Genomic DNA, 140,140 nt, shown 5'->3' on the forward strand with positions numbered 1-140,140 from the left:
TGGTAGTTCTCTCAAGGTGATGGGATTTCATGTGTCTTACTTTCTAAAAATATTTTTGAGGTATCATTCAAATTCTTTACAATGAGCATGTATTACTGATATATAATTTTAATTACAGAAAACAAAATAAAGACTATATTAGCCTTTTGTCAGAAACTGCAAGAACATGATATCAGAATAAAGTATAGTGTTTTACAAAAAAGGAGAGCCCCCGCCTTCCACAATTAGAGATACTCCCTTGTCTACAACACAAGAGCGGGCAGTAGCCATGGCATAAGCAACAACTGACCTGAAAGCAAAAGAATGATCTCTTGTGGTGCCTCCACTGCTGTCTCCTGTGTCTACCCTCCCACCCCCACAGCAGACATGGTCCTAGCACCACGACAATCACCTCTTCTCTGTCCCTTGCCTGACTCCTAGCTGGGGCTGGAGCCTGAAAAGGGGCCTTAGGTGCACAGAGAGGGTCACCTGGAATCACTAGAAGCATCTGCAGAAGTATATGGATATGTTGGGTGACTCAGATGACATCTTATTTGGCCCTTAGCATCAAGGATTTATTCTATCAAATACTCTATTAAGAACTAATGTTTTCATTTATTGGCTATTATATTTCTTTTCTAAATTTTGGCAATTTTTTCTTTACTGAAAAAAACGTGACAGTTACCTGAGAGGTTATTTTAAATTCATGGCAAAATGTGTTTTGCTGAGCTATGGGATGCAATTTCTGCACATCTTAGTGCGCTCAGCTGTGGAAGTCAGTTATAGGGTATAGAGCTCTGGTGGTAGGGTAAGGCCCAAAAAGCCACCAGAATGAATAGAGGAGAAAACGTAGCCTGGAGCCAAGACATGGTTTATATTCTGCACAGTAACTAATCTGCAAAAATAACAGGATGTTTTGAAATTTGATTAAGCAGCAAAGTGAAGGAAGCATTTTGGGGAGTTAGATCTAATTATTATTAAGGGTATTGTACAAGTTCTAATTCAATTCTAAAGATAGAAGGAAATTTGTATTCTTTATTTTAAAACAAGGTGGCTTATCTAAATAAGTAACAAACTCAGTGTTTTATTTAATTAATTAATTAATTTATTTTTTGAGACATGGTCTTGCTCTGTCGCCAGAGCTGGAGTGCAGTGGTGTGATCTCGGCTCACTGCAACCTCCGCCTCCCGGGTTCTGGTGATTCTCCTCAGTAGCTGTAATCCCAGCCTCCTGAGTAGCTGGGATTACAGGCGGCTGCCACCACGCCTGGCTAATTTTTGTATTTTTAGTAGAGATGGAGTTTCACCAAGTTGGCCAAGATGGTCTTACTCTCTTGACCTTGTGATCCACCCGCCTTGGCCTCCCAAAGTGCTGGGATTACACACATGAGCCACTGCACCTGGCCCCGAAACTCAGTGTTTTAAATCATCCTTTTGTACATGTATGATCATATTTATAATTCTATATCTATTTATCAATCTACTACTGGCAGCACCCACCTCATGTAATGGCGGCTCCAGAGGTGTCATGTGACTTGGATGCCGGGATGGAGCCAGACTTTGTGAGATGTGAAGCTTATACAATTTGGGTGGTCCTTAAAAGAAACAATGCAAAAACATCATACTTTTATGAATTTTACAAAAATATGCACCCCATGGACACATTGTTAGAGCTGTTCTTGGGCCCTAGGTGAGGCCCATGCAAATAAAGAAATTGACACCTAAACTTTACTTCAACAGTTTTAGGGTAAATCTACCTTGGCTGCTCAGATGTTCTAGAAAGGGGAATTGTTGACTACTTTTTAATATCATCCTTAGCATAGCACAGCTAAGGAGGAAACTCCATGCTTACACAAGGGCTTCTTCCTTAATCATCAGCAATGGTCCAGTTTACCCTACACCTACTATTTGTGCCAGGCACTGTTCTTTGCATTGTCTCTTTTGAGTCCTCATACTAACACTGAGATATATGTACTAGACAATCTCCATTTTACAGATAGGAAACTGAGACCCAGAGATATTGAATAACTTGCCCAAGAAGAGGTACCCGCTGAGTGCTGAAAAACAGGCAGAGGTGGGGATGGGTTTCTAGCTGTCGAATTCCTGGGGCAGTGCTGTCTAAGAACAGTAGCAGAAAGAGAGGCCTAGGCCACCAAACTGAGGTTCAACAACCTGACCTCTGCTGTGGGGTGAGCTTGGTGACAGCAGGCAGGACTATAAGTGACCTGATAGGTCACTAGGAGAAAGATCCAGTTTCTGGAACTGGACAGAAAGTCTCAGCCAAATATGGGGAGTTGGAATAGGGAATCTTGGTTCTGAGCCCCAGGAACCTCCACTATATAACATAAGATTGGTTTTAGAAATTCAGAGATGATGGGTCAACGGGCAGAAAGGTTTCCTGACATCCACAAACTCAAAATAAAAATGGCCATTTGTATACTCTGAGCAGCCACGAAGCTCTCTGGACAATAAAACTGCTGAGAAGTCATCTAAGAACAGTTTAATGCCACCTTTCTCCACCTTCTTTGGGATAAATATGCATCACATGTTCTTCCTCTTTTTTAGTCTTGCACACAAACACATTAATCCCAATGTCTTCCTCAGACTAGCGTTAAAGTCACTTTTTTTCCCCCAATATTGGAAAGCCCTGATAACAAAACTAAAACCCCCTTAGCTCTATCCTCTCTTCTTTAATTTCATTTGCGTGGTAAAACCCAGCATATTTATCGTTGGTAAATATCAGAAGAGAGCTTCAGATATCCCTGTGTAAAGGGAGAGGGAAGTAGTACGTGTTAAGAGTGAAATAGAGTTAACCAAGAACTTGAAAACAACTTGTATTTGCAATTTATTTGTGCTTTTTTAATTTCTACTGTTTTGTATTTATTGATGATTATTTGTGATTTATTATTTATTCATTTTTTTTGTTTGTTTTTTTTTGAGAGTCTTGCTCTGTGCTTAGTGTGCTCAGCTGTGGAAGTCAGTTATAGGGCATAGAGCTCTGGTGGTAGGGTAAGGCCCAAAAAGCCACCAGAATGAGTAGAGGAGACAACATAGCCTGGAGCCAAGACATGGTCTATATTCTGCACAGTAACTAATCTGCGAAAATAACAGTGGTGCCATCTCAGCTCACTGCAAACTCTGCCTCCTGGGTTTACGCAGTCTCCTGCCTCAGCCTCCCAAGTAGCTGAGATTACAGGGAGGAACCCCCACACCCAGCTAATTTTTGTATTTTTAATAGAGATAGGGTTTCACCATATTGATCAGGCTTGTCTCGAACTTCTAACCTCAAGTGATCCATCTGCCTCAGCCTCCCAAAGTGCTGAGATTACAGGTGTGAGCCATCGCACCTGGTCATTTATTCATTGTTTACAGCCCAGTTTAGTCGAAAAAGGATTTGAGTGTAATTTACACAAATACATTACAATGAGATTTTCAAAGAATAGTGAGAAAGTTGAAGTGCAGGGAAAATATGATTAAAGTCCAGGGCTAGTACACAAAATAAAACCATGGGGAATACTTGCTGGAGGAAGGCCAAAGATTTTGCTCTGAGCTGCCTGGCAGTCAATGTAAAACATCAGAAAATAGAAAAAAAAATTGACACTCAAGAGAAGTACAAATACTCCTGAAAGAAATTTCTTCCATGGATCTTTATAAAGAGGGTACTGTAACCAACCTCCTCAATATCAATAATCTGAAGAGAATAGTTTTTTACTTGGAAAATAGGTGTGATAAAAAAAAAAAAAAGAAAAAAAAAGAATGTTTTTAATCTCTCCAGCTTTCGGGTGTCCAAGATTTTTGATGCCTAGCCAAGATGATTTACTTGCTTGAATTCAATTAAAACAAAATGTTTTTCACATCCCAATTATCATTTGGCAAGAGAGTTGTCTGTCATGCACATGACACTTGGGGAAAAAATTGGACTTTTAACTGATTATGAAGCAGATAGGCTACACTCTGCTGTAATACTAAAATCAGTGGCTAAAAACAGATGGCACGTTCCCATAACAAAGATGTGGTAATTTGGGTTACTTCCCTGGCCAAAGATTCGGCATTTAGTCATAGACATACATGCGTGTGTGTGTGTGTCTTGGGGGGGGGGGGGGGGGCGGCGGTTGTCAACTTTAAATAACAAGAGTCAGAAAATTTTTAAGATAGAGTTTATTTGAGCTCAAAGTTTGAGGGTGGCCACCCTGGGAGCAAAGATTCAAGTTGTCCTGAATATACACTCTGATTAGCAGCAGTTACAAGTGGGTTTATTTTTAATTTTTAGCTTTTTTAAAGACAGGGTACTTCCCAGGCTGGAGTGCAGTGGCATAATCATGGCTCACTGTAACCTTGAACTCCTGGGCTCAAGTGATCCTCCTACCTTAGCCTCCTGAATGGCCAGGATTACAGGCAAGTGCCACCATGCCCAGCTACTTTTCAAAAATTTTTTGTGGAGATGGGGTCTTCCTATGTTGGCCAGTCTGTTCTCAAACTTCTGGCCTCAAGCAATCCTGCCTCAGCCTCCCAAAGTGCTGGGATTATGGCCACAGTGGGTTTATTACTATTTTTATTTTTTGGTAGTTCAGTGATCCTTGTTCTGAAAGTGAGTTTTTAAAGGAAAAAGAAGAGCAGTTCCTAAATTGTAATGTAAACCAATAATTTACATTAAGGTAACACAAGCTATTGGCTATACATTGTTCTTTGTGTCACAAATTCCAGGAACATGAAGATAATGGGGGCTGGGAGTGGTGGCTCATACCTGTAATCCCAGAATTTTGAGAGACTGAGACAGGCAGATCACCTGAGGTTAGGAGTTTGAGACCAGCCTGGCCAACATGGTAAAACCCCATCTCTACTAAAAATACAAAAATTAGGCCGGGTACGGTGGCTCAAGCCTGTAATTCCAGCATTTTAGGAGGCTGAGGTGGGCGGATCATGAGGTCAGGAGTTCAAGACCAGCCTGGCCAACATGCTGAAACCCCATCTCTATTAAAAATACAAAAAAAATTGCCAGGAGTGTTGGTGCTCACCTGTAATCCCAGTTACTTAGGAGGCTGAGGCAGGAGAATTGCTTGAACCCGGGAGGCGGAGATTGCAGTGAGCTGAGATCACTCCACGGCACTCCAGTCTGGGCGACAGAGTGAGACTCTGTCACAAACAAGCAAGCAAGCAAACAAAAAGATAATGGGGGAAGGGGCTACACAGGAACAAAATGCCTTTAAACAATTGTCCCTAGGAATGGATGTGGGGAGCAAGGGTAGGATGTGATCAAGTTCCATACTCATGTCCCTCTGGGCCAAATAGATTTTTGCATATCTCATATGACTCAGACTGTTCTGACCTTTCTTTTTCTCTCATTTCCCCCCTTTTCATCAAGACCTTTCAAAGAAAGCATTGTAGGTGAACTCAAACAGTTCCGGCTTCAGTTATGTTCAGGAGCTTAGTCCCATGTCATTAGGAAGGCTCATTCCCAGATGAGTTCATTCCTGTTCCACATGGGGGGTGGAGGAAACAGGATACATCTCGGTTAGGAATTTTAAGAGTCCCCAAAGGCTAAATGGGATGGCATTACAGGGTGGCAAAAATGAGACCTCAGTCAAGTCATTGATTTATATAGCTGCTATCACTTGTTGAATCATCTCTAGTATTCAGATTACCATGAGTTTAGTTTTCTCAGAAGTAAAACAAGGGATACATAGTAGAAATATAATACACATAAAGATTATAATAAAAAAGAGAATTTGAATACCAAAATGTCTAAAAGAAAACCCTATTCCATAAAGGAGTCAACTATGAAGATTATAAAGAAAATGAAAACCTGGTCCTTCTTTAGAAAATTCTTATATCCAGGAAATAATTTTGGATTTAGTTCAAACCATAGAGAAATAATAAAATGTTAAAAACAGTGTTCAGGACTGGTATACAAGAAAAGGTGTGCTATAGTTTTCTTCTGAAACACTTTTTTTTTCCCTCTTCAGCTCCCCATTTCTACCAAAGGTAAATTTTAATAGCACCAATGTACTTGCAAAATAAGTTTTAGTATTATACTTGGCCTGATTATTTGCATAAAACTCAGCAAGAATAGCGAATGGCCATATAGACTCTTTTAAGTTGCTTTGTTGGAACGTTTTAATAAGGAATTTAAGTTTGTTTTTTGTTTTTTTTTTTGAGACGGAGTTTCACTCTTGTTGCTCAGGCTGGAGTGCAATGGTGCAATCTCAGCTCACCGCAACCTCTGCCTTCTGAGTTCAAGCGATTCTCCTGCCTCAGCCTCCCAAGTAGCTGGGATTACAGGCATGCACTGCCATGCCTGGCTAATTTTGTATTTTAAATAGAGACAGGGTTTCTCCATGTTGGTCAGGCTGGTCTCAAACTCCTGACCTCAGGTGATCTGCTTGCCTGGGCCTCCCAAAGTGCTGGGATTACAAGTGTGAGCCACCATGCCCAGCCACTTAAGATTAAACTTTTAAAAGCTTCTTAAAGTTAGGATACCAAACCACGGATTCACCAGGAGACTGTTCGTGTAGTATCTGTATGAATTGGGTGAATTCCTCTCTTCTCAAGGTCTCAAAAATATCTTGAGGTTCCTCAATCTTCAGAAAGTGATATTATTCATTTACCACAGAGTCAGAACCCATGTAGACAAGGTACCTGGCTAGTCTTTCCAACAGCGTTTTAGCAGCTGTATAAAATCAATTTCAATTCCTCAAAGCAGTCTGGTCATATGTAAAGCATGCCATTCCTGTCGAGCCTTAGTAAAATTACCAGTTCATCTAACATGTCCTGTTACAGAAGAAAACATATTCTTATTGAACTTATGCAAATAATTATAAAATAGGAATAGTCACCAATAGTTTCCAAATTTTGGAAAAATCAGGTAGAGAGAAAGGTAAATATTTAAATTTTGCTTATAAAAGTATACTTTAGACAATTGCTGTGAGCTGTAAATAACTGAAAAGAAAAATGTTTTCTTGACTCTAGAAAACAAAGTATAAAAAGAACCAGGAATGTTTCAAACAAAAAATGTCATAAAAGTAATTTTAGTCCTCTATCAATTCAGTCTTGTGTAATAATTCTTATTTTGCTTGATGTTTTGTTAACAATTTTCGTGAAAACATACTTTTAGTCCTCTATCAAGTCGTACCATGTAATAATTCTTATTCTGCTTGATGTTTTCTTAGCAATTTCATGAACACATAAGCTTTTTATTAGAGTTCTGGAAATTTTAACTTGGTCTAATGGTATGATCTCTAAAGTTATCAGAAGCCTGTTCTCAAGGGTACTTGTCAGGGCTCTTTTCAGTGAATTTACTTGAAGAAGCAAAAAAAGAAGTGAATTTACTTGAAGAAGCAAATATAGACTATAATCTATTATAAACCACTTTTTTAGTAGAATAAAAGTAAAGCAATGATTGTGAATGAAAAAAGACTTAGAATAGCCATGGTTAAAGATGCAATTGAAAATGCAATTATATCGTTTCTGTGGCATACAACAATTTAACATAATAATTATAAATATGACTGAAAGGCTAGGTGCGGTGGCTCACACCTGTAATCCCAGCACATTGGGAGGCTGAGGCGGGCTGATCACTTGAGGTCAAGGGTTCGAGATCAGCCTGGCCAACATGGTGAAATCTGGTCTCTACTAAAGATACAAAAAATTAGCCAGGCGTGGTGGCACACACCTGTAATCCCAGCTACTTGGGAAGCTGAGGCAGGAGAATTGCTTGAACCTGGGAGGTGGAGGTTGCAGTGAGCTGAGATCGTGCCATTGTACTCTAGCCTGGGTGACAGGGCAAGACTCCATCTCAAAAACATACATACATACATACATACATACATACATAAGACATAACATATATCAAGATGTATCAGAATTTTAGGAACCTCATATAATTTTGGAACACATAATAATAACACATTTATGCAAATATAACTTGAAAAAGTTCAACACAATTTCTTATTTAACAATGCCTCCTGTATGAGGTTAACATACCAAATAAGCCTAACATGTCTCTTGAGGATTTTCAGGGGTTCCTGTTTGTTATGTGCAAGTTAGTTCAGGTCAAAAAGACTTAATTTTAGAATTCAAAATTTAATTTTGGGAAGTATATCAAATATTAAAGGTTTGAAACACTTGATATTAAAATAAGAAAAGTTTAAAACATATGATCAAAATAGAATCACAATCACAGGTCACTGTAAAAAATAATCATTCATTTACCCAAAATGATAATTAACGTATTTCAAAAAGCAAAGACTTTTACTCTTTGATAGAGAGGATACTGTTTCCAGTAGAGAAAACAAAAAAAAGACAGCATGAGGCAAAGTCTTCCTCCACTTATTTTTGCAGTTTACTCAAAAGGTAAATAAATACGTTACAATGTCTTATTAATACTATGTGAAATTCTTGTTCGAAGGAGAAAATCAAATTTTACTTTCATATTAGTATATTAGTAACAATAAAGCTAATTTTAATAAAGTCTTATAAACAAATTCATCCAATCTAAGTCAGCTTTGGCCACACAACATGAGATTTCTATAAACATTTTATAACCTCTTAACAATATCTATTAGAGACCAGATCAATACTCTAAGAAAACTGTGTTGTTTTACATAGGGTCCTAGACTCATCTTGAATCAGTTTGCTCAATTTTTATTTTATTATTTTTTAATGAGAGCACAATACAAAAATTTATTTCAATAATGGTGATAACCTAAAGCCACAAAACAAAATATAAATTACATTTAGAATACTCTATTTAGGATGCTGAATTTCTCTTTTATTTAAAAATATTTTTCTTAATAAATTAACATACACAAATTTTGATGCCCAATTCTTCCATGACACTAAACATTTGTGGTGTTGATGAACATGATCTGTCTACAAGAATATATATATATATATATATATATACATATATATATACACACACACTTGTGGATATATTATTCTACAGAAGAAGGAAATTATCCTTTTATATATCAGAGGGTCCCATAGGATTGAAGAAGTTATAGGAAAACTAATATCTTTTTTTTAGCTATGTCTACTGGAATGGGAAGCTAACTTTTTAAAATAATTGAAGATACCCAATGGTGAAAAAAGATTCCTTCTAGTGGAGCTGAACTTACACTCTCCAGAAAAGTAAAATCAGTGTTGAGTTTATCATCTTTTTGTGATCTGAAGATAGAGATGCTAGTTTTGTTGAGTGATTAGACACTTATGACCCTTCTGACTTTTATTTATTTTTTGTTAGGGCTCAGTAAAATAAATATTTTTTTCCTGTTTTCTTTTAAAAAATTTTTTATTTTAGGTTTGGGGGTACATGTGCAGGTTTGTTATATAGGTAAATTGCCTGTCACAGGGGTTTGGTGTACACATTGTTTTGCCACCTAGGTAATAAGCATAGTACCCTAGAGGTAGTTTTTCAATCCTCACCCCCCTCCCACCCTGCACCATCAAGTAGGCCCCAGTGTCTCTTGTTCCTTTCCTTGCATCCATATGTACTCACTGTTTAGCTCCCACTTACACATAAGAACATGTGATATTTAGTTTTCTGTTCCTGCATTAGTTTGCTTAGGATAATAGCCTCTAGCTCCATCCATGTTGCTACAGAGGACATGATCTCATTCTTTTTATGGATGCATAGTATTCCGTGTGTGTGTGTGTGTGTGTGTGTGTGTGTGTGTGTATCACATTTTTTAAATTCAGTGTACCATTGATGGGCATTTAGGTTGATTCCATGTCTTTGCTATTGTGCATACTGCTGAGTTGAACATACACATGCATATGTCTTTATGGTAGAATGATTTATAATTTCTTTGGGTATATACCCAAGAATGGAATTGCTGGGTCAAATGGTAGTTCTGTTTTAAGTTCTTTGAGAAATTGCCAAACTGCTTTCAACAGTGGATGGACAAGTTTACATTCCCACCAGCAGTGCATAAGCATTCCTTTTCCTCTACAACCTCACCAGCATCTTTTATTTTTTTGACTTTTTAAAAATAGCCAGTATAACTGGTGTGAGATGGTATCTTATTGTGGTTTTGGTTTGCATTTCTCTAATGATTAGTGAAATTGAGCCTTTTTTTATGTGATTGTTGGCAGCATGAATGTCTTTTGAAAAACGTCTGTTAATATCATTTGGCCACTTTTTAATGGGGTTAGTTTTGCTTGTAAATTTAAGTTCTTTATAGATTTTAGATATAACACCTATGTTGGATGGATAGTTTGCAAATATTTTCTCCCATTGTATAGGTTGTCTGTTTACACTTTCTTGATAGGTTCTTTTGCTGTGCAGAAGGTCTTTAGTTTAATGAGGTTTCATTTATCAATTTTTGTTTTTGTTGCAATTGCTTTTGATGTCTTCATCATGAAATCTTTGCCAGATCCTAGGTTCAGAATGATATTTCCTAGGTTATCTTCCAGGGTTTTTATAGTTATGGGTTCTAGATTAAAGTCTTTAATTCATCCTGAGTTAATTTTTGTATATGGTGTAAGGAAGGGATCCAGTTTCAATCTTCTCCATATGGCTAGCCAGTTACCTCAGCACCACTTATTGAATAGAAAGTCCTTTCTTCATTGCTTGTTTTTGTTGATTTTGTCAAAGATCAGATTATTGTAGGTGTGTGGAATTATTCCTGGGCTCTCTACCCTTGTAGAATAGTTTGAAGTAGGGTAAAGTGATGAATATATGAATATCACTTTTTTTTTTTTTTGCTTAGTATGGCCTTGGCTATTTGAGTTCTTTTTTGGTTCCATAAGAAATTTTAAATTTTTTGGTCTAATTCTGTGAACAATGTTATTGGTAGTTTGATAGGAATAGCATCGAGTCTATAAATAGCTCTGAGCAGTATGACCATTCTGACAATATTGATTCTTCCTATCCATGAGCATGAAATGTTTTTCCATTCGATTGTGACATCTCGGATTTCTTTGAGCAGTGTTTTGTAATTCTTGTTGTAGAGGTCTTTCACCTCCTTGGTTAGATGTATTCCTAGGTGGTTTTTTTTGTTTGTTTTTTTGTGACAGAATCTCACTCTGTCACCCAGGATGAGTGCAGTGGCGCTATCTCAGCTCACTGCAACCTCTGCCTCCCAGGTTCAAGCGATTCTCCTGCCTCAGCCTCGCAAGGAGCTGGGATTACAGGTGTGCACTACCATGCCTGGCTAATTTTTGTATTTTTAGTAGAGATGGGGTTTCACCATGTTGCCCAGGCTGGTCTCGAACTCCAGATTTCAGGTGATCCACCTACCTCGGCCTCCCAAAGTGCTGTGATTACAGGTGTGAGCCACCATACCCAGCCATTCCTAGATATTTTATTTTTTATGTGGTGATTGTGAATGGGACTGCATTCATTATTTGGCTCCCAGTTTGTGTATGTGAATGCTAATAATTTCTGTACACTGATTTTGTATCCTGAGACTTTGGTAAAGTTGTGTATCAGATCAAGGAGCTTTTGGGCAGAGACTATCGGCTTTCTAAGTATAGAATCATATTGTCTGCAAACAGAGATAGTTTCACCTTCTCTCTTCCTATTTGGCTGCCTTTTATTTCTTTCTCTTGTGTGATTGCTCTGGCTAGGACTTCCAGTACTGTGTTGAATAGGAGTAATGAGAGAGGGCATCCTTGTCTTGTTCCAGTTTTCAAGTGGAATGCTTCCATATTTTGCCAGTATGATGTTGATTGTGGGTTTTTCATGGAGGACTTATTATTTTGAAGTATGTTCTTTCAATGCCTGGTTTGTTGAAGTTTTTTTTTTTTTTTGGAGACAGAGTCTTGCTCTGTTGCCTAGGCTGGAGTGCAGTGGTGCAATCTCATTTCACTGAAACCTCCACTCCCAGGTTCAAGCAATTCTCCTGCCTCAGCCTCCCAAGTAGCTGGGATTATAGGTGCACGCCACCATGACCGGCTAATTTTTATATTTTTAGTAGAGGCGGGGTTTCACTACGTTGGTCAGGCTGGTCTTGAACTCCTGACCTCATGATCTGCCTGCCTCAGCCTCCCAAAGTGCTGAAATTACAGGCGTCAGCCACCTTGCCCAGCAATGATTTTTTAACGTGAAGGGATGTTGAATTTTGTCAAAAGCCTTTTCTGTATCACTTGAGATGATCATGGATTTTGTTTTTCTGTTTTTGTTTGTTTGTTTGTTTTGTTTTGTTTTTTTGAGACAGAGTCTTGAACTGGGCTGGAGTGCAGTGGCACGATCTCGGCTCACTGCAACCTCTGCTAGTTTTTTGTATTTTTATTGGAGATGGGTTTTCACTATGTTGGCCAGGCTGGTCTCAAATTCCTGACCTCGTGATCCACCTGCCTTGGCCTCCCAAAGTGTTGGGATTACAAGTGTGAGCCATTGTACTCAGCCTGTTTTTGTTTTTTTGAGATAGGGTCTCACTCTGTTGCCCAGACTGGAGTACAGTGATGTGATCACAGCTCACTGCAGCCTTGACTTCCCAGTCAGACAATCCTCCTCTCTCAGCCTGCTGAGTAACTGGGGAAATGATTCTGGGGGATGACTGGGGAATGACTTCTGGGGAAATAATAGGCTTGTAGGGTTTCTGCTAACAGGCTGTTAGCCTTATGGGGTTCTCTTGGTAGGTGAGCACCTTCTCTCCAGCTCCAGGTGCACGCTACCATGCCCTGCTAACTTTTGTATTTTTTGTAGAGATGGAGTTTCACCATGTTGCCCAGGCTGGTCTCAAACTCCTGGGCTCAAGTGGTCCTCCCCCCTTGGTCTCCCAAAGTGCTGAATTACAGGCATAAGCCACTGCACCCAGCCGTGGTTTTGTTTTTAGTTCTGTGTATGTGGTGAATAACATTTATTGATTTGTGTATGTTGAACCAAGCTTGTATCCTATGGATAAAGCCTACTTGATTGTAGTGGATTAGCTTTTTGAAGTGCAGCTGGATTCACTTTGCTCATATTTTGTTGAGTATTTTGGCATCAATGTTCATCAAGGATATTGGCCTGAAATTTCCTTTTTATGTTGTGTCTCTGCCAGGTTTTGGTATCAGATGATGCTAACCTTATAGAATGAGTTAGAAATGAGACTATCCTCCTCAGTTTTTTGGAATACTTTCAGTAGAAATAGTACCAGTTCTTCTTTGTACATCTAGTAGAATTAGGCTGTGAATCCATCTGGTCCTGGCCTTTTTCTGGTTGTTAGCCTTTTAATACTAATTCACTTTTGGAACTCATTATTGGTCTGTTCAAGGATTCAGTCTCTTTCTAGTTTAACCTTATGAAATTGTATGTTTCCAGGAATTTATCCATTTCTTCTAGGTTTTCCAGTTTGTGTGCATACAGGTGTTTGTAATAGTCTCTGAGGGTATTTTTGTAATTTCTGTGGGTTCAGTGATAACATCCCCTTTGTCAATTCTGATTGTATTTATCTGGATCTTCTCTCCTTTATTATTAGTCTAGCTACCAAGCTATCAATCTTATTAATTCTTTCAAATAAGCTCCTGGATTCATTGATCTTTTTGTATGGTTTTTTTTTGCATCTAAATTTCCTTCAGTTCAGCTCCGATTTTGGTTATTCCTTGTTTTCTCCTAGCTTTGGGGTTAGTATGCTCTTGTTTCTCTCACTCCTGTAGACTTTATGTCAGGTTGTTAATTTGAGATCTAACTTTTCAAAGTGGACATTTAGTTGTACAAACATTTCTCTTAACACTGTGTTGGATGTGTCCCAGAGATTCTGGTACATTGCATCTTTGTTCTTACTAGTTTCTAAGAATTTTTTGATTTCAGCTCTAATTTCATTATTTCCCCAAAAGTCATTCAGGAGCAGGTTGTGTATTTTTTGTTTAATCATATGGTTTTGAATGATTTCTATTTTTATTGAACTATTGTCTGAGTGTGTGGTTGGTATGACTTTGGTATTTTTGTAGTTGCTGAAGGTTGTTTCATGCCCAGTTGTGTGGTTGATTTTATAGTATGTGCCATGTACAGATTAGAAGAATGTATATTTTGTTGTTTTCAGGTGGAGAGTTCTGTAGATGTTTATTTGGTCCATTTTGTCAAGTGTTAAGGTCCTGAATATATTTGTTAGTTTTCTGCCTTGATGATCCATCTAATACTGTCAGTAGGATGTTAATATCTTCCACTATTATTGTGTGGTTATTGAAATCTCTTCATTTGTCTCTGAGAACTTGCTTTATGTGTCTGGGCAATCCTATGTGGAGTGTGTATATATTTCAGATAGTTAGATCTTCTTGTTGAATTGAGCCCTTTACCATTATGTAATGCGTTCTTTGTCTTTTTTTTGTCTTTGTTAGTTTAAAGTCTATTTTGTCTGAAATTAGAATAGCAACCTCTCATTTTTTTTCTGTTTTTCATTTGCTTGGTAGAGTTTTTCTCCATGCCTTTACATTGAAGGGATGTCATTGGCGTCATGCATGTGAGATGGGTCTCTTGAAGACAGCATACAATTGGGTTTTGCTTCTTTATCCAGCTTGCCACTCTGTGCCTTTTAATTGGGTTATTTAGCCAGTTTACATTCAAGGTTAGTATTAATGTGTGTGGATTTGGTCCTGTTATCATGGTTATTATGCAGAGGTGTTTGTGTGGTTGCTTTGTAGTGTCACTGGTTTATGTATTTAAATGTGGTTTTTAGCAGCTTGTAACAATCTTTCCTTTCCATATTTAGCACACCCTTCAAAATGTCTTATAAGGCAAGTCTGATAATAATGAATTCCCTTAGCATTTGCTTGTCTGAAAAGGATCTTATTTCTCCTTTACTTATAAAGCTTAGTTTGGCCACATATGAGATTCTTGGTTGAAAACTCTTTTCTTTGGGAATGCTGAATATGGACGCCCAATCTCTTCTGGCTTGTAGAGTTTCTGCTAACAGGTCTGCTGTTAGTCTTATGGGGTTGTCTTTGTAGGCGACCTGCTCCTTCTCTCCAGCCACCTTTTTTCTTTCATTTCAACCTTAGAGAATCTGATGGCTGTGTGTCTTGGGGATGGTCTTTTTATGTAGTGTTTTGCAGGGGTTCTCTGTCTTTCCTGAATTTGAATATTGGCCTCTAGTGAGGTTGGGGACATTTTCATGGACGATATCCTGAATTTTTTTTTTTTTTTTGAGACGGAATTTCACTCTGTTGCCCAGACTAGAGTGCAGTGGCATGATCTTGGCTCACTGCAACCTCCGCCTCCTGGGTTCAAGTAATTCGCCTGCCTCAGCCTCCCGAGTAGCTGGGATTACAGGCGTGCACTACCACGCCCGGCTGATTTTTGTATTTTTAGTAGAGATAAGGTTTCACCATGTTGGTCAGGCTGGTCTCAAACTCCTAACCTCAAGTGATCCACCCACTTCAAGCCTCCGAAAGGTGCTGGAATTACAGGTGTGAGCCACCACACCCAGCCCTGAAATATGTTTTCAAAGTTGCTTGGTTTCCCTCCCTGTTTCTCAGGCACATCAATGAGTTATATATTGGGTCTCTTTACATAATTCTATATTACTCAGTGGTTGTTCCTTCTTGTTTATTGTTTTTTCTCTCTTTTTCTCTGATGGAGTTATTTCAGAGGTCTTCAAGGAGGTCTTCAAGGTCTGAGATTCTTTCCTCAGCTTGGTCAGTTCTGCTGTTAATACTTGGGATTGCATTATGAAATTCTCATAGAATGTTTTACAACTCTATCAAATAAATTTGGTTCTTTGTTCTAATGGCTATTTTGTCTATCAGTTCCTGTATCATTTTATTGTAATCCTTAGATTCCTTTGATTAGATTTCAACTTTCTCCTGTATATCAATAATCTTCATTTTCTATCCAGATTCTGAATTCTATTTCTGTAATTTTGGCCATCTCAGCCTGTTTAGGTACTAGTCCAATCCTTTGGCGGTAACAAGACACTATAGTTTTTTGAGTTGCCAGAGTTTTTGTACTAGTTCTTTCTCATCTTTGTGGGCTAATATTCCTTCAATCTTTGTAGTTGCTGACTTTTAGACAAGTCTTTTTTTTCTTTTATTCCATTTGATGTTCTTGGAGATTTAATTGTGGTATAAGGTGGGTTCAATTGACTGGGTTTGTTTCTGGAGGATTTTACGGAGCCAAGGCTCAGCTCAGAACTCCTGGACTGTGTGTTCTAACTCTGGGGTGTTGATTTCAGACCCCTGGCTTTTTTTCTGTGGTGTCTGGAAGTTAGGAACCTGCCGTGCTGGAAGAGCCAAGTTGTTCCTGAAGCAGTGTTCACAAGAGTCTGATGGGTGGTACCAGCCACAGAACTTTGTAGGGAAGTGGCTGTGGGATTCATCCTTGTTTGCATGTGCCAGCAGCATGGGTAGCATGGCAGGGTGCACACTCATTGGCTGCAGTGAGGTGCTGGCAGGTTCAGGGGTGCCAACTTCTGTGTGGGTGTTCGCAGTGGTGATGGTGGCAGGATAGTGAGGCCAGCCAGGGGTCCCCCCAGTGTCTGTGCATGTGTTTGCTCCAGGGCTGGTGTTAGCATGAGGGTGGGGTGCTGGTAGGCATGAAACCCTGTGCACTCTCTGTGCAGCCGGTAGCTGCTGCTGGGGGTGAGGATGGGTCTACTGGTCTCCCACACAGTTTTGCACTGGCGGCAATGTTGGTGTGGGGACAGGGCACAGGTGGGTACGGGTCTGGCAGTCTCTATGCCCATGAGTGCTCAATTTTTAGAAAAATAACTTAAATATAATTTTGTTCTAATTTTAGCCAACTTGATCACAAACAAAATTCCTTTCCTAAGATGAGTTTTCCACAAATTTTCTAAAATTTGCTTAAAGCATCAGTTTTGTCCTGTGTTTCCTTTTTATATTGGCATCTTACCTTAGGACAAAAATTTACTTTTTTTTCCTATTGTCATTTTGAACACATAAAGTTCCCCCTCATGCAACTCAAAGCAGAGGTTTCCAGGTCATAGGTGGATTCAAAGGTTTTCTGACTGGCAATTGGTTGAAAGGTCTTAATGAAAGACCTGAAATCAGTAGAAGAGAGTATCTGGGCTAAGGTCAAGGGTTGTGCAGACCAAGGATCTTATAATGCAGATGAAGTCTCCAGGTAGCATGCTTCAGAATAAATAGATTGTGTTTCTTAAAGGTGCCAAACTCTGTTAATTCACTCCTGGATCAGAAAGAAGACCTGGAAAGGGAAAGGGGTTCTCAACAGAAGGTATATTTTTTTGTACAAGAGGTAGCTTTGCAGCGCCATTTCAAAATATATCAAAGAAATATATTTTGGGAGGTCGTGTATGGTGGTTCATGCCTGTACTTCCAGTACTTTGGGAGGTTGAGGCAGGTGGATCTCCTGAGCTCAGGAGTTCAAGACCAGCCTGGGCAACATGGCAAAACCCATCTCTACAAAAAAAAAAAAAAAAAAAAAAATTATCCAGGTGTGGTGGAGCATGTCTTTTGATCCCAGCTACTAGAGAGGCTGGGGTGGGAGGATTGCTTGAGCCTGGAAGGTGGAGATTGTAGTAAGCCAAGATTGCACCACTGCACTCCAACCTGGGTGACAGAGTGAGACCCTGTCTCAAAAAAAATAAAAATAAAAATAAAAAATAAAAAAGAACTATATTTTGGGGTAAAAGCTTCAATTTCTTTCAGGGCCTGCTACCTGTCATGCTGATGTCTTATTGCTACAAAAAGTCTGTTTTGTCAGTCTTAAAGTCTCTGTTTTTATGTTAATCCTGGTCAGCTGTGCCTGAATTCCAAATTGCCTTGCTTTGCTTTGCTTTGCCTTGCCTTTCTTTTTTTTCTTTTCTTTTTTCTTTTCTTTTCTTTTCTTTTCTCTCTCTTTCTTCTTAATATTTCTCCCCCCCTTTTTTTTTTCGTTTGTTTTTGAGACTGAATCTCGCTCTGTCACCCAGGCTGCAGTGCAGTGGCATGATGTCAGCTTACTGTAACCTCCACCTCCTGGCTTCAAGCAATTATCATGCCTCAGCCTCCCGAGTAGTTGGGATTACAGGTACCCACCACCACGCCCAGCTAATTTTTGTATTTTTAGAAGAGATGGGGTTTCATTTTGGCCAGGCTAGTCTCGAACTCCTGACCCCAGGTGATCTGCCTGCCTCAGCCTCCCAAAGTGCTGGGATTACAGGCATGAGCCACCACACCTGACCCACTATTTTTCCCCTTAAATATTATCCTATTCAACCAGGTTTACTTTAGAATGCCCTTATCCAAGCAGGGGTCCAGTTGGTTGGTGGGGGCTTAGAATTTTATTTTTGGTGTAGAGTTTATGCCTGTATTTGTAAATTTAAACCATTTAATAATTTTTAGAAAGATGTTTCCTCAATTTTCTAATTAACAGATTTAGATATAGCTTTTCTATATCATATAAATGACTCAGACATTTTATGATTATCTATTACTTAATTTAACACAACATGACTTTAAGATCAAGTTTCTGAAAATATTTTTGGAACTATGGAGTTCATTTATAAACTTGTATCCCATTTACATTCATGTAATTTATTCATTCTTTTTTTTGAGATGGAGTCTCACTCTACTGCCCAGACTGGAGTGCAGTGGCACGATCTCAGCTCACCACAGCCTCCAGCTCCCAGGTTCAAGTGATTTGCCTGCCTCAGCCTCCCAAGTAGCTGTGATTACAGGCATGTGCCACCATGCCTGGCTAATTTTGTATTTTCAGTAGAGATGGGGTTTCACCATGTTGCCTAGGCTGATCTCAAACTCCTGACCTCAGGTGATCCACCTGCCTTGGCTTCCCAAAGTGCTGGGATTACAGGCGTGAACCACCATGCCTGGCCTAATTTATTCATTTTTAACAATTATGCTTGAATAGTTCATTAAACAAAGCTAGCTATTATCTCAAGCTATTTATTAATCATTTTTACAGTCTGTGAATGTTAGGTAGTTGCTACCTAAGCAGGAACCCTAAAGTTAAATACACGCATATTTTGTTGAGTAGAAGACACAGCTGTTTTCATTAAACCAACAATATTAAACTAGTCTTATTTACCAAGCATTCACCCAAGTCATGTAAACTAAAGGCATTTGAGTTTGTTTCTATTTTTCTGATTAAATATTTAAGTGTTAACTTTTAAAAACCAATGATTAGAGCTTTTTCATACATCTTTGTAATGAAATATCACATACATGACACATAAACATATAGACATACACACAGAAGTGTATTTTACAGCTTCATAATGTTCTTTTAAAGCCAATTTTCAAATAGTTTTTCTATCCTCTTTAGACAATCAAGTTCTAAACAATATTAGCTAGGCAATCCTAAATTTGTACTTTTAAAGACATGACTCTTATGTGATAATTTTTATTTAAAGACACAGAAGTTAGATGTAAACACCATTATTTATAGGTAAAGGCCTATGTTAAGTATCTTAAATAAAGGCAATATTTGTCACATTTACTTTAGACTAATGTTTTCTCAAAAGTTTCTAGTGGTTTAGGTACAGTGAGGGAGATGTCCTTACAAATGGGGGTTTCCTTTATAGATGTAGATTTATTTTACAAAGAGTTTCTGTATAGCCAGCTAAGAACATTGTATTTTGGATACCAATCTGGTTAGATAGGTGTTCTTTTCCACTTAATTTGTCTCTTGAGTAGATTACTGACTTCAAGGTGGAGCCCTTTAATGAACAAGGCAAACAAAGAAAACTTTTGCAGTTACCAGGGTTACTTTGCAGTTACCAATATATGCAGTTTTCATATATTTAAATAGTAATATTTAAATATATGAAAAGCAGGGACAGCTGGAAGGCAGCACATCTAGATCTTTAAAAATCAAAGATCCCTGGCCGGGCACGGTGGCTCATGCCTGTAATGCCAACACTCTGGGAGGCCGAGGTAGGCGGATCACGAGGTCAGGAGATCGAGACCTTCCTGGCTAACATGGTGAAGCCCATCTCTACTAAAAATACAAAAAAAAAGAACCCCAAAAAACGGGTGTGGTGGTATGCACCTGTAGTCCCAACTACTTGGGAGGCTGAGGCAGAAGAATCACTTAAACCTGGGAGACGGAGGTTGCAGTGAGCCGACATTGCACCACTGCACTCCAGCCTGGGTGACAGAGCGAGACTCTGTCTCAAAAATAAAAACGAAAAAATCAAGGATCCCACTTTTACAATCCCAGGTCACCTAATAAGGGGAAATCCCCTGGAACTGGGCCATGCAATGCTTCCACAGTGCCTTTCACCATGAAGATATTCCTTTGTTACTGGTGGGTGAAATGATGCCAATCGGCCCCCTCTGTGATCAGCCTTTCCCTGTCAGGAGTCTTATCTCTTGGTGGCAAGTGTCCTCACAAATGTTCAAACCCGCCTTTTTACCTAAGTGCTCAGAGAAATAAGTAGCACTCTTCATTAACAAGCATTCACTGAGACCATTGTTAGCCACTCCCCAAACTGCAGCTTTTGCAGTGACTTGTCAGACACTACATACACTAAAGTCAAATTCTCTCTCACAGCACAAAGTAATCCTTGGTTCCCCAAAACGAAAGAGATCAGATATTAATTTTTTTTTTTTTTTTTTTTGAGACAGTGTCTCACTTTGTCACCCAGACTGGAGTGCAGTGGCATGATCTCCGCTCGATTGCAACCTCGACCTCCCAGGTTCAAGTGATTCTCGTGCCTCAATTGTCCAAGTAGCTGGGATTACAGGCATGCATCATCACACCTGGCTAGTTTTTGCATTTTTAGTAAAGATGGGGTTTTGCCATGTTGGCCAGGCTGGTCTCGAACTCCTGGCCTCAAGTGATCTGCCTGCCTTGAGCTCCTAAAATGCTGGGATTATAGGAATGAGCCACCTGGCCCTGTGAGATCAGATACTACTTTTAACAGCTTTTGTAATTTTTAATCATTTACCAATTTAGTTTTCTCTCTGACAATATGAATTGCAATTTATGATTTAAAATGATCAGGTTTTGAAAATTTTTTGGGACATAATAATTATATTTTATCTTCTAATTCTAAATATATATCCCTCTTCTTGAAAAGAGATGCTAGTATTATATAATCCTGAAATGTTCAGGCTTTTTTTAGTAATTGAAAAGTGGCTGATTTGGGTCACTTTGGGAAGTTACTAGGTTGTGTAGGGGTTGTAAATTGATTGGACAATTGTGTATTTTTATTTTGTAGAAATGGGATTTTGCCATGTCATACAGGCTGATCTTGAACCCCTGAACTCAAGTGATCCACCTACCTTGGCCTCCCAAATTGCTGGGATTACAAGCATGAGCCCCTACACCAGCCTGGACAATTGTTTTAGTTGTAACCTCATGACTTATTTATTTTTCCTCTTGATTTAACTTCCCTTTCCTTTTCTTCTTTGGTTACAGTATAGAACAATGGATTAACTAGATTATGAGTTTGAGAGGTGGCCCAACCCGGGCATTGTGTCTTTATTATAGTTGCCATTTCTTCATCTGATTCATTTATAAAGTTTGAGTTAAGGAGAATATCATTTTGATGATTAGCATAACTTTCTTCTCATAGGCCTGAATATTGTTTAAACATTCTTTCAAATTTCCCATAGTATGACATTATGTGATCAACAGGATTTTTTCAGCATGTTGTATTTTGTTCCAATCAACTGCTTTTTGGAAAACTAAGGGGATAGAGTCTAGTAAAACTTTGACAGTATTGTGAGACCATTTACAGTCAGCTTCAAAAAAGTTACGGAAGTCCTTTAAACGATTTCTCCAGTTTGCCTTTGCTATCCAATCTTTGGCTTTATTTTCTGACACTAAAATGTGAACCTGTTGATAAAAATCAGAAATTCCTGGATCATAAGCTCGAATGTTGAATTCAAAACCTCTAGCAAACCCAACAGAGCTCTGAAAAGGATCTGGGAATTCTTTAGTTATCCCTTTAAGTTCTACATTTACCATGGTTAATAAACCAAGGCAGGTTCTTCTGTACTGGACAGAGGGTATTCCCAAAATGGAACCAGAACAGCAGGAGAAAGAGGAAGAAGAGGACGGGGAGGTAAAGTCCAGACAAGGAAGTTCTGACAAAACGGAAGGAAGAGTTGAAAAAGGGGGAGAAATTTCAGCAGTTTTTTTCAATTTAGAAAATGTTTTAGACAATCCTTTGTTTTCCACTTACAAATAAATGCCTTTACTAGAAACATTTTTAGAAACTTTTCCATTGAAAATAGCGCTCCCAGTTATTTTGTTTTATTTTAGAGCTGGGGTTTTCTAATTGAACATGCAGATAAACTAGTTTAGGTATTTCAAAGGCATCCCCATTTTGACCATTGTAACTCAGGGTCATCTCAAGTTATGTGAGACCCATATTTATCTAAATACTTGCATGAAGAGGCAATGTAAGTATTAAACATGAATTCAGCTGGAGTTTCTAGTGGTAGATTTCTTTTTAAAGAGAAAATCTTATGATATAGTTTGGATGTTTGCCCCCTCCAAATCTCATGTTGAAATGTAATCCCCAATGTTGGAGGTGGGGCCCGGTGAGAGGTGTTTGGGTTATAGGGCAGATCCCTCTTGAATGGCTTGATGCCATTCTCATGGTAAAGGGTGAGTTCTTACTCTGGTAGTTCCCATGAATACTGGTTGCTTAAAAAAATGTAGCACCTCCCCCCGCACCTTGCCATGTGATGTGCCCACTCCCCCTTACCTTTTGCCGTAATTGTAAGGTTCCTGAGGCCCTCACCAGAAGCAAATGCTGTTACCATACTTACTGTACAACCTGCGGAACCATGCACCAAAATAAACCTCTTTCCTTTATAAATTACCCAGCTTCAGAGGTTTCTTTATAGCAACACAAGAATGGACTAACAGAACTTGGTTATCATAATACTGATGTCTATATTTTAGACTTTCCTTCTGAAAGACCTACTGGGAGAAATTTTGGTCATTCAAGAAAAAAGTTTAGATTTGTCAACTGAACTGAGCTTCAGAATCTGGCCAGTTTTTCAAATTATAAATTTTTTGCTTCAGTCACAGAGATTTCCCTTTCTTCTTTCAGAGGGAAACTGTTTTCTCCCTGAACAAAATTTCAAATACAGAAAAGTTGAAGAACTCCAAGGAGTAATTAGAAACAAACCCTTAACCTCAGAGAAATATGAAAGTCACAAATCTGCAATCCGCAGAATCTCTAGAGAATAACAAATGTACCACCTACCTTAAAGTAGAGCTTCAGTTCCAACCCCATTGGGTAGAAATGTGTGTAGCTTGAATCAGTTCTGAGTCCTCAACTGTCACAGAGGATTTAAACCCACCAAGGGCCTTACCAGAGAACCCTAGTGACTCTGGTAAGGTCAGATGAACAAAGTCATTTGTGCCGATACCAGGGCTGTAGGCAAAACACTGAGGATCGCTGGAGGTGTGCTTCAGGTCCCAGCCGGCTAGCCAAAATGCCAACCTTACATAATGAGATTCAGAAAATATAATTAAGTAGAGAGTTTATTTGAGCTCAGAGCTTGAGGAGGCCATCCTCAAGTTGCCCTGAATATACACTCTGATTAGTGGCAGTTACATGTGGGTTTTTAAAGGAAAAAAGAAGCAGTTTATAACTTGTTTATCAAGAATTTACATTAAAACAACATAAGCTAATGATTGGCTACAAATAGTTCTTTATGTCACAAATTCCAGGAACATGAAGATAATGGGTGAGGCAGCTAGCTACGAACGAAATGACTTTAAACAATGGTCCCCAAGGCACAGGCACTGGGTCAGGGGATATGACTGAAGTTCCATACTCATATCTCTCTGGGCATTATAACTTTTGCATACTTCACATAGCTCAAACTGTCCTGAACTATTTTTCTTTCCTTTTTTAAAAAAATTTGTTTTATTTTATTTTAAATTCTGGGATACATGTGCAGGACATGTTGGCTTGTTACATAAGTAAACGTGTGCTGTGATGGTTTGCTGGACCTATCAACCCATCACCTAGGTATTAAGCCCTGCATGCATTAGCTATTTATCCTAATGCTTTCCACCACCCCACTCCCACAGAGAAGCACCAGTGTGTGTTGTTCCCCTCCCTGTGTCCATGTGTTCTCATTGTTCAGCTCCCACTTATAAGTGAGAACATGCAGTGTTTGTTTTTCTGTTCCTGTGTTAGTTTGCTGAGGATCCATGTCCCTGAAAAGGACATGATCTTGTTCCTTTTTATGGCTACATAGTATCCCATGGTGTATATGTAATACATTTTCTTTATCCAGTCTATCTTTGATGGGCATTTGGGTTGATTCCATGTCTTTGCTATTGTGAAAAGTACTGCAATGAACATGCATGTGCATGTGTCTTTATGCTAGAATGATTTATATTCCTTTGGGTTTATCCTCAGTAGTGGGATTACTTGCCCTAAACTAATTTTCTTTTCTCAGTGCATATGTTTATGTGTGTATGTATATAAATAGTACTACATTTTTAAGGCAGGTAAATATCTTTAACAAGATTGTAAGAGTAAAACTAGATTCTAGAAGCAATATATCACCATAGGAAACCCTCCAAAATAAAATGTTGAATCCAACACAAGTTTATTTTGATGCAAAATTAATTCATTATTTAGAATGGTATCAACAGAATATTTAGTAAACATAGTTTCATGCTCTTAGAATTTCAAGTGGCTTAGAATTTCAATTTAAGTGATCTTTCTTTAAAAAAAAAATGACCAAGAAACTTTAAACCCAGTGCCTTTCTATTCTGTCCATTAATTTCTCCCAGTTAATGGCAACATTCAAAATTCATCCCTCTGGCCCTTCCCTGCAGAAGAGCTAAAAAGTAAGAACTAGCTTCTAATATTTTCCCTTCAGTCTCACCCTAACACTTTGGTGTTCAGTAGTACAAGTGAAATTTTTTGAATCACAGCAAAATAAGACAATCAAGAAATCCTGAGTTCCTTTAGTCTTAACTTTTTTATTTTTAGACAGGGTATCACTCTCTCACCCAGGCTAGAGTGCAGTGGTGCAATCATAGCTCAAAGCAGCCTTGATCACAAGAGGGGTCAAGTGATTGTTCCGCCTTAGCCTCCTGAGTAGCTGGGACTACAGGTGCATACCACCATACCTGGCTAATTGCATTAATTTTTGTAGAAACAGGGTTTCACCATGTTGCCCAAGCTGGTCTTGAACTTCTGGTCTATTCTGAACTTTTTATTATAAAGATTTTCAAACATACACAAATAAAGTTCAATAAGCCCCTATATATTTATCTTCCAGCCAACAAAATCAACAAAAACATTTACTTTGCATATTTGTCCCATCTATCACCCCTTTTTGTGAAAGTATTTTTAAAGCAAATCCCAGATATTATTACATTATTTCACTCCTAAACATTTTAGTATTCATCTCAAAAGAAAAATGTGATGCTTAATATTGAGTGTCAACTTGCTTGAATTGAAGGATAAAAAGTATTGATCCTGGGTGTGCCTGTGAGGGTGTTGCCAAAAGAGATTAACATTTGAGTCAGCAGCCTGGGAGAAGCAGACCCACCCTCAGTCTGGGTGGTCACCATCTAATCAGCTGCTAGCATGGCTAGGATTAAAGGAGGCAGAGTACCTGGAAGGACTAGACTGGCTAAGTCTTCTGGCCTCCATCATTCTCCCATGCTGGATGCTTCCTGTCCTTGAACATCAGACTCCAAGTTCTTCAGCTTTTGGACTCTTGGACCTACACTAGGGGCTCTTGAGCCTTCGGCCACAGACTGAAGGCTGCACTACTTTTCAGGTTTTGGGACTTGGACTGGATTCGTTTCTCCTCAGCTTGCAAACGGCCTACTGTGGGACTTCACCTTGTGATCGTGTAAGTCAATACTCCTTAATAAACTCCCCTTCATATATACATGTATTCTATTAGTCCTGTCCTTCTACAGAACTCTAATACAAAAAGACAATCATACCTGACAACAATGCCAGATGATTGCCAAGAAATTTAAAAGTAAATCCAAGTCCACATTCAAATTCCCCCATTGTCTAAAAATGTCATTTTAAAGTTTACTTGAATTAGGATTCAAACAAAGTCTATTCATTTTGTTTAGTTCTTATACCTCCTTTGTGTTTTTTAAGCCTTTTTTAGTCTAGAAAAAATGACCCTTTTTTATGCCTTTAACTTTTTAATAACAGTTTGTGACATATAATTCAGGTGTCATAAAAGTCACCCTTTTAAATGCACAAGTCAGTGGCTTTTAGTATATTCCTAGAGTTATGTGATCACTCACCATGATCTAATTCCAGAACATTTTTATGTTTAACTTTTCCCCATCTCTCTTCCCCTCAGCAACCCTACTTTCTGTGTATGGATTTGCCCCATTCTGGATATTTCATGTAAATGAAATCCACACAAGATGTAGCCTTTTGTATCTGCCTTTTTTCACTTAGCATAATGTTTTCAAGGTCTATCTATGTTGTAGGAGATATCAGTACTTTCATTCTATTTCATGACTGAATAATATTGCATTTTTGCAAAATATGGACATACCATATTTTGTTTATCTATTCATGAGTTGATGGATATACCTTGGACTTTTTGAAGTAAGCAGGTCAGTTTTCCTGCAGAGTTTTCCACATGCCAGATTTGGCTGATTGCTTTATTAACGGTACTGTTAAACTTCTGTATCCTCTGTTTTTCTTGTAAATGCAAGAGAAACTCCATGATCTTGGAAACTTGGTTGTCAAACTTTAGTGTGTGAGTCACCTGACACACTTGCTGAAGGTAAAGAATTCCAGGCCCCATCACAAATCCGATTTCATAGGCTCAAGAGGTGACCCAAGAGTCTGCTTTTTTTTTTTTTTTAAATTTTTATTTTATTTATTTATTTTTTTGAGACGGAGTCTCTGTCGCCCGGGCTGGAGTGCAGTGGCCGGATCTCAGCTCACTGCAAGCTCAGCCTCCCGGGTTCACGCCATTCTCCTGCCTCAGCCTCCCGTGTAGCTGGGACTACAGGCGCCCGCCACCTCGCCTGACTAGTTTTTTGTATTTTTTAGTAGAGACGGGGTTTCACCATGTTAGCCAGGATGGTCTCGATCTCCTGACCTCGTGATCCACCCGTCTCGGCCTCCCAAAGTGCTGGGATTACAGGCTTGAGCCACCGCGCCCGGCTTTTTTTTTTTTAAGATATAGTCTCACTCTGTTGCCCAGGCTGGAATGCAGTGGCATGATCACGGCTCACTGCAGCTCTGACCTTCTGGGCTCAAGTAGTCCTCCCTCAGCCTCCCAAGTAGCTAGACCACAAGTGCATGCCACCACACCCAACTAATTTACTCTTTATAGTAACAGGGTCTATTTTGTCCAGGCTAGTCTCAAACTCCTGGGCTCGAGCAATCCTCCCACCTTGGCCTACCAAACTGTTGGGATTACAGATGTGAGCCACCACTGCCTGGCCCATTTTTAACACACCTCTTGATTTTGATGTAGGTATTCCCAGAACACAATATGAGCAAAAACTGGCAGGTATCCAACATTTTTATTTTAATGGCACTTGGCATTTCACAGGAAAGCCACAAAAAGGTTATTGACTAAAACTTTTTTTTTTTTTTTTTTTTTTTTGAGACAGGTCTCTCTGTTGCCCAGGCTGCAGTGCAGTGCACCATCACAGCTTACTATAGCCTTGACCTCCCAGGCTCAAATGAGTCTCCCATCTCAGCCTCCTGAGCAGCTAGGACTACAGGCATGTGCCACCACACTAGCTAATTTTGTTTATATTTTGTGAGACGAGGTCTCACTATGTTGCCCAGGCTAGTCTTGAACTCCTTGACTCAAGCAATCCTTCTACCTTGACCTTCCCAAAGTGCTGGTATTACAGGCATGAGACCTGTACCTAGCCTTGATGAAGACTTTTTAAAAAATAAAGTTAGAAATATTACTTACAGAATTACTAAAAAAGACCTAAGTATCCTGGCTGATGTCTTCTGGAGTGGAAACAGACATTTGAAAGAATGTTGGACAAGAGAATTGTGTTGTGAATGTTAACTACCGGAGGGTGAGTGAAGTAGCCAATTTAACATTAAAGGCAATGAAAACCAAATGGTCTCTAAGAATTAAATTACTGCACACATTTTTACAGTAGTGACTTCAAAATTTACAAATGCACTCAGGTTAATTAATTAGAGTAGTTTTCATTCAGGAAATTTTAATTCTGAATCTGAATCCATTTTCTTCAAGGTGAACAGGACAAAGTAAGTTGTAGATGCAGCATTCTAAGGTAATTATCCTTTCATTCTAGAAACATGTTACAGTGAAGTACAACCATTGTTGTTTCAACATTTTATCATTATTTAAATAATGCATTTTACAACACCAAAAACTCCGGAGTCTGGACAGCTGTTTTTTCCTTATTTAATGAAAAGAGTTTGCTTTCACTTAATAGCTATGTGATGCTTTTTAGGGTCTTTCAATGGTTCTCGAGCAGCCAACACTCTAAATGGAGTTCCAGTTACTCCATGCATCTCATTAAGCTTTTAGATAAGGGAGTAATGGAGTACAGGGAACAACCGCCAGTGCTTTTTTAAGCTTTGACTCAAGGATTTTTTCTTTTTCTTTTCCTTTTCTTTTTTTTTTTTTTTTTTTTTTGAGACAGAGTCTCACTTTGTCGCCCAGGCTGGAGTGCAGTAGTGTGATCTCGGCTCACTGCAACCTCCGCCTCCAAGGCTTAAGCAATTTTCTGCCTAAGCCTCCCGAGTAGCTGGGATTTCAGGTACCTGGCACCGCACCTGGCTAATTTTTGCATTTTGAGTAGAGACGGAGTTTCACCATGTTAGCCTGGCTGGTCTCGAACTCTTGACCTCAAGTGATCGGCCCGCTTCAGCCTCCCAAAGTTCTGGGATTACAGGCGTGAGCCACCGTGCCTGCCTTTTTTTGGGCTTTGAGAAAAATAATAGATTTCAGGATATGAAAACTGAGTTTTGACTTTCTGGAAGGACATTTATAGGGGAGTTATTACGTGAAAGAAATGTTTAATTCCTGAGTAATAAGAACTTCAACTTCTTGCTAAGTCTTCTTGACTTCATTAGCCTGACTTGGAAGAGGAAGGTGCCTACAGCTAAAGCATATTTTAAAAACTTTTTATTGTGGGAAATGCCAAGCATACCCAAAATTAGACAGTATAATAAACCATATACACAACATTAAGCTTCAGCAGTTAGCAATATTTTGTGAGTCTCATTTTATCTGTCCATCTACCCTTACTTTTGCTCAAGTGTTTGCAAAAATACTTCATTCCCCTGAGCATCTCAGAGCTGTCTTTTTACAGTCAGTTTCTTTTAATCAGGATTCAAATAAGACCTACACATGGCATTTAGTTATGTCCATAAGTCTCTTTTAGTTTGTAACAACCCTCTTCCTTCATTTGACCAGTGATTTGTTGTAGAAACTGGATTAATTGTCCAAATTTTAGACATGATCCACATTCTGGATTTGTCTTATTACATCATTTTAGTGTAATTTAACTTATTTATTTTTCTCCCATATTTTCTATAAAGTGGCTTGATGAAATTCAGGTTGACTTTTTTGCAGATGAAAACTTCATACTTCCTTGAGCATCATATCACAAGGTACATGTAGTTATATTTGCCCCATTTTTCTGAGCTTCATCAGTGGGCTCAGGTGGTGTAAATCTGATCCCTTCAGTATAAAGTTAGCCATCACCCAGGCCAGGCACTGTGGCTCATGCCTGTAATCCCAGCACTGTGGGAGGCTGAGGCGGGTGGATCACCTGAAGTCAGGAATTCAACAGCAGCCTGGCCAACATGACGAAACCTTGACTCTACTAAGAATACAAAGATTAACTGGACATGGTGGCGGGTGCCTGTAATCCCAGCTACTCAGGAGGCTGAGGCAGGAGAATTGCTTGAACCCAGGAGGCAGAGGTTGCAGTGAGCCGAGATCACGACGTTGCACTCCAGCCTGGCCGATGAGTGAAACTCCATCTAAAAAACCAACAAACAAACAAACAAAAAAATAAAGTTAGCCATCACCCTTTCACTAAATGGCCTTGACATCCATTTATGTTCATTCCTTATACAACTGTTTTTAATGTTAGTAATTGTAAAATAGTGATTTAAAAAATTTTAAGTCATTCCTTCTGTATTTGTTAGCTGGGCTTCTATAAGGATGGACTTTTCCTCATACACTATTTGGTTACTCTGAAAAACAGTTCATATAGTTATTTTCCTTTATTTATCAAATTTCATAGGAAAACAACCTTCAATAATGATGGGACAGGTTTTGTATTATTATGAATTCAAGACATATATTTGACAATGTATTAAAAACATGTTTTAAAAATTGATGCTGGAGATGGAATTATGAAATGTTGCCATCAGCCTTCTGAGATAGTGTTTCTCAAAGTATGGCCACAGACCATGTAAGCCAGAATCCTCTGGAGGTACTGGTTCATATGTAAATTCCTGGTCTCCATCTGGACCTACTAGGTGAGAATCTTTTGGAGTAGAGCCCTAAAATCTGCATTTCTGGGCCAGGCATGGTGGCTCACATCTGTAATCCCAGCACTTTGGGAAGCCAAGGTGAGTGAATCACTTGAGGTCAGGAGTTCAAAACCAGCCTGGCCAACATGGTGAAACCTCTTCTCTACTAAAAATACAAAAAATTAGCCAAGCATGGTGGCATGCACCTGTAGTCCCACCTACTTGGGAGGCTGAGGCAGGAGAATTGCTTGAACCAAGGAGGCAGAGGTTGCAGTGAGGACGAGATCATACCACTGCACTCCAGCTTCAATGACACTCTGTCTCAAAAAAAAAAAAGAAAGAAAGAAAGAAAGAAAAAGAAAAAGAATATTCACTTCTAACACACTTCTCCAGAGATTTCTAAAATGGCCGTGGAATGGATAGCCTTATGGGGCAACCTCATTAGAGCCTGGGAATGTCAGCTCCATAAGACAGGTTGAAAAAAAAAAAAACCCACAAAAAAGAGCTTGGGAATAAATGACTAAGTGGATGCATGCCTGAGCAGTTACTCCAAAATGAGACCACACGATCAACTACTGGTGATTCAAGAGAAGGGAAGGTAGATAAATTAGATCCTTCAACAAGAGCCCAACAGACAGGAGTAGTGCTATGCAGCGCTGAACTCCTTGTGGTGCTGCATTTTTGTTGAGACCATCTGGGTTCTGGCTATCTGTTTTTTTGTGTGTTTTTTTTGAGACAGAGTCTTTCTCTATCGCCCAGGCTGGAGTGCAGCGGCACAGTCTTGGCTCACTGCAACCTCCGCCTCCTGGGTGCAAGCGATTCTCATGCCTCAGCCTCCTGAGTAGCTGGGATTATAGGTGCCTGCCACCACGCCCAGCTAATTTTTGTATTTTTAGTAGAGACGGGGTTTCACCATGTTGGCCAGGCTGGTCTTGAACTCCGGACCTCAGGTGATCCACCCACCTCAGCCTCCCAAAGTGCTAGGATGACAGGTGTGAGCCACTGTGCCTGGCCTATCTATTGTTACTGGAACTTAAGAAGCTTTTACCACGGTAAATCCTGTAAAATATAGTTCTATATGTGAACTAATTTCCCCTGTGGATTGCCAGGGACACAGTGTTGCTCATATCTGTAGCCTCAGATCCTGCACAGCTGCTGTCCACTGGGCCCTTGAGACCCCCACTGCACGATTTGTGTCATCTCATCAGGTAACACAGCTCCTCTTCCATTAGGACATGCAGTGCCATTTGTATTTGAAATATCAGTTAGCACTGTTGCCATATGCCCTATTTTTTGAATTGTTCACCTCCCCTAGGGAATGCACTTTCAATATTTTTTTCAAGTCCCCTAATACTTGACATTCTGAGCAAAACATTTGTTTAGTTGATTTTCCATAAAAGTGATAATCTGTTTTTATAATTTCATTTGTCTTTATTGAATTTTAAATAGCATTGTTGAATGCACTGATTCACAGGGGAAACATACAGAGGCTTAAAAGGAGAGTCAGACGCACAGATCTCCTTTGTCAACTGAATTTCTTGCAGATTAGAGAAAACTGAACTACATCTCTCAGCACTTTTCTGCCCATGTGCAGTACTTGGGAGGAAGGAATGAAAGTCGGGTTCATGGGGCATGACAGAAGTTCCAGATCTCTCTGGCTAGGTTGTATGTGAGTGGAGCTCTGTGTGATACCAATATCCAATCCATAGAAAGGGAATGAATAAGGGCAGGGTTGGGCAATCCACCAGGGCCCCGCAGGTATCACAATCGTATGCAGCCTATTTTGAGACTTTAAAAAATTGCTGGCAATGTGCAACCATTGTTTTCTCCAGGCAGAAACCTGTCCTTGAGGCCATTTGATTAGGGAAGGGGTTGTAAACTCAAATGCCTATGGAGGCCAGGAAAGGGAGAATAAAGCAGTAAAGAGGCCTGGACAGGAGACTGTGGTGAACTATGGAGACCTTTCTCCACTCAGGGAGGCCACTCTCTTTCAGTTACACCTGGCCCATAACAGGAATCTTGACCCTGAATGGCTAAAGCTTTTCATGGTTCAAGAGAGGATGATAATCTGAATTTTTGTGTAAACTTGCTAGATTTCAAGTGTTGGCTCTAATTCAAATTTAAACCAGTGATAGTAAAACCAAATATGTCTGTGAGCCACCATTGTGGGGCCTTTGATTTAGGGGGTATAGTACCTGAATGCCACAGTGAAATAGAAAAGAACATCTATTTCCCAGATCAAGGTTAGTGAAAGAGTTTGTAGCTGGTTTGCTGATGCTGTTAGCAGAGACTCAAACCATAAACCTTATAGGGACAAATTAGTTTTATTTTGTTACTTAGCAGTTCTGGATGAATGTATTTGATTGGTGCAGAGCCATGACTTAAAGTCCATGCTTTACTGACGGTTGGCCAACGGTGACATCTTCCTACAAGAAAGCTATCGCATTACGGAGCTAGCCCCTTTGAGTTCTCAGAGGAAAAGAAAGCTAATTATATACATGGATTGCTTTATAAAACTCTAAGCCTTGACTTGCTGGCGAATAAAGTAGTGGGAGTTTAGATAGACTGCTTTTGTCTTTCTGCAGAGTGATAGCCAGATAACATGTTCTGTTGGGACTGGATTTCAGTGTTGAGTTGTCTCCTAATTAGTCAGGGAGAGAAAGCATGGCTATATAATTACAGCATATGAACATACTGATCTTTTTCACACTTAGCTAAGTGCATTTACAGAATTAATCTGAACTTTGGCCAATTAAATTGAGTTTAAAGAGAAATTTTAGACTTAAGTATGTTGAATAAAATTCTGGGTAGGGTATAAAAAGCCATGGGTGTATAGACGAGACTTCTAGTTCTGGCTCTGTCTACAGCTGGTGTGGGTCTTAATCACCTAATCTCTTGGCTTTCATTTGGTTGTACTGGATGAGCCAAATTGAACTATATATTCTACATTTTACATTTAATTTTTTTAAAGGTAGTTCTCTGTTATTGATTATAATTTTTGACTACTCATTTTTCTTTTCTTTTTTTTTTTTTTTGAGACAAGGTCTTGCTCTGTTGCCCAGGCTGCAGTGTAGCCTTGATCTCCTGGGCTTAAGTGATCCTCCCACCTCCTAAGTGGCAGCTAATTAAAAAAATTTTTTATAGAGATGAGAGTTTAAGCAATGTTTCATATTCTCCTCATAATTAATATTGTCAGACTTTTTAACTTTAGCAAACTTTAGCCTGGCTATGTTGCCAGGGCTGGTCTCAAACTCCTGGCCTCAAGCAATCCTCCTGCCTCGGACTCCCAAAGTGCTGGGATTACAGACATGAGCCACTGTACCCGGCTGCTATTCAGTTTTCTATCATTCTTTGTTTCAAGGAGATATTACCTGAGTCCTTCTGCTTAACAGATGGTTTGGACGGCCCTGTCACATCATATGTTGTTATCTTTGTATTAGTTGGGACATGGACTGATCATCGACACCATCCTAAAAGGAAATAGGATGATGTGGACTCGTTGCCAAAAATATTTTTATGAGCATTACCAAGTTATAAATGGTTCCCTCTTTTCTGCTAAAAAAGGAAACCCAATTGGTTGTTTATTACAGTATTTTAAATTAATACCACAATGAAATACAGCTGTATACTCACCAAAATGGCTAAAGTTAAAAAGCCAGCCAGGTGTGGTGGCTCATGCGTGAAATCCCAGCACTTTGGGAGGCAGAGGTGGGCAGATCACCTGAGGTCAGGAGTTTGAGACCAGCCTGGCCAACATGGCGAAACCCCATCTCTACTAAAAAAAAAAATTAGCCGGGCGTGGTGGTGCGTGCCTGTAATCCCAGCTACTTGGGAGTCTGAGGTGGGAGAATCGCTTGAACCTGGGAGGCAGAGGTTGCAGTGAGAAGAGACCATGCCATTGCACTCCAGCCTGGAGTACAGAGTGAGACTCTGTCTTAAAAAAAAAAAAAAAAAGGATGACAATACTAAGCATGAGGACCATGTGAAACAATCAGAATTCTGACGCTCTGCTAGTGGGAATGTTAATATGATACCTTAAACCTGCTTGGCATTATAAAGTTGAACATATGCACATCCTATGACTCAGCAATTTTACCTAGGTATCTACCAATCAGATATCTGTGCATATGTACACCAAAGGATACACAGAAGAATGTTCATAGTAGCATTTTTGGTAATAGCCTCAAACTAGAAACAAGCCCAAATCCATCAATATTGAATTTGTAAATAAACTGTGGCATCTTCATATAATAGAATACTATACAGCAATGAAAACTAATGACTACAGCTTTTCTGGGCAACATGGCTGAATCTCATAAATGTAATATTAAGCAAAAGAATCCAGACACAAGAGTATACACTGCATGATTTTACTATTTATTTATTTATTATTATTATTTGAGACAGAGTTTCACTCTGTCACCAAGGCTGGAGTGCAGTGGTGAGATCTTGTCTCACTGCAACCTCTGCCTCCCAGGTTGAAGCGATTCTCCTGTCTCAGCCGCCTGAGCAGCTGGGATTACAGGCATCTGCCACTATGCCCAGCTAATTTTTTATATTTTTAATAGAGACGGGGTTTCACCATGTTGGCCAGGCTGGTCTCGAACACCTGACCTTGTGAGTGGCCCACCTCGGCCTCCTGAAGTGCTAGGGTTACAGGAATGAACCACTGTGTCTGGCCCCTATTACTATATACTTTTAAGACGGAGTCTTGCTCTGTCGCCCAGACTGGAGTGCAGTAGTGCCATCTCAGCTCACTGTAACTTCTGCCTCCCAGGTTCTCCTGCTTCAGCCTCCTGAGTAGCTGGGGTTACAGATGCCTGCTACCATGCCTGGCTAATTTTTATATTTTTAGTAGAGATGGGATTTCACCATGTTGGCCAGTCTGGTCTTGAACTCCTGACCTCAAGTGATCCACCCATCTCAGCCTCCCAAAGTGCTGGGATTATAGGCATGAGCCACTGCGCCCAGCATATATATATATATATATTTATATTTATATATATTTATATATTTATATATTTAGAGATGGGATTTCGTTTGCTGCCCAGGCCAGACTCAAACATGGGCTTAAGTGTATCCTCCTCCCCCAGCCTCCCAAGTAGCTGAGATTAAAGGAGCCCACACGATACCCACCTCACACTACATGGTTTTAGTTATACAAACATACACAAACAAAAAACCCAAGCAAAAGTAAGCGATAGTGTTAGAAGTCAGAATAGGGGTTACCCATGGGGAAGAGGGGATAGCGACTGGAAGAATCAGAGAAGGTTGGGGGTTTAGTGATACTGCTAATGTTCTGTTCTTTCACCCTGTCTGGTAATTACACAAGTGTATTTGCTTTGTGACAAATTACTTAAGATTTATGTACTTTTCTGTATGCATGTTATGATTTAACTAAAAACATTAAAACATACAGAAATTGTGATGGTTTGTGTTAAGACATAAAAACAATAACTGTTTAAAAAGTCATAATAACCTATAAGAATCTACTCCTATAGGAAATAAATTGAATATAGGAAATATAGGAAATAATTGAAACTCATTATTTTATCAGTGATTTCTGTCAAATGGTCATAATCAATGTGCCCCTCAAAGATAATTAAGCTATCCTTGTGTTTCCCTTTTTATTTAAAAAGTCCAAATGGCAATGAATGCAATGCTGAAAATGGAAACATCTACATTTTTCAAAGGTTTCAGTTGAACCAGAATTTCATTTAAAAAAAGCACAAGACATTTGTGATCATTTGAATCCATTAGCACCCTTGAGACTTTTGAATTCATTTACCTGGTTCACGTAGATCTTGAAAGGCTTAACAATTGAGTAAAGAATTTTGCGCTGGTCAGTTACAGCTTACCTCTTTTTGGCCACTGGTGACAGTAAGCAATGTCTGGCATTTGCTTAGTGCTTTCCAAGTATAGAGTACCACAGCTGCCACTAGGAGGATGCTATGCCTATGGCCCTGCCACTGTAAACCCTAATCTGGCTGTCTACCTAATTTTCCGAGAAGAAGTGGAAGAGTGAAACCCTCACCCCTGACTGGGGACAAAACTGTACAGCAAGGGCATTTAGAATGGTCTTACCTTGTTTTCAATGGGCCATGTACAGCAAGGGCATTTAGAACGGTCTTATCTTATTTTCAATGGGCCACATGGCTTACAGCTTTCTAGAAGGACAGGACCAAAGAAAATTATAGGGTGCTGCCCCTCTGAGAGAAGTCTCGTTCAGAGTGCCTCTTCGGAATCCTTGCCCTGCCACCAGGTGGTGGTGGGATAGTTAAAGCTGTGGAAGTGACCCATAGTAAGGGGCTGGGAGGACACTGAGGAATAATCTGGATAGAAGAAATAGCTTTGCCTTTATTGTAAACAGTGTTTGTGGCCATGGAAGGAGTGTAAACATTCCCAAAGAAATTCTGTTCTAAATAAGACCCGGCTACATGTGGAGGCCAAAGCAACTCTATCTTGGGTGCTAATTTACCATGTTAGCTTCTGATTAACCCCAGTGCTGGGACGGCCTCTGAGATTTCCAATTTATCTATTGTTCCCTGTGTAAGAGCACATACTGACCCCCAGTCCTGCCCTTAGGTCAAATAACCTTGATGTTACAATACTTCAATTGTTCTACAAATCCCTTCTGAGCCACTGCTTTCCCTGTAATATTTAAGCCCTCGGTCATGGAGGTAATGGTGGGGAATCCACCATTTTGCCTCATGCCACCTGAGACACATACAAGGCTACTGTTCATAAGTACCTATTAAATGTTTCTTTCTAAGAAACCAGATTTCGCAGCCTCTTTCTTCGCCCTCTCAGCTGCCTCAGACTTTGGGGTAGGTTTCCATAGACTTGCCCGCTGTGGAACTCTATATTACTTACCTTATCCTAGAGTCTATGCTTAGCACTCTTCCAGTGTTGTCCTCTTTGGATCATAACTTCATTCAGCAAACATTTATTGAGCCCTACTATGTGTCTGCTGTTCTGGGGGACTGAGCAATAAGCAAGGCAGTGGAACTCCTTGAGGGTAATGAAGGAGAAGATATTTCTGTCTACGGAGAAGAGGGAGGGCATCTCAGATTAATTTTTTCAACCTAATGAAAGGACTTCCCCCTTTCTAAAGCTTCCGGGCACTTGATCTGCCCCACCCTCCACTCCTTCTAATAACTTGCCCCATCAAACCCCCCCTGTTCATGAGCCTCTCACCTTTTGATGACAAACATACTCAAGGTTTTTCACATGAACTATTTTGATGAAAGGAACAAATAAATCAACAAACCTATTTATTCCCTTGTCTCCCTGAAGCTGCTGTTTGAGATCTCTCTTTATGGCTAAACCTCTCTAGGAAGTCTCATTTCCATGGAAGCTTCTTGGCTTCAATTTCCTTCCCATGCACTTACCTTCTAAATTCCATCCTCCCATACACTCAATGGCTCTCAGCTCCATATAATTCAGACCAGAATGTGGAGAAGGGAGAGAACATCAGGAAAGCAGGGTGGTGAGTATGCTGGTTCTGATCAAGTAAGCTAAGTATTTCAGGTAAAATCATTCATTACCTGCTGAGTATCTGAGAACCACCTGTGCAGGTGCCTAGCACTGTGCTGGGCAGTTTAGGTTTTTAAAGAATTACAAAAAGTGACCTTTGATGAAAACTTACTGAGGAAGATGAGGCTGAGAAGACTTCCTATGGAAGTGAAGTTTGAACTGAGTTTTGAGGAACGGAAACAAAAGGAAGATGACAGGAGGCGTTGTGAGCCTGTAGGCCTGGAAGTATGAAGTGAGTGCTGTCTTTGGCTTAAAAGTTGGAAGAGTCAGGGAAGAGCCAGATGAGAAGAGGTCTTTGCAGACCAGGCAGAGAATCACCCACTGAAGGCATTTTTGAGGTCTCCAATTGTCTACTACCTATCTCTCATTTCCTTCACAGCCAAACATCTTTTAGAGTCTGTCTTTTCATGTGCTTTTCACTGATCAACCCCTTCCCATATGTATTATCTCCCAACCATTCCACCCAGACTGCCTTTGATAGAATTCAAAGAACTCTTTAGTAATAGGCTCTGCTGAGACAATGCTCACTGGACTCTGGAAAGTTACTTAAGTTCTCAGCTTCAGCTTCCTCTTCTCTGCAGTGGGGGTTTTTAAAAAAATGTCTTTTTTAGAAATGGAGTCTCACTCTGGTCATTCAGTCATCCAGGCTGTAGTGCAGTGGTATGTTCATAGCTCTATGAATTACAACCTCTAACTCATGGGCTCAAGCAATCCTTCAGCCTTAGTCTTCCGAGTAGCTAGGACTACAGGTGTGTGCCACTATGCCTAGCTAATTTTTTTTATTTTTTATTTTGTAAGAGACAGAGTGTTGCTATGTTGCCCAGGCTGGCCTTGAACTCCTGGCCCCAAGTGATCCTCGCAATAGGAATTTTAATATTACCTCCTTCACAGGGTCATCGAAAGTATTAAATGCAGCTTAAAGTCTTGTTCAAGAAGTGACCATTGTTAATATTATTATCTATCTTCCTTGATCACTTGGCTGTATTTGATATATTTGACTACTCCCTCCATCTTGAAATACTCTTTGGTTTTTGTGATGTTGTGTGTTAATTTGGATTTTCTTTTTTAAAAAAATTGATTTATTTAGTTTTAGAGACAGGGTCTCACTCTGTCACCCAGGTTGGAGTGCAGTGGTGTGATCATAGCTCACTGCAGCCTGAAACTCCTGAGCTCAAGCAATACTCTGTCCTCAGCCTCCTGAGGAACTAGGTCTCCTGGCATGGGCCACCATGCCTGGCTAATTAAATTTTTTTTTTTTTTGGTAGAGATGGGTATCTCACTGTGTTGCCCAGGCTGGTATTGAACTACTGGCCTCAAGTGATTCTCCTGCCACAGCCTCCCAAGATGTTGGGATTATAGGCATGAACAACTGTGCCAGGCCAATTTGGCTTTCCTTCTGCCACTTTGGAATTTCTCTTTTGATTTTCATTGGCTACTCTTTATCCACCTGCTCTCTGCATGGTGGAGCTCTTCATGAACTACACGCTTGTCTGTATCTCACTTGACACTCTCTGGGCATTTTAATCCATAATTGTGTGTCCTCCATTATCTTCTATATGTTAGTCACTCTTAGATTTATTTCTACAGTGCAGACTTTTCTTCTGAGCTCTACATGTGTACAGCGAAGGGCTTACTTGATAAAACAATTCAGGTGTTTCACGGTTATCTCAAAGGCGACATTTCTGAACCAAACTCATTTCTCTCTCATTACCTCACCTGAACCTTCTCCTTCAGCATTCCCAATTGTTAGACAAAACAAAACAAAAACCCAAAATGACATTTCTTTTCATTCCAGTCAGAAATCTCAGAAATCTGGGACTGGCCCTTGTCCTTCATCCCAGTCAATCACAAATTCAGCTGACTACCTCCAAAAAAAGTCTTCAGTATGCCTACCTCTCTTTTTCCATGGCCACTCTCCTAAATTCAGACTATCAACAACTCTGGGACTTTCTCACCACAGATTTCTAACTGGTCTCACCAAGAAAAATGTTGCTATCTTTTAACCCTTTTTCCCCAGAGTGAAGCCAGCTAGAGTAATCCATTCTTTCAGTTAATCAAAAGGTATTATCAAATAAAAATCTAATCACATTCCAACTTAGCTTAAAAATCCTTCAGTGGCCTTTCACTTGGCAGTTCAAAATATGCCAATTGTTTCAAAGGCTTAAACAACTTTTATTATTATTATTTTTTAACAGAGATGGTGTCTCACTATGTCAGCTAGGCTGAACTCGAACTTCTGGGCTCAAGTGATCCTCTCGTCACAGCCTCCCAAGTACACGGGACTATAGGCGTGTGCCACCCTTCCTGGCTAACTTAGGGAATCTTAACCACCCATAAATACACCCATGGTTTTAGATGTAGTTTCCATTGTAGGAATTCTAATTTGATACTCACGCCAAAGTTATCTTATCCTTATACTAATAGCACATAAAAAGTAGCAAAGACATTAACAATGCCAATGAATGCTGCATTAGAAATTGAGTTATGTAAGTGCCAGTTCCACCTTCTTTTATCCCAGGATGGCAAGTGCCTCACACAGTATCTGGCACAGAATATGTCTTTAATAAATATTTATTGGATACATGGTGATTAAAGAAAAGGGCTGTCAAAAAGTTCTGCACAGAATTGAAATATAATTCACAGAAATCAATTTGGTAATCAAACTCAAGTCTACAGCCAGAAAAATATTTTTCCATATCAGACAGCCAGTGTTTGCATATCAAGTGAGTGGCAATAACTCATTTGGCAGTGAGGGGAAAAGAGGAAAGGAATTAATGTGCCAGGCACAGTACTTAAGACTGGATACGATTTTTTTTTTTTTTTTTAATGCACAAGACAAGATCCCTTCCCTCCAGAAGCTTCTAGACCACTTAGAGAAAGGCAATTGTCCAAATATTCAGTATTCAATTTATTGGCTACTCCTACGGACATTTTTCTCTTTTCTGCTTCCTTCCTTCCTTCCTTTTTTCTTTTTCTTCCTCTTTCTCTCTTCTTCCCTTCCTTTCCCTTCCCTCCCTCCCTCACTTCCTTCCTTTTTTCTGTTCCTTCCCTCCCTCCCTCTTTCCTTTCCTTTCCTTTCCCTCTCTTTCTTTCCCTCTCTTTCTTTCTTTTTCTTCTTTTCTTTTCCTTTCCCCTCCCTTCCTCCTTCCTTCCTTCCTTCCCTTTTCTCTTTCTTTCTCTTTCTTTCCCTCCCTCCCTCCCTTCCTTCCTTCCTTCTTCTGACACAGGGTCTTTGCAACCTCCACCTCCTGGGCTCAGACAATCCTCCCACCTCAGCCTCTAGAGTACCTAGGACTATAGGCATGCACTACCATGCCCAGCTAACTTCTGTTCTTGTTTTTTGTTTTGTTTTGTTTTGTAGAGATGGGGTTTCAACATACTGCTGCCTAGCCTGGTCTCAAACTCCTGGCCTTAGGTGATCTGCCTGCCTGGGTCCCCCAAAGTGCTGGGATTAAAGACATGAACCACCATGCCTGGACTCTACTTTCCTTTTTATTTAGTTATTTACTTAGTTAATAGAGACAGAGTCTTGGTCTGTTGCCCAAGGATGGAATGCAGTGGCATGATCATGGCTCACTGCAGCCTCAAACTCCCAGGGTCAAGCAATCCTTCAACTTCAGCCTGCCAAGTAGTTAGGACTACAGGCACATACCACCATTTCCAGCAAATTTTTAAAAATTTTCTGTAGAGATAGCATCTTCCTATGTTGACCAGGCTAGTCTTGAACTCCTGGCCTCAAACAATCCTCCTGCTTCAGCCTCCTAAAGTGCTAGGGTTACAGGAATGAGCCACTATGCCTGGCTGCCCTCTTTTTTTTTTTTTTTCTGAGACAGGGTTTCACTTTGTCACCTAAGTTGGAGTGCAGTGGCACAATTATGGCTCACTGTAGCCTTGACCTCCCAGGCTCAAGTAATTCTCCCATCTCAGCCTCCTGAGTAGCTGGGACCACTGGCACACACCCCCACACCCCAGCTAGGTGTTTTTTTTTTTTTTTTTTTTTGTAGAAATGGGGTTTTGCCATGCTGCCCAGGCTGGTCTCGAACTCCTAGGCTCAAGCAATCCACCTGCCTCAGCCTCCCAAAGGGCTGGAATTACAAGTGTGAATCACCATGCCCAGCCTGGCCCTTTTCTTTAAGTGTAAAATGGTGATCAAAAGCAGACCTGTTTTTTCATGTCTGATGGGAGTTGGGATACAGACATCAAATAATCCCATGTACAACAATAATAGATATCACTCATACAGTGCCTATTATGTGCCAGGCATGTTCTTAGTACTTTACATAAATTAACAAAATCACACTCTGAGGGGGTACTCTTAGTATCTTCACCTTATAAATAAGGAAATTGCGGTATAGAGAGGTTAAGAAACTTGCCCAAGGTCATATAGCTAGTCCAGGTAGGCTGACACCAGGGTCTACGTTTGAACCACCCACTCGACTGCCTTCATGCAGTACTCTATGGCATGAATATATTTACAAATATAAGTGCCATAAAGGGAAGACAGGTGGTGCTATAAGAACATATAACAAGGGTATCCCACCTGTAGCAGGGGGACATCTACAGGTTAAGTGGGTGTCATCTAAGCAAAAAGAGGGAGGAAGACAGAGGTGGACACAAAACTGGTCACAGCTGAAGGGTAAGTATGGAACCATTAGCCACCTGGACACAGGAATTCACTGATGGGCTGGGGAGAGCAGTATGTGTGGGAAGCTATATGGGAAGGTCTCAGGCAAGAGGCACATCTGGAGGAGGCAAACTTTGAACCTTCTAAACTGGTTTAGAGAGCAGTGACATAGTTTGCATATTTGTCCCCCATGTGATCTCCAATACTGAAAGTGGGACCTGGTGGGAGGTGTTTGGGTTATGGGGGTGAATCTTTTCAGAATGGCTTGGTGTCCATGCCATGGTAATGAATTAATATTTGCTTTATTAGTTACCACGAGATCTGATTGCCAAAAAAACAAGAAAAGAGAGAGAATTCTCCCTCGCCTCTCTTGCTCCCTCTCTCGCCATATGACACACTTGCACTCCCTCCACCTTCTGCCATGAGTTAAAGCTTCTTGTGGCCTCACCAGAAGCTGAGCAGATACTGGTGCCATGCTTGTGTAGCCTGCAGAACTATGAGCCAAATAAATCTCTTTTCTTTATAAATTACTGAGTCTCAGGTATTCCTTTATAGCAATGCAAAATGGATTAAACACAGGCAAAGAAGAGAGGAAAAGGAAACATCAAAGATTCAGAATGAGCGTAACAAATTTCAGGGACAGGAAGAGACTGATGTATTAGGATTCCTTCAGTTGGAACTAGTAGACATCCAGTTTGAACTGGCCAAAGAAAATGAAGACTATACTGGCTTGAGTTACTAAAAATCCCAGGATTCAGATCTGGTAGCGAGTGGATAAATGAAGTTGTTAGGATGTCTTTCATTTCTTAGCTCCATTTTCCTGTGTTGGCTTCATTCTCAGGTAGTGGAAAGATGGCTGCTGTAGATGAATATCTTACCAGCTCAGTAAACTCAGGAAGGGGAGTATTTCTTTCCCAAAAGTACCAGGGCTAAGTCTCATTGGCTCAGCTCATATTACATCCTCTTGGCTGAACCAGTCACTCTGGCTGGGGCATGAGGCACTGTCATTGGCCAGGCCTGGATCATGTGCCTTCCTCTGGTCACAGGGGGCTAGGTTAGCCACATTTGAACCCTAGGTCTGAGTGTGGGAGATGGAAAGTTCCCCAAAGTAGAAGCTAGGAGTTGTTACTGAAAGGAGAATGGATGCTGGTGAGGCAAAAACAGAATTCTACCACACGTCATTGGCTGGTGCAATGCTCCCCAAACTTCTTGGAGAGTCTGATTTATTAGGTCTGGGATGGGAACTGAAAGTCTGTACTTCTGACAACCTCCTGGTGATGCCAATGCTGTTAGTCCATGAACCATACTTTGTGAAGCAAGAGACACATCACCTCCCTCAAATTAGTTTAGGCTATTGTATTAGGCCATTCTTACATTGCTGTAAAGAAATATCTGAGACTAAGTGATTTATAAAGAAAAGAGGTTTACTTGGCTCATGGTTCTGCAGGCTGTACAGGCAGCATGGCACTGGCATCTGCTCGGCTTCTGAGGAGGCCTCACAAAGCTTTCAATCATGGTGAAAGGCAAAGGGGGAACAGGTATCTCATATAGCAGAGCGGGAGCAAGAGAGATAGAGAAACTATACCATTCCACCCGTGGCCCCTCCAAATCTCATGTCCTTCTCACATTGCAAACTACAATCATTCTTTTCCAATAGGCCCCCCAAATCTTCACTCATTCTAGCATTAGCTCAAAAGTTCAAAGTCCAAAGCCTCATCTGAGACAAGGGAAGTCACTTTCACCTATAAGCCTGTAAAATCAAAAACAAATTATGTACTTCCAAGATACAATGGGAGTATAGGCATTGGGTAAACGTTCCTATTCCAAAATGGGGGAAATTGGCCAAAAGAAAGGGGCTACAGGCCCCACACAGGTCCAAAACCCAGGAGGGAAGTCACTAAATCTTAAAGTTCCAAAATAATCTTCTTTGACACCATGTCCCACATCCAGGCCACACTGGTACAAGGGCGGGGGTCCCAAGGCCTTCAGCAGTCCTGCTCCTAGCATGCTTTGCAGGGTAGAGACTCCAAGGCTGTCCTCATGGGCTGCAGTCTGTGGTTTTTCCAAGTACAGAATACAAGATGCTGGTGGATCTATCATCCCTGGGTCTGGAGGGCAGTGGCCCACTTCCTATAGTTCCATTAGGCAGTGCCCCAGTGGTGACCCTGTTGGAGCCTCCAACCCCACATTTCCCCTCTACACTGCCCTAGTAGAGGTTCTTTGTAAAGTCTCCACCCCTGCAATAGGCTTCTGCCTGGACAAACAGACTTTGCCATATATCCTCTGAAATCTAGGCAGAGGCTGCCAAGAATCCATGATTCTTGCACTTTGTGTGCCTGCAGGCTTAACACCACATGAAAGCTACCACGGTTTACTGTTTGAATTCTCCAAAGTGGCAGTCCAAGTTGTATGTAGGCCCCTTTGAGCCACAGCAAGAGTGGGAACAAGAGCAGCTAGGATGTGGTGAGCAGTGTCCCAAGGCTGTGCAAGGCACCAGGGCCCTGGGCCCAGTCCATGAATCTATTCTCTCCTCCTAGGCCTCTGGGCCTGTGATGGGAGAAGCTACTTTGAAGTTCTTTGAAACGCCTTCAAGGCTTTTTCCCTATTGTCTTGGATAGTAGCACTTGGCTCCCCTTTAATCCTGCAAACATCTCTAGCAAGCAATTGTTCCACAGCCTGCTTGAATTCCTCTCTTGAAAAAGCTTTTTTCTTTCTCTGCCACATGGCCAGGCTGCAAATTTTCCAAACATTTTTTTGCTCTGCTTCCCTTTTAAACATAAGTTCCACCTTTTGTCTTTGCTTCCACATCTGAGCATAGATTGCCAGAAGCAGTCACACCACTTCTCGATCACTTTGCTGCTTAGGCATTTGTTCTGCCAGATACCCTAAATCATCACTCTCAAGTTCAAACTTCCACAGATTCCTAGGGCATGAACAGAATGCAGTCAAGCTCTTTGCTAAGGCATAACATTGCGTGACCTTTGCTTTAGTTTCCAGTAAGTTCCTAATTTCCATCTGAGGCCTCACCAGCCTGGACTTCACTGTCCACATCTCTGTCAGCATTTTGGTTTGAAGTCCAGGCTTCTGAGGTCTCAAATGGAAATAAGGAACTTATGGGGAACTAGAGCAAAGGTCACACATGTTTTGCGTTAGCAAAGTGCTTGGGTGCATTCTGTTCACAGCCTAGCCATCAGCATTTTGGTCACAACCATTTAACCAATCCCTAAGAAATTCCAAACTTTCCCTCATCTTTCTATCTTCTTCTGAGTCCTACAAACTCTTCTAACCTCTGCCTGTTACTGAGTTCCAAAGCTGCTTCCACATTTTCAGGCATCTCTACAGCAATGACTCACTTCTCGGTACGTTTTCTGTATTAGGTCATTCTTGCATTGCTATAAAGAAATCCCCAAGACCAGGTAATTTATAAAGCAAAGAGATTCATGGTACTACAGGCTATATAGGAAGTATGGCACAAACATCTGCTTCTGAGGAGGGCAAATGAAGCTTCTAATCATGGCGGAAGGCAAAGGGGGAACAGACATCTCATATGGCAGAGTAAGAGCAAGAGAGAGTTGGGGGGGTAGTGGGGAGGTGCCACACACTTTTAAATGACTAGATCTTGGGAGAACTCACTCATTATTGTGAAGACAGCACCAAGCCATGAGGGATCCTCCCCCATGTTCCAAACACCTTCCACCAGGCCCTGCCTCCGGAATTGGGGATTCCAATTTAAGATAAGATTTGGGTGGGGACAGATACCTAAACCATATCAGCCGTTTAGTGCCACCCTCTAACCCATCCTTCCATTTTCTTGCTTTTCCCAGTCCTAACGATACCTGCATATCAGCTTATCTCAAAGTTCTCTCATTAGCTTGTCAATATTTTTAAGGTTTTACCTTTTATCATCCCTGAATAATGTTTCCTCAATGAGTGAAGCTAAGATTATGATTATTCTTCTTCAACCCAAGAATTTTCCAATTTAGACCTGTGAATACTACACTTGTGGAAATGTAAAATGTATTTAATCTTTCATGAGTCTGACAAGCTCTGCCATGTTCAATTGATTTGTTGTGTATGTAATTCACTGCCTGAGTTTCAATCTGGATGTTTATATTGAACACTTCAGTTTTAGGAGATACACCATTAAAATGTATACAAAAGATCCGTTTAACTTGCTGATATAGCACTCAGTAATCAGATGATGTTCAATTTCCATTATGTTGATGGTGTTTTCAATCCTGTGGACTTTGCAATCCATGTGCCAATGTTGGCAGAAATATTGAACTCTTATTATAAAATTTTCATATCATTTAAAGATTTGGATTAATGCCTTTACAGTGGAACTTCTGTGAAATTGAGTCCTGAGATCTGAGTTTTAGTCTTGAGGTTGCTCTTGACCTTGAGACATTAATCCTCAAATCTTAAAGTTTTCTGGGCCTCTGTGTTGGGATTGGTCATAGCTCAGTTGTTTTTTGTCTTCTCTCTTCTCTTCCTCTCCCAGAGTGCTCAGCCCAGGTTACCACACCAACTTCATCTGTAGCATTTCGGTAAGGCATCTGGGCAGGATACTTGATCCTCTAAGCCTTATGTTACTGATCTGCAAAAAACGAGATAATAGCATCTACCGGCTAATAGTTATGGTGGCGATTAAAGGAGATCATGAATGTAAGCATTGGGTGCAGTGGTTCACGCCTGTTGTCCCAGCGCTTTGGTAGGCCAAGGTGGGATGATCACTGGAGCCCAGGAGTTCTAGATCAGGCTGGGCAACATAGAGACCCCGTCTCTTAAAAAACAAAGAGACAGAGAGAGAGAGAGAGAGAAGAAAATCAGTCATGACTTACAATGGAAGAAATTATCATCAGGATGTATTTGGAAATAATATTTAGGTTGAAAGACTTAAGCAGGAATATTATTTCTTATGTGCACTGGAAAACACAGTGACATGACTCCCAAAACCTTCAGTCAACGAGTCTGTCTTACTGTTTCCTCCCCAGATCCTAGGGGTATTAGCAATCAACGGCTCTCAAATGTTTACTCTTGGTTAGATAAAAGCTATCTTCAACTAATTTTTCTTCTGATTCAATTTGTCATTAAATATATTGATTTAAGAATTTATCACGCATCTCACTTGTACAACTTCTCCCATGAAAGCATCGAATTGCAACTTTGTATGTGTAACTGTTTCACACATTCAGAAACCGGCCCCTTCAATTCGCGTGGACCTATCTGCTAAGTGGTGCACAGACTCACCCTCTGAACCCACAGACACGACCTTTAATGCGGGAAATGTGCATGATCCCATACAGCGTCCATCTCAACAACTGGAGGCTGGGCATCCCTGAGAGGGGTATGCCTGCCTTGAAGATATGGAAAAGTTTTGTTTTCGTTCCTTCCGCTCCTTAGTGCATGCGCGGAACAGGGACGTCTCCTTTGGACCCGCTAATGTTACAAGCCGCCTAAGCGCGCCGCTGCTGGCCTCCGCCCAGACCCGGATTCCTCTCCCCTCCTGGCGCCCTTTCTCGGGCGCCCGGCCCGCGGCTGGCGAGGGCTCTCTGACCGCTTCGGTGTCCTCGCCCCATTTTATTTCTTGGGTCCCCGCCGGTGCCATCTGGTTGGAACCCTCGGGAGGAACTAAAAGTTGGACGTTGCCACCCCTACCCCTCGCCAAAAACTAAACACCGGAGGCTGCCGAGGCGCGGCGGGAGGAAGGCGACGAGGAAAAAGCGAGGACGGAAGGCGGCCCCGGGTTCGCCCCGGCCCGGGCCTCCAGCCTCCCCACCCCGCGCCCCGTGCCGTCCCCGGCTCCCTGGCTCCCCGACGGCGAGGAGGGCCGCTGCTTCCGCGTCGGAGTCGGCCAGGGGGACCTGCGGGGTGCGGCTGCCGCAGCGGCGCGCCCCGGAGCCTGGCCCGGCATTCCAGTCCGAATAGAGAGAGGCAGGGAATCAAATGGAAAAGCAGGAGGCCAGGCCGGGCGGGGAGGGAGGCGGCGCGGCGGGGCCCGGGAACCCAGCCCGGAGCGCTCGGAGCGGCCGGCTCGGACTCACGCGGCGCGCCCGGGCCGCCCCTCCTCCCCGCGCCGCCGGCCGCGGCCCAGGCTCCCTCGCTCCGCCACTCCCCGCCCCTCCGCGCTCCCTCCCCGCCCTCCCCGCGCCGCCGCCTCCTCCTCCCGGCCTCCCTCTCCCAGCCAAACTGAAAGCCGGACCCCAGGCCGCCGCGCCGCCGCCCGGCCTCCCCGCCAGCGCGCCACCATGGGCAGTCCCGGTTTCCCCTTGTAAAGATGGCGGTGAGGGATCGCTGCAACCTTTAGACTAATGACTGTCCGAAACATCGCCTCCATCTGTAATATGGTGAGTGGCCGAGCCGCCTCGGGGTCGCGCCCGACTCGCGGCGAGGCAAAGAAAGGGAAGCCCGAACTGCACCATTCGCCCGGCGGCTGGGGCGGCGGGGTCCGCGCCGCCAGAAGTTCCCGGCCGCCGAGCTGGGCGCGCGGTCGCAGCCCCCTCAGCGGCCGGGGAGGGTCCCCGAGCACCCCGCGCCCGCCTCAGCCCCGGTACATCAGAGCCCGCCCGGCGATCCCGGGGCCCCGCTGCTGCGCCCCCGCCCTTGGGTTGCGGTGGAAGCGGCTTGAGGGAAGGGAAGCGACCGAACCTGAACGTCCCCAGGGAGGGGGTGGCGGATAAGGTGGAGGTGGGGGCACCCATCCTCTTCTTGCGGTCAAGTCGGCCTTGTTGGACGCCCAGACTGCCCTCATCTCATTTTGAGTTCAGTCCTTCAGCGGTGTTTAAAATTCACTTTGCAACACCAATTGTGTATATGGAGAAATTGGAAATGTAATAAAGCTGTAAAAAAGTGCAAAATTGTGGCTAGAGAAGTGAACTTCAACCTGGTTTGAAAAAGCACCGTAATTTGCTCCGCATGCCTCAGTTTCCCCATCTGTGAAAAAGGGACAAGGCTCTGTAGCGGTAATATTTGCAGGCCCTAAGGGTGGGGCCGGCTGTGGGCTTGGAGGAGGTCTCCAGGGTTATCCTACCTTATCCGCTGTAGACCTAGGGGAGGCTGGCGGGCATGGATACAGCCAGGGACATCACTGGGTTCTGATGCAGTCCGAGCCCATGACGCGGTGGTCACTTTAATTTGGGCTTCTCCCATTGCTTTCCCTTTTTCTGTAGGAAAAACCTCCAGCCCTTGGGTCCCCAGGGTCCCCAGGGTGGACCCTGCTGGCACCTCCACTTGTCAGAGCCTTTGGGAGCTCAGACTGGAGTAAGGCATTGCTGTCCCTTGCAGGGTGAGATGATGTGTGCTTTGCTCCATTCTTTAGACTGCACCCCGCCCCCCTCCAGCCCCCTCCCAAGCTGGTCCCCGGAGGCAACACGTGCTCTTACAGTGCCAGTTTGAGGAAAACCTCCCTAGAAGCTAGTAATACTGGCCCCTAAAGGGAATCCAAGGAAGCTTGATGGAGAAGCCCTGGTGTAAGGTGATCTGGCTGCCCTTCCCCCATCACATAGCTTTTTAAATCTTCTGTCCCACATTCTGTTGCAAGATCAACACATGGCAAAGGAGCATTAAGAAACCTTGTGTTAGCTCAGGGGTGGAATTGAGACCTGCTGGCTTCAGCTTTCAGCACAGTGGGACGTGCCACTGTCACGGCCAGCAGAGCAAATGCTGGGGCCTCCCAGAGTGATAGCTGCACAGGTATTGGTTGGTGCCGGGCGAATTCATACAGGGAGTGGATCCTGGAGCCTTTCTGTTTTCTCTTTTTTCGTTTCTCTGCGAGGAGACAGGTTTACTCTTATTCCTGTGGAGGGGCTGCTTGTTACAGAGGTGATGCCTTCTCAGTTTCTCTCTCCTACGACCAGCTTCTGAGGGAACTGTGAATCGGGAGCAGCTTGAATACTCTTTCATGTCTGTTGGTGTGGCCGCAGGCCTAAGGATACTACAGGGTGGTTAGGCTCCATCCCAGCCCTTGGTGGTGTTCTTGTCCAGCTTGTGTGTGGTTACACCTCTCTGTGTAGAAGCAGGCTGGAAACTTGAGAGCTAGCATGTCCCTAGAGGAATCCAGCCCCCAACCTCCCCCCACCCGCCTCCCTCCCGCCGTCAGTGCTGTTGGGGCTTTCTGGCACACCTGGGCTGAATGTCACAATGTGTTTCAGTGAAACTCAGCCAGGGAGACAGCGTGTGGGGAGGACCTGAGAGGAGCAGGCCAATACTGCCCTGAGAGTTGACATCTCGGGTGGAGACCTAAAAAGGTACCAAATTTAGGACCATCACCCAGATGAAGTGAGGAACGAGTAATTTCATTAATTAAAGAGTCCGATGTGCCTATTTAGACGCTGTGTCTAGAGGGAGTGACAGAGTTTGGGTTCTAATGTCAGACTTTCTGGGTTCAGGTCCTGGTTCCTTTTTTTTTTTTTTTTGACAGGGTCTCACACTGTCACTCAGGCTGGAGTGCAGTGGCATGAACATGGTGGCTCACTACAGCCTCCACCTCCCAGGCTCAAGCGATTCTCCCACCTCTGCCTTCTGAGTAGCTGGGACTACAGGCGCGTGCCACCATGCCTGGCTAATTTTTAAATTTTCCATAGAGACTGGGTCTCCCTTTGTTCCCCAAGCTGGTCCCTAATTCTTGGGCTCAAGGGGTCCTCCCACCTCAGCCTTCCGAAGCGCCAAATTACTGCTGTGAGCCACCATGCTCGGCAGGTCCTGGTTCTAACACATGTTAGCTTTGTGTCCTTGAACAAGTTGCCCAGTCTTAGACTTTCCTTATCTACCAAAAGGAGATGTTAATATTGTATTACTCGGGCATAGGGCCTGGTACATGGCTAGAACTCAGTGTCATTGTCAACATCATCTTTCTCATTGTTATGTCATCTACCAGGTGTTTAAAGGACAGTGGAGATCATGCCATTTCAGACCTGGTGGAAGCAACCACTAATATAAACACCGCCCACGTATAGGAAGGCTGGAGTGGGAATCCTTAACCCCGCCCCCTGCTCAGGTCACCCCCCCCCCCCACACCGCCCCCACCGCCCCTACCGCCCCTCCCAGTCTTCCTTCCCAGAGGAGAAGGCTGGATATGAGAAAACTGCTGTCTTTTCACTGGATCAGACGTAAATATTCACTGGACCTTGATTCTTCGCTCAATAATGAATTGTTTCCAGGTAGGTGTCTTACAGGTCCCTTCTCACTGCTTAGCTTCTCTGTGGGCCTCTTACTGACCCTTCCCACTCCTAAGTTTGTGTGGTCCCAGCTGGTTTGAGTAGTTGTAGTAAGAGCAAGTGGGGATTGCATTTTTTTTTTTTTTTTAAGCAGATTGTTTGACATATTTTGAACAGGCTGATATGTGACCAGAAAGGATGTTAGAAGATACCATTTTTCTGGGTAACAGGAAAAAATGAAGATCTATCATTGAAAGTGGATTTGTTTCCTCCACCAGATAAGAAAGGACCCGGCAGAGTAGAAACCAAACTTGTGGCAGATACTTTGTGTGATTGAGAACTAAACATCCCCTCTTTTCCCCATACTTCTTGTGCCAGTTTTAGATATAGGAAACTTGGAAAATACCTTCATTCCTCCACTTACCCACCCACTTGCTGAACTTTTATTGTCCACTGGAACTTTAGTACTAGTTTCCATTTGTTTTAATTTTTCTTCCGTGTGAATTCCTGCCATGGTAATTCTTGATGAACTTGCTCAGGGCAAGGCAGCTTGGCCACACAGCAGTGTCTGGTTCAGATATAGTAAAGCTTGTTTGGCTGGTGTGTTGTAATTTTCATAATGCACTAGCTGCTACCAAGCATGAGGAAATGTCTTCTGTTGATAATCCTCTGATTTTTATCCAGACCAATGGGTTTAACTTCCTATATATATTTATGGCCCTGCGAATGGAAGGTTTTTGTTTTTGGGTTTTTTTTAAGTTTCCTGTTTGAAGAGCTTGAGGAATTTTCTAAAAAGGAAGCATTAGTTAGAAGAAACCAAATGTGACATACCAATGCAAATTGGTCCAGATCTTCTAATCTTATTTCATTTGTTAATAATGCTGTAAGATGTACCTCTGAGAAAATGCCGTGTATCAAATAGATTACGAGTTTTGTTCCAATAAATGGCCATCTGTTGAGGACCTGCTATGTTAGTGTTGGCACAGACTATGTTCAACTGCTTAATAAATGAATGAGGTGGGTCCCTGTCCCACCGTTCCTTATCTTGTGGGTGTAACATTGGTAAAGATGAAACCATTTCAATACAGTGTGATACCAGCACAGATAGAGGTTGAACAAACTCCCAGCAGCTGTACAGTGGAAAGACTGATTAATACAACAGGACATTTCAAAAATATATTCTCATTTGACCAAAGTTGGATACATGTTCTACTTCTGGCTTTTATTTTATATGAGGGCATGATTATAGTCAATGTGAGTTAGAATTGAAATCTGCACCATTGGGTGTCTCTCCAGTTAAGCATGAATCTAATGGTGCTTTTGGACAAATTGTTGTATTTCTGGGGACCTTTGTTTTTCTCATCTTCTAAAACTGATTTTCTGTTTTTGGTCATGAAAAGCTTCTTAGTAGAATTTCTTAGATAAAGCCTTTATGAAAATCTGCACCTCTTAATTGGTTAGCAACCACTTCGTTACCTAACTGCCTTGTTTAAAACTGCATTAAACTTATGAGATATTAGCATTTTAGCATCTGTAGAACAGCCTCAGGATAATTTTTGACACCAGTTTGAGTGCCAGATTTTAGTTCTTTTAAATCAATGAAGTAGGCTGGCCATGATGGGTCACTGGTAATACCAGTACTTGGGAGGCTGAGGCAAGAGGACTGTTTGAGCCCAGGAGTTCAAGATCAGCCTAGGCAACATAGTGAGACCCCATCTCTACCAAAAACAAACAAACAAATAAAATCATGTAAATAAAAACATATACATATAAATAAATGAAGTTATGTTGAAATAAAGGGAAAGTAAACATTAAAATTTTGAAAGAAAACTAGAGAATTTTTATAGTTTTATCTTGATAACTACTTACCTAAGGCAAGTATTTTGAGAATGGTTGGAAACAATTTTTTAATTATTAAAAAATATGTTGGTCTTATGATTTGGGGCACAGATATCTTGCCTTTTCCTCTGTTACTGTTATTCATGCTTGCCATTCTCAAAGATAGTTGGCAACTGTAAGTTTAGTTAATGTATCAGCTAGGTGTAAAGTCATGTGAGGGTCTACTCTGATAGTTGCTGGGGTTAGAAAATACAGTGTGAGGTGAGGTGAGTTAATGTTTAAAGAAAAGAAATTCTGTTTTTCTGGCCCTACTGGTCTCATATGCAGAGGTTTATGTTAGGTCGGGACCTGACAATTAGTTCTGCGGATTTTTCTGTTTTTCTTGGACTCCTCCAAGAAAACGAAGTTGAATGCCAGTATTTAGTTAGAATGAAAGATTATGATACCTTTTCTGAATAGCAACTTTATGTGCTTCAGTTCACTCATACCATAAAACCTGTTTATTTATTCTTCACTAAGTGGAATTTTGGTATGTTTATGTTATAATTGAAAGACATTTTCCATTTTTATTCTCTTAGCAATTAAGAGAAATTTCTCTAGCTCAGATGTCTTTTTTCCCGCCTCCTGGTCTTTCTAGTTAGTGTGAATGGATTGGGGTTCCATGACGGTATTAAATTCTGTGGTATCATCAGAAGGGTATTTGGTAACCACCTATCTCTATCTCTAGCCTACCCATGAAGCCACCCAAAGCTAACTAACTAGAAGAGATGTAAAAGATGGTGTCTTTTAGTCTAGTTAACTTTTCTGGTCTAATTATTTTAATGCAGCTTCTTATAACAAACCTTCAGTTGTGGTGGAACCAAATGCTGGCCTAAGGGTTTGAAAGGCCTTGGTGGTCTTTAAGAGAAAAGGCCACCCAAAAATCAACCAGCAAAATCTTTTTTTTTGAGATAGAGTTTTGTTCTTGGTGCCCAGGCTGGAGTGCGATGGCTCACTGCAACCTCTGCCTCCTGGATTGAAATGATTCTCCTGCCTCAGCCTCCCGAGTAGCTGGGATTACAGGTGCCTGCTACCATGCCTGGCTAATTTTGCATTTTTAGTAGAGATAGGGTTTCACCATGTTGGCCAGGCTGGTCTCAAACTCCTGATCTCAGTTGATCCACCCGCCTCAGCCTCTCAGAGTACTAGGATTAAAGGCATGAGCCACTGTGCCCTGCTGCAAAAACATTCTTGAGACAAACTCGATTACCAACCAACCCCAACAGTAAAGGGTTTCTGGAATATTTCTCTTCTGGGACTATGGCTTGAAGTTTGAGGGATGTTTTAAGTGCTGTACATGGAAGTTTACCACAATTCTGAGAATGATTCTTTGTCATGGATAGTTTTAAGATCATGGTAGTGGGACTCCATGGTCCCCAAAGCTTCACTTTACACTCATAGGGCCAACCTTCCTGTTCTTCCTCAAGTTCCAATGCCACTTTCAGAACCCTCAGATACTTTTAAATTAGCTCAGACTTTGGCTTTTTTTCTGAGTGAGGGTGATTTTTAGACATACAGAAATGTAGAATAATAGAGTGAATACTCGTGTACTCCCCACCCCGTGAAGAAATAAAATACTATATATACATTTAAAACCACCTATGAGTCCTTCCTGATCTTGTTGCCTCTCCACCACTATTCTGCATTTGTTGTTTATTGTGTATTTTTATATTTTTACTAGATTTGTGTGCATTCATAAACTAGATATAGTGTATTTTTTCATGTTTTAAACATGCTTTATAATACTAAACATTCTTCTCAGTTTGCTTTTATTGTTTAAATTGTGATTTTGCTATTGAGAGACACATAATCCTGGTTTATTTTAACTGCTATATAACAACATTTTATTATATAAATATACTATGACACATTCATTGTAATGTTGTAAGCAGGCTTACAAATTTGTGAGTGCTGTTTTAGTGCAATGAACAGTTGTGAACTCATCTCCCTGTGTATAGTATACACAGTTGACAGTTGACAGTTTCTCTGTGGTGTAAACCTGGAAGGGAATTGCTGGGTCAAAGAAATTAGATCGTCTTCTTTAATAAGTTGCCAGATTGCTCTCCAAAGAAGTTGTACCAATTTGCATTCCAACCAAGCAGCATTTGGGGGTTCCAATTGCTTCACATGTTTACAGATATTTGATATTGCTAGACTTGATGTTTTGCCAATCTGATGGGTGTGAAATTGTGCCTTTGTGGTTTAAAATTTGCACTTTTTCTGTTTGCTAGGGGAGGTTGAACATCTTTTCATGTGTTTGTTATGCTGGTTTGTTTTCAACTTGGGCTTGGGAGCAGTTTTCCAGGGCTTGAAAGTCAGGATTGTAGTTTTGGTTTTGTCTGAAAACAGGGACAATGAAGAGGAAAATCAAGGAGACCAAAGCAAAAGTCATGAAAGGTAGGGATGAATTGGAAGATGCAGGTGAAAAAAATGATGACAAGATAATCACTGTGGAGGGGTGAAAACAAGTAACAAAAAAATAATAGAGTAGCACTGAGAAGATATCTTGAGTTTTGATAGTAAATTCAGGAGACCTTCCTATGCCAGCCAGGCCTTGGTCGAGCCACATTTGCTTGGTTTAATTGAAATTGGCTTTAGTGAAAATTGTGTCTAGGGCCTGTTCCGGTGAGAACAGCAGCAAAACTGGACTCGTGGAGTTTTCCTGTTTACCCAGTTGCTTTTTCAAGTTCTTTTAGAAAGGCATTGTGAAATGATGGTTGTCTTCCTAAAATACATTTCTTTGTCCTTCAGGTTAGGTACACAGTGCAGGAAAATTTTTATCTGGATCTGCTTGAATATATACTGGTGGAATTACTGTCTCAAATATTTAGAAAGTATTCTCTACACTTCATTTTAATTTTCAGAGTATGACGAGTATTACCTCATTAAACAAAGAAATGTATGGTTTTAGGTTCTTTGGTGTACCAAAGAATGGTGCCCACATGTGCATTCTCTTATTAAAAATTTAGACTCTGGGTTCAACACCCAGAGAGTTTGATTAAGTAGGTCTTAGTTGGGGCTCTGGAATCTGCCTTTTAAATTAGTGTTTCCTCCTCCTTCCTACTCCCTCCACATTCTGTTATAGGTGAGCTGAGGGCCATGCTTGGAGAAATATTGCTTCCCTTGGGTAGTAACCTTAGCCTCTTAAAAAATATTGCTTAATAAATTACTCCATGTGAAAGTTTTTAAAAAAATGAATGTAAAATTATTTAAGCTAGTAACTTAACTTTTTCTGTTCTTTTTTCTTTTTCTTTTTTTTTTGAGATGGAGTCTCGCTCTGATGCCAGGCTAGAGTGCAGTGGCGCAATCTCAGCTCACTGCAACCTCTGCTTCCAGGTTCAAGCAATTCTCCTGCCTCAGCCTCCTGAGTAGGGTACTACAGGCACGTGCCCCCATGCCCACCTAATTTTTGTATTTTTAGTAGAGACAGGGTTTCACCGTGTTGGCCAGAATGGTCTTGATCTCTTGACCTCGTGATCTGCCCACCTCGGCCTCCCAAAGTGCTGGGATTACAGGCGTGAGCCACTGCGCCCGGACAACTTAACTTTTTCTTGATATTAAATAGCCAGGTTTTTTATTAGTATATGTTCTCAGAATGGAGATTTTCAGCACTGGTTTTGTATCACATCACCTGTGAAGCTTTTAAAAGAAATTTTAAAAATAATAATTGAATCACAAAACATTAACATACAAAAAAGCATGAAAAAAATAATGTTATATATGTTTACCTACCCTTCAGATTTAACAGATATTAAAATGTAGCCATATTTGGTTACTTTTATTTTTAGACACATTACCTTAAAAATAGCACTATCTCCTTTTAGACTCTTTTACCTTAAAAATAGACACTCATTCACCCCTATCTCTTTCCTTTCTCTTCCTCCCAGAGCAAACCATTTTCCTAAAGTTGGTATGGTGTTTACCAAACATGTCTTATACTTTACTTCGTATTTATGAATTCATAAGCAATGGATTGCAACATTTGTGTATGGATAAAACTGTGTAGCCTTTTGCAACCGTCTTTACTCAACAGGTATGTTTGAGATTATGTCAACACATAGAGGTCGAGTTTATTCATTCTGACTGCTCTGTAACAGGATTCTTTGACTTAACCATGGTTTACTTATTCATTCTCTTATTTAGGGGCAATTTGGTAGTTTCTACAATATTCTCTCTGGAAACAGTGCTGCAGTGAATGTTCTTGTTTCTGTCTTCTTTGCTCAAGTGTCTTCATTTCTTTAGGATATAATCCTGGAAGTCAATGTGCTGCTTTTAGGATGCGCCCATCTGCAGCTTTGCTAGGTGTGTCAAATTGCTCTCCGAAGTGGTTCCACCAATTGGAGCTTTTTTAACATGCAGTTTCTAGGGTCCCAGTCTCAAGCGTTTCCGACAGTATGTAGATGTAGGTAGTCTGGGGTGAATTTTAGGCACCTGTGTGTGTATGTGTGAGTGTGTATTTTACGTGCCACAGTTGATTCCGATGTGAGCTTCCAAGGTTGAGAAACCACCATGTTAGACTGACAACTCTATGAGGGCAGGAACTATATTTATTTGTATTATTCACTGTTGATTTCCCAGCTGTCAGCACAGTGCCTAGCACGTATGTGGTTAGTGCTCAATAAATAAATATTGATAAATGAATGAAGGGATGTAATTTGGTAGAATGGAAGAATTGCCTTGCAGTACAGCAGTATGCCTCCAATTTTATTATGCATAGGCATTAGCTGGAGCTCTAGTTAAAATGTAGATTTGGATTCAGCAGGTCTGGGGTAGGGCTGAGATTTTGCACTTCTAACAAGCTCTCTGGTGATATAGATAATGCTGGTTTCAGGACAATTTTTAGAGCAGCAAGGCTTTGGGAAAAACAAAACAACTTCTATTTTCTATATAGTTGTAAAGTGGAGGAGTTTGGAATTCAGAATCCTGTTTGGTAAATCTTAGAGCCTATTTATCTTTTTACAACAAAGGTAGTCAATGAGATACCGTCTTTAAAGCTGTGGTGTTGGGAGAAAGAGGTAGAGAGAGGCCCACAGGACTCTTCTAATCAGCGCTGTAGCAGGTGACAGGACAACAGGAAACTGTCTAATTGGGTTCCGAAGTCAGATACTTTTCAAAATGAAAAAGAATGCTCAGAGTAATTATAAAACATTAATTGATCTATAGGTGTGATCTGAGCCATTCAGGGCAAACTCGAGGTAGGTCACTCTTAAGGTTAAGCCACCACAGGACACTCCCATTTAAATGCAGAGTTTCAGGATGCTTTGGGAACTGGGTTTCCCTGCCTCGTGAATCAGAGGGGTACTATAGTAATGGAGAGAAGGCAAATACAAATAAATAAATAAAAATAACATTCAGAACGAATGCATATTGTATGGTTGGCAGGGTAGGGGTGAATAACCTATTATTTCCACATTTTTCTTACTCTAGAGAAACACTGTGGGATGGATCCAGTTGCTTAGGTCAGTGATACTCAAATGTCAGTTTGTCATCATTCTTCATGGTTTTTGCTACACCTGTGTATCACTTGAACTTATTTACTTAGTTTTCCTTAATCTGTTCACCCTAATTTGACCTCATTCGGAAACATCTGCAAAATGATGGGTTTGATGAGCTAGTTTTATGCTTTTCTAATCCTTTTCAAAAACATTATTTCTACAGTTAAAACTATTCATACTGATGCCATCTAAGAGTAATTCCCCTCCCTCCAGGATTCATGGCCCATAGTTTGGGTGACATTGGCTCAGATGAGAGGTTCTTTGTAGTGGCTCAAATAACTGGCTCTTGGAGGAGCACCATTTGTTGAACTGCTTTGTAGATGATGAATCTGGTCAGTGAGCTTCCTTGGGAGGCAGGTGAGCACATGGCTGAGATCTGGTTGGACTTTCTATACCACTGTTGATTGGGTATGAGAGCTTGATGTTCTTTACCCTTGTAAAGACATACTTCTTATCCATAGCCTGTGGGTGATGAGAGGACTTACCTTCCTGGGTCATTGTGGGGCTTAACCAGAGAGATTGATGTCTAGTGCTTAGCCTGTTGCCTGGGCATTGCATTACCACTTTCTTCCAGTGCCCTTCTTGTTTCCACTAGTGAAAGAGTCCATGAAACACTGTAGTAGACAGAGCCCTGAGCTAGGACTCAGAAATCCTGGGCTCTGATTGCTTTCCAGCTTTAGTGATGTTGGGCAGGTCACTGAGGCCTCTCTGGGTCTATAAAATAAGAACCACTCCTGCTGGTGAGCAGTGGCAAGAAGATGAGCATGTGTGTTATAAACCAGCTATGGTTTTCAGTCAAGGAGAACTAGGGAAGGGCTGCAGGACAAAGGGAGGAAGAAGCTATGATTTCTGACCAAAATGCCATTGGAAGACACATGCTGGTGGGGTGTGGCCAAGCTTTTATTGTCACTAGTCAAGATACAGTATTTTTTCCTTTTCCTGAGAATGAGGGCACGTGGTGAGTAAAAGATATGTTGTCTTTGAATGAGCTTACACCACACTCTTTTGTGTCATTTGGTGCACACAGCCTTCCTAACTGAGAAATACATGAAGTAGCTAAGCGCAGTTTCTTTTTTAAATTTTTAAGTAAAGTGTCTGAATAGGCACTCTGAGTTTATGTGGCAGACATTTCAAAATGTGCACAAGGTTGTATGTTGAAAATAGACCCACTGTCCAATTCTTATCTCTGGCATCTATCAATAGTTATAGTTTCTTATGCTTCCATTTAGAGTTATGTGCATATACAAGCAAATGTGTTTATATTTCTCTCCTAGTTTTTAAAAACACAAGCAGTACATAGAGTATACCCTGATCTGTCCTGATCTGCCCCTTGCTGTTTGTGTCTTGTAGGAGGGTCCGTGGGAACAGCCGCCTCATTCTTTTTTTTATCACTGCAGAGTATTCAGTTGCTTGAGTGTATTGAATTCACTGAACCAGGCCCTCACTGACTAGCAGGACATGTTGTAGGTAGTTTTCTAGTCTTTGGTTTTTACAAACAAGGCTGTAAGGAACAACTTTCTCCATATGTGGGAGTATATCTGTAGACCGACTTCCTAAAAATGGATTTGCATTTGTAACTGGGATGGATTTTGCCAAATTGCCCTCCATCAGCAATATGTGTGACTCTGGCTGCCTGCAGCCTTGCGAAAGCAGTTTGCTACCCAGAAACCTTTTGATCTTTGCCAGTCAGGGGAAAGGTGGTGTCTTAATTTGTAGTTTGCATTTCTCTTATTAGAAGTGAGCTTCAGCAGCTATTCACACATTTAGGAAAATAAACTCAATTTTATTTAAATGCCTTGCTGTTGGTAATTATTTTCAGAGTCTGCAGGGAAGGACTAGTTTTATTGTTATTTCCAGTCTGTCTCAGACCAATATATTTGTAAAATACAATAAAAAGGAATAACTAGCAAAATGGAATTAAAAAAACCCAAAGAGAAATAAAATGCAAGCCTTAATTTTTTGTTACTAAACTTGACAGATACAAAATTACTCTATCCACCCATTTCATCTCCATGTTTTCAGTTTCTGGATGTAGCTCACCACAGAGTGTTTTGAGTAACATTGCTCTAAAGAACAACTTGCTCATATTTTTTCTCCCATTGCTACCCTATTGGGGGTGGGAGGAGAGAGCCCAGAATTTTATATTTTATATTTCATAATCAGCACATTTCAGGATTTTTTGTTACATTTGTTGAAAATATCTCTGATGGTGCAATACTGACCCAGGAGGGACTGGTTCCCGAGGGCAGGGTTGCTGCACAAGTACATTGAGGCATGTTGACGCCTGCAGTGCTCCCCATGCTGTGAGGTGGGAATGCAGGAGTTGTGATTTTCACTGATGAAGACCTTGAGCTTGGATGAGAAGATAGGAGGATGAAATCACCCTATTAATAAAATTTGCAGAGCAGGCCTATGTTAGTGCATTCTCACACTGCTATAAAGAACTACCTGAGACTGGGTAATTTATGAAGAAAAGAGGTTTAATTGACTCACAGTTCCAAAGGCTTAACAGGAAGCATGACTGGGAGGCTTTAGGAAACTTAAAATCATGACAGAAGTTGTAGGGGAAGCAGGCACATCTTACCATGGTGGAGCAGGAGAGAGCAAGAGAGAGGGAAAGGGAAAGTGCCACATACTTTCAAACAACTGGATCTTGTGAGAACTATCATGAGAACAGCAAGGGGAAAGACCACCCCAATGATCCAGTCACCTCCCACCAGGCCCCTAGAATTGTGGGAATTACAATTCTAGATGAGATTTGGTGGGGACACAGAGCCAAACCATATCAAGGCCTCTTTGACCTGGGATTTTGCAAGGACCCCAGCCTTCTCTCTGCCTTTCTGGGAAGACATGGGAAGTGTATTTCTGTGTAAAGTAGGAGCTTAAGGGACACGATAATTCAGGCAGCATCTTGGTGGCTTTGTAGAAAGATTGAATTGAAAATGAGATGCTTGCTTCTAGCTCACTGAGTTCAGTGGCATGAGTGGCTATTTCCTTGTCTTCCACCTGCAGCTAGAAAACAGACATGGTCTCAAGATTCTTTGTTCTGCTTTTGACTTGAAGTTTTAGTTTTGCATAAGGACTTCATTGTGTTATTTCTAAATATATGGAGAATTGTTTTGCCAGCCAAAGCTTTTTTCTAGATATTTTTTAACAGTCCTTGCTAGAATGACTTGGGATGGTCATGTAGTCAAGTATCCCAGGGTCAGCTTTCTTCAGTGGCAGATGTTTTGGCCTCTGTGTACAATTATTAAATGGAGTCATGTTGAGGTTTTTGTTTGTTTTTGTTTGTTTGTTTTTGAGATGTAGTCGCTCTCCGCCTCCCAGGCTGGAGTGCAGTGGCGTGATCTCGGCTTACTGCAACTTCTGCCTCCCGGATTCAAGCGATTCTCCTGCCTCAGCCTCCCGAGTAGCTGGGATTACAGGTACATGCCACCATGTCTGGCTAATTTTTGTTTTTGTTTTGAGATGGAGACCCTCTCTGTCCCCCAGGCTGGAGTGCAATGGCATGATGTCAGTTCACTGCAACCTCCGCCTCCTGGGTTCAAGCGATTCTCCTGCCTCAGCCTCCTTAGTAGCTTGGCTTACAGGTGCATGCCACCACGCCCGGCTAATTTTTTGTATTTTTAGTAGAAACGGGGTGTCACCATATTGGTTAGGCTGATCTCAAACTCCTGACCTTGTGATCTGCCCGCCTTGGCCTCCCAGAGTGCTGGGATTACAGGCGTGAGCCACTGTGCCTGCCCCAAGGTTTTTTTCAGAGTTTTTTTTTTTTTTTAATTCAGTATCATGTAAGATAGCGGTCCCCAAACTTTTTGGCACCAGGGACAGGTTTTGTGGAAGATAACTTTTCCACAAACCTGGGCAGGGCTGGGGATGGTTTTGGGATGAACGTTCCACCTCAGATTATCAGGCATTAGACTCTCAGAAGGAGTACGCAACCTAGATCCCTCTGCTGCGCAGTTCACAATAGGGTTCACTCTCCTGTGAGAATCTAACGCTATTGCTGATCCGACAGGAGGTACAGCTCAGGTGATAATGCCTGCTTGCCTGCTGTGCTGCCTGGTTCCTAACAGGTCACAGAACTGTCCCTGGGGCTTGGGGACCCCTGATATAAGACATAGAAGTGACACGCTATCATGCTGTGGAATGAAAATGCCCCTTGACTGCCTTCTTGTTCATGATTGCTTTCCCTGTTAAAGCCTGGAGAGGAATGGGCTGTTGAAACAGGAACCAGTGTTGTAGAATAATGGTGTTAAGATCATAGATTCACCACTTACTTCTGCCTTATGCTAACATTTGACCTTGGCAAGTTAGTTAACCTCATTTCCTTCAGCTGTGACATGGGGATAATGAGTTCCCATCAATGATTTATTTGGCAGAGAGAGTCACATTCAGTATTGCTCAGTGGGACAGGGGCTCAGTGGTGACATGTTGCTAACTAAACAGGTCAGGCATTTGTAGCCACTCTGGGTAAGTGCCCGGTGGTTAGGTAATGTGTGACAGCCAGCAGTCCAAGTGGACATACTCAGAGACAGTTCTGGCTGTCTGCCCAAGCCTTACATCTGTAGCTAAAGAATTACTGAAAATGTGAATGAGAATATCTTCTCTCCTGACTTGTGGTCCAGAGCTCAGACTCAGGAATGGAATTGACGTAGGTTTGAATCCCAGATCTGCTCTTATTGGCTGAGTGAGCTTGGGCAGGTTCCGTACATTTTTTTCATGTGTAGAATGGGGATATTAAGAGTAATCTGCCTTGGGTTAGCAAGCAAGATTAAATGAATATGTAGATGTGAAGTTGTCTGAATGAGTGGCACCTACTGCTAACGTTCCCCCTGCTTCCCAAGTTTATTCAATGAGCAAATTTATCAAGTGCCTTCTATACACCAGACATTCTACTAGGTGCTGGCAAATGAATCATACCTAATTGCTGCCCTTATAAAGTTTATGGCCTAGTACAGGGGTTGGTAAGCTTTTCTGTAAATGTCTGGAGAGTAAATGTTTTAGGCTTTGTGGGCCGTAGTGTCTGTATCACAGCTACGCAATTCTGCTGTTAATATTGTGAAAACCGTTGCCATAAGTAAATGAATGATCATGGCTGTGTTGCAGTGAAACTTTATTTATGACAACAGTTGGCATAATCTGCCCATGGGCTGTTAGTTGCAGACCTGTGGTCTAGTGGGAAGACAGTTGTTAAATAATTACAATTATGATGTTACAGATTGTTCTAAGGGCTGTGGAGGAACAGACAGGATTCTATGAGTGGGAAGGGTCAGGGAAGGTAGCTTTGAAGAGTGACGTTGAAACAAATGATGAGGAGAGGCAGCTAGAGGAGGAGATGGATAGTGCTCCTGGCTGGTCTGTGGGTTTGTATCTTTTAAAGGCATAACAGATATTCTGCAACTTTCTTTGGATTAAAATAAACAATTTCTTTCCTCAATTTAATTCATTGCCAGTTCTCTCCTTCCCCACCCCTCTCCCTGCAGTAATCCAAGAGATAAGCTATGTTACCAAGAGATAAGCTATAGTAATATATTAACACATTTTGTTCTACATATGCACTTTCTCTCTCTCTCCCTTTTCCATTGTTTTTGTTATATTATTGTCAGTATCTAAGTATTTAGTAGAGAAGATTGTACATTATTTCATTATTAGGTGTAAAATGGTTTACTCCCTAGAATCCAAATTCGCTTTTTGATATGGTTTTCTCTTTTAGCTTTTTAAAAGTTTACATTATTTGTTTTTATTATTTGGCTAGATAAAAGGTCCACAGTCTTTGAAATGATTTTGAAAAAAAAATCTGCTTTCCTCTTGACTACATCTCATGTCTCCCCTGACTCCCAATCTCAATTTTATGTTTCCTCTAAACGGGTTGCCAGTACTCTGTAGAGATTTCACGGAAAAGGACTTGTGTGTTCTCATTCTGGAAAATTTCAAGGGGTGCTTCAGAAGGAAGGGGGTTCTCCTGACAACTTCGTGACCTCTTCGGTTTCTTCAGTTCTTTCAGTTCTGTGGTTCCAAGGAGACTCTGCCTCCCTGAGAGTCAATATTATGTAGTAGTTAGGGGTACTCACACTGGAGCCAGATTGTTCAAGTTCAAACCCAATTCCAGTACTTAGCAGCTGTGTGAACTTGAATAGTTCCCTGCCCTCTTAGTTTTCTTATCTTTAAAATAAGGCCAGTAGCAGCATCTGCCTCAGAGTTTTTATGAGGATTAAAATGAATAAAATACAGGTAAAATCCCTAGAATGTGACTGTACACAGTCTATGCTATTTATGAGTTCTCTATTATTATTAATTACATCAGAGGCATCAGTGGCCATAATTCCTCTGTGATCACACTTGAATTCTGTCGGGTGACTTCTGACTTATCCTGAGATCTTGGGCTGAGTCACTTCATTTTTGCTTCACTTTCTCCATAAGACTATAGGAATGATCTTTGTCATCAGATTTCTGGGAACACTAGTCCTTTTGAAAATAGGTCCTTTATGTGCTTTGTACTTTGAAAGTATAGTTGATAAGTAGAGTAGCCTTTTGAACCATAGATCTACAAATGTGGTTTTAGCAGCAATGTTCACCTCTCCTGTCATCTACTTTAATTTATGGTGTATAATTAATGACTTATTCTCTATGTACTTAGAAATCCTTACATGTTATCTTTGGCCTTTCTTGTGTGCCTTCCTTGTACAAACTTGAAAGAAAGGCTGCATGTCCTAGGATGCAGATAATGAGCTGCCTTGGAAAGATCTTGAACAAGTACGTTTGCTTCTCCGGGCCTTCATTTTTTAATCTGTGGCATGGTCTGGCTCTTCTCCAGGGACCCTTCCTGGTCCCTGTGTTTTTGTTTTAGGCTCTTCCATATTTCGACAGAGTTCTCATTGGTTTTTCCAGACCTTTTAATGCCATTGTTTTCATTATTTCCTCCTTCTGGGCAAGGCCATCTTCATCCTTTAACCCCCAATCAAGGAAGAAATTCTAACTTGTTTTCCTTGTAAATTGCTTCAAAACATTTCTTTCTTTTTCCATCTTATGCATTTATGAATCATCCTTCCTGGGATTTTGTTATTGTTGTTTGTGTTTTAGTAGCACCCCTTGGTAGTCATAGAATTGCTTTCAGAGGTGCTTTGAGGAGCTAAGATGATAGTCTTGTTGGAACTTGTCCCAGTTCAGATGCTATTTTTAATAAAGTTGGCTGCATTGTTTTTCAAAGGTTACCACATTTTTTACTGATGGAAATAAGAACCCTATGTTTCTTATGCTTCCAGACCCTGTGATTTAGCCCACTAGATAGGTACTTTGTTCACCATCTGGTCATATAGCAATTATTTTTCAGTGCCCCTCATTGCTTTTTGTGTCTTGTGCAGGGTGCTAGCAATAGAAGTGCAGTCTCTTGGATTTGTAACATACTTTACGATTTATACAGTGCTGATAACATTCCCAGTTTTTGCTTCATTCTCTCTGCTGCCCTGAGGAATAGTCAGACTGGATATCAGCAGCCAATCCTCTCAGCCAGGAAACTAAGGCCACAAAGAGGTAAAGTGACTGAAATCAAAGGCATTTCATAGTGGTGAAAAAAAAATGGCCAAATACAACTCTGAGGTATTTGCCAAGGGCCTTAGGCAACTGGTCTGCAGGGCATTCATTTACTAAACTTTTATTACATTTTTAAAAATTTGTTAATTTTTTTTTTTTTTTTTTTTTGAGATGGAGTTTTGCTCTTGTTGCCCAGGCTGGAGTGCAATGGTGCGATCTTGGCTCATTGCAACCTCTGTCTCCCGGGTTCAAGGAATTCTCCTACCTCAGCCTCCTGAGTAGCTGGGACTACAGTCATGCGCCACCACGCCTGGCTAATTTTGTGGGTTTTTTTTTTAAGTAGAGACGGAGTTTCTCCATGTTGATCAGGCTGGTCTTGAACTCCCAACCTCAGGTGATCCACTTGTCTTGGCCTCCCAAACTGCTGGGATTACAGCCATGAGCCTGACCTAAAATTTTACTAAAAAATAATATATGCTCATAGTGAAAATTCAAAGAGTTAAAAAGATAATAAGAAAAGCCCGTTCTTAACCTCCTCTTCTTCTAGGCCTACTCCCTGATGCTGGGGACCACTGTTATAATCTCTCAAGTGTTCTTTCAGAAATTTCCATTAAAATGTAGATGTTGAATACAGTGGCCTGGTCTGCTTTGTTCACCTCGTGTCCCTCAGATGTAGAATAGAGCCAGGCACACCGCAGGGCTCAGTGTCTGTTGATGGAATGAACCACATTTACAGTTTTGTCCTATACAACATGTTGTTACTCTGTAACATGTTTTTACTTATCATTGTATCTTAGGCAAATTTTCATAGCAGTACCTGTAGGGTAACTTTACTTTTTAAATTAGCTACATGGTATTCCATCATATGAATTACTATAATTACTTAACCAGTTCAACTTACTTTCTTTTTTCTTTTTCTTTTTTCCTGATACAAACCTTGCTGCAGAGATATGACTGCTGATTGTCCCCTCAGTATCCATTTTTCAGCCAGGCACAATGGCTCACACCAGTAATCCCAGCACTTTAGGAGGTCAAGGGGAAAGGATTGTTTGAGCCCAGGAATTTCGAGACCAGCCTGGACAACATGGCAAGACCCTGACTCTACAAAAAAAAAGCCAGGCATGGTAGTAGCACATGCCTGTAGTACCAGCTACTCTTGGGGTTGAGGTAGGAGGATCACTTGAGCCTGAGAGGTTGAGGCTGCAGTGAACCCTGTTGGCACCACTGCACTCCAGCCTGGGCGACAGAGTAAGAAGCTGTCTCCAAAAAAAAAAAAAAAAAAAATGCATTTTTCATTTCTAGAGACATTTTACCTGGTCATGGCTGCCCAGGTAAAGACCACCTTTACCAAGCTCCCTTGCAGCTAGGTGTGGCCGTATGACTAGATTAGATTCTGGCTAGCAGGATTGTGAGCAAAAGTAACTTGTGCAGCTTCCAGGAGCATCTTTGAAAGAAGAGGATCAGTCCTTTCCCATTTTTTTTTCTGCTTCCCCCGGCAGAGGTCATTTGATGGTATGAGCTAGAGTAGCCATATTGGTTCCAAAGATAGAAACTGGCTCTTCAGGATGACAGCGCAACAAGGTAAAAGGACCCTGAGTCCTCAACACTGCAGAGCTGCTGTATCAGGCCCACGCTGCGTCTTCTTGCATACTTACATGAGAGAAAAATAAATTTCCATCTTGTTTAAGCCACACTTATATTATTTGAGTCTTTTTACAGCCTTTGTCTCTTTTTCTACCTGTATGAAAATATAGTAGAATAAAAAAAGTCGAATTGCAGGGTTGAAGGTTGTGGTCATTTAAAACTTTGATACTACTGCTTAATTTATCTTTAAGCAATTATCATCATCATCTCATGAAACATTCCCCATCATGTCTGTGTTCTTTTATCATGCAAACATTTACATTTAACATATTTAAGCCCTAAGTCTGTTAAGGATGCTCAAAAATTCATGTTACCAATGAAAAATGCTAGCATGTGAAGTAAGAGTTTGGTTCCAAATGTCAATATCAGTGACATTCTGTATCCATGGAAACCAATTCTTAGAGTATGTGTCTATAAAAGGGAAGAGAGAATGGGGAAGTGATGAAGGGTACTGCTTATGCCTCACTGAACAGTACATAGGGAGTGCACAAACATATGTTTCCAAATTATCATGCACATGGAAACTACCCAGGCAGCCCTACCCATCCCTGTCCATGCATGCATTCATCCAGCCATCAGTTCATGCAGCAGGTATCGTGGGACTACTATGTGCCAGCCACTGAGATCGCAGCATTGGGCAGGTCAGACACGTTCTTTGCTCCCATGAGCAATATCTATATATATTCACACAAAATTATATATATATAATTATATATATGATTATTATATATATTATATATATAATTTAGGGCATTGGACAGATGTTAATAATTATATAAATAATAACTGGAATATACAAGGGAGACATACAGGATGCTATGAGTGGGAAGTGGAGCTTGGGGAGGGGTGTATTACTTTCCTGTTGCTGCTGTAAAAATTACCAAAAACTTAGTAGGTTAAAAAGACACAAATATATTATCTTACAGTTCTGGAGGTCACAAGCCTTAAAATCCAGGTGCAGCAGGGCTGTACACCTTCCAGAGGCTCTAGGGGAGAGTCTATTTCCTTGCCTTTTCTACTTTGTAGAGGCTGCCTGCATCCCTTGGCTCATGGCTCCTTCGTCCCTCTTCAAGGCCAGCAGCATGGCATCTTCAGTCTCTCCGTCTGACCTCTACGTCTGTTGTCAGTCTCCTCACTGACTCTGACCCTCCTGCCTCCCTCTCTTGAAGTCACTTGTAATTACACTGGGTCTCCTGGATAATCCAGGATAATCTCCCCATCTCTAGGTTCTTAATTATTTAATCATATGTGCAAAGTCCCTTTTGCCACATAAGGTAACATCATCATGGGTTCTAGGGATTAGGGCCTGGACAACTTTGGGAGGGGCAGTATTCTCTCTGTCACAGAGGCTGACTTAACTTAGGGGTGCCAGTGTAGAATACTCCTGGGAGCTGACCTTTAAGCTGGCCTTGCAGGATGCTGGGACACAGGCGTCTGAAGAAGCAGGGAAGGAGGAGTACTCAGATAGTAAGCAGGGGCATTTGAGGTACCAAAGAACAGGAGGGCCATTGGGACAGGGGATGGGGGCAGGAGATGAGGTTGGAGACAGCAGTGAAGGTCACTGGAGGATTTTAAGCAGAGTCATATTTTACAAGAGCACTTTTTGCAGCATTGATGGTGGGGTTAGAGGTAGGTAAGATGGGCGGTAGAGGCCATTCAGCATGTGGTTGTAATTCAGATGAGAGATCTGGTAGTCTGACCTAGCTGGTGGCAGTAGAGTAAAAGAGAAGCACGTGGAATCGAGAGATTTAATGAGGGTGAGGCAATAGGACAGTGATGGATGGGTGAAGAGTGCAGAGGACGATGTCGGCATGACCCGTAGGTTTCTGGCATGAGCCAAGAAGAGGAGGATATTGTCCTTTTCTGAGCAGGGAAACACCAGATAAGTGAAAAATCTAGTTTTAGGTAAATTGATTTTGAGATCCTGTGAGACAAATAAGTGGACTTGCCAGTATTCATTCAGCCTGGAGCTCACAAGTGAGGTTTTCGGGCTGCCGAGAAAGAGTTGGAAATGGTTGGCACATAGCAGCTGATTAAAGCCATGTGAGTGGTTCCTGCCTGGGCCCAGGAGAGGGTGGAGGGCCCCAGACAGCCCCTGGAAAAAGTCAACCACCTAAAAGTGCCATGGAGTTTGCCAATTTGAAACTCAACAGTGATGAAGTGAGGGTAGAGCCCAGAAGGGGCCTTTTGAGGAGTGATTTGGAGATGAGGAAGTAGAGACAAGTCTTAAGATTTTATTAGGAGGCTGGGTGCGGTGGCTCATACCTGTTATTCCAGCACTTTGGGAGGCCAAAGTAGGCAGATCGCTTGGGCCCAGGAGTTTGAGACCAGCCTGGGCAACATGGCAAAACTGTCTCTACAGAAAATACAAAAATTATCTGGGTGTGGGGGTATGCACCTGTAGCCCCAGCTACTTGAAAGGCTGAGGTGGGAGGATCGCTTCAGCCTGGGAGGTCAAGGCTGCAGTGAGCCGAGATCACACCAGTGCATTGCAGTCTGGACAATAGAGTGAGACCCTGTCTCATAAAAAAGAAAAAAATGATTTTATTATGGAACACCTGAGACATTTTGTATTAATTTACTATTACTGCTGTAACAAATTACCATTAACTTAGTGTCTTTTTTTTTTTTTTTTTTTTTGAGATAGAGTCTTGTTCTGTTGCCCAGGCTGGAGTGCAGTGGCACCATCTCGGCTCACTGCAACCTCTGCCTCCCAGGTTCAAGTAATTCTCCTGCCTCAGCCTCCCGAGTAGCTGGGACTACAGGTGCCTGCTGCCACGCCCGGCTAATTTTTGTATTTTCACTAGAGATGGGGTTTCACCATATTGGCCAGGCTGATCTTGAACTGCTGACCTTGTGATCCGCCCGCCTTGGACTCCAGAGTGCTAGGATTACGGGCGTGAGCCACCACGCCTGGCCAACTTAGTGTCTTAAACAATATACATTTTTGATCTTACAGTTCTGGAGGTCAGAAGTCTGAAATGGGTCTCACCGGGCTAAAATCAAGGTGGTGCCAGACCGTGCTCTTCCGGGAGGCTGAAAGGAGACCCATTTTCTTGGCTTTCCTGTTTTCCAAAGGCTGCCTGCCTTGCTGGTCTCTGGCCTCTTCCTCCATCTTCAAAGCCAGTGAGGGCGAGCTGAGACCTCACACATTGCCTCACTCTGATCTCTTCTGCTTTTGTCTCTCACTTGGAAGGACCCTTATGATTGATCCCATTGGGCCTACCTGGAGAATAGGTAGGTCTCGCTATTGTAAGGTCACTGGGTTAGCAAATTAATTCCATCTACAGCCTGAATTTCCTTTTGCCATGTCAGGTCATGTATTCTCTAGTTATGGAGGTTAGGGGGGCTACTATTTTGCCTATATACATATATGTGAAAAATAAACAGAAAGCACAGTGAGCCCCTACACACCCATCTCTCAACTTCAACAACATAGCTTTATCCCCCGAACCCCCACTTCTCCCCAACCTCACCACCAGATTGTTTGAGACCCATCTCAGAAATCATCTGATTCATCCATAAATGTTTCAGAATAAACAGTTGTTTAAGAAAGTTTAGCTCTGAGGGGGAAGTGAGGAGGAGCTGATAACTGGAGGTGATGTTTGGGGCAGTGTGGGTATGTATATTTTTGATATGGGAGCTGGAGCATGTTTAAATGCTGATGGGAAGGATCTGATCATTTTCTTGCTCTCTGTCATTAGCAAGAAAGAGGCATGTAGGAAGTTGGGGGAGTCCCTGTCTAACAGTTAATGTTTTGCTTTGCTTTTTTCTGTTGAGTGGAAGGCCAGTGAGAAAGGTCAAGGGGATGGCAAGGTTTTGAGGAGCTTGGGGACCGTTGGAAATGAGCACTGTGGAGTGGAAAGTGAATGCACTGGAGAAACTCTGGAATGTGGGACCTGTTGTGGGCCACTTGAAATGGGGGCATTCCAGTGAATCTAGTCAGCTTGGTTGTTTGACTTTTTTCCCTCTAGCATTGCACATTTGTCTGGGTGTATGTTCAGAGAGGAAAATGTTTGGTTTACACTGGCTTGGCTTTCTTACCAGATGTATGGCCAAAGGGCAGGGTGAGGGCTATTTAGAAGAGCAGCTGGATTCGTTATCCACAGACTCAAAGCTGAATGAGAAAGTAGAGGACTAGACGTTCTGGAGAGATGTAGGTGTGGCTAGGACTGGGCTTAAAAGAAGCCAGTGGTAACATTGCCTGGAGGGTATAAGGAGGCAAAAAAAAAAAAAAAAAAAAAAAAAAAGAAGTAGAAGCAGCCAGCTGACAGCTGAGTTTGGGTAGATTGTGGGCAGCTGCATTTGAGAATTTCAGGGTGATGACCAGATCCAGGGTGTCTGTGGGAGGGGTAGCTGAAGTGGAATGGAATTTTAAAAAGTGGAGTGAAATAAGACAATTGAAAAATAGGACATCAAGTTGCTGCGAGAACATGTGTGGGATGGCTCATCCATCCACATGGGTGTTGAAATCACCTGGGATGCTAAGAGTTGTAGTATAAGTGTAGGTCTTCCACGAGCTGGGGTCAGCCAAGAAGAGGGGCAAGGAGGGAGCTTCACAGTAGTGGAAGTTATAGACCTCAGAAAGGGAGATGTTTTGACTGGGCACAGTGGCTCACACCTGTAATTCTAGCACTTTGGGAGGCCGAGGCAGGTGGATCACTTGAGGTCAGGAGTTTGAGACCAGCCTGGCCAGCATGGTGAAACCCTATCTCTAGTAAAAATACAAAAATTAGCTGGGCATGGTGGCGGGTGCCTGTAATCCCAGCTACTCAGGAGGCTGAGGCAGGAGAATTTTTTTTGTTTGTTCGTTTTTTGTTTTTTGAGACGAAGTCTTGCTCTTGTCGCCCAGGCCGGAGTGCAATGGCACGATCTCGGCTCACTGCAACCTCCGCCTCCTGGGTTCAAGTGATTCTCCTGCCTCAGCCTCCTGAGTAGCTGGGATTATAGGTGCCCACCACCACGCCTGGTCAATTTTTGCATTTTTAGTAGAGACAGGGTTTCATCATGTTGGCCAGGCTGGTCTCAAACTCCTGATCTCAGGCAGTCTGCCCACCTTGGCATCCCAAAGCTCTGGGATTACAGGCGTGAGCCACCGCACCCGCCCCAGGAGAATTGTTTGAACCCGGGGGGTGGAGGTTGCAGTGAGCTAAGGTCAAGCCAGTGCACTTCAGCCTGGGGACAGAGCGAGACTGCGTCTCAAAAGAAAAAAAAAGAAAGGGAAGTGTTTTTACAAGAGGGTGAGGGTATCATGGTCTAGAAGCAGCGCCAAGGATCAGGGCCCAGCACACTTCTCTTCATGACCCTTCCAGACCCAAGCAAGCTCAACCTGAGGGGTGGTGAGGAAGTGCTGACCTCAGAGTAGAGCAAGGTTTCACTGAAGGCACAGAGAGCTCACTTTGATTTTTCGCTGTGCTGTGCTGTGCTGTGCTGTGCTGTGCTGTGCTGTGGTACACCCAGCTTCCTGCCTGAGTGGGCCAGGCCTCTGTCTCCAGCGTATTTCTCTTGAACACTGGCCCCTGGGTTGCCATCCTTTATATGAGTCATGACTTCCACCTCCAGGTTGCCGCCTCCCAAAATGGGAAAATATTAAGATAGGTAGAAAAAGCAAACCGAACCTAAGAATTTCCAAATAGCAAAAATCATGGATTAACTTGAATATGTTCCTACCTCATAAAGAAAGATTTAATGGTATCTGTCTCCATGTGCTATACTTTTATATCTGATATTCCTCCTGGGCTCTAAGCCATATATACTAATTTTGCTTGAAAAATGGCTATGGGGGTATATTTAATATGCATTATTTACATTGATTTATGCTTGAGATATAACTTTATTGAAAATTTTTAATGATTTTTGTCTATACCATAAAGTCCTACCGTAATTTGATGTGTTATTTCAAAAATTCAGCCTTGTATATAGTGTCACATTATTGTGAGGGCAGTGACTAATGAAAAAACATGGAAACTATCCAAGACACAAATGATCCTTGAACTCTAAGTCTCAGATGACAGGTAAAGGGAGTTATTAGTTTGGTGGAACAATATTAAGGACCTAGGAAACAAGTGGAATTTGAAGGATGTTATGATGAGGGGAGGCTGTGTGCCATTTCTGCTGTAGTTCTGTGGTCTGAGGAGGGTCATTTTGCATTTAGTGTTTACTTAGGGACAAGTGGCCATTTTGACTGGTTCTCAGTTATGTTTTGGTCATTTCTTTCTGTGAGAGGAGACGCCAGTTGTGAGTCCAGAATAAATAGTAACAGCAGATCAATTTTTAAAAATGAAACTTCCTTCCTTCCTTCCTTCTTTCGTTTTCTTTTTCCTTTTCTTTTTCCTTTCCTTTTTCCTTTCCCCTTTCCTTTCCTTTCCTTCTTTTCTTTTCTTTCTTCTTTTTTGAGGCAGGGTATCACTCTGTTGCCCAGGCTGGAATGCAATGGTGCCATCACAGCTCACTGTAGCCTCTACCTCCCCAGGCTCAGATGATCCTTCCACCTCAGCCTCTTGAGTAGCTGAAACTACAGGTTTGTGCCACCACGTCCCGCTAAATTTTGTATCTTTTGCAGAGACAGGGTTTCACCATGTTGCCCAGGCTGGTCTCGAACCACTGGGGCTCAAGGGATCCGCCCACCTTGGCCTCCCAAAGTGCTGGAATTACAGGTGTGGGCCACCATGTCCAGCCAAAACTTTTTTCTTACTCATTTAAAAATACCTGTCTCTCAAGTCTTGAGTTTCTGTGAGCTGTTAGTCTTCCATGATGGCCTGCGAAGGTAGACAGAGCCTTCTCTAGAATGATGATAGAGTCCATGGTACAAATGGAGTCTTATTTTACCTGCTTCCCAAACTACTTACCATATTGGACTGAACTTGGGTCATTTTTCCTAATCCTAGAAGACTCATTCAGGTCTTATGGAGTGATGATAATCATTTGCCAGTAACTGACCCTTAATGGGACTCAACAAAAGGTTTAATATTAGAATTGCTCTGTACGGCATTTGCTTATGATTGTGGACTCTCAAGTCTGCCTCTTGGGTTCAAGTCCTAGCTCTACCACTTACAATGGACCTTAGGTGGATTCTTAAATGCTTCTGAGTCTTAAGTTCCTTGTCCGTGCAATGGGGATAGTAATAGTACTTACCTCACAGGATTGTTGTGAGCATAAATAGCACAGTCCGTGGCACATAGAAAGTGTACCCAGTAGCTGTTATCATGTCGGATTGTCATGTGGCTTACCAATTTGATGCATTTGGGAAAGGTTAGGTTTTAACTTGTATTTCTTCACTATTTACAATATTCTTTGGACATTTGCCTTCTCAGTAAGGCCTTCCCTGACCACTCTATTTAAAGGTGCAGGCTGGGCGTCGTGGCTCACACCTATAATCTCAGAACTTTGGGAGGATGAGGTGGGAGGATTGCTTGAAGCCAAGAGTTTGAGACCAGCCTGGACAACATAATGAGACCGTGTCTCTACCAAAAATAAAAAAAATTAGCTGGTCATGGTGGTGTGCACATGTAGTCCCAGCTACTTGGGAGGCTGAGGTAGGAGGATCACTTGAGCCCAGGAATTTGAGGTTATAGTAAGCCATGATCCACTGCACTGCAGCCTGGGTGATAGAGTAACAACCTGTCTCAAAAAATGAAATAAAAAAATAAAGGTGCTGCTATCCACCCTCTACAGCCTGCATGCCTCTCACCCATCCTTACTCCTTGTCTTCCCCATCCCCATTTCCTACTTTATTTTTCTCCATTGCAGTATTTTCCTTCCTTCCTTCCTTCCTTCCTCCCTCCCTCCCTCCATCTCCCTTCCCCTTCCCATTCCCCTTCTCCTTCCCTTCCAATGGAGTCTCATTCTGTACCCAGGCTGGAGTGCAGTGGCACAATCTTGGCTCACTGCAACCTCCAGCCTTTGGGTTCAAGCAGTTCTTATGTCTCAGCCTCCTGAGTAGCTGGGATTACAGATGCCTGCCACCACACCTGGCTAATTTTTGTATTTTTAGTAGAGATGCAATTTTACCATGTTGACTGGGCTGGTTTCGAACTCCTGACCTCAAGTGATCCGTTCGCCTCGGCCTCCCAAAGTGCTAGGATTTGACAGGCGTGAGACACTGCACCTAGCCCCTGCACTATTATTTTTAAATAAACTCTCCAACACACTTTTCCTTTCAGTCTGTCTTCATCTGCTAAAGTGCGAACTCCATGAGAGCAGGCATCATGCGTTTAGTTCACTGTTCTGTTATCCATGCCCAGACCTAGAGAACAGTGTCTGGCTTAGTGGGTGCTCAGTAAATCTTTATTAAAATGAAGACATTGACTTTGATAGTGGTAATATGATTCTGTATGCCATCAAATATTACAAAAGCTGCTGTGGCTGTTTGAAATGCCCATGTTCCTTATTCAGAAGTTCTTGGCGATTGTTTGTTCATTTGCCTATCTTAAACTTTCTTTTCTAATTGGAAGAAAATTGAAGTCAAGTAGAGTAGGTTTGAGGGGATGAATAAGTTCAATGAGGAGAAGAATAAGGCTGACATTATTAACTGCTCTTCTGCTTTACTTCTGACACATTTTCCTTCAGCGCAAACATCACCAAATACCATATTGACTGGGGGAGATGCTTGTCTCAATAGTAGACTCTTCTAAGTATGATTTTACTTTTCATCTATTTTACATGCAACAGAACTTTTGCTATTTTTCTCTTTTAGGGCACCAATGCCTCTGCTCTGGAAAAAGACATTGGTCCAGAGCAGTTTCCAATCAATGAACACTATTTCGGATTGGTCAATGTAAGTATGTAAAATGTTTTATTTTCATCAAATGTTTTAGGGTATATGAAGCAACTCTAAGTGCATTTTTATCACTGCCAATTTTTAAATGATTGGTCATGCTCCTTAGTAGAATGCCAACGTTGGGGAGGAGGCAACTTAACCTATTTTTGAAGTATGAGTTGTCCCAGCAAAAAACATTTAATTATTGCATTTTGGGTCAAATTTACATTTCCCCCCCATGTTTTAAGGAATTTCCTTTGCATACATAACTTTCATAATAACTTCATTAGTCTTTGTAGCCAAATCTGCTTTTTTTTTGTTTTGTTTTGAGACAGAGTCTTGCTCTGTCACCCAGATTGGAGTGCAGTGGCGCAATCTCAGCTCACTGCAACCTCCACCTCCTACCTCAGCCTCCCGAGTAGCTGGGATTACAGGCGTGCGCTACCATGTCCGGCTGATTTTTTAGTAGAGACGGGGTTTTGCCATGTTGGCCAGGCTGGTCTCGAGCTCCGGACCTCAGGTGATCCACCCGCTTTGGCCTCCCAAAGTGCGGGGATTACAGGCGTGAGCCACCGCACCAGGCCCCAAATCTGCTCTTATATGTTCTCCCTGTGTCCTCTGGATGAACTGTTCAGCCAGTCTTTCTTTAAGTTTACATCAGTACAACCAGCATTTTAAAAACGTTACCAGCACATTGCCAGTGTCTTTCTTTAACAGTGTAAGTTGGTGGTGTACCTGAAGCAGGACAGGTTGGGAGGGAAAACTGGGACCATTTTATCTCAGAATTCCTGGCCTCATTTTTTTTGTGCTCAGCAGTAACCTCCTTTGTAGAAGGCTGGACCCAGCAGCTCTGCTTCCTTGGTAGGTTGATGATAATGGAGTAGTAACACGGTAGAGGTGGTGTGCCTCCATCCTCATGAGCTTTCTTCCTCACTTGATCCTTTTTCTCTGTGATATAGGTGTTAAGTGACATCAAATACTAACTCATAAACAATTGGTTTTCTGAATAATTATGCTGAACATAGTCTGTCAGTGCCCAGGTGTGGTAAGTAGTAATTTCCACTGGGAAAGCTGGAAATATTCTCTGCAAGTAAATGCTGCCCATGACATAACAGGAAGAACATTGGCTTTAATGTAATACAGACTTCGGTTTGAATTCTGCCTGTGCTACTCCCTAGCTTGTGTGATCTTGGGCAATTACTTGCTTTTTCTGAGCCTCCATTTCCCCATCTGTAAAATGGGGGTCATAATGCCTTCTACCCTTTGGGTGATAATGAAGGGTAAATGAGAGCGCCTATTTAAAACCCTGACATGAAGCTGAGACATACTGTGGACACTCGGTAAATGTTAGTTCCTTTCCCTTCCCAGGAGTTATCCACCGAATTGGGGCCAAGTGTTACTGAAGGGTGTCTGGGGAAAGGTGAGATACTGAGTAGAAGAGAAAAGAATGGAAGGAGGAAAGCTAAGTTCTGGAATATAGGGCATTGTGTTGGTGAAATGCTGACTTAAAATTTTAAAACAAACCTTTTAGCCATTGTGCACAAGCCTCTGCTTAGCCCTGTGAAGTAAGTTATTCAAGGCATGGGAATTCTGCCCTGGCTAAGAAAAATAACAAATGCAGATTGTGGAGAGGGGGGGGAAAAAAAAAAAAGAAAGAAAGAAAGAATTAAGGCCATTTCCTAGTTTGTGTAAGGATTGTGGGATCTGTGTTTATTAATAGCTTCATTTATGTTCCCTTTGAATGGTAATTTATGAAAGTTCCAGCGTCTCTGTACAAAGAGGTTTGTCTCCTGTTACATAATTGTGTCAAAGTAGATTAAAATATAAAAATAGGAAGCCTTCTATCTTAGCATACGTAGAAATGTCATGTTAAGTATGGCAGAGCATCTGTCTCGCTCTTGGCTAAACGACACACAAGCCAACAACCAGTTTTGAGAAGGTGTTCATGTTCTATTTCAATCCTACATAGCATTTTGTAATCTGTTATTAATCTTGTTAGTTATTTCCTTAGAATTTTTTTCTTTAAATTTTATTGTGCACAAAAAATTCTAAAGTGATAGTCTCAGCTGTGTTCTTCTACAGAGGTGGTCTTATAGTCAGTTGAAAATCAGTGAGATGTTTTCCCTCTTTAATAATAATCTCAGTATCCATGCTTTGTGAGAGGTATAAAATGTTACTGGGTGGGCCCTAATGTGATTGCAGGCTAGGTACTTGGGTAGTATGGTATTGGCACAATTGCTGCCTTGGCAGAGGCAAGATCAAGGGCCATTTAGAAGTCCAGAGGGTGGGAAGCTGGGAGAGTGACATGAGGCAGCATATTTTTGCCTGCGTTGCTTGGGGTTAAGTGAGGAAATGTGGTCTGAGCCAGTGGGCAGGAGCCCTGGAATATTGAAAAATGAAAACCAGCCCCTGTTCAGTTTAGGCTGTTTCACCCGAGCAAGTGGTTCCTAATTACTGGATTTCTTTTTTATTCAGATTTTTATTTTCCCTGTCGTAGGAGTTTTGATGTATTGCAATGTGCATCTTTTATCTAGCCAGCTGCTTTCCTGAGTCTCTGCATTATGTAGATTTTTTTCTCTTCTCTCTCTCTTTTTTTTAAGCACCAGCAGGCCTCATTAGACTCTTTATTGAGGCAGAGTGCTTGTTATCATTCTCGAGACTTTGATGGGCTAGAGAAGCACCAGAATGATGTGCATTTTTCTTCATTTCTCTGTGGATCAGATGGTCACTGGTATTTACAGTAGTTAACTAGTTTTCTGATATGGTGAACTAGACTCCAATACAGGGACATCCAGGCCAGTTCATGGAGTGGGGACCTTCTCACCCTCACTACTTATTCCAGAGGTGGCTCATCCCCAGGCAATGACTTGAACCATCCCTGTTGTCCCTTGGCAGTTTGGAAACACATGCTACTGTAACTCCGTGCTTCAGGCGTTGTACTTCTGCCGTCCATTCCGGGAGAATGTGTTGGCATACAAGGCCCAGCAAAAGAAGAAGGAAAACTTGCTGACGTGCCTGGCGGACCTTTTCCACAGCATTGCCACGCAGAAGAAGAAGGTTGGCGTCATCCCACCAAAGAAGTTCATTTCAAGGCTGAGAAAAGAGAATGGTGAGTAGTAAGCAGTATAATGTGTTTAAGCCTCTGAAATAAGGAGAATTGATGGTTCTCTGTCTCCTCAAAAGGAAGAGCTGAGATTTTTTCGAAAAGGGAAAATAAGCATGGTTAACTATTTGGTGTCATTTTTTAAGAAACAACATTTCTTCTCTGCCCAGTAAACATAAAACAAAACTGGGTCAGAAACATGCTTAAAAATGCACGTTTATTATTCCAATTTAGAATGACCTTTTTATTTTCTCCATTCTGGGCAGTATCATTGTAAGAGAGAAAAGTGTCCAAGGCAGCCTTCTGAGTGGGATACTCATTGGCCTAAATTGGTTGATGCAATAATTGAATAAAATAGTACTGGCTTATACACTTGTCATAGGTGACTAAAATAAGTGCCTATTATCTAATCAGAGCCTCTACTGTTTTAAATATACCTCTGATTTTCATTTGCCTAAGGTAATTGAAGGATATCAAATTGATTGCTTTATATGATGTTTAAAAGTCCTGATTTTTCTATCTTCTTCTTTTGGGGAGTAGGTAGTAGAAACTAGGTGCGTATTCCAGAAGTTTTGTATTGGCAGTTTTTATGACTATAAAGATATTTGTTATGGCAATTACTATTTATCTTAGATTCAGCCTGCCTTCATCAGATGTGCATGGTTAATCAGGTATTTGTTTTATAAAATCTCTTTTAATTTGATTGCTATATTTTGAAGTTACAGTTTATACATACCAGAATAAAACTAATTTGAGTGGAGAAGGAAACAGAGCACTCTGTCAAGTTGTGAACATGATTAATAATGAAGGTTCACAGCTGCATTCATCTTTTGATTGTTTGTCCTTATGGCGGGGAGCAGCAGGAGGCTTCTGGAATCATTTGTATTTGGTTTCAGAACACTATCAGATAGATGCATGCTCACACATATCCCTCATCTCCCTTCTGTGTTTCATCTAGGCTGCTTCCAGGCTGGTCCAGGGTTTGATATGATCTTTGGGAAGACACCCTAGTTGTTCTGAATAAATTACCCAATGAATACTTAATTGATCATTGGCAGTTACATCATATTAAAAATTCATATTTTATCAGGGAACTTATCTAGTAACTTCTGTTCTTTTGTAGAACAAATAGAACTTTTGGTAGTTTTATATAAATGTGATGACTTTAGGGAGATATGGGAAATTTTGGTTTTGGTACGTGGTGGAAAATGGAAATGAATTAAAAAAATTCTTTGGAAACTTACTCATTGAAGCTGCTTGGTAGAGATGAGTATGTTTATATTCCATACCTGTTCACCCTTTCAGTATAAAAATTGAAGTATGGGCTCTGGGCAAGGTGGCTCACGCCTGTAATCCCCACACTTTGGGAGGCCGAGGTGGGCAGATCATGAGGTCAAGAGATCGAGAACATCCTGGTCAACATGGTGAACCTGGTCTCTGCTAAAAATACAAAAATTAGCTGGGCATGGTGGCACGCACCTGTAGCTCCAGCTACTCAGGAGGCTGAGGCAGTAGGATCTCTTGAACCTGGGAGGCAGAGGTTTCAGTGAACTGAGATTGTACCACTACACTCCAGTCTGGCGACAGAGCAAGACTCTGTCTCTAAAAAAAAAAAAAAAAAAAAAAAAAATTAAGTATGGCATGTAACACTAACTACATCCATTTGCTTTTCAAGAACCAGAGACTGAAATAACCACCTTCTGCTTTCCAGATCTCTTTGATAACTACATGCAGCAGGATGCTCATGAATTTTTAAATTATTTGCTGAACACTATTGCGGACATCCTGCAGGAAGAGAAGAAACAGGAAAAACAAAATGGAAAATTAAAAAATGGCAACATGAACGAACCTGCAGAAAATAATAAACCAGAACTCACCTGGGTCCATGAGATTTTTCAGGGAACGCTTACCAATGAAACTCGATGCTTGAACTGTGAAACTGTAAGTACTAGGGGAGCTCTCATGTAACTCGCGTGTTCATATTTATGTAGGCTATGTTGCATGTGATTGCAATGTGGTATTATAGCATTTAGCAATTATCTGCAGTGTATGTAAATGATCCTGTTTTTGCATATGAAACTCAAGTGCAAACTTTTGGAAGCACATATCCATCCAGGATGTCTCAGCAGGCCAAAGCTGAGTAATGAAGAAAAATCTCCTCAAATGCTGAATTGCTTTACACCATGGGCAAATTTTGGGGTCTACAGATTTAACCTATTGAATTGGATGTCAACCAGTTACCTTACAAAGATTTTGGTCATTGGGAGGTCATGTGTAATGTGGAACAGGACCGTCACCCCAATTTAGAGGCAATCAGCTGTGGTATGTTGAACTTGGAGTCAGAAGACAGGCTAGACTCCTGTTTTTATAGCAGTTAACTGCGTATTTGGGGCGAGTTACTTACAGCACTGTTTTGAGGGTTGGATGAGCTTATGTGTTTGGATGGGTCTGACACATGGTAGGTACTTAATGTTAATTGAATTTGAAGATATGTTCTCCAGAGCATGATTCAGGATGTCATATTTGCTTGGCATGTTTAACTTCAACTCTGTGGGTGGCCTCATATTTTGCTGCTTAAGAGCTGAGCTCTGGAGCCAGGCTGCCCAAGTTTGTATGATGGCTTTTCTGCTTAATAACTAGCGGACCCTGTGCAAATTATTAATCTTCTCTGTCCTCACTTTCCTCATCTATAAAATGGGGATGATGAGAATGCCCATCTTGGAGGGTTGGTGGGAGGATTAAATGAGTTGACACCTAGAGCCATGCTTGGCACATGGCAAGTGGGCAATAAATGTCAGCTATAATTTTTTATTCTAACTACTACTGACAGCATAGAAAGTCTATAGGTTCATTAGGGATCTCAAAGTTTCTTGACATTGTATGAAAAATTCTATAAGATTGTGCATTTTTGGCCGGGCGCGGTGGCTCAAGCCTGTAATCCCAGCTCTTTGGGAGGCCGAGATGGGCGGATCACGAGGTCAGGAGATCGAGACCATCCTGGCTAACACGGTGAAACCCCGTCTCTACTTAAAAAATACAAAAAACTAGCCGGGCGAGGTGGCGGGCGCCTGTAGTCCCAGCTACTCGGGAGGCTGAGGCAGGAGAATGGTGTAAACCCAGGAGGCGGAGCTTGCAGTGAGCTGAGATCCGGCCACTGTACTCCAGCCTGGGCGACAGAGCGAGACTCCGTCTCAAAAAAAAAAAAAAAAAGATTGTGCATTTTTCTGGAAAGAGAATTAGTAGCTTTTGTCAGATTCTGCAAAGAGCCTGTGTCTTAGTCTGGTCTGCCTACAACGCAATCCTTCATGGATTGCTTAAACAACAGAAAATCATTTCTCACAGTTCCGGAGGCTGGAAGTCCCAGATGAAGGTGCTAGCAGGGTCAGGTTTTTGGTGAGGACCTTCTTTCTGCCTTGCAGACAGCTGCCTTCTGGCTGTGTCCTCACTTGGTGGAGATAGAGAAAGCAAGCTCTCTCGGGTCTCCTTTTATAAGGGTACAAATCTTATCATGAGGGCTCCACCCTCATGACCTGTTTGCCTCCCAGAGGCCCATCTCCAAATACCATCCCATTAGAGATGAGGGTTTCAACGGACGAATTTTGGGAGGACACAGACATTCAGTCCATTGTGAGCTGTAACCCAGAAATATTTAAGAAATGTAGATTTACACATCAACATCTATGTTGGGAGAAGCTTTTTGGGTTTTGGCAGTCTTTCTTCCACCCTTTTAAACAATTTTTGAGTCAAGCATTCTGTTTTACCCGTTGTAGAAGCAATTAGAAAACATAGCTAAACAAGAAGAGACTAAAAGTTACCAGTCATCTTCCCACCTAGAGATGATGAATTTGTAACATTCTAAAAATTGTGATCACATTAGCCCAGAGATAACCACTTGAACATTTAAAAATATATCCTGCCAAAACATTTTCTGCACATAAATATGCCAATAAGTATCCAGAGATCTTCCCTCCCTGCCACCATCTCTGTCTCTCTGTCTTCTTCCCTCCCTCCCATTTTCTCTCTCTCCCTTTCTACTTTATATTCCAGTAAAGTTCAAATGAATACAAAAGTAGAGGCAGTAGTGTGGTGTTTCCCATGTGTGTATCATTCAGGATCAGTGATTGTTAACACTTTGGCCAATCCTGATCCTCACCTGCAACCTCCCCCCGCCCACCCTTTTTTCCTTGCAATTTGTTTTTTGAAGAAATCAGAGTGTTTGTCCTATAGCATTTCCCACATTCTGGAAACATCCTTGTGGTGTACTTTAACATGTATGGTAAAATGGCAGTATGTTTCTACCACTCTACTCTTTGTTTTTATTTTTATTTTATTAAAAAAATTTTTTTTGATAGTCTCGCTCTATCACCCAGGCTGGAGTACAGTGGCTTGATCTCAGCTCACTCCAACCTCTGCCTCCCGGGTTCAAGTGATTCTCCTACCTAAGCCTCCTGAGTAGCTGGGATTACAGGTGCCTGCCACCATGCCCGGCTAACTCTTGTACTTTTAGTAGAGACGGGATTTCACCATGTTGGCCAGGCTGGTTTCGAACTCCTGACCTCAGGTAATCTGCCTGCCTTGGCCTCCCAAAGTGCTGGGATTACAGGCGTGAGCCACCGCACCTGGCCCCTACTCTTTGTTTTTATTTAATTGATCTATTTTATATTCATTTTTCTCTCTTCTTTTGGGTCAATGAAATATTTTTCATTTTTTGGCATTTAATGTATTACATTTCCAAATTCATTTAGAGGTTACTCTAGCGATTACAACATGCATCCTTGACCTCTTTCATTTTTTTTCCCACTTTTCCAACAATGTTAGAGCCTTTAATATACTTTATCTCCCTCTCTGTCTTTTGTATTACCATTTTGTGATGAATTCATGAATTTTAATATATTTCGTGTGTTTTAATCCATTATAGTTTTTTATTCCTTTTGATAGCTTATTTTCAGAATAATTTTGTATACTTTTAAACATAAAAACTAGGGCTATATTGTAAATATGACAATTGACAGATTTTCAATATTTGTCATTTAATAAGGGTGTACTCCTTCACGCCATCCTTACCTCACCTCTTACATCTATTCTGTTGCCACTCCCTGTCTGCTGTATCTCCCTTAATATACTTTTCTTCCTCCCTGCTACCATCCTGGCTCAGGCACCCATCAACTCTTGGCTGGCAGTCTCAACTAAACTACTGTAGTAACTCCTACTGGATTCTCTGTTTTTTCCTCTGGCCTTCCTCCATGTTACTCTCCTACCTAAAGTATAGTAGTGGCCTGCAGTCTCACTGAAAATACCACTGCCTACAAATTCTTACATAATCTGGCTCTGTCTGTCTCTACAGGGTCATCTTTGCTATTCTGTTTCTTACTCTAGCTTTAGTGTAGCTTCTCAAGCGTTTTAAACCCCTTCCTGCTTCAGGTCCTTTGCACATGCCACTTTCTGTCTGGAATGCACACCACCTGCCCCTATTGCTTGACTAAAACCTCTTCAGGTTTCAACTTGTGTTAAATCCCAAGAGAGGCCTACTCTGAATTTCCAACTTAATGAAGTCACCTTGTATAATCTTACAATAGTCTACTTTTCTGTGATAGCACTTTGTTGTATTTATGTATTTATCTATATGTATTTTGTATGCAGCATCTAAACTGTAAGATTGATGAGGACAGGGATAGTGCCAGTTTTGTTTCTCTCTCTGGTGCCCAAGGAGTAGTTGACATATAATAATTACTCAATAAATAGTTGAGTGAATAAATAAATGAAAATGTCATGTTTCTTGAAGAAGAAAACTATATGTTATGGGAAAATATTTTGATTTATTTCATGAGCTAGAATTGAGGAATGATTCATAGTAAAGCCTGGTCTAGACTGGTAAGTATTGAAATTATTTTTTAAATTAGGAAATACATCATGTTTATAAAGAAGTGTATGTGTGTATAGTGTATGTTTATATATAGGCTACATATACATTTTAAAGAATAGTTTAAAAAATCCATAGGCATATGCACCTATAAAAAATGGAACATTAGCAATAACTTTGAAACCCTCTGTGTACTTCTTTGCAATTTAATTTTCCTCTCAATCTCATCCTTTGCCCAGGAAATAACCACTGTCTTCCATTTTGTGTGTCAATGCTATCTTTTCTTTGTAGTTTTACATACATATGCATGTGTATTTCTAGACATTTACTTAGTTCTGCATGTTTATGGCTTTTATATAGATGAAATCATATACATGTATTCTTCTAAACTTGCTATTATCATTAAAGATTATATTAATATTTTTGAGACTTGGCCATTTCTTTGTAGCATGGTTCATTCATTGTTATTTTATAGTATACCATTGTAGGAATATACTGCAGTTTGTTTTCTATTCTTCTATATGGTGTGTCTAGTTTTGGCTTGTAGGCAGTGCTGCTACAAACTATCTGCTGGCCCACATGGGCAAAATTCTCTCTGGGATATCCTTTTGGGAGCAGAATTGCTGGCCATAGGGCATGTGCATCTTCAGATTTCCTAGGTAGTGCCAAATGTTTCTAAAGTGGTGGTAAGTTAGTTACATTAGTAGAGTTTTGGTTTTTTTTTGTTTTGTTTTGTTTTGTATGTGTGTGAGACAGAGTCTTCCTCTGTCACACAGGCTGGAGTGTAGTGGCACGGTCTTGGCTCACTGCAACCTCTGCCTCCCAGGTTCAAGCAATTCTCCTGTCTCAGCCTCTGGAGTAGCCAGGATTACAGGTGCGTGCCACCACACCCAGCTAATTTTTGTATTTTTAGTAGAGAAGAGGTTTTACCATGTTGGTCAGGCTGGTCTTGAACACCTGACCTCAGGTGATCTGCCCACCTCAGCCTCACAAAGTGCTGGGATTACATACATGAGCCACAGCGTGTGGCCACATTAATAGAGTTTCTAATGTTGAGCCCACTTTGTATTTTTGTGAGAAACTGAATTGGGGCTTTATCTTTTATATACATGGTTGGATTGTGAGATCTAAAATTTTTAGGATTTTTTGCCACTATGTTTATTAGTGAGATTGGCTTGAACTTTTCCTTTCTCTACTGTACTTGTCTGGTTTTGCTATCAACATTCTTGTGAAATTGGTTCTCTCTTTTCTTTGGAAGAGCTTCTATAAGTTTTTATCTCTTTGAATGTTTGATAGAACTGATGACCTATTTTTGCATATCTGAAATATATAGTTCAGTTTGGCTTGTTTTTGACATTTTGATACATATCATAAATATGTATCATTTGTGTTTTGCCTTTTGCTCAGTGTCCCTTGTAAGATTCATTTGTGTTGTTGCATGATGCTTTAGTTTATTCATTTTTATTGCTGTATGGTATTCTATTGCATGAATATGCCACAGTTTACTAATTCATTTTACTGTTGATGGGTATTTGGCTGTTGCCCGTTTGGGGCAATATGAACAATGCAGCTATGAACATTTTAATACATATACTGTAGTGCACATGAACCCAGTTTCTTTAGGATATGCACATCAAGTAAATGTGTTAGGTCATATTGTATGCTTTTCATTAACATCATTAGAAAGTGTCAAATTCCCAAAATGGTTATACCACTTTACACACTCAGTATATGAGTGAGTGCTTTCATTTCTCTACATCATCTATCCCTGCTCTTCTCAGATATCTTCACTTTTGCTAATCTAGTGGCTTTGTACAGTATTCTTTTATTCAGTAAATATGTGGGTTTTTTTTTTTCTTTTTTTCCACATTTGCTATGTAAAAGCCTGAGGCACTTGAGGGTACAGTGAGAGCCCTGCCTTTCTGGAACTTCCAGCATGGACACAGTCTTTAATGACAAAATGAGTAATTAGTTAAGTAATTATAATTGCAAGATGCCGTGAAGAAGAACAGAGTACTGCATGAGTTTATGATATGGGAACCAGAACAAGGGGGCTTCAGTTCCTACATTTGTAGCCAGAGAACCTGTACCAGACTCTACAGTAACACTGTTGCTAAATCCATCTTTACTCAGTGTGGATTTTCAGGAAGACTCAGAAGATGGACTCAGACACATGTGTAGTTTTTTTTTTTTTCCCCTTATGAAAAGGTCAGCTGATCCCAATAAATGCAAATATTGCATTGTCAAGTATTTATATTGCAAAAGCTTTTACCTAGCTTGTTATCTCCTGGAGGGTTATCACGAGTGGGAAACCTGTGCCCAAAAATGCCTTCGAAATTTTTGGATGATACTGTAGTATTTGTTATAATGGATTCCAACGGTTTATACTTGTTTTGTAGAAGTAGATGCGAGTGTGCCGGTATGTCTTTCTGGAAAATGGGGCAATCTGTAAAACCTACTTTTCTTTCTCCTGAAATGATAAGATGATTTCAGGCAAGAGTGTTTTTTCTCTGGAGTTACTTGGATTATCACCTCCATTTTCTTAGCTCCTTCAACTGGATGGGATCCTAGCAGTCATTTAATCTTTTTTTTTTCTGCCAGTGCTGAGTCCCTTCTATGATATCCTAGCCAGTTGGTCAACAGCATCTGATGGACCCAGTCCAGAGGCAGGGAATCAATCTCCCAAGGCGTTGCATTCCATTTTTAGAAAGCTCTAATTGTTAGAAAGCCCTGTACTTTCTAAGAAAACACATAGCCTGCAGGCTTTTTCTGTTACTATAAAATGTTGAGTACTTGGTGTGCAAGAAGACCCAATGGGAAAGATTTCCTTTACCTGGATGAGAAACAGGGTGCCTCTTTTGAGTAACATCCTTTGCCTAGGGCAGACAGCCTTTAGATGGTGCTTCAGTCAGAATTGCCAAGACCCATGTTTGTGAAGTCTAACTGTGGGATTAAATGGCACTAGATCCTGAGCAGCAAATTAGCCCCTGGGGGTACCTTGCCATTGTCGCTGCCTCAGCTGCTAGTTCCTTCAATTGTGGAAAACCTTTTTGCCAGCCTTCGTGCTTTCAGAAAACAATGATTTTCTTTTTCTTTTTTTTTCCTGGGTCTCACCCTTTGTAAATGTTGCTTATGCTTGCAGTGCAAATGTCAACTGAGGGATTTGTGGAGACACAGTTTCATTCTGCAATAGACTTGGAGAGACTATTTTAAGGGGTAATTCATTGCTGACTTTTCTGGATAACCTTGATAAAGGCACTTCAGAATTGGGGCTTGGGGATATTCCACTGTAGCCTTGCATGTTCCCTTGGTTATTCTTTTGTTTGGTTCATAAGATTTGTTAGCCCAGTTGGAGCTTAATTTTGCCACTGTTTATTTTGATTTTCCCTCTTTCCATTTAAGCTGAGCTTTTGCTCTACAAATCTCTGGTTTTCCCATGCTTCTCAGTGGCTTTAACACATTTGTATCTGCTACTGGAGCCAAAAGGTTGTTTTAAGAACTGCTTTATTAAGTACCAATTTTACAGCTCCTCATTGCTTTGTTTGCAGAGGTTCAAATTGATTAGTAGAGCTTCTGAGGCTTTTGCAGATAGGAGTAGGGCTGGGTAATGGAGGGAGGTGTGATAGTCAGTGGAGATTCTGAGTCCCAGAGATTCATTCAAATTGGCTGTAGTTGCACTTTTCTCAAGCCCACCACTGGGTACCTTTTAAAGCCAGCACAGTTTCGGCTCATGATTGAACAGCGCAGAACTGCCACCTCATCACCTTTTCTACTAAGCCCAAGGAAAGAATATGGGGATTTAGAAGCTGACTTTATTTATTTATTTAGAGTTAGGGTCTCCCTCTGTTGCCCAGGCTGGAATACAGTGGTGGTGATCAATAAGATTTTTTTTTGAGATGGAGTCTCACTCTGTCACCCAGGCTGGAGTGTAGTGACGTGATCTTGGCTCACTGCAACCTCCCCTTCCCGGGTTCAAGCACTTCTGCTGCGTCAGCCTCCCGAATAGCTGGAATTATAGGTGCCTGCCACCACGCCTGGTTAATTTTTGTATTTTTTAGTAGAGACGGGGTTTCACCATGTTGGCCAGACTGGTCTTAAACTCCCGACCTCAGGTGATCTGCCCGCCGTGGCCTCCCAAAGTGCTGGGATTACAGGCGTTTTTATAGTCTGGGCCTCACTGTGTTGCCCAGGCTGGTCTTGAACTCCTGGCCTTAAGTGATTCTCCCACTGTAGCCCTCCAAAGCACTGGGATTATAGGCATGAGCTACTTCTGCGCCTGGCCTGAATATGATTTTAATTTCTTAAGAACTTAGCAAAGCTCGTGATTTATATGTATACCCTATATGTAATCAATTTTATTAATTGATTTGCAGTTAATTACTTTAAAAAGAATATTAAGTGAGAGGTCTCTTATATGCTTTTAAACTAAGAGTTTTTGAGAGACTGCCATGCTCAAAATTGAGAGAGAAGAAAGGAGAATAAGATATAGCTTGCACTTGCTAAGAGTATTGGAGTCTCTTAGTGATAGATGTTTCCTTGGAGACAAGCTGTATTTTCAGTTAGACCAGAATGAGATCCTTGTGTGTGGGAAGAAAATGGTTTTCTTTTCTGGCAGCTTTCTTGGAAGAGAGAGAAGCAAAAAAACCCAACAACAACAACAAAAAACCCACAGAACCCCCAAACCAACACCCTTCCTCCGCCCCCCCCTGCCCCCCCAGAAAAAACCCACATTATTTGATCATTAATTGCTTTTGACTGTGTCAATCTAGGGCAAGGAGAGAGAAAAATCCAAACGGAAAGGTTTAGCGCCATGTTTTGATGGCCCCGCAGGGGTGATTCCTCTGCGCAGCACTTTCACACACTCTCATTCCAGTAGCAGTTTGCATTTGGAATTGAGAGAAACTTTTTTCAGTTAATGAATTACATTTGTTCCATTTCTCCCTCTCTCCAAAACCATTAAGTTCAGAAAAAGATTTGCATCCAACAGGACAAAATGTTTTTGTTTTTATTCCCTTCTTCGTTTAAGAGCTTAAGTAGAATGAGATCCTAGCTATCTAATTTATTTATGGTTTCAGTTGGCTATAATCTTCTTATTTCAGAGAAGGGCCATTTAGGTTAAGAAAAATGTTCTGCCAATTAAGGAAAATACTGTGGATTATTTTTAAAAATTAGAAACAGAAATTAATAAAAACTCATAATTCTGCCACTCAGATGCCACTGTTGTCATTTAGATATCTTTCCATTTGTTCAGTCTTCTGTTCAGTTATTATTTATTTAGTAAATATTTATTTCCTGTTAAATGCTGGGAATTATTTTAGGTACTAAGGATATAGCAGTTAAAGTAGAAAAATGGTCCCTTTTCTTTTGTTTACTAACATACAAATATAAAGCTATAAATTTCCCTGTAAGCACTGGTTTAGCTGCATGCTACAAATTTTGATGGTATGTTTTCTTTGGCATTAGTTGAAAATATTTTCTAATTTCTCCTGTGGTCTTTTTTATTTGATCCGTACACTAATTAGAAGTACGCTGTTTAATTTCCAAATATTTGGGATTTTCTTATATATCCTAACGGTATTTATTTCCAATTTTGTTGTGGTTAGGGAATGTATTCTGTATGATTTCAGTTTTAAATTTATTGAGATATGTCTTGTGTCCTTCCACATGGTCTGTCCTGGTAAATGTACCATCTGCCCTTGAAAACAGGATCTCTCAGCCAGGCGTGGTGGCTCACGCCTATAATCCCAGCACTTTGGGAAGCTGAGGTGGGCGGAACACCTGAGGTTGGGAGTTTGAGACCAGCCTAGCCAACGTGGTGAAACCTGTCTCTACTAAAAATACAAAAATTAGACGGGTGCATGGCGCACGCCTGTAATTCCAGCTACTTGGGAGGCTGAGGCACAAAAATCACTTGAACTCGGGAGGCGGAGGTTGCAGTGAGCCAAGATTACGCCACTGCACTCCAGCCTGGGTGACAAAGTGAGACTCTGTCTCAAAAAAAAAAAAAAAAAACAAAAAGAAAGAAAAAGAAAACAGGATCTCTTAGTGTTAGAACTATTGACATTTTTGGATCAGATAATTCTTTGTTGTTGGGGATAGCCCTGTGCATTATAGGATATTAAGCAGCATCTCTGGCTTCTACCTGCTAAATGTCAGTAGCATCTCCCAAGATACAACATTGAAAAATGTTTCCGGACATTGTCAGATGTCTCCTGGAAGCCAAATTTCCCCTGTTGAGAACTACTGAGTTGAAAAGAATATTTGGCAGTTGTTGGGTGTAGCATTCTATAATCGTTAGATATGTTGGTTGATAAAGTTATTCAGATCCTTTATGTCTTTGTTGACTTTCCTGCTAGCTTTTCTGTCAGTTGCTGAGAAAGGAGCATTAAAATATTTTTGTGGGATTGTCCTATTTCTCCTTTTAATTCTGTCAATTTTTGTTTTATGAATTTTTTGACTTTTTAAAAACAACTTTGGTGAGGTATAATTTACATGCCATAAAACCTATCTAGTTAGTGATTTTTTTTTTCTTTAAGTAATTTGCTGAGTTGTATAACCAGTACTATAACCTAGTTTTAGAAAATTTTCATCACACCAGTAAGATCCCTCATATCTGGCAGTTAATTCCTGTTCCGTTTGAGGTCACTACTAGTCTACTTTTTGTCTTTAGAGTTGTGCCTTTTCTGGATGTTTCATGTAAATGGAATCATACAATATGTGGTCTTTTATGTATGACTTCCTTCACTTACATAACATTTTTGAGATTCAGTGGTGTTGTGGCATGTATCAGGAGTTTATTCCCTTTTACTGGTGAAACAGTGTTCCAGCTTCACGTGTTTTTGAGACTCTGTGGTGGGGACTCTCCATATTCGATTGTTGTGTTTTTCTGATAAGTTGATATTCTTATCATTAGGAAATGTCCTCTCTTATTTCTTTTAATAACTTTATCTTAAAATCTATTTTATTTGATATTAACCCTCTACAAACTTATGCTAACTCTTTGCATAGTATGTCATTTTCCAACCATTTACTTTCAATCTGTGTCTTTATATATAAAGTTTAGCTCTTGTGGATGGCATACAAATTGGTATTGTCTTAAAAAAAATCCTTCATTCAATATTTGTCTCTTATTTGTAATTATTAGTCCATTAATGTTTATGGTAATTACTGGTATAGTTGGATTTTGTTTTCTATTATTTCCTCTATTTTCTGTTCTTCTGTTCCTCTTCTGTATTTTCTTTTAATTTTCCTCTTGATCTTTTCTGAGTATATTTTCGCATGCCTGTGTGTATTTTTAGTGATTTTGCTAGAGATTACAATAGACATTCTTCACTTTTCACAGTATCCTTACAGATAATGATACTATTTCACCTGAAATCTAGAAAGCATATAAATATATAGGTGTATATTCCCTCTGCTCCCACTCTACCTTGTTCTTTATGCTGTAGTTGTTATATGTATTACATTTATGTAGAATATAAATCCCACAGGACAGTGTTATGCGTTTTCCTTTAAAGAGGTGTGAATATTACACAAAAATTAAACGAGAAAAAGTCTTTTTTATTTGCACAAATATTTATCATTATTGATGCATTTTATACTCAAGGATCTGGATTTCAAACTGGTGTCATTTCTCTTTGGCTTAAAGAATTTCCTTTCACCTTCCTTGTGATGCAGGTCTGTTATATCAATGAATTCTCTTCATTTTGCCTTCATTCTTGAATGATCTGTTTATGGCACATAAGAAATCCAGGCTGATCACTTTTTTCTTTCAGCACATGAAAGATGTTTCACTGTCTTCTGGCCTCCATAGTTTCTGATGAGAGGTTAGCTGCCAATTGAACCATCCTCTTATCTTTTTTTTTTTTTTTGGTCTAGATGTTTCAGATTTGGCTTTTATTTCTGGTTTTCAACAGTTTGCCTGTGAGGCACCTTGGCTGACCTTCTTTGTATTTATCCTGCTTGGTGTTGGTTGAATGTCTTGAGTCTATTAATGGATGTCTTTCACCAAATTTGGGAAATATTCAGCCTTTATTTTCTCAGTTCTGCTGCCCTGTTCTCCCTTTTCTCCCCTTTTAGGACTCTGATTATATGTACAGTATTGGCTAAAAGATTCCTAAGTATCTGTTAATTTTTACTTCAGTCTTTTTTCTTTAGTCCTCATTGGGTGATTTCCATTGATCTGTCTTCATATTCACTTGTTTTTTCCTCTGTCACCTCCACTTTGCTGTTAAATTCATTCAATGTATTGCGTTTTTCAGTTCCGGAATTTCTATTTGATTCTTTTTTATTGTTTCTATTTCTCTACTGGAGTTTCACGTTTTTTGATCCATTGCGAGTATATTTTATTTTATTGATGATAGTTATAATGGCCTCTTTAAAATCCTTATCTGCTAATTCCAACATCTGGGTCATCCCAGGATTGGTCTCAGTTTTTTTTCTTTTAAGAATGTCTTAGGTAAGTCATTTGTCACATATTGTAACTTTGGATCTTATTCAGAACATTGAGAATGTTAAATGGCAGAGACACTGGATCTGTTAGATTTCTTTTTTTTTTTTTTTTGAGATGGAGTCTTGCTCTGTCACCCAGGCTAGAGTGCAGTGGTAAGATCTCAGCTCACTGCAACCTCCACCTCCCGGGTTCAGGCGATTCCCTTGCCTCAGCCTCGCAAGTAGCTAGGATTACAGGTGCCTGTCACCATGCCCAGCTAATTTTTGTATTTTTAGTAGAGACGGGGTTTCACTGTCTTGGCCAGGCTGGCCTCGAACTCCTGACCTAGTGATCCACCTGCCTCCACCTCCCAAAGTGCTGGGATTACAGGTGTGAGTCACTACGCCCAGCCAGATTCTGTTAGTTTTCTTTAATGCATATTGAGTTTCTTTAGGTTTAACAGACACTTATCTTGGTTGGATCCAAACTATTCACTATGTTTCTTGGGTGACAGCTTGAATTTTGGGTGGCAGCCATTTTGTTAATAGCCAAGTTGCTTTGTGTGTATTCCATGCATGGGTGGATCAGGGGCCAGCCACATGTGGGCAGGGTTGGAGATACCCTCTTTCCTTTTTTTCCAGTGGGCATGGTTTCCCAGATTTAGTCTTCCGGCTTGCAGACCGGGAAGACTGCGTTTCCCCCTCAGCACCCCCAGCTAAAGGCCATGAAACCATGAACTTGTTGTGTACGGCTATCCTTCTCCAAGTGTGGACTCCTCATGTGCTTGCTTGTGTTCACTCTCCAGTGCCTTCAGGTAGCTGCTTTTAGTTTTTGGTTATGTGAGTTTATAGTTTCTAGTTTTCTGGAGAGTATTGGTGTGCTACGATCTTAGTTACTATGGAAGCCAGTCTTTTGAACTTTCATTTTAGTGAGGGGGAGATGGACAGTAAACATATAAAAGTAAAACATATAAAAGGATAAGTAGTTGTATCAGTAATCTATTGCTTTGTCACAAACCACCCCAAAACTCTGAGCCTTAAACTATCATTTATTATTATAACTCATGCAATGGTGGGTTGGCTTGTGGTCGACTGGTCTAGGCTGGACTCGGCTGAACTTGTGTATTTGTAGTTCAGCTAGCCCACTCACATGTCTGCAAGATCATTAGGGGTTTTACTCTAGATTGGGCTTGGCTGGATTGCCTTAGTTAGGACAGCTTTCCTCCATGGATCTCTCCTCTTTCTGGGAGCAGCAGGCTAGCCTGGGATTATCCTTCTTATGGTGATGCAAGAGAGCAGTTTCACAAATGCTTGTTCTGGCTTCTGCTGGTAACTTGCCTTCTAGCATCCCACTGGCCAAGGCAAGTCACATGGTCGCACTCAGACTCAAGGGTGGCAAAACATAATCACCTCTTGATGAGAGTATCTGTGAAGCCATATGACAAAGAAGCCAATAGAGGCAATGGTGAGGATTTGGGGCTACTAATGCGTTCTACCATGGCAGAAATAAATGGCATTAAAAAATTAAAACAGGATGGTAGAGAATGCCAAGGGAGGGGATGCGTGTGTGTAAGTATAAAGATGCCTTTTTTTTTTTAAATACAAAATTGGGATTAAATTATATATAGTTGTATAACCTACTTTTTCATTTCGTATGATAACCACAATGTAGAAAGCCATTCCCAACTTTTTGACCATTTTAGGCCACTTAAAATTTTTTACTGCTTCCTAATTTATTGAGTCCTTACTTTTTAAAGCACTTCACATGTACTATCTTATTTCCTCCTTACAACAGTTTTATGAGATAGACACTCTTGCTGTCCCCACTTTACAGATGAGGAAACAGAGGCTGAGTAACTAGCCTGAAGCTATCGACTTTATAAGTGGCAGAGACAGGATACAGATCTGGGCGATACCCATTCTTGTGTCTCAGTATCCATTCCCGTGTGTACTTTTTTTTTTTTTTTTTTTTGAGACAGGGTCTCACTCTGTCTCCCAAGCTGGAGTCAGTGGCGCAATTTCAGCTCACTGCAACCTCTGCCTCACAGGTTCAAGCAATTCTCCTGCCTCATCCTCCCAAATAGCTAGGATTACAGGCACGTGCTACCATGCCTGGCTAATTTTTTGTATTTTTAGTAGAGACGGGGTTTCACCATGTTGGCCAGGATGGTCTTGAACTCCTGACCTCAAGTGATCCACCTGCCTCAGCCTCCCAAAGTGCCGTGATTGCAGGCATGAGCCACCATGCCTGGCTCCCGTGTGTGCCTCTGAAAGTATAAAAGAGAGCATCCACATCTCTGAATATTTCTTCAGATAACTTCTGGAATTTTGGGTCATAGGGTAGTTGTCACACTTTAAAAGGAATGTTGTTTTCATTTTGCTGCTAATTGACTGAGCACCTGAAGGTTGTTGCCAACTGTTCCTGCTACTCCGGGAACAAGGCAGTAAAACCCCAGCGTTGTCAGTGAATTAGTGGACAGTAAGCACTTACTCAGTGAGCTTTGAGATATATGAGATCCAGAATTAGTGTGGGGTGAGCTGTTGAAGGCTGAGAGACAGCTGGGGCCACTGAACCAGCTCCGCTGAGAACTGCCCACAGTATGGCGGGCCTGTGTGAGCCCAGGCTCCAGGCCAGCCCCAGGTCTGGTCATTGTCATGGACAGCACAGGGCTCTGCATGTGATCACCACTTCCTGGCCAAAGAACAGCTTTATGTGTGGTCAGTGTGATTCTGCAGCCCATTGCCTGTCAGGCTCCCTGGCCCACTACATGGTTTGAGTGATGGGGCAAGGGAGAAAGGGAGTGATTTCAAGGGACTGGCAAAAAGTGGAAACAGCTCAACAAGGGATGGTCATCTGGGTGATAGATTTTGTAAGTCTCTTGTCCTTTTTCCACTTCCATTTTTTATCACTCTGCAATCTGGGCTATATGGATATTTAATACTCCCTACTTTGAAACAATGGGAGAAATGAATGGAGAGGAAGAGAAATCTGGTTGAGTTTTAACTATTAAAAGCTGTGAGTCAAAACTGGGGTAGGGATGAGGTTAAATTGAGAATTTGGGATTTTCTCTAGATTGGGTTGCTTTTGTGGTAATTGGGTGCCAATGAGTATACATGTCCATGCAGGACTTTAACTGCAGTTATGGTTTTTATTGCAGTCAATGATTACCTATACATATTCAAAGTGTTATCTACTACATATTTCATGCCTAATGTATTTTTTCCTGTTTTTGTTTCAGGTTAGTAGCAAAGATGAAGATTTTCTTGACCTTTCTGTTGATGTGGAGCAGAATACATCCATTACCCACTGTCTAAGGTAACCTTATGAACTCTGAGGCAGTGTGAGCTTTTGATCAGGCTTGTAGCTAAGTGGGAGAGAAAATCCTGTATTTCTTCAGGACATAATCTTCCCTCCTCTTAAACCAATATGATTGTATTATTTTCTATCTCTCCTTTCCCAAGAGAGATTATGTGGTCTGGAGAAGAGTCCCACTGAGAAAAAAGAGCATAAAATAGAAGTAATTGGTTGTTAAATTTAAAAATAAAATGTTACTCTTTAATGCAGATGTAGGCTTTGGCCTTCATCAATCAGTGTTGCTCTTTCTTACACACACACACACATACACACACACACACATACACAGTCTCTCTCTCTCTCATACAATTAAGTTAATAAAGGCTATAGATGCCTACGATTACTCTTTTTGTAAGATAATCTATTTTATTATTTTAAATATTATGCACTTTGGGCTGAGAACTAATGAGGGAGTTGCCTGTTCCTCCATCTTTTAAGCATTCTATGGAGATCATCCATGGAAAGAAATTCTTTCTCATGAGGGTGAAGAGAAGATAAGGAGCCCTGAGTGTAACAGTAATGTTTGCCCAGGTTTACTGTAGACATTTTTATTGACTTGTGCATTGAAAATGTGCTCAGAGTTGTTGTAAAGACGTAATTCCCTTTGAGCCCCTCACTCCCTTCTGCCTTTCTTCCTTTCAACAGGAGGCCATGAGTGCTTATAATTTGCCTGGTTGTGTTGTAGACATTGGGGATAGAGGAGTGAACCTGACAAGGCCTGTGCTTTCACAGCACTTACATTCTAGTGGGAATGCACAGACAGTGATCATTGCTTTGAAGGAAATAAAACAAGTCTGAAGAGTGGCTGGTAGTGGAGGTTCCTGTGTAGACCAGGTGGTCAGCATGGGCCTCCCCAAGGCTTGGGGTGTTCCAGCAGGGTGTCAGAGACATTGTTATAGTATCATAATTTTTATGAGTAAGGGCCAGATGACAGAACCTTTATTTCAGGAGCTCAGGTTACTTGGAACCTTTTAGAAGAATAGATTAAAGGGATTTGGCTGTGGTGGTTGCAGTTAGAAAGCCATCTTTCAGGGAAAAGGCACCAACAACAGCTTGGAAGAGCTTCTTGGTTCATCTGGGTGTAATGTATTGTGTGAGCTGGGGGCTGATTGTGTTCCCATTTCCCAGGGCTCTGAGAGTTCCCCACCCTGGCACTGATAGTTACCTGAGTGCTTCTTATCGGTTTGGCTTTTCTGCTTGTGTCCAGGTGTCTAGGACAAGTTTGTAATTTCTTTGTTTGCAAAGAGTTTTGTAGGCCATGATGGCCTCTTTTTTCTTCTGAATGTTTCTGTTTACAGCATGAGTTTCTGTATTAGTCAATTCTCAGACTGCTATAAAGACATACCTGAGACTGGGTAATTTATGAAGAAAAGAGGTTTGATTGACTCACAGTTCTGCAGGCTGTATAGGAGGCCTGGCTAGGGAGGTCTCAGGAAACTTACAATCATGGTGGAAGTGAAGGGGAAGCAGCCACAGGACAGAGAGAGAGCAAAGGGGGAAGTGCTACACACTTTTAAACCCCCAGATCTCATGAGAACTCACTGACTATCTTGAGAACAGCAAGGGGGAAATCTGCCCTCATGATCCAGTCACTTCCTACCAGATACCTCCCCCAACATTGGAGATTACAATTCAATATGAAATTTGGGTGGGGACACAGAGCCAAACCATATTATTCCGCCCCTGTTCCCTCCCAAATCTCATGTCCTTTTCACATTTCAAAACCAATCATGTCTTCCCAGCAGTCCCCCAAAGTCTTAACTCATTCCAGCATTAACTCAAAAGTCTAAGGCCAAAGTCTCATCAGAGACAAAGCAAGTTCCTTCTACCTATGAGCCTGTAAAATAAAAAACAAGCTAGCTACTTCCAAGATACAATGGGAGGTACAGGCATCGAGTAAGTGCTCCCATTCCAAAAGGGAGAAATTGACCTAAACAAAGGGGCTACAGGCCCCATGCAGGTCTGAGACCCAGCAGGGCAGTCATTAAATCTTAAAGCGCCAGAATAATCTCCTTTGACTCCATGTCTCACACCGGGGCACACTGACACAAGGGGTGGGCTCCCAAGGCCTCAAGCAGCTTCACCCCTGTGGCTTTGGAGGAGCCATTGCAGGTGCTTTCACAGGCGGGGATTGAGTGCCTGTAGCTTTTCCAGGTGCACAGGGTGGGCTGTTGGTGGATCTACCATTCTGGGGTCTGAAGGGCAGTGGCCCTTTTCTCACAGCTCCACTAGGCAGTGCCCCAGTGGGGACTCTGTGTGGGGGCTTCAACCCCATATTTCCCCTCTGCACTGCCCTAGTAGAGGTTCTCCATGAGGGCTCCGCCCCTGCAGCAGACTTCTGTCTAGACAGCCAGACATTTCCATACATTCTCTGAAATCTAGGTGGAGGCTTCCAAACTTTAGCTTTTGCTTTCTGCACACCCACAGGCCCAACACCGCATGGAAGCTGCCAAGACTTAGGGCTTGCGTGCTCTGAAGCAACAACCCGAACTGTACCTTGGTGCCTTTTAGCCATAGCTGGAGCTGGAGTGGCTGGGATGTAGGCTGCCATGTCCTAAGGCTGCATGGTGCAGTGGAGGCCCTAGGCCTGACCCATGAAACCATTTTTCCCTCTGTGAGAAAACATTTTAAATGTTTTGTTTTCAAGGCATAATAAATCTAAGTACTGTCAGCCAGCCTGCGGTTGTGACAAACTGCACAGCTCATGGCACCTAGAAAGTCACTGTAAGTGAACAGGATATAGAGGAGGGGTCAGCACATAAAAGGGAAGAAAGTTTTGTTATTGGGAAATTGAAACTTAAGCAGGGAAGGGGACTGGGGTATGACCTTATGAGGGAATAATGAAACTTAGGCAATGTCCGGGAAGATTGTAACCCCATAGTACTCAACCATTGAGGAACTGGGGGAGGGACTTGTGTGCTAGGAGATAAATTAGCTACTGAAATTAGCTGCTGTACTTGCCCCTGGTGTGCCTGCCTACCAGACATCCGATCTTGCAAGACCACCGTTAAAAGTCTTGTTTCCACTGTTCTTTGTGACTCTAAGTCCATTCTTTGGGTTTGGATGGGTGAGTGTGTTTCTCACACCTCTTAGGCCTCCAAGCCTGTGATGAGAGGGGCTACTGTAAAGGTCTCTGAAATTTCCTGGAGGCATTTTCCCATTGTCTTGGCTTTTAACATTTGGCTCTTCTTTACTTATGCAAATTTCTGCAGCCTTGAATTCCTCCCTAAAAATGGATTGTTCTTTTCTACCACATGATTGGGCTGCAAATTTTCCAAACTTTTATACTCTGCTTCCCTTTTAAATATAAGTTCTAGTTTCAGATCATATCTTTGTTTATGCAAACGAGCATAGACTTAGAAGCAGCGAGAACACATCTTGAACACTCTGCTACTTAGAAATTTCTTCCACCAGATACCCTAAATCATGTCTTTCAAATTCAAAGTCCCAGAGATCTCTTGAGCAGGGGCACAATGCTACAAATCTCTTTGCTAAAGCATAGCAAGAGTGAACTTTACTTCAATTCCCAATAACTTCCTTATTTCCATCTGTTACTTCCTCAGCCTGGAATTCACTGTCCATGTCACTATCAGCATTTTGGTCACAACTATTCAAGTCTCTCGGAAGTTCCAAACTTTCCCACATCTTCCTGTCTTCTTCTGAGCCCTCCAAACTGTTCCAACCTCTGCCCCATTACCCAGTACCAAAGTTGCTTCTACATTTTCAGGTATCTTTATAGCAATGTTCCACTCTTGGTACCAATTTTCTATATTAGTCTGTTCTCACACTGCAGTAAAGACATACTGGAGACTGGGCAATTTATGGAGAATAAAGGTTTAATTGGCTCACAATTACACAGGCTATACAGGAGGAAACTTATAATTGTGGCAGAAGGTGAAGAGGAAATGCATAATCTTCATATGGTGGCAGGATAGAGAGAGTGAAGGGAGAAGTGCTACATAGTTTTAAACAGCCAGATTTTGTGCGAACTTACTATCACAAGAACAGTAAGGGGAAATCCACCCCCGTGATCAAATCACCTCCCACCAGGTCCCTCCCCCAACATTGGGAATTATAATTCAACATAGGATTTGGGTGGGGACACAGAGCCAAACAATTATCAGTTCCTAATGTTCCAGTGAAAAGAAGCCATTTTTTATTTCCTAAGGTTTGATCACAGGTCGTGGAAAACGTTAAGGGTGTACCACCATCAGTTTTTGATGAGGGAATGGGAGAAGGCCATTATATGCCCATTCTCCTCCTTGGTGAGAATTTGGAGTTAGGGAGGTTGGCTACATTCCCTCTTTTCCAGGAATTACTTGAACTGTTCAAAAGGGCAGGTGGCAGTGGCTGTAGATTTGAGATCAGCCAGGTGAAGTGTTAAGTGACTGGTGATAATTTCAACCTTTGGGAAACCTTGTTATAAGAAATAGAACTGAAGTTTAGGTTTCCATAATTTTTTTTCCTGGAGAAATGTGTATATTGGTTATCCATACCTGGTGAAGTCAGGCTAGAGGCACTTGGAAGTGTTCAGGCTAGGGTGGGTGAGTATAAAATAGACTCTGAATGCCTTTTAAACATTCGACTCTGTCTTATTGCACTGTGCAGGCTGATATCTCTGAAGTGCCTCCCACTCCCTTGTTTTACATCACACCTAAACTAGACCTTGACCAACTCGGCTATACCTGCCCTAACATGCGTGTGAGATGTCACCTCTACAGCAGAAAGAGAAGCCTGCCAGGTGTTGCCACTCACCACTCAGAGTTCCGTGATGGGAGAAGGACCTGCGGGAGAAAGATGCAGGGAGCAAATGATGCCAGTGGAGTCGTTAGCTTTCTCTGTCTCTGAGATAAAAGAGAAGGAAGGGTGGGCTCTTGCTTGGCCCCTTTCATGGTTTAATTTGGATTGCATTTTTGAGGATTTGTTTTTTAAACTAGAATTATGAATTTTCTTCTCTAATGTTATGTCTGCATTTCTCTTCTGATATGTTTCTTTCATTTCGATAACTTTAAAAAATAAAAAATTAAGCTAAAATGGTGGGGTTTGAATGTAAGATTTCTGGCACCTTCTTCCAGAAAGTTTTTAGGTGGTGAATTATAACGTATTTTCACTGAACTTTTGTTCCAGAGAAATGATATAAATAGTGTTTAAATTCAGGATATAGATCTGGAGAAACCATTAAGTTTGTGTGGTAGCTGAGCTATAATTCTAATACTTCAAACCTCAGTACTGTCTCTTAGGCAGAGTAAGCCATTTGTGTCATAGGAGAATACTGAGAAAGAAAGATGTTTTTTCCTTGTGAAAAGTTCAGGGCTGACCTCAGGCAAAAACTTAAACTATGTGAAGTTTATCTTAATTATCCTTGCATGGCCTTTTTGGTTATTTTTGTCTACCACTTGAGTGCCTTAGACCCTCCTCATGACTCCTTCCCAGAATCTCCTCTTTCTCCTCCAAATGCTCAGTGCTCTAAAACCACCTTCCCTTTCCTCTATCTTCCTCTCATTTTAAATTCCCATTCTCCCAGTGCCGACAATATCCCCAGGTTATTGGGAAGCATTGGAGTAATGACTCTCTGCCTTTACATTGGCATTTTGGCAGCACATTGGAAGATTTAAGAACAATAATGCCTGGGTTCCACCTGGAGAGATTCTGATGTAATTGAATAGAGGGAGAGTCGGGGGTGGAGGGGTGTGGGATTGGGCATTGGGATTGTGTTTAAAGCTCCCCAGATGATTCTAATGAGCAGCCAGGCGAGCAGGAGGAGAACCACTGCACTAGATTCTAGAATAAAACTTCCCAACTGGTGAGCCAGGGAAAATGGGTTAGATGTATTCATCTCCTTGGTTCCTGGGAGGCTAGGAGGGCCTGGCAGTGCCAGAGCCCCATGGCCAGCCATAGGAGCAGCCTTGTCAGTATATCCTACTGTGTTTCTCATGGTAGTATTTCTGTGTGGATCATGACATGGAAATTATCGGGAAGTGTTACTTGAGGATTTTTAATATCGATTTTAAATTATTGTGATGAGTGAAAAAGAAGATTTTAATTGAAAATATATCAAAGATAGACATTAACTTGGACACGATAGCTGTGTTTACAATAAATGATAGCCTTCCCCAAAAAGAGTCTTTCTCCATTTTTTAAGTTCTAAAATACTTGCATAAGGCTTTAGTGCCTTTTTTGTGAAAGCATGCATTTCTTATTAGATTTGTTCCCAAAGTGTATTTTCTTTCTTCTCTTTCTCTCCTTCCCTCCTTCCTTCCTTCCTGAGAATGGAGGAAAAAGTAGAACAAGGAGTTTGATCTATAACTGACTGTGAACCATCAGTTGAGATAACTCACTACTTTTGGAGCAGCCCTATATTAGTCCATTCCCACGTTGCTATAAATAAATACCTGAGACTGGGTAATTTATAAAGAAAAGAGGTTTAATTGGCTCATCGTTCTGCATGGTGTTGGCATCTGCTTGGCTTCTGGGGAAGCCTCAGGAAATTTACAATTATGGCAGAAGGTGAAGGGGGAACAGACACATCACACAACTGGAACAGAAGCCAGGGGTTGGAGGAGGGGCTAAACACTTTTAAATGGCCAGATCTCGCAAGAACTCAACCACGATGTATGGCGAGGACATCACTGGGAGGATGGTGCTAAACCGTTCATGAGAATTCTGCCCCCATGATCCAGTTACCTTCTACCAGGTCCTACCTCCAACATCGGGGACTACAGTTGAATATGAGATTTGGGTGGGGACACAGATCCAAACTATATCAAGCCCCAAAGTGTATTTTTAAGTAATATTTTATTGCTGCTCTGCCTCTTTTTAAAGCAATACAAAGAATTTTGTGTTTTTCTCCCAACCTCTGCTCTATGCTTTGATAATTTATCCCAAGTGTGGGAGAGAGCAAGTGCCCCTCTGTCTTTCTCATTGAAGAGTTTCCTACACCACTGTTGCCCATTTTTGTTCTAACAGGTATAGCGCATTAACTGACAGCTGCTCTGCCTCAGCATTTACTGCTGGGGTCCTTCCCTTCTTCTAATTTACCTTCATTTTCTAATTCTCAACTCATGGATGCCCTAAGAGCATTACTCTGTCAGCGACCTTCTTTGTAAAATGGGTCTTTACTTTAGGTATTAACTTCTGCTATATTTCCACCTGTCTGGGTGTACAAATCAAATAACTTTTTGGAAAAAATAAGAATGAGTAGGAATGAATGATTCCCTGTTTGTTGCTGGCCTTTCTTTGGCTATTGTGACCCTTTAGCTTGGTAGTACAGCTTGTCCACAGTAGACATTGGGAGGATATGAAGCTCCATAATGCCCATACTCACCTCCCTGCCTCTGGCTCCCTGGTTCCACTCCAGTCAATCCCATGCAGCCAAAACAAGATTCCACAGCACTTACTCAATTGAAGTATTCAATCAGCTAAGTATGAGTTTGTTTTATATACCACATACTTGAAATCTGAAAGTTTAGTACATTTGCACTCTAATGGCTTTCTTGCCTTTTAGCCCTCTCCAATCCCCCCTCTACCATGCTGTCAAAAGTGGAATTTCCAAAAAGCACTACCTGATTATGTCTTTTCTTTGTTGAGACTGTTGGTTAGTGTTCATGCTGGTGTCTTGGTAGCGTATTCCAGGCTGTGTGACTTGCTGCCTGATATGATTTGGCTGTGTCTGCACCCAAATCTCATTGAATTGTAATAATTCCCACATGTTAAAGGAGGGGCCAGGCAGAGATAATTGAATCATGGGAGCAGTTTTTCCCATACTGTTCTCGTGGTAGTGAATGAGTCTCACAAGATCTGATGGTTTTATAAATGGGAGTTCCCCTGCACATGCTCTCTCTTGCCTGCTGCTAGGTAAGACATGAGTGTGCTCCTCCTTTGCCTTCTGCCATGATTGTGAGGCCTCCCCAGCTATGTGAAACTGTGAGTTCGTTAAACCTCTTTTTCTTTATAAATTACCCAGTCCCAGATGTGTCTTTATTAGCAGCATGAGAACAGACTAATACACCGCTGCTGCTATTCCCTACCTCCAGGCCTCTGCACTGCAGTGTTCTCTCTCTGGAGTCATTGACTCTTATTTGCTTGTTCACCTGGCACACTTTCCCTCTTTCTCTGTGCTTTCTCCTGGACTTTACACCTGCTTCTGTCTTTGTTGGTTCATTCATTCAACCAACAAATATTAATGCGTTCCATTGTGTGTCGTGCTGGGGATATAGGAACGACAAGCGCACTGCCCACATAGAGGGGAAGCAAGTAATCAAATGAACAGAAGATTGGTTTCAGATGCTGGGAAGAAATAAGACGGCAATGTGATAGGGGCTGGATAGGCTTGGACAAAGTGGCCAGAGAAGTTTTCTCCAAAGAGGGAATGTTTAGGCTGAGTGCTGAACAACCATGTTAGCCAGCCATGGAAGCTTCTGGAAGGAAGCGCTCAGTGCTGAGAAAATAGCACCTGCAAACACCCTAAGGTAAGAAGAGGATATCCCAGGGCCAGTGTGACTGAAGCAGAGAGGAGGCAGGGTGGATAAGTGCAGTGGGAACTGCTGGAGGGTTTCAGCAGGGGAATCATGTAATACTTTTTATTGAAGCTGCACTGATCGTTTCATGTTGTCAGTGGTTCATTTGCACGCATCTCTGTTGAAGTGTGAACCGTATGAGGGCAGTTATTCTCTCTGGATCCCCAGAATCTAGCCCAGAGGACTGGCAGGAAACATCTGGGGACTTAATGAATGAAAGAATCCGTGTTTTCTTTTGATGTGTTCTGTGTAAGTGGTAGAATCACCTAACACATTTTAAATAACATTTTATGTTTAATAAAATCTGGTCATTGTGGTGCTAGGACACTCTGTGAACAAGGAAATGTCCCAGAATTTTTCAAAACTGTAGGGTGTTAGTCCAGATGTTCTTTTCAGCCCTTGAAGCAGTACCACAGAAATGTTAAGTAGAATCTCGATGGCTGGAAGAGAATGAAAAACCACGACATTTAAAAAATAAAAACCATAAGTAGCAGAGTAGAACCTCAAGATAAGGCAGATACACATTTGACAAACACAGTGGCTTTTGTTCTCCAAAGGGGGCAGGCAAAAGTTCATCTCCTCTGGCGGGGGAGCAGTGGGGAGCAATGGTTGGTAGGAGGTGGTCATCTGATTAATTCAGGATTTCTTTAGTTCAGTAAGAGGGCAGTTTTGTATATGGTTTAAATTTCATTATCTTTACTTTCGTGCTCTTTGAAAATATGGACTACCAGAGAAATACTGTTTTTCATTAACTACACAATAATGTCACCTTGCGTATTATCTGATTTCCTTTTTCGACCTAAGTTTTAGTGTTTATGGTGAGCTTTTACTCAATAGCATTTTTCTATTATGATTTCAGTTTCTAGCTTATAGGTATTCACCATTAAATCATGAGGTTTTTTTCTGAATCCAGTTGGAAACCCTAATTTGTATCTGCCTTTATATATCCCATAAATAAAACTATATTTGAATCTCTCATGGTAAATTCATGATTTGATGTAAAGAACATGTCTACCATCATAATGGCACCCAGTCTTCTTTTTATTTATCCTGTAGTTTCTCTTCCATCCTAGTTTTAAGTAGGGTTTTTTTTTATTACTTCTCCCATTTTTATTTAAAAATTACCCTACAGGTTAGTTGAGGGATTTAAAACATGGTATACCAAGTAGATTTGGACATTTTTTAAAGATGAAAATAATTTCCTCTACAGAGACTTCAGCAACACAGAAACACTGTGTAGTGAACAAAAATATTATTGTGAAACATGCTGCAGCAAACAAGAAGCCCAGAAAAGGTAGGTAAAGATTTAGCTCAGGGTTATCTTTGTGTGGTGAGAAGGATCCAGACTGTGGGGCCCAGCAGGGTTGGCTTTGAATCAATCTCAGCTTCCTGGGCTTGTAGCCGTGGAACCTTGGGGAAGTCAATTACCCTCCTCACCAGTGAAACTGGGATGAGAACGCTGACCTTGGAGAGGACAACTTGGAGAGTTGTCTGTCCGATTGTTTACTTATTTGTTTATTCATTCAGTCATTCAGCAAATATTTGTTGAGCCCTGCCGTGTGCCAGATACTATGCTAGATAAACAAGTAATGATTAAATGTAATCACTATTCTCTTGAGATTAAAGGTAAATTATATAAATACTTAGCAGAGTATATAACACATAGTAGACACCCAATATTATTTTTGTTTGTATTGCTTAAACATTGGGACCTCTTATTTAGAGACAGAAGTTTAAAAAATATATATCATTTCATAAGGACTCATGAGGAAATTATTAACACATCAGTTATAAGCATAGGTGATTAGAGGCTGGGCGCAGTGGCTCACACCTATAATCCCAGCATTTTGGGAGGCCGAGGAAGGCCAATCATTTGAGGTCAGGAGTTTGAGACCAGCCTGGTCAACATGGCGAAACCCCGTCTCTACTAAAAATACAAAAATTAGGTGGGTGTGGTGGTGGGCGCCTATCGTCTAGCTACTCGGGAGGCTGAGGCAGGAGAATCACTTGAACCCAGGAAGCAGAGGTTGCAGTGAGCTGAGATCGCACCACTGCACTGCAGCCTGAGTGACAGAGTGAGACTCCGTATCAAAAAAAAAAAAGAAAAAGAACAGGTGATAAGAAAGTAAGTTATTGCACCATCTTTTCTGCACACCAGACAGTTACAGCTCTTGGAAAATCTGGAATAACCAGTTGTTCCCCATTAATCTGCTCCTACAAGCCAGGAAAGTTGCCATTTCAGTCATCCTGCAAAGGCTTCCGTGAGTTAAATCTATCTTGTCAGTGGTCTGGAGTATTCAAGGCAGCTGGCAGATGCTCAGTACTGCTGTCTAAAACCCTCAGGGGTTTAGACCTGAGGTTGAGATCATTTCTCTGCCCAGCCTTCCCAGGCGTTCACTCCAAACATGTACACTTTTCTTTGCTGCAAAACTTACAGATGGTTAGTCACTGTAGCAAGCAGGCCTCAAGGAGGTAGGTAGATATCTTTTGTTAGTAAAGAAGGTCACTCACGTCTGCCCCCCATCCTTATAACCTCAGTCTGCCTAAGACTGGCCTTGGGTCTTCCTTTGTGGCATTAAGATGTTTTTCGTTCAGCCCTGGGGAGTTTATACATTACAATGTCATGTGTTCCTGTAAAATATGGGGTTCCCCATAATTCTTATTTCTCTAGTGTTGTTTTACTTGCTTATTTGTATGAACAGGGCTTTTCCTTAATAGATTCCTTAAAACTATTCTTTTAAAATTTGTCCTTTTCACATACTATGCATTAAAAATGTATGCAAACTAAATGGCATTTACACTTAATTCAGTACATTCATGGAATGGGGGCCTGGAAGATAACTGGAAGACCCGTTATTCTAGCAGTATACTCTGCATAAAGTGTTATCTTTGTGACTTCTTACTGAGGAATGATCAGTTACTAGGTGACTTTTTACTTTTTTTTGTGACTTTTTACTGAGGAATGATCAGTTACTAGGTGAACGATCACCTAGTAAAAAACCTTTCTATGTTTGTATAAGTTTGGGAAGTCCAACATCAAACAACAGAACAATTCCTTTACTGCAGGATTTCTCAAAATCTTCAGTGTGGTAATGTACACTTAGGATCTTCAAAGCAGAAAGTAGCATCGTCCAAACTTACTTAGCCACAGAAACATCACATCTGTTAACATCTCCAGTGCTCTCATGCACCCAGTTTGCAAAATGTAGCCCTAAACCAACCCCTGCATTTTATAAATGAGGAAACTGAGAGCTAGAGAAGGGAAGTGACTTGCCCAAGATCACAAGGGTCGGAATGAGAGTGAGCCTGGCATGCTTGGTGTCCCAGTGCCCAAGAGTGTGTGTCAGAAGCATCCATCTCCTGCCAGTCCTCGGAACCTGTAAGTCCAGCAGTCGGCACCGTCTACCTTGTCTTCCTCCCATCTTCCTGTTCTCAAAAGCTCTCAACCCTCCTCTCCATCATCTGAGGGGGTAGACTGTCCAAGTATCATTTCTCTCTGGAAGGCACAGGGCAGTGGTGGAGAACAATTGCACAACCTATTTTTATTTGTACAAAAATTCTGAAACATCTCCTTTCAACAAATAGACTCACACCGTTGTACATTTCTCCTGCTGGGATGCTTCTGGGAGCCAGGGATGTAGGTTAAGTCAGCTCTATATAAGCCAACATACTTTTATCCTTGCAAACTGTTTGGTTGTTTGCTGGTTTGAAGTTGGATAGAACTTCCTCTTATTCTGTTTGTGCAGGTGACAGTGTATTCTCTTCCCCTAACAGGTGTTGGGTACAACTGATTTTCTATTTCATGGTTTCTTAGGATGAGGGTAAAAAAGCTGCCCATGATCTTGGCCCTGCACCTAAAGCGGTTCAAGTACATGGAGCAGCTGCACAGATACACCAAGCTGTCTTACCGTGTGGTCTTCCCTCTGGAACTCCGGCTCTTCAACACCTCTAGTGATGCGGTGAACTTGGACCGCATGTATGACCTGGTTGCTGTGGTCGTTCACTGTGGCAGGTAAGGGCAAGACTGGAAGCAGACATACAGGGTAAGTGTAAGGGTTGCCCCTTCGCTGAAGTATACCCAGCTGCACCTTTCCTGGGCCGTGGCACTCAGTACTTTTGGGATATCTTCCAAACTCTTACTGATCATCACAAAAAATATGTAAACATGCCTGCAGACACATAAAATAAAGAGCATTCCAATAATGAAAATCTAAGTGTTCTATCATGAGAGAAATCACTTAATAAATCTCCTTTGCATGGAAATGATGGTCATGAGGAATTTGAAATAACATGGAGAAATGTCTATGCTATTATTTTAATTTTTAAAAGCCAAGTTGCATTTATAGTATGATCTCAAAAGTATTTTAAGATGTGTAAATAAAGACTGGAAGCAGTGGATCAAATTTAATATTTTTTTGGCACTTTGAGTGATTAAAAATATATTCTCAAAAAATATTCTTTGTTATTTTTGTTCTTTCCCCAACATTCTGTAATAAGTATATAATCAGAAAAAAAGATAAGAGAGAGAAGGCCTCTAGATATAGAAAGGCAAAGCATTTTGCCGAAATTCCTTTGAGCAGATTTTTTTTTTTCTTTTTTTTTGAGACAGAGTCTCGCTCTGTCCCCCAGGCTGGAGTGCAGTGGCATGATCTCGGCTCACTGCAAGCTCCGTCTCCTGGGTTCAGGCCATTCTCCTGCCTCAGCCTCCTGAGTAGCTGGGATTACAGGCACCTGCCACTGTGCCGGCTAATTTTTTGTATTTTTAGTAGAGACGGGGTTTCACCGTGGTCTCGATCTCCTGACCTTGTGATCTGCCCGCCTCGGCCTCCCAAAGTGTGAGCAGATATTTTTTATTCCATAATTTGGTATAAGGGAAGAAAAATATATTGAAAATTCACCTGTTTGTTATTCTTTGCTCAGCTGGGACAGGTGTATGTTCTGTCTTGGGAGTAGGCACAGCTTTCCCCCGCCCTCGTAGGTTTTAGATTGGGGCGTGTCACAGAGTAAGAGTCTTTCTCCACCATCTGCTAAAATCAGATTATGGTGAACACACCATTACCAGGAGACTACCATTGCCATGCGCAGGAATAGATTGATACATTTTTAATTGTGTACTAGGGTAGATGGCATCAGAAACTGTAACTTTACATCTGAAGCACCCCATATTTTATCCTGCATGTATTAACTTTAAGTCACTGGATGTTTTCTTGTATTCTCAGTAAAATGGTATTTATTTGCTAGTTATATGCCAGTTTTGTGGTGTTCTCCCTGAAGAAGAGCTGTTATTCTTTTGAAGAACACAGTGTTCCAGTGACCTGGAACCTAACCTTGAGCACTGGGTGAGGCCTCACATTGGTGCAGGGTTCAGGAAGGTCTTAAGGCAGGCAGAGCCTGGGACCTGGTGGGCATTGTGGCTAAAGTGGGTGGCAGGGGTGGTGTGAACAGGAGGGCCCCTTGCACAGGGTACACAGGACTTTCAGTGTGGGTCTCTGTGGGTGCCCAATTCAAATCCTTGGGAGGACTGGCAGAGACCCAGGTGAGGGAACTGGACGTCCAGCGGGAGGCTGGGTTCTCTAAGGTCAGTTTCTGTACTGTGAGCACAAGGTCAGAAGAGCCCTGGTAGCAGAAATCAGTTGGTGCCAAGTCATGCATGCCACTAACTAGGATTCTTCAAACTCCTCCCCACAGAAGTAGCATTGTTCTCCTGTGTGGAGCAGGGTTGGCCTATGCATGTGGATTGGGTGGCTTCCAGGTAGCACTGGAAAGCTTTGAGGTTAGGGAGCTGGGCCTGCCTTCCCTTCCATGCCAGGAAGGCAGGCCCACAGTTGCAACAGGTGCATAGCCTCATGCATTGACTTCTGCAGCAAGTTTTTTTTTAAGCTCATAATTTCTGGGTTCCATGCCAGGATCTGAAGATAGAGTAACGAAAAGACACACAGCACAGGGGCCCTGCCCTCACAAAATTTATAATCTATCTGGAAAGACTGATAATGAACAAGTAAACACACTGCCCTGCTACCTCCAAAAACAAACCATTGCAAGATAATTTGATTTTGATCAGTGCTATCAGGAATAAACAGGGAGATGAGTGAGTGATGGGAAATACCTCTTCAGGTGAGGTGGTCAGCAGAGATTTATCTGGGGAGGTGACATTTGAGCTGAGGGCTAAAAAGAATGCAGTTGGGGGAGGATTATCTCTGGCAGAGTTTACCAATGCAAAGGCCCGTAATGTGAAGGGGGTGACGTGTGAGAGGAGCCTGATGGGCTGGAGCTCAGAGGGAAAGGGAGACAGTAGCTGGAGGAGGCTGGAGAAAGGGCAGGAACAGATCATTGGCATCATCTTGTGTTGAAAGAGGGTAAACAAAGGGGAAAGTTTGGCTTTTTCAACTTTAACAGTGCGTTAAAAAACAGTTTTAGGTTTAGGATTAAAATCTCACTCGTGCAAATCTAACCTAACTACATAGTGACAGCTGCTTAGTTGTCCTTTCTGCTTTTTTCCGTATAGCATAGTATATGGCTTTTTAACACTTGTTACTATGCTTATTGGTTTGTTAATGTCTTTCTAAAACACAGATCATGCAGCTCCTCAAAATTCTCATTTCTTCCTGGCTTGCTCGAAGCAAAGCCTAAAATCTTACCTACGATTCCTACACCTGCCCCTCAGCCCCCTCCGGTCTTCCCCTCCTCGCTCACTCTGCTGCTCTGGCCTCCTTTGGCCTCTCTGCTGTTCCTGAAGACACCAAGTGCTACTCACTCACCCCAGGTGTTTGCACTTGCTATTCCCTATTTCTGAAACTTCCATCCCAGAGTCACATGGCTTCTTCCCATGCCCTGACCCCAACCCCACCCCTCCCCCTACCCCTGCCATTTCCTTCAAGGAAATTTCCTTCTGCTCACATTATCAAAGTGGCCTCCCTTCACTTTCCATCAAATATTACCTCCTCCCATCACTCATATCCCATTACCCTGCTTCATCCTTCTCCGTGACACTTCTCACCGCTTGACATACATTTATAAGTTTAGTTTGTATATTGTCAATCTGGCCCCTACCCCAAGTCCCAAGTAAGTGAGGTCTTTGTTTTGTTCACTGCTTCTTCCCCTGACAGATAGAATAGGGCCTGGCACAGAATAGGTAGAGAGTAATTTTTTGTTAATATTTACTGAATTTGAGTGTCTGTTTTTGCTGCTGGTTTATGAGTCCTTAGAAGACATCTCTTCTGTCCACTTTTGTATTCCCGTGTCCAGCATAGTGTTGTGAACATAGACATGAGCTATATTCCAAGTTCTTTATGCTGATGACATAGTTTGTTTCCCAGAGAATCACTGCTTATAAAGAGCTAAGTAGAGTTTTATAAAGAGATAAATGTTAACTTGCTGACTTTCTTTTAATTGTTCTTTTCCAGTGGTCCTAATCGTGGACATTATATCACTATCGTGAAAAGTCACGGCTTCTGGCTTTTATTTGATGATGACATTGTAGAGGTTGGTTTGCAGATTATTCTCCAGTAGTCATAGAGCATCAGTAGTATTTCAGGGAACGTATACGTACAGATGTTTTCTAAAATAGGCCTGTTTCCCCATAATGTAATTTGAAAACAACTTGAATTTCTATTCAAAACCAAATTCTGCTAATCCCCATGCTCCATGGAAAGGGAGAAGGGGTGTGATCACGGACTTACCGACGAGTGTTCTCTACGGTTCAGCCATAGACACGGGGTCTCTCTATCTGTGTCACCGTAAATCATACTTAAGTATAAGTCTTGTTTCTATCATGACTAAAGCCCCCTCTGATACAGGGCAAACAATAGACTTCAAAGTTCTATTAAAATTATTTTATTATAACAAATTTTTCTTGTATCGATTATTGTTTAAAGTATTTTTTTCAGTCTGTTGGATCTGGAAATCTTTATATTACACCAATACATTCTATGTATTGATTTTGTTATAAAAGAATACTAGCTGGAATGAATTCTACACTCAAAGACATGATCTATTTTAACCCACTAGGGTAGCAGTTTTAGTGGAATAACACTAAAAGTGGAATAACACTAAACTCTGGTGGCCGGAAAGACTTAAGGCTATTTCCAGGACCCATCAGTTTACCATCTGGGAGATGTCTTGTCTTGTTCTTCAAAGAGTGCCCACACAGGGTTGCTAATGCATGAAGGCGTTGCCTACTTTCCCAGAGATGTACAATTTCTGTGATGATGTCCTTCAGCCAAGTCTGTGGAATTCTCCATTTGCTATTGAAAGTTCCCAATCATAATTTCATAACAAATTGTCCTCCTTGCATTTTAATATATATTCCATTAGTTTTTATCTCCTTTCCCCAGGAATCATATTATATAATTGTATTGTTTTCTTTCTCCTTTATTGCAGAAAATAGATGCTCAAGCTATTGAAGAATTCTATGGCCTGACATCAGATATATCAAAAAATTCAGAATCTGGATATATTTTATTCTATCAGTCAAGAGAGTAACTTAAAGAACTGTGGAACTGAGTCAAGTGGGGGAAAATGTTCAAAGCACTATTACCTGGTTTCTCTGCAGTCTTTCTTCTTCCCCAGTGGCCCACTAATGGTATCACTCTGAGTCTCAATGGTCTGGCCGAGTTAGACTCTCTCCTTTTGTGTTTTTACATGCAGCACTACTCTTGGTTTTGTTTCAGTCTGATGTAGAGTTAACTGCAATCAGATTGTAGTCTGATTTGTATGAATAACAGTTGCTAATTTTAGGACTGGGTGAAAGCTATGCCATTCATTATGTCTGGCTGTATTAGAATGACATTTCCTATGAATGTCTATGGTCTATTTTAGGTGTTTGCTAAACTTCTGTGGCTTCCAGGGTCTTCTTACAGTGCATTCCTTTAACTTGTCCCTGGAAGCATTGCTACCCATTTTCAGCTTCTCTGCCTCTCTTCTGATAAAAGGACAGAAGAATTGGGTAGATATTCACCTTTTAGGGGTGCAACTGTAGCTTTAAGTTTGTGCAAGTGAAAATGTTGAAAAGTGAGTAACCTCAATACTAAAATCATCCTTCACATGAAACAGGGTGAAGAGAAGCTGTCCGCGGTGGCTGGTGTTGGCTGGCATTGGCACTAGGCTGTGCTGACCTAGCCATTAGAATTCCAGGGGCTAAGAAGGCTCAGGGCAGGCAAAGCCAAGAGGGGGAAGTTTTTGTGGACAATGAAAAGTTATTTTCGTACCTTTCTACCAAAACCCAAGTTTCAGGAAAATAACTCTATGTTGTTTATTTTCAGTGACACTTTTGTGAGGCCCTGTGAATTGTATTTATCCTGTATCCGGCACTGCTAAGCTTTTCAAGGTATCTTTCCAATCCTGCTGATGTGTCACAGTCAGTGACTGCAGGGCTGGCAAACCTCCCCTTAGCCAGTCAGCACGGCATTGTTCCTTATCAGGAATAACAAAGGTACTGCATCTTTCCAGCCATCAGCACATTGTACAACTTAACTTTTTAATATAGTCCGTCTGTTTACTGAGGCACTGGCGAGTCCCAGGGCTGATACAGAACCTTCCCTAGAGGGAATACCAGAGTTAGCTGGGTATGAAGGTGGCTCAAAGGAAGTGTCCGTGGGCAGGGGGAGGAATGAACAAAATGGCGCTGTTTCTTTGGCTCAGACTCCTAAAATGCTTGACAAGACAGAATTTTTTTGGAAGAACCTCATCTCACTATAGTTACTTTTTTCACTTTTGTTATATATGTATTTATTAGAGCATTTGAATATTGGTACCTTTAATTAAAAGGGTCGTTTGGTGTTTTGCCGTTGAGCTGGTTTTTGAGTCTTAGATCTTGGCTTCCTTTGGAAGTCATGTAACTTCCATACACTATAATAAACTGTGAACATATTTTTGTTACCTAATGCATCCGCTAATGAACATGCAAACTTTGGGCATAATGTGAACTAAAATTGAAATGGAAAATGTTAGTGGCCATTTTGCAACAATGAAGAGGATAGCACTTTATCTAGATGAAAACTGGATTTCTTATCTTTGAAATATCTTGAACTGTTTATTGCTCAGAACTTAAGTAAGCATGCCAACATTTCATTTGTTTATGCTTGAAGTGAAATGTTTTACTTTTCACTGGAGAAGACAAAACAGGGTGATCTTCATGTTATTGTTTTATACAGTGATGGAAATGTACCTTGCCTTGTTTAGAGGCAATTTCACATTTATAAGCATTGTTTTTCTCTCCATGAAACTTATGCAGTAATCACTACCTGGAAGGTGAGTCTTTGTCTCCTTTTAAGGAGAGGCACTTTCCGACTGAAGGTGATCAATGTAGGAAAATGTTTGTACTACATAGAATCCATATATTTGACTGCAAGTTACAAAGTTTTAAGAAAATGATGGTTGGCCTCTAATATATTGGAACTGATTCATAAGAAAAGCTATTAAAATTATCTTTGAAACAACTGTTGAAGCTAATTTATTAGAAAAAATATTTCAATTGGAAGCCTGTAGAAGTAATGTTTAAATGCTCAGTCATAAGTTCAGGATATTTCTTTTCTATTTGGTTGTGCAAAATGTTTTCCCCAGTGATTTAGTCAAAGTAATTCCTTTTAATAGAAAGAGTCAGTTAAAATTCAGCATTCATGGATAGATTTTTGGAACGAAAAAGGGTAAGTATAAGAAAATATTGCAAAGACATTAAAACAATTGTGTGGTGCAGAAAAAGAAGATTGGAAAAAGACCAAAACACACTTCTCCAGCAACACTCCATCAGCTTTTTAAAATTTAGAGCTATCTGCTAATTTTTTCACTCTTCCTCCTCAATAAATGAAACAAACACTAGGCAGCTACAAGTTTTTCCCAATCATGTCTCTTTATGTAAAGACGGTAACATGCAAACACTTTTAGTTTACATCCCTCATTCATAGTGTAAAACAGGAAATGGTGTGGGAGATGTGAGACCATTCTGAGGTCAGCAATAGCCCAAAGGCTCCTCAGTATTCCCTCCAACAGCCAAGGATTTCCTGTGTCATCTGCAGAAGTGAGTATGCCTGCTGTATTTCTTTTAACTGCTAGGTGTTATAAAATAAGTTACAGTGTTTTACACTTAAAAAAAACCAGAAGGAACATTTGCTTTATTGGTTACTTACTAGTTTAGCCTCTAGGTTATGGCATAAAAAATGCTAAAAAATCATGTGTTTAAAAGTAAATGTTGATAAAATGCTGGCATCCAGTCCTATTGTGTTGATGCATTTTCCCTTCTATGGTCATAGGAAGTGGACTGGTCTGAAGAGAGTGAGGCACAACACAAGCAGGGCATTAGTTTGAATAGGAAGTCAGTCATATTTGGTTTTATGGCCTGGTATATTTTGGATTTAAGATAAAATGGGGAAAAATTGTCAGAAATGGTTCCTATGCAATTATTTTCATGGATACCCTTAATTTCATGGGCATGCCGAATAATGATCTATGTTCTAACTGGAGCTTAGGGCTTATTTTAGGTATTGGAGTGTAGCTTTATTACAGATGGATTTTATCTTTCAACATTGCATTTTGATCAACTTTGTATATTCATATGTATTAAAATATTGTGCACTAAATGTTTTGCCCTTGTTTGCTATTATATGGTCAAGGCATTTATCAGCACTATTGTAATGAACTCATGTAAATGGCATGGGTCAGGGAAAATTATTTCTTACTTTTCTGCCTAATTAAATTTCTGTTTTCCAGTATTACATTAATTTATTTTTGGCTTCCATTTCTGTGTAACCAAAATAGTTACTGTATTTGTGTGGCATTCCTATTATTTTGTTGCTAAAAATATTGTAGTTTTTATTTAAAATAATCTGTACCTTAATTTTTAAAAATGTAACCAATTCAAGCACTTTAAGCAATAATGTCAATCTTGTGAAATTTTAATCAGTTTAACACCCTGCCTCTAAAATTGTTTGCAAAAATTAAATAAATGAATAAAATGGAAATTCTCTTTCTAGAGAATTATATCCGGGTAATGCTACACACATGGACTTAAAATCATTTTTATAAAGCGTGAGTCAGTGGCAGGTCTTATGTCCAAGTAATTATTACAAACTTAATTTTGAAGCAGTGGAAATGTACAGAACATTCTGGTCACTATAATATATAAAGGCAGCGTTACTCTCAAGGTTGATAAAAATCAATGTTCTGGAGATAACTCATCACTTTTTTGAGTGAGAAAGATCAACAGAATTTAATTCAGGGACAGTATCTGGAGAATAGCAAATTGAGAATATCAGTGAAAAGAAGTTAGGGATAGTTAACTAGGCATCACAGTGAATTTCTTTTTGGGGACTTTGCATATAAAATCCTCTTAACCAGTTATGAAATGAAAGATCCATTCCCCAAATAAGGAGGCAGCCTACAGCATCTGGTTTCTAGGAAGGAGTAGGAGTGTGGTTGGTCCCTGGTGTCCTGATAGCCAGCTGACTTCTGGGCCTGTTTCTGAGCCACGGGGAACCCCCAGCTTCAGAAATCCTCAGGTGAGTTCACACCACTCCCTGCCCCAAAAGGGGGGCAGGCACAGGTCCATGCCATGTGGCCTCAGTGAAGCCTACAGTAATCACGGGTAGGGCTGCTTTTCCGCATCAGTCACCCAGGGATCTGTGGGTGGACAGATTGTCATCTGAATACATGCTTGGGTCCATTTATGGGAATAAAACCTCACAGACCAAGAGCAGGGAATGTGCCAGTAAGTGTTGAGTCTCCCAACTGCTGTCCATCTTCTCAGGGCAGTGCAGTTGAACCTGACTGAGCTGAAACAGAGACTGTTGGGAAAGTCACTTCTGTCTGCCATGAAGGCCAAAGGAAGAGAAGATCTTCTTGGGAATGTGTTTTTCTTTCCTAGGCCTCACTTTGTCAGTGGGATTTATAGGATAGGCCTGTCACTACCAAGGTGACACAAATTCTAGAGAATGTATTTTCCCATTTCTTCAAATTTCCTTTCCTCTCTTTGTATTGATAGTTAAAATACCTTTACTGAAAAAAAATGAAGCATTCCATTTCCATTGCCTTATATTTACATGAAGATAAAAATATTTGCTAAGTCATTGTATTTGTCCATCTGGCAGTGCTATAAAGACATACCTGAGACTGGGTCATTTACGAAGAAGAGGTTTAATTGACTCATGGTTCTATGGGCTGTACAGGCTTCTGTTTTGGGGGAGGCCTCAGGAAACTTAAAATCACAGCAGAAAGCAAAGGGAAAGCAAGCCCATCTTATGTGGCAGGAGCAAGAGGAAAAGAACAAAGCGGGAGGGATTACACACTTTTCTTTCTTATTTTTTTTTAAGATGGAGTCTCACTGTCACCCAGGCTGGAGTGCAGTGTTGTGATCTCAGCTCACTGCAACCTCTGCCTCCCAAGTTCAAGCGATTCTCCTGTCTCAGCCTCCTAAGTAGGTGGGACTACAGGCATGTGCCACTATACCCGGGTAATTTTTGTGTTTTCGGTAGAGACAAAGTTTCCCCACATTGGCCAGGCTGGTCTGGAACTCCTGAATTCAGGTGCCTCAGCCTCCCAAAGTGCTGGGATTACAGGCATGAGCCACCTTGCTCGGCTGGAGTTACACACTTTTAAACAGCCAGATCTCGTGAGAACTCAGTCACGAGGCAGTACTAGCGGGATGGTGCTAAATCACCTATGATTCAATCACCTCCCACCAGGCCCCGCCTCCAACACTGGGGATTACAATTCAACATGAGATTTGGGTGGAGACACAGCCAAACCGTATCAGTCATTTTTCTTTTACTGAGGGAAAATTTTGGTTGTGGGGTTAGTACTAAAGATAGCCCATGTAGACTTTTTGTGAAGATGCCCCAGGTGGAGAGATTTTTAATTAGGCATTTGTTTGGCAACTATTACATTCTAGGCATTGTGACAGGAGCTGGCGGATAAAAAGGTGACACAGATTGGGTCCCTCTTACAGACTCATTTTTTGTTTCAGAAAAGTCTGGGTGAGAAAGAAATTTAAAATTAAGTTGTGGAAATAATACTTGTTGGGGAAACTCCTTGCAATTCAGCACAGTTTGGTATTCAGCCGCAGCCTCACCGTGCAGGTGGCACTGTTGGATGAAGCCACCCCATCCTTTTTCCTGGGAGCCCCACGCTCTTCCCAGCCTGCCTTCCAGCTCAGGGACAACACATTTTGAAAAACAAAGTATAAATCGGTTATGTTGCAGCAATGAATTACGTTTTGCCTCTTCTCATGTTAAAAGAGCCAGTATCATGAAAGCCTCAACAGTGGGCTTTATGAATCAAGTATCTGTTATTTCTAAACAATCTGTTTACATTATGACCAGATAATTAGAGCCTATGTTGACTTACCAAAATAAGATAGGGCATAAGTGGTTTATTGGTGCATCAACCTGTGTTTGCTTTTTAAGGTTCCTTTATGTTTTAAAGTGATTTGAATGAAAGACATTAGGAGCTTACAAAGGAAAAGTAACTTCATTTTGGCTATGAGATAACAGAGTCAGAAATGATGTTAGATTGTGTAGAAAAGACTTCTAATTGTGTGCTTAATTCCCACATGATTATAATAAACTATGTATTAACCTTGGTGGGGTCGTACTCAGGTTGTCAATTACACGGATGCATCTTTCACTTTTTTCTCTCCCAAGAGTGAGAGAAAGAGTGAGGTCGTGCTTAAGGCAGTGTGGAATTCTATAGAAACTCTTCATGGAAAAGGAGTTCAGGCACTTGTGTTTAGATTGCAGTCTGATTCTGTTCTTACTTCCTCTCAGCATAAGGGAGCTTTGAAAAGAAAACGGAGACTTGTATCCGACTTGGCTAGAAGCAAAATAATTTGATCATTGAAGCCACCATTTCTATGTATTTGATCAAGTCCTCCTCAGGAATCCAATACAGCTGTATTCATATTTCACTCTCTCTTAATGGACCTTGCTGGAAAGAACATTCCATGCTAAGAAAATGGAAAATAAATGCGAGAAAACTTTTTAAGAGTGAGCCTTCACGTCTCCTGCAGCAGGTGATATCTCTGTACTTTAGAGCTTGTCTCCAGGTTGAGAATTACCTGTTTTCCACTCTGAGGAGATTAGAAAAATAATTTTTTAATGGGTTATAACACTTGTGTGAAGAAGACTGACCTCCACCTCTCCTGTGAAATAAATTGTTTGAAAACTCTTTGAAGAGAAATGGCTTCGGTATATTGTTCTATCTGTGCTACCCCAAAGCCCGGAGAACAAATATTAAGTATAAATTGCTAGGCTAAGCATGTCATATGTGCCAGCTTCGACATGTAAACCAAAGAAAAGGACTGAGCCAAGTCTCAATTAATGTACAGGTTATTTTGCCAAAGTTGAAGATACACCAGGGAAAAGAGACGAAAGCCACAGTATGATCTATGGCCCCTACTTTTTACAAAGAGGAATCTGAGGGCTTCAGTATTTAAAGAGGAAAAGTAGGCAGGAGGAGGAAGGAGGAAAGAAAAAAAAAAGAGGGAGAGTATGGTCATATTCTTAGGAGGCTTTGATTCACACTCGCTGAATCTGAATTCACATGCTGCGTGTGGAAAGGAATAGGTAGAGGAACAGTAAATTATGTATGTCTCCTCAGTAAAACTGCACTTTACAAAAGATAAACAATAGAAAAGTCATATGCATTTATCTCAAGGTGGGCAGTGGGGATGATTTCTATTCTCCTCTTGTCCCATATTGCAGGAGGCCACCTGGGGACACATGGCCTCTTTTTGCTATCTGTTTAGGAGCAAAAGGAAAGACAGTTTTCTGTGACTCAGCTTCCAAGCTTAACTTTTTTCTTTGGTATAGTGAGTTTGGGGTCCCGAGATGTTCTTTTCCTTTCACAGATGTATGAGACTTCAGCAGAAGGGTGAAGGCTGTAGAATGGAGAGAAAACTCTCTGCCTGCATGGCTAATGATTGACTTGGTCTTTTAACTGATTATGTCATCTGAGGAGTCTGTGAAGGTTTATGAAGAATGAATTCACCATACAGCCTCCCCTCAGATGGCAATGTATACACGATGTAGAAGAATAAGGGGCTGTGAGTCTCGGGAGTAAGAGGAGGGGAATAAGGTTAAGACTCCTAGTACTGCTTAGCTTCTAGCCTTGGGTCTTGCCGCAACACCTGCCCAACACGTGTGTGTGTGTGTGTGTGTGTGTGTGTGTGTGTGTGCTTTGCAAGGTTAGCTAGGACCCAGGTAAACCCCACTTTGTCCCTCGCTGACAGGAAACCTACACATTCTCTGCCCTCTCTGTTGTTTCCCTGACCTCGCTCTCCCATGGAATTTTAGATTCAATTCAATGGCGTTCAGGTTCCAATGTGGGTTGGTCACCAGCCGATGCAATCCCCCTAGCGTATGGGAAAGCAAAGGTTCAGGAGGCATGAGATCCTAGTTCAGTCCTAGCCTTTGCTTCCTGGTTTGCCTAACTCAGATGTTGGACATAGTATTGGGGTAGGATGCTAATGAGTGGTAGTTGGTGGAGGGGGCCATTTTCCCCAGCAGTCCCCAAGGGGGAGAGACCAATTGGCAACACAGTGGAAAGTATATAATATTAGCTACTTAAGTCATAAATAGTTCTGGGAAATAGGCTCTACTGTTTCATTTATTCCCCATAACATTTCCTAGGCATGAAATATGACGCTGAAGACGTGAGAAAAACAAGCATCCCCTGACAACCAGGGGCTAGCCTGAGACAGCCGCCCTCTGATGTTGTCAGGAGCCATCCTGGCGCTCATCACTGGGCTGTGGTGTTTCTTGTTTGACGTAAATCGCACAGAACACCAGCCTTAGACAAGGTCATGCCGTGACTGTGATGAAGTGAGATGAAAAACAAGACCACTTCATAATTTCATCCCAGCATAGACAAACACAAGGTCACTGTATAAACCACGAAATCACAAACATCTCCCTCTCTCCTCATCACCAGTTCCCATTTTAGCTTTGCTCTCATCTGTGCTACATGAGATTTACTGAGATCTCAATCAGATCATCTCCCCAACTTCCTGACAGCACCCAATACAAAGCACACCCCTATCCGCGGAACACTCCCACGAATGACCTAGGCAAAGCCCTCCATCCTCAGAGTTCTTTCTGACAGCCGCTTACGAGATGCCCCACAGTCCCTCAGAGTGTGTGGTCTCTCAGTGCACTGAGCATTTGTTCAACCACAGTTGTGTTCCTAGTGGTCTGACTGGAGAGTGCTAGACTGAGAAGTCATTTCCTGAGGTCTGCTGTTCTCATGAGGGCAAGGGGGAAAGGAGCATCATACACACAAACAGGATGGCTACTGGTATGCTGGCGCCTCATTGATCTGCAACTCCTCCTGCCCACGGAGTTGGTGGTGTTGGCCCAGACACCAAAGGAGGCTTCTTACAAGTAACTCTGGAGAAATCTGGACTTCAGTTTTTCCTAACCTGTAAAACAAGGTCAAAGCAGGTTTGTAATGAATAGAAATGCTGGAAAGCATGTAGTGTGATGGTGGGCATGGCCTGGTAAGACTGACATGCTTTGCTCATTGTTCATAGTTCCTGGCACCTTCACACCTCCCCTTAGAGTCCCTCAGGCTCAGGTGTGTCTGTGTCTCGAACCCTTGTTTTCCTGAGGGGTCAGAACCACTATTTGAGGCAAGGCCTGAAACAGAGGAGATGGGGACTGAGCTCCCTCTCTGGAGGGTTCAGTCAATTTCAGGAATTCCAATTTGCTCCAACAGAAATTCCAAGTTCTGTCTGGATCCTGTTATATGTGCTCAAGAGCTTTCCAGAATCATAGGGCTGGGGTGGGGAGGGATGATCCCAGTGTGGATAGGGCAGGTGGCAGTAGAGATGACTGAAGATGCAGGGACAGGGTCCAGTGCCCTCTAGTTTGAAGGGCCCACTAACACCTCCTGATTGTCCTCAAAAGAGCTGTTGTGCAAGTCTTGCTCTTACTTTACTTACATTGTCTATGTGTTTTGTTTAAAAAAAAAAAAAATCCCAAATGTGACAACAGTGATCTTGAATCCAAACCAAGGCTGAAGTTAAGCCCTTACCTTTCTGCAAGACAGGGCAATGGAACAAGAGATCATGAAAAGGGAGAAGAAGACATTCTCCATGAAGACAGTGTCCTGTCCCTCTCTGAAGCTGGTGCCTAGAAAGGGTTGTCAAGTTAAAACAAATGCGTGGCAAGGAGATGTGGGGCTAATGTGGAGAAATCTAAGAAGAGAGGAGAAGTGATTCTTACTCCTATTTAGCTTTTTAATGTTACAAAGCAGGAAAGGAAAGGTCAACCTGAAATAATTTAAAAGAGTCAGGATCCAATTAAAATAGTTTAAGTGCAAAGATTGAGGGTAGCTGTCCAGGCACACCCGGACACCAGAGAATGATTATTGGTGCTCCCAGTGTGGGGATAAGTGAAGATTGTTTATATAGGCAAAAATAGGTGTAGAACAGAATCACAACATTCTCCATACAAAGGCTAACACAGAGATATAAGATTTGATTGGCTACTGTTGATTATACTCCAAAGGATTGCTTAACATCTCGTTGTAAAGAGGTAAAAATCATGAGGGTCTTTATCTCATTTAGCCTAAGTTTGAATAAAGATTGGGGAGTCTGGTTAATATATAACATCTCAACACAAAGATCAAGAAGCAACAGTCATTCACCAGAGAAGAAAAACAACTGTGGCTCAATTTCCACGGCTTAACTTTTGCCCTTGGCATAATAAATAGGGAAGGTCCTGAAAATTTCTTTTCTTTTCACAGAAGAACAGAAGGAGAAAAGAAAGAAAATGGAGAAATCAATGTAAGGGTTTAAATAAAAGATCTGAGAGCCACTTTCTGATTTTGGGAGGTACAGGAAAAGAGCCCCATGGCAAGCCAACTAAAGTGGCAAAGCATAATTTTAATCCTTATAGTCCTCCCCTACCTGAGAACAAATATCCTGTTTTGTTTCTGCTATTCAAGTTTTGGTTACAATTTTTTTGCAAACTATTGATTTTTGTAGGCAAAAACTGTGAGGCCTCTCAAAAGTGATATGGGATAGGGACTCATTTATCGTTTTAGAAAAAGTGATGTGGGATAGGAACTCATTTACTGTTTTAGAATTTCTGGAAAATAGTTTTGCATTTTGAAGCTTTCATTATTTTTGCTAGAAGCATTTATTTGTAATTATGTCTGCTGACCCCAGACTCTAAGCTACACAATAGAACTTTAATTACATTAGGTACAGGATTTTTTTCTCTTCTCCATTTATGTATATGGAGGAATGGAGTATTGGACAGAAAGTCGGCCGAGCATGGTGGCTAACACCTGTAATCCCAGTACTTTGGGAGGCCAAGGCAGGCAGATTGCTTAAGCCCATGAGTTTGAGACCAGTCTGGGCAACATGGTGAAACCCCCATCTCTACAAAAATTAGAAAAATTAGCCAGACTTCTTGGCATGCACCTGAAGTTCCAGCTACTTGGAAGGCTGAGGTGGAAGGATCACCTGAGCCTGGAGAGGTAGAGGTTGCAGTAAGCCATGATTGTGCCACTGCACTCCAGCCTGGGTGACAGAGCAAGACCCTGTCTCAAAAAAATAAAAAGTCTATAGTGACATTCTGAGAACAAGTGTTGTGAATAAGTGAGTGATGGAAGTGTAAGGAGAATATTCAATAGAGAAAAATGGCGAAGCAGAGCTGAAGGGAGCGGAGATTTAATGCATTCTTCTTAGGCATGGCTGGTGAGTGAGTGACTTCTGTCACACTAAAATTTAAAGAAATCTTCCTGATAGAATGTATTTTAAAATAGATTTAAAATAGATATAGTTTCTTTTTAAAACTTTATCATGGGGAATTTAAAACATGTACAGAAGTAGAGAGAATAGAATACTGAACCTCTGTGAACCCACGACTCAGCTTCAACAGTTAATTATAGCCAATCTTGTTTCAGACTGCTGGAATTTTCAGATGGTACTAGAAAGTTATCAAATGAACAGGCCCTCAACTATTCAGGATCTCTAAACCCATAAAGGACAAATGTATGAAGTGTTGATGTGGTTTAGATTGACAACCAACTCTAAGGGATTTTCCATGTATTTTGTCATCCTCTAACTTGAAGTAACATAATCATTAGCATAAATGCAAAAACATTTTTTGTGATGCAGAGATTTAATTGTTGAAATGTCCTTAACTTTTACAATGGCTAAATAATACAAAAAATAATGAGACTGAAGCTACAGTGTAAGGAAGTAACCACATTTATTTGGAAAATTGTAATGAAACAATAGCACTTTATAACTAATATAGATTATAGAATATAGTTCTATGAATATACATATGCAAAAGTGACAACTTCTACCTCTCACAGCTGTTTTACATGCCTTCTAGGTTTTCACTTTTCCGTCTACCCTTACTTTTCTGAAATTTTCCCAAAAGGATGGGGCCAGACTCAAAGTTTCTGTTTGTCTTGCCCCTTTCCTGTTGATGTTTTCTCTTGTGGCATGTCATTAGAAGATTTTACTGATCAATGCATTAAATCAAAGAATGCTAGAGTGGAAAGACAGTTCCTGGAAAACAGTTCAAACTTTCCAAAGTCAAGATAAGGAAATAGAAGCCCTGAGATCTTATCAATACTTGCTTGCATCACTTTTCACGTTGGTTTTACCTAAAGTAAAAAAGGAGGGACTGGTGACCGTTGTCCCAGAGTAGAAGCAGAGTCACTATTCTGTGTGGTGGGCGTTTGCAGGAGGAAAGGAGTGCAAGCTCAATTGTAGCTCTTGAAATCTCCATCTCTCCCTGGTGCCTGCTCAAAGAAACATGTGGAGGCCTGAACTGCAGGGGTTGGGGCAAGGAAAGAGAAAGAGCTGGTCTTAGCAATCAGGAGGTAGAGCAGAAACCAAAGGGTCTTATATATAGAATTTCACCCTCTCCAGTCCATCACCCAAATGATCTAGCGCTGTTTTCAAGCTCTTGTTTCAGTAGCACAACCTTTTTGAAAAATAAAATCTAATGTAGAACCTAATTGTGTGTATATGGCATATTTTTCCTCAGCTTTATTGAGGTATGATTGACAAATAAATATTGTATATATTTAAAGTGTACAACAGGATGATTTGGCATATGTGCACATTGTGAGACGACTACAGTTAATTAGCAAATAGTCTTGTGTATGTGTGATGAGAACATTTAAGATCTCAGCAAATTTCATGTATATAATCCATTATTATTAACTATGTCACCATGCTATATATTAGATTTTAAGAATTTACTCACCTTAAACTGAAATTTGTAACCTTTGACTAATACCTCCTCATTTTCCCCTTCTCTAGCCCTAGCAACCACCATTCTACTCTGTTTTTATGAGTTTCAGTTTTTTAGATTCCACATATAAGTGATATCATGCAGTATTTGCCTTTCTGTGTCTGGCTTACTTCACTTAGCATAATGTCCTCCAGGTTCATTCATATTCTTGCAAATGACAGGATTTCTTCCTTTTTGAAGGCTGAATAATATTTCATTACATATATATATATATGTGAATGACATGTATTTATCCATTCATCTGTCAATGGGCACTTAGGATGCTTTGCATCTTGGCTACGGTAAATAATGCTGCAGTGAAGTGGTAATGCAGATATGTCTTGAGAGTTACCGAATTTATATACTTTGGATATATACCCAGAAGTGGGACTGCTGGATCATCTGGTATTTCTGTTTTTAATTTTTTGAGGACCTTCATTCTTTTTTCTGTGTAATGACTGTACCACTTTACCTTCCCCCCAGCAGTATATAAGGCTTCTGTCTTAGTCCATTTTGTGCTGCTTGTAACAAAATAGCTGAGACTGGGTAAGCTGTAAAGAACAGAGATTCACTTCTTACAGTTCTGAAGTAATGAGAGGTCCAAGATCAAGGGGCCCACCTCTGGGCCTGGGCTTTAGTGCTGTGCCATCCCACAGTGGAAGGTGGAAGGGGAAGAGAGTGCAAGCAAGAGGGAACAAGAGGTCAAAATCACGGCCTCAAGCACTTTATTATCTGCATTAATCTATTCATGAGGGTGTAGCCCTCATAACCTAAACACCTTCCATTAGGCCTCACCTCCCAACACTGATGCATTGGGGGTTAAGTTACTAACACGTGCTTTTTCGGGGACAGGTTCAAACCATAGCAGATTCTTTTCTCCACATCCTTACCAACAATTATCTTTCAACTTTTGAAAATAACCACCCTGACAGGCATGAAGTAATGTTTCATTGTGATTTTGACTTGCATTTGTCTGATGCTTAGTGATGTTAAGCATCTTTTCATATATCTGTTGACCACTTGTATATATATGGTGTTTTATATGGCATTTTATTAGTATACATTCCTTTTATAAATTATTTTTAGAATGAGAACAGTGCAACTATCTGAGGAACATGAAATTTTGAAATCAAGGATTGTCAGTGACAATAGTATTGTTTTATTGGTCTCAGCACCCAATTTACATCTGAACTTTTATTTCACTCACATGGAATTATGAAAATTCAAGTTTGCACTGATACATGGTTGTATATTGTGTTTCATTTTGTTTTTTAAACAGCTGCCTTGCAATCTCCAAGATCTTTTCAATAAAACCAAAATAGTGGGGAAACTTTTATTTTTAAGATTTTTCATTAAAATAAGTTAACCTCTCAGATTACCAGTTAGAGTCACCAAAGAGTTCAAATTTGATTTATAACACAGTTGAATATATCTGTTGGTTATTAAGCCAAGTTATATTTTAAAAGTGAAACTCTAATGAAAACATTTGTGGAACCCCTGAAGCAGGGTTCCATAGAACATAGTTTGAAAACCAGTAATCTGGTATTGAAGAAGTAAGGCCTCCTTTATTTCCTCACCCCAAACGTTTTTCAGCCTTTCCCGCTGCCCTCTCTTGGCTTATTTTCCCCTTTAGAGTGGTGCTGAACTCATTTTAACTAAATTTCATTAAATTAGCACTGTGGTTGGTAGGAGGATGGAAAAAAGGGTAAAGTGGCTGCTTGTTCTGCCTGGGACCTAGCATTCCCACCTCCCTTCTTTCCCCTCCATCCCATGGCATAAAGGGGTGGGTTCGAGTCAGCACTGAGTAAAATCGTGAAGTAGGTGGACTTCTTTCTCACGACTTCTTCAGTCCTGGAGCTGAACTGTTTTTGGCATCCCCTTCCCTTTAGGAAGACATGGTAGCAAGCTGCTCTATTTGGACATTCTGTGCTCCCTGTGCCCCCAACACACAACTGAGATCCCTGGGGGCTGTGATCCAGATTTTTTTCTTCTGCCTTATCAAAACTTACAGAATGGGAAGTGTCCCATGACTTAGATGCTGCTTTCTGCTAGGTGTTTTCTAGCTATAGTAGCAAGCTAATCCAGCCAATATGTTTACTTGTGTGCTTTTGCAAATATTATTTATTTTTCTCACACATTTATTAAGCAATTACTCTGCGATGAGTAATAAGCTGAGTACTTTACATGATCATTGGGTTCTCCCAACAACCCTGTGAGATAGGTTCTCTCTCTCATTATCATTCCCATCTAGGGATGAGAACACTGAGGCCAGGATTTAAAAGAGCTTTCTGAGAGTCCTTTTGGAACCCTTTGTTGTGGTGACCACCCAGGCTACCTGATGCAAATTTCAGGTACAAATGATGAGGTGGTTTAGAAGCAAGCTTTTGTTCATCTGAAAGAATAGAGCTTTCCCCAATAACACAGCAGTTAAGAGCACAGTCTTTGAAGTAAAAATAACACACATTTGAATGTTGGCTCAGCCACTTACCAACTGTATGAAACTCAGTTTCCTCATCTGTAAAATGGGAAATAATAACAGTACCTACGTCTAAGTGTTGTTGTGAGGATTAAATCAGATAAAGTGTGTCAAACACATAACAAAATGCCTGTGCCTATGTTCAGTGCATTCAGTACATTCAGTGGTGGAATGTAAGTGGTTAGAAAGTCTTAGCTGTTATTTTGTTATTATTAACTCATTATTAGGCCTGAGCTAGCTGATCATAGAAGAACCACTCCACTGAAGCACATGTTTAAAATAGGAATAAGTATAAGTTACCTGCAATAATTTAAGAAACAAAATGAGACTGCGCTAACACCATTTAGCTTAATTCCTCTATTCTTTGAAGGTATGATCACCTCTTTGGATCATATACAGTGTCTGCTGTGGCCTGGTTCCAAAAATAGCTCTAATATCTTCTTTTCTTTTAGGGCAACGAACCCTGCAGATTGGGCTCTTGCACATAGATGGATGCTGTTTTTGTCAGCCAATGAAAGAGAGGGCAGAAAGAGCTGATATCATCAAGTCATACTTCTTGTTCTTCGAGCAAACTTTTTCTATTCCTAGCTTTGGGACAAATTTTGCCCCCGGGAGCCAATTATGCTGCTGGTGTCCAACAAAGTCAGCATTTTATTCACAAGTGCCGTTTCTGCACTTCTTGAAGGACAGAGGGTCTTGTCTGACACAAGCCTTCCTCACATGTGTGCCAGGGACCTACTCAGAGAGGGGCAGTGGGTGCTCACAGAGGTCCAGATTCACAGCTATTAGAACCTCTTCAGAGCCCAAAGTCCGTGGGCCCATGGTGAGGGCAGCCTTCTCTGCCCCTGCTCATCCACTGAAGATGGCCTGGGCAACACCAACGACTCCAAATCATAGCAATTTGGCAACCTCTTACCTGAGCCATTCAGGAAACTTCTTATACAGAAACATTCTTGAGTTTCCCTAGTTCCAGTCAGATCACATGTTTGGTTTTGTTAAAACATGTTTGTATTATTTAAAAGATGAAAGTACTAAATGCTTATTGTCCACAATTAGGAAAACATAATAAAAAAGAATCTTCACAAGGCTTTTTTTCTTATTATTTTTGTAGTTTGACTTCTATATGCATTTTAAAAAATAAAGTTACTTGACTCATTCAACACTTGCATGTGGATAGCTAAGCCTCTGAGCCTACTAGTGTAAGACCTTCCTGCTCTATGTAGAAAAGTGTTAAGTTTAAAAGTGCTGTTACATATGTGTGAAGATAGTCACTGCAAAGTTGCATATAATATCAAAAAGACCTAAATGTTCTTTAAATAAATAATGATACATCTATATTATGAAATTATATGCAGTAATTTTGACACACAAATCATGATCATATTTAAAAATTCACCAAAAATATCCAGTTAAATAGAGTGAAAACCGATAGTTCCCCTTTATTCCAGTTCCATTTTTTTCCCCAAAGATAACTACTAATGAAAGTTTGTGGTAGGCCCTTACAGACCCATTTTTGCATTAACACATGTATATTTGCACATAGATATATAAATATGTTTTTAGTTTTAATTTTTAAAACAAAGATTTTTAAGTTTTATTCTGCAACTTGCTCTTTCTTTCAACTTAATAGTCTTAAAGATTTTTCTATACTAGAGTGACTTCATTTAAAATAAATTACTGGGCCAGGCACAGTGGCTCATGCCTGTAATTCCAGCACTTTGGGAGGCCGAGGTGGGCAGATCACTTGAGGTCAGGAGTTCAAGACCAGCCTGGCCAACAGGGTGAAACCCCATCTCTACAAAAAATTAGATGAGCATTGTGGCATGTGCCTGTAATCCCAGCTACTCAGGAGGCTGAGGCAGGAGAATCACTGGAACCTGGGAGGTAGAGGTTGCAGTGAGCCAGGATCATGCCACTGCAGTCCAGCCTGGTAGACAGAGTGAGACTCCATCTCAAAAAAAATTACTGCATATAATTCCATAATATAGATATACCATAGCTACTTTTATATATACATAGAACCTTGCAAGGCCAAGCAAGCTGGCTCATGTGTATAATTCCAGCACTTTGGGAGGCCAAGGGGGGTAGATCACTTGAGCTCAAGAGTTCAAGACCAGCCTGGGCAACATGGCGAAACCCCATCTCTACAAAAAAATATAAAAATTAGCCAGGTGTGATGGTGCATGCTCTGCTACTCAGGAGGCTGGGGTAGGAGGATCACTTGAGCCCGGGGAGGCTGAGGCTGCAATTAGCCATGATTGAGCCACTGCACTCCAGCCTGGGCAACAGAGTGACAGAGTGAGACCTTGTCTCAAAACAAAAATGAAAACAAAACCCACAAACAACAACAGCAGCAACAAAAACCTTGGAGTGAATATCTTTGCACACATGTAAACAGCATTTTTAAACTTAAAAATTTTCCCTATAGGGCAGGAAGGACTTACACCAGTAGGCTTGGAAGGCTTAGCTGTATCCATGTGCAAGTGTTGAATTCGTCCTGAGAAAGTGCTTGGGGAAATTAGAGGAACTCATTAAATCTTTTGGACCAAGAGCTAACACTGAACCCTAGAACTACTTGGTTTTATGAATGCCAAAAGAGATTTTTTTAGTTTCACATTTGTTTAATGAACACAGGGCCTGGAACCATCATCTAAGTATAGTAATTTGAGATATAATTTTAAGATTACTGGAAGACAGTGTAATAGGCTTGATGTCTGTCCTCATCTGGTGTTTGAAATTCTTTCCTCTTGAGTATTCCGGGCCCAAGAGAAGCTTGAAAGTTGATAATGTTGTTTTTCCACTGTTGCCCTTTCAACAGGGTCTAGAATTTCCAACTGGTCTAATTGTGAAACTTGTCTTTTTGCTGAAATGTTTTTCCTTGATTTGGGTTTTCTTGAAATTATTGCCAAAGTCATATGACATAAATTGTAAATGCCACAAAATTTATTCTGCTATTCTTGAGATAAAACATGGAAATCTGAAAGTTGAAGGCTAGGACTTGAGAAGAGAATATAAGAAGCTACCATTTCAAAATCCTTAGTGAAGGGATTATATCACCCCCTTGCTTTGACTTGAAAGTCTCTTGAATGATCTTCTTTGTCTGTCAGACAATCCCTGCGTCAATGATTAATAAACCCACTCTAGCCTGAGGGTGGGTTTCTGCTGAAATACTGAGGGAGGCAAAGTGCAGCAGGAGTAGAATGTGAATTCCAAACCCAGACTATGCCTAGAGCAGGAATTCTGCAGCCTGACTGTGTCAGAGCCAGCAGGACGCTTTCATCACCACCAGCACCACCAGCAACACCCCCAGCACCAGCAGCACCAGCAACACCACCAGCACCAGGAACAGTAACATAGTTTCTCATCTATTGAATGAAAAATTATGACCTGATCAAATTTTTCACCTTTCAGTTACTTCCATTTCAAGGTAATGGCAATTTCTTACTCTATCTCTGTTTCATAGCTGAACTCCCAGAACATAGATGATGGCCTTAACACCTACCAAATCCCAGACTCTGGCACGGTTCCAGCTCACCCATGAGCATTTACTATATCAATGGAAATAAGTTATTGGTGTGGTGTTTGTGATAGTCACATGAATGATGATACTTATTTACATTTATGCTTATAGTGATTTTAATGATTATTGTCATACCTTGAAAGATATTATATTGATAGACCAATTAAAAAAAAAAAACAAAACTGACCAGGTAGATTTGTGATGATGGCAAGTATAAATAAAACACCTCCTTTCCTTCATTCCTCCAGGTTCATTCCTTCACCTCCAATGTATACATCAATTACAGAGGTATCGCTTCATGTCTATTGCCAACCCCCTAGTCCACGCCACCATACTGTCTTGCTTCCTCAATCCATTCATGGCACAGCAACCTGAGGGCTTGCTTTTGTCTTTTTATTTTGAAAAATTGTAAACCTACAGAAAAGTTGCAAGACTAGACAACAAGCAACTGTCTATCCTTCATCTAGATTTACCAATTTTAATAATTTGTTTTATCTCTATATATGCATATTTTGATTATTACAATTACTGTTATTACTTTATTGTTGCTGATTCATTTACGAGTATGGTGGAGACATAATAACCCTTTGCTCCTGAGTACTTTAGTCTGTATCCTTTAACAAGGACATTTTCTTCCATAACCACAGTTACAATGATCAGTAAATTTGACACTGATTCAATACTATTATCTACTATACAGTCCAAGTTCAAATTTTACCAAGTGTCCCCAAAATGTCCTATCTAAAAAGTTATTTTCTTCCAGAATCCAATCCTGGGCAGATACTTGGTTGTCATGTGTCTTCAGCCTTCTTTAATCTCAGGCTTTCTTTGTCTTTTGTGACATTGAAGAGTACAGACCGGTAATTTATACTACACTCCCCCATTTGGGTTTGTCTGAGATTTCCTCATGAGTAAATCCAGGTGATGCATGTTTGGTAGGGTCCCTTTCAGGTTATCACATCAGGAGCAGAAGGACCTTTGAACCCAGTGGGTCAGACTGTGCTCCCATCGGGCATATCATCCTTCAGCGGCATCTCATGGAGTCAGCTGTTCCATATTAAGGTCCTACACACTCCAACCCCTGTTTCTATCCTGCTATGCTTCTTCCTTGCACTGAGTTCTGGCTGCACTGGGCTTTGTCCAGTTCCTTGAGCAGGTCAGACTCTCTGCTTTAAAACTTCTTCCTCACTAGCCCATACGTTCCAGGAGTTCAGCTACAAAACAGAGATAGAGTAAGAAATTGCCATTACCTTGAAATGGAACTAACTGCAAGGTGAATTTTTGTTAAAAAATTTTTCTTTTACCCCACTACAGCTTTTGGACTACTCCAAAGTCAGAGTAAGCCATTCTGGTACTTGACATACTCAGAAGTATGACTCACCCCTCTCCCATGTGACAGGTTTAGTTGGTTGTCGTGTGTGTGTGTGTGTGTGTGTGCACGTGTGTGTCTAAAATTTTTGTAATAAGACAATCTAAAAGGCAGCTCATAAAAATAACTTAAAAATATTTTTTATGTTTTTATTTGAAATATTTTTGGCACCTTAGGTATAAAAAGTAAGTGTATTCATATTTATAAAGCTAGATAATCTGGTTAAATAATTCCATTTAGAATTCTTGGGGAAATCATAAGCAATTATTCCTAATAGGTCTTCTCAAATTCCATTTGAAATCATCACCATAAGTCTGTTTCCCAGAAGAGCCTTGTGTTACTGTTGCTTTATGAGATGAAGCAGTGTGGGGGTATCATGGGGTGAAGATGTTTACAAAGATGCAATTCTAGAGGTTGAGAAGTCCTAGATCAAGGTGCCAGCAGATTCCATGTCTGGTGAGGGCTGATTCCTCATAGATGGCGCCTTTTATGTGTCCTCACATGGCAGAAGGGCAAACATACATTTTGAATTTTAGAATAACTTAGGTTTACAGAGAAGTTACAGAGAGTTCCTGCATTTTCTTCACACAGCTTCCCCTAATTTTAATATCTTACATTACCTTGATACATTTGTCAAAACTAGGAAACCAACATTGGTACATTATTTTTAACTAAACTTCTGATATGGTTTGGTGGTGTCCCCACTCAAATCTTGTCTTGAATTGTAGCTCCCATAATTCCCATGTGTTGTGAGGGGATCTGGTGGGAGATAATGGAATCATGGGAGCAATTTCCCCCATACTGTTCTCATGGTAGTGAATAAGTCTCATGAGACCTGATGATTTTGTAAGGGGTTTCCCTTTTCGCTTGGCTTTCTCATTGTCTTTCTTCCCTGTCACCATGGAGGATATGACTTGCTCCTCTTTGCCTTCTGCCATGATTGTGACAGCCTCCCCAGCCATGTAGAACTGTGAGTCAATTAAACCTCTGTCTTTCATAATTACCCAGTTTCAGGTATGTCTTTATCAGCAGCGTGAGAACGGACTAATACAACTTCAGACTTTATTCAGATTTGACTAGTTTTCCACTGATGTTCTCTCTCAGTCTGAAGATCCAATCCAGGTTACTACACTGCATTTTTTTGTCATGTCTCCTTAGTCTTCCCTGGTCTGGGACAATTTATTTTAAAAGTCATTTTTTATCAACATGGTACATACATCTGGCACCAAAAGATTTACAATGCAAAATAGGAGTTCATCATCCATAATCTATGCAATACCCCAGAAATAACCACCCTTGCCTGTTTTGGCCACTTCTGGTGTTTACCTCTATATTTATAAATAATACAAATTACCTAATTTGTATTAAATTACTTTGACATTAAGTTACTATTAAAAATGCAAACATACATTTGATGTAAAATAAGACACGCAGAACACCACACAAAACCAATGAATAATTTAATGGGATGTTGTGAGTTGAGCACTTTTGTAACTACCACCCAAGACAAGAAACAGAATGTTGGCAAATACCCTAGTAGCCCCTCCACCTGCCCTGTTCTAATCAGAAGTAACCACTCTCCTGACTTTTATAGCTATAATTGTCTTGTATTTTTAAAAATAGTTTTATTACCCAGTGTATGTTGTTGAACACTATGGTTTGTTTAACCATTGAAAAATTGTTGTTATTATTTTTTGAGACAGGGTCTCTGTTGCCCAAGCTCGAGTGCAGTAGCACAATCACAGCTCACTGCAGCCTCGATCTCCCAGGCTCAGGTGATCCTCCCACCTCAGCCTCCCAAGCAGCCTAGGACTACAAGTACATGCCACCATGTCTGGCTAATTTTTTAAGTCTCTTAATCTGCAGATTTCTTCTCCATCCCTTTCTTTTCCTTACAGTCCCCTCCCCTCCCTTCCCCTCCCCTCCCCTCCCCTTCCCTTCCTTTTACAAAATCTACAGTTTGAATATTCTTACTGTTAATCTTGGAGAAGATCCTTTAAAGATCCTTTATGTGACGTTGTCCTAATGCCCAGAGTCTTTTATACATTGGCCAGTAGAGATTGCCTACCCTGAGAAACATGTATTTTTTTCTTTTTTTTTAATAAAAAAAGTTTGTGGGCACATAGTAAGTAGGTGTATATATATATGGGTTATGAGATATTTTGATATAGGCATATGATGCATAATAATTACACCAGGGTAAATGAGGCATTCATCACCTCAAGCGTTTATCCTTTGTGTTACAAACAATCCAATTGTACTTTTTAAATTGTTTTTAAATGTACAATTAAATTATGATTGACAATAGTCACCCTGTTGTGCTATCAAATACTAGATCTTATTCTTTCTATATTTTAGTACCCATTAACCATACCTCCCCCTTCCCTGCCAACTCTTCCCAGCCTCAGGTAACTATCACTCTACTTTCCTATATTTTCACCTCTCATTTTTTGGAGAAAGACATGTTGTAAACAATGAAATCATTTTGGGAAGGCAGGAAGATGAAAGCTGAATAAAAGTGTAAGTACTTGGTAGTGGTTGGCAGAATTTTCCTCATATTTTTGCCTTTATCAGAAAAACTCTATTTTATATATATTATATCTAGTTTTTGAACAAAGATGGCGTTAAAAATAGCTTACTAGATCCTGAGCAAGATGGCCGAATAGGAACAGCTCCGGCCTCCAGCTCCCAGCACGAGCAATGCAGAAGGTGAGTGATTTCTGCATTTTCAACTGAGGTGCCAGGTTCATCTCACTGGGGAGTGCCGGACAATCAGTGCTGGTCAGCTGGTGCAGCCCAACCAGTGAGAGCTGAAGCAGGATGAGGCATCGCCTCACCTGGGAAGTGCAAGGGGGAAGGTAATCCCTTTGCCTAGCCAAGGGAAACTGAGACACACAACACCTGGAAAATCGGGTAACTCCCAACCTACTACTGCGCTTTACCAAGGGTATTAGCAAACAGCAACCCAGAGATTATAACCCACACCTGGCCCGGAGGGTCCTACGTGCACGGAGCCTCCCTCATTGCTAGCACAGCAGTCTGAGATCTAACTGCAAGGTAGCAGCGGGACTGGGGGAGGGGCGCCCACCATTGCTGAGGCTTAAGTAGGTAAACAAAGCCACCTGGAAGTCCGAACTGGGTGGAGCCCACTGCAGCTCAAGGAGGCCTGCCTGCCTCTATAGAGTCCACCTCTGGGGACAGGGCATAGCTAACAAAAAGCAGCAGAAACCTCAGCAGATGTTAATACCCTGTCTGACAGCTTTGAAGAGAGCAGTGGGTCACCCAGCATGGAGGTTGAGATCTGAGAACGGACAGACTGCCTGCCCAAGTGGGTTCCTGACCCTTGAGTAACCTAACTGGGAGACATACCCCACTAGGTGCAGACTGACACCTCAGACCTCTGAAACGAAGTTTCCAGAGCAAGAATCAGACAGCAACACTCGCTGTTCAGCAATATTCTATCTTCCGCAGCCTCCGCTGTTGATACCCAGGCAAACAGGGTCTGGAGTGGACATCAAGCAAACTCCAACAGATATGCAACTGAGGGTCCTGAGTGTTAGAACGAAAACTAACACACAGAAAGGACACCCACACCGAAACCCCATCAGTATGTCACCATCATCAAAGACCAAAGGCAGATAAAACCACGAAGATGGGGAAAAAGCAGGGCAGAGAAGCTGGAAATTCAAAATATCAGAGCACATCACCCCCTCCAAAGGAATGCAGCTCATCACCAGCAACTGATCAAAGCTAGACGGAGAATGACTTTGACGAGTTGAGAGAAGAAGGCTTTGGTCGATCAAACTTCTCAGAGCTAATGGAGGAACTACGTACCCAGCGCAAAGAAACTAAAAATCTTGAAAAAAGAGTGGAAGAATGGATAACTAGAATAATCAATGCAGAGAAGGGCATAAAAGAACTGATAGAGGTAAAAACCATGACACGAGAATTACGTGACAAATGCACAAGCTTCAGTAACCGACTCGATCAACTGGAAGAAAGAGTATCAAAGATTGAAGATCAAATGAATGAAATGAAGTGAGAAGAGAAGCCTAGAGAAAAGAGAGGAAAAAAAAATGAACAAAGCCTCCAAGAAATATGGAACTATCTGAAAAGACCAAATCTACGTCTGATTGGTGTGCCTGAAAGTGAGGGGGAAAATGGAACCAAGTTGGAAAACACTCTTCAGGATATCATCCAGGAGAACTTCCCCAACCTAGTAAGGCAGGCCAACATTTGAATTCAGGAAATACAGAGAATGCCACAAAGATACTCCTCGAGAAGAGCAACTCCAAGACACATAATTGTCAGATTCACCAAAGTTGAAATGAAGGAAAAAATGTTAAGGGCAGCCAGAGAGAAAGGTCCGGTTACCCACAAATGGAAGCCCATCAGACTAACAGCAGATTACTCGGCAGAAACTCTGCAAGCCAGAAGAGAGTGGGGGCCAATATTCAACATTCTTAAAGAAAAGAATTTTCAACCAACAATTTCATATCCAGTCAAACTAAGTTTCATAAATGAAGGAGAAATAAAATCCTTTACAGACAAGCAAATGCTGAGAGATTTTGTCACCATCAGGCCTGCCCTACAAGAGACTCTGAAGGAAGCACTAAACACGGAAAGGAACAACTGGTACCAGCCATTGCAAAAACATGCCAAAATGTAAAGACCATCGAGGCTGGGAAGAAACTGCATCAACTAATGAGCAAAATAACCAGCTAATATCACAATGACAGGATCGAGTTCACACATAACAATATTAACCTTAAATGTAAATGGACTAAATGGTGCAATTAAAAGACACAGACTGGCAAACTGGATAAAGAGTCAAGACCCATCAGTTTGCTGTATTCAGGAGACCCATCTCACATGCAGAGACATACATAGGCTCAAAATAAAGGGATGGAGGAAGATCTACCAAGCAAATGGAGAACAAACAAAAGCAGGGGTTGCAATACTAGTCTCTGACAAAACAGACTTTAAACCATCAAAGATCAAAAGAGACAAAGAAGGCCATTACATGATGGTAAAGGGATCAATTCATCAGGAAGAGCTAAATAAATATATATGCATGCAATACAGGAACACCCAGATTCATAAAGCAAGTCCTTAGAGACTTACAAAGAGACTTAGACTCCCATACAATAATAATGGAACACTTCAACACCCCACTGTCAACATTAGACAGATCAACGGGGAGACAGGAAGTTAACAAGGATATCCAGCAATTGAACTCAACTCTGCACCAAGCGGACCTAATAGACATCTACAGAACTCTCCACCCCAAATCAACAGAATATACATTCTTCTCAGCACCACATCGCACTTATTCCAAAATTGACCACATA

General features: G+C 41.2%; 1 protein-coding gene across 3 annotated transcripts; it reads left to right on the forward strand.

The window, feature by feature from the left end:
- The first annotated feature begins 48,575 nt into the window (after positions 1 to 48,575).
- On the forward strand, positions 48,576 to 121,337 carry USP46 (ubiquitin specific peptidase 46). Of its 3 annotated transcripts, none has more exons than XM_025385974.1 (9): positions 48,576 to 48,796; positions 76,850 to 76,930; positions 79,808 to 80,021; positions 81,727 to 81,956; positions 97,545 to 97,621; positions 107,387 to 107,470; positions 109,991 to 110,188; positions 113,580 to 113,658; positions 114,556 to 121,337. In XM_025385974.1, the coding sequence occupies exons 1-9, from the start codon at positions 48,761 to 48,763 to the stop codon at positions 114,655 to 114,657; spliced, it is 1,101 nt and encodes a 366-aa protein (XP_025241759.1). In that variant the 5' UTR covers positions 48,576 to 48,760; the 3' UTR covers positions 114,658 to 121,337. The 3 variants fall into 3 exon arrangements, with proteins under 3 accessions (XP_025241759.1, XP_025241761.1, XP_025241760.1); XM_025385976.1 differs by having other exon boundaries at positions 79,844 to 80,021; positions 114,556 to 121,335; XM_025385975.1 differs by lacking the exon at positions 48,576 to 48,796 and adding an exon at positions 51,305 to 51,607.
- Positions 121,338 to 140,140: the final 18,803 nt, after the last annotated feature.

This window comes from Theropithecus gelada, chromosome 5 (assembly GCF_003255815.1).
Source record: "Theropithecus gelada isolate Dixy chromosome 5, Tgel_1.0, whole genome shotgun sequence".
Lineage (NCBI taxonomy): Eukaryota > Metazoa > Chordata > Mammalia > Primates > Cercopithecidae > Theropithecus > Theropithecus gelada.

Excerpts from the sequence above, each read along its gene's own strand:
- USP46 (XM_025385974.1), top strand. The coding sequence starts at position 48,761 with ATGACTGTCCGAAACATCGCCTCCATCTGTAATATG. Across the intron at positions 76,931-79,807 it reads ACTATTTCGGATTGGTCAAT|TTTGGAAACACATGCTACTG; the intron begins GTAAGTATGTAA and ends GTCCCTTGGCAG. Across the intron at positions 80,022-81,726 it reads AAGGCTGAGAAAAGAGAATG|ATCTCTTTGATAACTACATG; the intron begins GTGAGTAGTAAG and ends TCTGCTTTCCAG.